Source organism: Phaethon aethereus, assembly GCF_964289735.1.
Source record: "Phaethon aethereus genome assembly, chromosome: 5".
NCBI lineage: Eukaryota > Metazoa > Chordata > Aves > Phaethontiformes > Phaethontidae > Phaethon > Phaethon aethereus.
Window position 1 is genome coordinate 63,041,869 of NC_138579.1, and position 144,179 is coordinate 63,186,047.

The 144,179-nt window shown below is 38.8% G+C and overlaps 4 protein-coding genes across 4 annotated transcripts; 1 reads left to right on the forward strand and 3 right to left on the reverse strand.

The window, feature by feature from the left end:
- Positions 1-11,363: 11,363 nt before the first annotated feature.
- CSTF3 (cleavage stimulation factor subunit 3) lies at positions 11,364-63,051 on the forward strand (the record flags this gene model as incomplete). The annotated part of the gene is made up of 21 exons (XM_082000353.1): positions 11,364-11,619; positions 20,692-20,793; positions 20,923-21,018; positions 46,614-46,646; positions 47,033-47,130; positions 48,579-48,645; positions 48,743-48,777; positions 48,885-49,011; positions 51,701-51,778; positions 51,981-52,143; positions 52,652-52,761; positions 53,161-53,277; positions 54,430-54,504; positions 55,833-55,976; positions 56,073-56,175; positions 57,904-57,973; positions 59,270-59,465; positions 61,012-61,165; positions 61,565-61,659; positions 61,768-61,828; positions 62,849-63,051. The coding sequence occupies exons 1-21, from the start codon at positions 11,590-11,592 to the stop codon at positions 63,049-63,051; spliced, it is 2,157 nt and encodes a 718-aa protein (XP_081856479.1). The 5' UTR covers positions 11,364-11,589.
- Positions 63,052-66,822: 3,771 nt separating this feature from the next.
- On the reverse strand, positions 66,823-78,037 carry TCP11L1 (t-complex 11 like 1; the record flags this gene model as incomplete). Its single annotated transcript, XM_081999842.1, has 9 exons — positions 77,384-78,037; positions 74,493-74,625; positions 71,220-71,340; positions 70,540-70,760; positions 69,317-69,453; positions 68,675-68,871; positions 68,101-68,282; positions 67,270-67,442; positions 66,823-67,058 (listed from the first exon to the last, which is right to left on the reverse strand). The coding sequence occupies exons 1-9, from the start codon at positions 77,592-77,594 to the stop codon at positions 66,823-66,825; spliced, it is 1,611 nt and encodes a 536-aa protein (XP_081855968.1). The 5' UTR covers positions 77,595-78,037.
- Positions 78,038-83,777: 5,740 nt separating this feature from the next.
- DEPDC7 (DEP domain containing 7) lies at positions 83,778-92,860 on the reverse strand (the record flags this gene model as incomplete). The annotated part of the gene is made up of 9 exons (XM_081999982.1): positions 83,778-83,992; positions 84,178-84,256; positions 84,345-84,470; positions 84,666-84,808; positions 85,845-86,059; positions 86,857-87,046; positions 87,942-88,072; positions 90,065-90,452; positions 92,788-92,860. The coding sequence occupies 9 exons, from the start codon at positions 92,858-92,860 to the stop codon at positions 83,778-83,780; spliced, it is 1,560 nt and encodes a 519-aa protein (XP_081856108.1).
- Positions 92,861-106,599: 13,739 nt separating this feature from the next.
- On the reverse strand, positions 106,600-131,233 carry QSER1 (glutamine and serine rich 1). The gene is made up of 11 exons (XM_081999905.1): positions 131,080-131,233; positions 124,042-127,752; positions 121,206-121,495; positions 119,646-119,762; positions 118,905-119,038; positions 116,374-116,585; positions 114,601-114,738; positions 113,217-113,314; positions 109,508-109,660; positions 108,011-108,106; positions 106,600-106,795 (listed from the first exon to the last, which is right to left on the reverse strand). Exons 1-11 carry the CDS (start codon positions 131,216-131,218, stop codon positions 106,655-106,657), a joined length of 5,229 nt encoding a protein of 1,742 aa, XP_081856031.1. The 5' UTR covers positions 131,219-131,233; the 3' UTR covers positions 106,600-106,654.
- Between the last annotated feature and the right edge of the window lie 12,946 nt (positions 131,234-144,179).

A 144,179-nucleotide genomic window follows, 5' to 3' on the forward strand; every position in this document is an offset into this window, starting at 1 on the left:
ACTGCATTAGTCCCTAAAAAGAACTACGCAGAAGGCCAGCTAATGAGATCTCCTCTTTACCCCTAGTGAAAAATCTGGACAAATCCTATACAGGATACTCTATAGTTATTTACAAGTAGCAATCACAGAAAAGCAACCCAAACCTTTCTCTGAATTCTATCATTTTACAAGTGCCTGAAGTATTCCCTTATCTTTTTATTCTCAGAATATAATGTGAAAATATATTTACCCCAAATCTTTCTAAAATACAAAAGAAATTACTTTAATTGAATCCTATACATTCAGATAATCATTAGGAATAATAGTTTTTCTGAATTCACAAAAATGAAAGGTAAAATAGTTTCTCTCAAAATAGTTACTTGTGTTTCATTCCTATTTCTTACATTATTGTAATTTCTCAGTCATTTGTTTTTCACTGTCATGCAGCTGTTTTACTGAAATAGATGGCAATGCTATCAGAAAGCTCTGTCAGATGGCTCTGAGACAACATGCTATATCACCTTAGATGTACCTAAGATACCCCACATTTGGTAACAGTTCAGTTTGTTTTCTAGAACCCTATGTCAAGTAAACAAAACATGAGAAAAATGTCTAAGTAATGCCCCGAGTATAAAGAAACAACACCATCAGCCCAAATAGCTCCTAAGGCTAAAATGCATTTTAATATTATGAAATATTTTAAACGGGGGGGGGGGGGGGGGGGGGGGAATCTCTATTGCCAGATCCAGGACTGAAACTGCCTTTTCACCCAGTCACTTTATATCTGGGTTTTATAAATGCCTTTGTTTATGTTGTTACCAATCATGTGCTATATAGGTCTTCTTTTTTAATGAGTTAAATACAGAAATCAGAATGAATTAAATACAGCTGGGAAAGAAAAACTGCACTTGTTTCCTCAATATTATATATGCATGTAGATATACTTACAGGCATTTTTTAAAGCTGTATAGACATTTAAAACATATTTAATCTAATTAGTTAGCTCTCTCGGATAGCAGTGCTTCTGTTTGAGTACTAGTGACAGATGCTCTAACTTTTAAGTACAAAGGAGAGGGATAAAACAAGCCCGAACAGTTTTTAATCCATAGTATACTTCTAAGGGCTTTGAAAAGATGAGTAAACATGGTTTCAAAATTTATCAAGATTGTTAAGGGTCATTTACCACTATACTTAAAACAGAGGCATTTTTCTTCATTACCTCTCGGTATTAACTTACATTTCTTACAGCATTCTCACTTTTCTGGTGCATATAGCAGTGTTTTCCCCTACAGACTTGAATATGTTTGGAAAAGAAAATACATGTAATGATTTGGTAAATAGCTTAGGCATAGTTCTTTAACACTGCTAACTAGTACGGAGAGCTAGCTTCTGCAAGAAAAATGCAAAAAAAATAATGAATTTATAAACATTTGAAACATCAAAGCAAACCTGAAAAGGAGAGTAGCAAAAGGAAGGAATAGGATTCATTACGAAAACCAGCAGATAATTGTAACAAAAGCATATTATAAAAATGAGTCATACAGCAAAGGAAGAAACAAAAAGCAAAGTGGGAAGATAAAGATACCACTGAAAAAAGCGCATTGAGCTAGATAACATACACAATGAATTAAGTCTTTTAATTACCCTAAAGGAACCAGCAAAACCTGCTGTCTTTCAGCTTTTTCTAAACACAATTACATCCTTTGATGAGCAAATAACTTACAAGACACTATTACGTGCCATCCTTCAGTCTATCACACAGGCACACTGTCATCAGTTAGCTTATCATACTCCCTAAGCATTTGTCTTCAGTACGCAAACCAAGAAGTAAGTTATCCCATGCTTTTCAACAAGACTTGCATATCCCTCCACAATACCATGCCATTGTTGATAGTTTCCATGCTGCTCCATCTCCCCAGCATGTAGACAAACAGAGCTGCCTGGCTCTGTATTCTGAGACATACAGGACCACAGTATGCTACATTACTTCTTGATTGCACCCAAAAGAAATTAAAGATGCTTCTCCATTCATCTCGGGGATCACAGAGTAAAGGAGGCCCCTGAAATTAATTTCTTACTAGTAACAAAGTTAATGTAGGGGTGGTCTGTTACACAACAGAGAAATGGATTCTGTTCTCCCTAATTACTGGGAGAGAGACCTGTTGCTCTTTAGGCATGCAACATTTCTGCAAGGAGATAGCAACGGCAGTTTCAGGAGCTGCTTTAGAGCTAAAGTCCACAAAAGCATTAGCAACAACTTTGCAGACTGTGTTGACGCAGATCCATGGACTGAACTGGTTCTGTTCTGACAGACCAGCAATTCTTACATAGGCTATGTTTCACTCAGGAACACTAACACATACTGCTGAAAGCACATTTTGATATTTAACCCACGGTAGGTCCAGAGCTTTTTTGTATGCATACAGCTTTGTGAGAAAGTCCCCTGGTACTTTTAGCATCCAAACAATAGCCCAAAGGCATGTTTCTACCATTCTGTAAAACAATTACTGCTAAATTGTTTCAGATCTGCTGGCAATATATTTGTAACTGGGAAAGCTACAGTTGCAATGGACACTTGGGTTTACAAGGTAATTAACGCTGACAATATTCCCAAACCTACTGTCGTGTCTGAGTACAGAGCATTCCCAAAATGTGCTGGGATGCATACATCCTTCTGTGCTCGTAATTTCTAAGGAATTACAGAAATAAAATGAAAAGCTGTGGGATTCATTCATTTTCAATCAAATTTGCATTGAAATTCTGTTTTTCATACAGTGGAATGGATGCATACTTCTGATACACTGCAGCTCTTGTTCTGTTGCTTCAAGGAACAAAACCAGGACAAATTACAGCAAGAAGAGTGGCAACAGAAATACTGAATGATGAGAAATACAGGCAGATCATTTCTGGTCAAGGAGCAAACAAATATGACAAAAAACCATGGCACACTCGTGTGTTAAATCATTGCAGGATTGTTACATTTTGGGTAATTTTACATACACACACATACAGTAATATATGATAAGAACTGCTTCATGGCCTGTCTTGTAGTTCACTGTTGAGGGTTTTAACTGCTTCACTGTATAGCAATAGCAACTCACAAACAGTATGTGATAATGTGCACGATAATCAGGGAGGAATTTTCCACAGGAATTGTCCCCAGACAGTCTTTGTAAAGTTACTACTTGGAACAAGAGCTAATATATAAGCATGACATTCCCTTTTCTGCCTCATTGCCCTCTGTATGCTAATAAAATGAAATGACTGTTCCAGAGTAAATACTCGTCTGTGTATTGTTGTTTAAAAACTGTCAAAATAACACAAAGAAAAAAATAACAAATGCATGAATGTAACATGAAAATAATCGTAATGTAAGATTTAAGTACAATTGATATGTAATTAGAGCTGCCTGGAAGAGGCAATACTTTTTGGACTGTGGATCTGAAGGATATTTTTTCTTATATTTAGGCTGAGACATTTCCTTTAACAGAGATTTCAAAGTGCAGTGTTATGCTATTTCAGAAATACAAAACACAAAGCAAATTCTACTATAGCATGTGGTGGTTGAACTGAAGTATCATGACTGAGGTTCAAATGCAGTAACTTCACGGCTAACTACAAGCTTAGCTACTAAGAGAACGTAAAAGCACCTCCTTAGCTTTGTGTCCCTATCATTTACTAAAAAATAACACTAACACTTGAAATCACTGTTTTTACTAGAGAACACAGCTCTTAACATGAAACACAGCTTCTAATGGAAAAGAACCCTGGAATTGTCAGTTAACATTAAGTGCAAATTTAACTGTCTGCTTGTCTGATCTGATCACCATGGTACCCAGATGCTTTATAGATAAATATGAAAACATAATCCTTAATTCAAAGAGCACGCAATCTGCCAAGGTAAATTTACATGGGCATAAACTCAAAGGGAGCTTCTATTTCAAGTGAAGCGTGCAGGTCTAAGTCTAGAGTAGGTAACATCACCACTATAGGAGATTTGCACAGAAGTCAGAAACATTAGTTATTTCTTCAAAATAAACTTCGATAACCATCAACTCTGACAATAGCTGCATTAGAGACAGAAGTGTAGCTTAAGGTGGGACACACAGGAGAGTCACAGTAGGTTTTGAAGGTGAACTGAGGCAAGGAACATTTTGTGGATCAAGCTGTACACTATGAATGGGGAAGGAGGGGGTGATTGCTACTCCAGCACCAGGAGGGTACCAGCATTTCCAAGATTTGTAAGTCAAGCTTGGCTAAAATAAGGAGACTAAAGCAACCCTAATCTTTGGTTCCTTTCACATTGCCTCTAGGTTTCTGAAAGTTTGTGATGTACTTGGACCACATAAACAAGCTTTGTTTCGTAATAGAAGGAAATTAACTTAGAAGAAAGAAACATTGATTGATCCTTATGTAAACCCTTGTTTCCTGGAGCTGAGCTTTCAAGTAAAACATCAAATACTAGAGTCACATAGCAACCTCCCCACCCCCATTACAGGTGGACTAGTTGGTGAGTTCCACCTTTCCTGTTTCTCTAGGCTGCACAAACACAGCACTTGAATAGGTAGGATTTATGTCAGCAGGGTGAACTTCCTAGTTTGTGGACAACTTGTATTTAAGAAAACAAGAGTTCTACCCAAAACAGCCTGAGGTGGAAACCTGTGACGTTCTGTGTTTATGTATTCCAATGTATTATGAAAATGAATAGCATCTAATGCCTTATAAACTTTTACACCCTCATCTTATGATGATTGGATTATTCAGCTAAGTAGAAGGCATTTGAGTACAAGCAACACTACGCTTTGATAGTCAATTTTTACTTGCTGTTAATCACTAACATTTTTGGAAGCACTCTAGTATTACATCAGATAATCACAATTAACACTGAATTTTGTATCACTGATCCCAAGTGAGAAATAACTGCAATCAACACTATGTTTTTAAAAGGCTTTGTCTATGTATCTAGAACCAGAGTAAGCGTATACTAGAAAACAACTGAGGCTGAATACTGCTATGCAAAAGCATGCAACACCAATTACAAATAAGTATGTTCTGCCCCACCTCACTTTGTTCTCCTTTTTATTTGTCGGATGATGACTGCTATGCTAAATACTGGCAAGTTCCTGCTTTGATTCCCAATCATCCTTTGATGCCTCTATTTTTCTTCCATATGCTTCTACTTTCTGTCCTTATTATTACCTTTGAGTATTAATACCCTTAAAACCAGGATGTGCGTGACTTTTTCCTAAAATAAGGTAAAGTTAAAATACTTTAAAAATTATTCATTGTTGCAAGCTGTGATTCACAGTAGGATTCACAGAAAGCCACTTCTGACGTCAAATAGTAATGTGGCAGGAAAAAAGTCCTGAAATCTAGACATAAAAAGGCCCGAAGTTACTGCCATGCCATTTTCTCTGTTGGGTGGCTGCCAGGTACGTGCTCCTTGTCCCCTCGCTTCGCTTTCAGCCGAGCCGGAACGGCGTTTGTCTGCCACCTCCCGGGTGAGTCACGGTGCTGGGGACACAAGCCAACAAGGGCAAGCCATAAGAAGAGATCTAGCCACGCTAGTGGTCATTAAACACATTTTAGCTACTTCAAAAGTACTCAGATTACAAAGTCAAACACTCAAAAATTTGAGAACATTGCAATTAGCGAACTGTGCTGCTGTATCTGTATACATTACTTCATCTTTATCCCCCTAGCTGCAAGCCTTGTTTTGGACTCCACTTTAATCCAGTACACACACAAATAGCATTATTCAGTTGGGTTTTTTGTTGGCTTGGTTTGTTTGTTTGTGCGGGAATTTTTATTTGGTTTGGGTTTTTTTTTTTTACTAAACTTTGTTCTGCAGTTTGAGGTTTTACCTAGATTTCTTCTGTTTTTCTGACTGGAAATTTTGTCCTGGAGGAACTGGAAGATGTTATTCTCTCTCCAATTTTCGGACACTTGGACACTGTTGCAGCCTGGTGGTAGGCATGCAGGAATGCTGTAGAAATGGCTGTTGGACATGTGAGACTGTGCACATACTGGAGAACTGATCTCCACACATACTATACACCCAAAGCATCCAAGACATGTTGGACTCATTGTATGTAGACTATACATGGTACATCCATAAATACCTGTCCACAAATCTGAAGAAAAAACCCAATGTAACACTGCCTCTGGGGATATCCAGCTGTTGGCTTAAACAACTTTTAGCACCATTTTCACTGCTTAATGTTTCTTCATTAAAATACAGTTTTAAACAGAGACAGAGAACCAGCTTCAGATTTCATTTCGTTATGGTAAATTTTCCAAAGAATCCACAAGGTAATATAACTACTGACACTGATCCACAACAGCAAGTAGTGTTATAGTAAGAGAACAACTACTTACATTGGGAGAGAACCCTGGAGTAAAAACAGAACAAGATTTCAAAAAAGCTTGTTTAGCCTACGTGTGGATTATTTATACTTTTCTTGGAAAGCTGAAAAACTGCTTACAAAAAAATAAATGAAGCAATACTGTGTTAAATAGCATTAAATAATAGCCAATTCAAGCACATGAATTGATGTTGAGGAGGCTAGAATTCAATTGATAACTTTAACATCTTATTACACTATTAAAATACATTACTGCAACTATGCAGTCCACTACAATTATTATCTAGTATTCACCCTAGTTATTCACTAATCCATTCACCTTTGTTCTCTGCTTATATATTAAATTTCTAAATTAGTTTCACTCCTTAAATAAACTAATTTTAAAACCTGACAAATTACTCTCTATTCTCAAAAAAACCCCCACTTTCTTCCATTGCATTACACCCACATCATTTACCACTGCATGTCACCAATTCCGTTCTTTTTAATTTCGTAACAGACTGTGATCATGAAGCCCAATTCACTGGGTAACAGAGGATGCAGAATTTCACCCTTTGCTATTGCTGTCATAACTTAATGTTTCTGTTCCTGTAATCTAGACACCTTTCATAACACATGATCGTCTCTGCATTTTCCATATTGTAAATCTCTGCTGGGATGATAATCACCAGCACCTCAGACACCGGTAGCTGGAGGAAGGCACACACAGTTTATGCGTACCATGCCTTTCTTGTGCAGATTGCCTACAATACTCAAATAGGAAAGATAACAACAGAAGGTGTGATTTGGAAGCAAGGCAGAACTACAACAAAATAAGACATCTCCTCCCCAGCTGCTGATGATAAATGAGACCACTACTGGATCTGGCAACATAGAAGCAGCAACAGATCCAATACCAAGGCTGCATCATTTTGACATATTAAGGTCTTCCATATTCCAAACCCCACAGCACATGTATCAGTCTGACTCAGGCTTCGCTGCTCCAATCTCCTACTTCAGCACCTGTAAATCCTGTATTTAGAGAAAAGAAAGGCTCTCTGTAGCGCTGTGCTGCAGGTGACATGGTGATCAGAGTGAGAAAATGCCCAGAAAGAAACCTATTTCAGAGAATGTTACTCAGGCAAAATATCTGATGCCACAGCTCCTACCAGTCACATACCCATGCAAATAGTTTCACACACTGACATTCCAGTCAGCTGAAAGGTCCTCATCGGATACCATTTTCAGCTGAGCACTATTGCCTTCTCCCCCTCACCACCCAAGTCCCCTCAGCTGCTTCCTTGACTCTTCACTACAAACTCCAGCAGTACCAGTGCAGAGCCCAAGAAAACAAACTCAGCAAAGCTTGTTAGCTTGGGTTTTGCTTCCTTCCTCATCTTTATCATTGATGCAACCAATTAGTGAGACAAACCTCTCTCTAAACCAGTGGATGTCAAATGGGGAGCAAAACCAGTTTGGCAGAAAGATTAATTTCATTCTTAATTATGGCCTATGGGAATATAAATTTAGACTACCTTCTTTTCTTAGTTCACAGAATTCCCATGGTGTTGACAATTTAGAAATATAAAAGGACAGATTATGGGTTCTATAGGGGTACTCAGGTACTGCAGAACTCTCAGCTGAGGAGACAACAGGGCCCACCACTCCCCCCAGCTAATAGCAAGACAAGGTCTCTCAGTTTGCAGGTCAACACGTCTTCACCCTGCGTATGCTGAAATCCATTTTAGAGGAGGGGTGACACAGCCCACAGCCTCCAATAATATTATGACAGAGTGGGGAGGACAATTCCCAGCATCCTGTGCATTCAGGTAGCTTGAGATTCAGCATTAACACATAGAAATGAACAGGGCAGTTCAAATCTAAGAGCTGTAAACACTGTCTCTAGCATTGAGCAGACATAATTATGTCTGTGAGTGAATCCTTTTGAAAAAAGGTTTCCGAACAATGTTTGTAGTGGTTCTAGAGTTGCACTAAAAGGGTTGCACAAAACCTGTGATTTCATAACTAGTATTAAAAAATAATCTCCTGTGGCAGCTAAAATCACTGGAAGACGGGTATGTCAGCTGTATTTGATAACCACTGCCCCAACTCTGTGAAAGCAGTTTCCTTTCAAGTTTGCTCCACTTTATGGGTTGACAAGACCTTGGCCTGGCAGCCTTTAAGGTTCGACATCTATTGTTTTAAGAACTCATTGTCTCCCAGTTGTTTTTTCTAGTGACACATAACTTCTGTCTATTTTTTCCAAGCAGAAATATTTACACCATTTCAGGTGTAAATACTGTAGGTGTAGTAGTCTTCAATTCACATTCAGTTTCAGATGTTTTCAATTTCTGCAACACTCAGAGTTTACTTGTTAACTCATACCTTGCTATTAAGTTTCATCTCAATTACTGAAGTAAGCATGAATCACTATAGTATAGTACATATTAGCAATGTCCTGTTGGTTTGGTATCACAAGCCATCTGAAAATTAAAGTACAGCCTACCCAAGCAGACAGGCTTGTAATCATGTCTTCACTGCTCCAGTCACTTCAGGCTAGAAGCCTTGAACTACTCCACTCAAGATGACGCAGTCTCAGAAGGAGGGGAAGGAACAGACACATTCTAAAACAATGTTTGAGCTACACAGAAGGAATTAGCAACTAAGTAGTTGTTGTAAGGTTAGTTGCTGCATCCCCATTACTTGCTCCCATACCATCAACACAAAAGGTCCAAATCAGCCTGCTAAAGGGGTCAACTAACATAAACTTACAACACTACTGAGCTCAAGACAGTATGCTTTTGCACGAGGCCCAAATTTAAGTTACAGGGAGGCAAAAGTTGATTTAAGCTAGCACTGTTATATCTAAACAAGGAAACATTTTCAAAGTTACTTTGAAACATAACCTATCATTTACATACAGGTTTTGTAAGTAGTACTGCCCCTTGTGAGATTCACACTAAAACATAAACACCTTCATTATGACACAGTTGTGAAAAAGTTCACATTTAGCTGCAAAACAAGGCAAACTATTGGGGCTGAAATGGTAAGATACAACATATCAGTAAGAATTTAAAATTTAATTTTCTTTCTGTACATTAGCACTCCTTTTAATTTTCTCCAACTAACATATCAGAGTTAAGACCACGTATTAGAGCTGCAGTTCATTCAAGCTATCACAGCAACACTTGACAGAAAGGGAATAGCTGCTGGTTGTACTTACAGCAGCTGGCATTTTTCCCCAGGCCTGTTCTCTGCATGGAATTGCAGAAATCAAGAACACCAGTTTAAGAGACAGCACATCATTTTATTATGTAGGGTGAGGGGCTATAGAAGGTAAGAAGCAGAAGTCTTAATGACATTAGGCATCACTTATTTTGCTCTTTACTAACTTGTTCTATTAGATAAGTAAGATGTCATTGATGCTGTCATCATTCAAAACACCTTTATAATTTTATGAAACTGAAGAAGGCAATCACAGAACCAGAAGCAGCTAAAATTAGAACAGCAATACACCTCAACAAAAAAGCAAAGAACTAAAAATTTCAACCAGGCTACAAAGACAGCTGACATTCTGTAGACATAGAATAACATACTCATCATCTAATTCGAAGTTTCACCAGCATTGAGCTAAGTGATTACTTATAAGGAATTGGTTCCTAGATGGGAAATGGGAAAACATTACACCGATGAATTGGAAATGCAGTTTTTTGGAAAGAAATTGTAGTTATGTATCAAATATTTTCAGAACAGAGTCACATGGAAGAAGTAGCCTGTGAGAAACAACAAATCAGCCTCATACCACAAAATCACTATTCTCTAAGAAACAGAGATAACTTATCTGTCAAGACAGATTGACAGGTGTATTTGCATTTCTTTTCTGAAGAATAACAATCAAAATTCTTCAATACTGAGAAGAAAAATGTTACTCCATGGATCAGTCAAATAAGTATTTACTACCTACTCCCTTTTTTGGGGGTCAAACTTCAAAAGAAAAGGTTACATATTATGTTTTTCTTATGTCCTCTTTTCTCACATTACTGTGGTTTAAGAAGGTGACTTTTGGAAGGTGAAGCAGAACCCAAAGAGTGCTAGTGTCATGTTACTTCAAGTATTTCTGCATAAATACGACTGTATGATACAATTTTACGAACACTTACACTGCTGTTGTGAAGGCAGCTAAGTCAGCTTTCACCTTGGAATCTGCCAAGCCTCCTTCAATGAATTTGTTTCCTATAGCAGTTTCTCTGCAGTGGCTGATTCAAAGCCCTTCTCTGACAGACAGACTGGCAATTATTTTGTAAATAAAGTTAAGTAGCTTTAGGGGGAGCTGCCTCCTGTGTCCTTGAGGTCTTTTGAGACGAAGACCTCTTAGCCTGTCTTTTGAACTTGCCTCCTTGATCAACAAGAGCTCTTGTGAGGTGGAAGGGATGGGTCTACTACTAGCAGACATTGCTGGCGTTACTTCACCAAGGGCGGAGTGCCGTCTTGCTGCAAAGTAGTGACTGTTCAAGAGCCAACGCTTCGTTAACGAAATAGCCCATGACGAGCCCGCGGGGCCAGGGCTAGAGGTCACCAAACCATCCTAGTTTCTGCCCACTGTCCTTCAGAGTTTCAACAATAAGCGATCCGCCAGGAAACGGGGACCAAACGATGGGAGAAAACGCCCACGCTGCGACCCTTACTAGCGCCATGAGTAAAACTACTGCGGCCCCAGGGCCCTACTTGGCCGCCCGTCAGAGAGAGCCCCGGTGCTTCGCCCTGCCCCTACGCGGCGGCAGGCAGGCGGGGCTGGCCCGCGGTAGACAGGCCTGCTCCCCACAACGCCGGGGACAAAGGACAGACCCCGCCGTGGGTGCCGGAACGATGCTCCCCATCGCCATCGGAGCCTCCCTGAGGCACCGCCCGCGGGGACGCACTCACTGACCACTTCCGCCCCGGAGCCGCGCGCTGCCGTGACGCACTTCCTCCCGCCCGCCGCTTTGCCCGCGCGCCGCCACACAGTGGGCGCTCAGCACCGCCCCTGGCTTTTCCCGGCGTCCCCCGCGCAGCGCCGCGCCGCTCCGCCCCCCCGCCCCCGCTGAAAGCCGGACCGGAGGCGCCGCGCCGCCATTTTGTTGCTAGCGCTGTTGGAACTCTGGGCCGCAGCGGTTGGCGCGACCGGTGGAGCTGCCCGCGGCGGCGGCAGCAGCGCCGGGTGCTTTTTTTTAAAGGGGCTTTTAACCTGTTTTGGGGCCTCTGTGCCCCAGCCCTGTTTTAACACGCCATGTCCGGAGAGGGAGCTGCTGGTGACCAGGTGAGCAGGAGCAGGGTGAGGTCGCAGGCCGTTCCCTGAGGGGAATAGTCGGGGCTCGGACCGCCGTGGTGGTGGGGCGGCCCGGCTCGGGACTGCCCAGTGGTGGCCGCGCTGTGCGGGCCTCGGCCGGGCGGCGGGGCTGAGCGTATAGCGCAGCGTGTGGGGCAGGCCGCCGCCCGGAGCTGCCGTTGCGCTGGCGGCCGCGCCGCGGGCCGTCCCAGACGCTGAGGGGAGTACGGCGGGGGTGCGGGAGTGTGGCCTTCGCCTTTTCCCCACGGCCGTTAAGCCCTACCGGTCTCTTCAGTGGCGCGGTCGGTGAAGGGCTCCCCTCCCCCACCGCACACACCCATTTTGAGGAACTCTCGTTTATTCCGTCAGCGAAGCGTTGCGCTGGGGCAAGGGAGCGGGGAGCCGCTCCCAGCGTCCGCGCTCACTAAAACCGGTAACGCTCCGAAAACTATGTCTCTCTCAGTCTTTGCGTTTCTGGTAAGCAAACTGTAATTCTGATGGAGGTGCACAATAGGCACTCTAGTGAGCCTTGCTTTCCCGGTCTCACATTGATTCGTGGTTATTGAGTACAAGTACTCCGGGAGAAAATTGAAACCTAAATAAGCTTTTTGCACTGACACATTTGCAAAGTTTTGTAAAGTGAGCGTTTGCTGAATCTATGTGCTTAACATATAAGGCTGTGCGCCTCTTTATCGATATCCTTTTCTTCCAGAATAAGAGGAAATAACTACTATTTCAGTTGATTTTGGCTTTTTAAAATATACTAAAATATGTATTTGTCATAACTTATTTTCTAGACAGGTGCAATCCGAGTGTTGTATGGCATCTTTTTAAACCTGACGTTACCATGAACTACCTCCTACTTACTAGCAGAATGTCTCTAAACAGGTCTTTTTAATAGTTAGGGCTATGTTTAAAATCCGTATTAATTGGAGGGGTGTGGGTGAAAGTTCCTGAGTAAGGGAGAAGTGATTGATAACACTGTGGCATGCCTTAATGGCAAATGTAGCCTACAAAAATACTGAAAATTAAGCTAATGACTTCGTGCTCCCTTAAGAAGCTTTTCTTTGTAGAATGTCAGTCTCTTTACAACACGGGTTATGTTTCTATAAGTCTGGGCCTGTACTCTGAAAGGATGGCATGTAAACTCTTTGTAAGAACATCAGTTCTGGGGGATTAGGAAAGACAAGTGCTCAGAATGTAAAATACCCAGTTTCTGTCTCATTAGGAAAATATCCTATGAATTACCAGCCTGTATGGTCAAAGCTGGTCAGGTTAATAAGTATACTTGTAGTATGTTTAAGCAAGGAGTTCTTCAGAATGGTTTACTTCATCACGAGGTGGATGGCTACAAAGAAGTAAGAATGTGCTACAGTAAAATTCTTATGATCCTGGTGTGTAATATGTTTCACATTTAAGCTCACCCACTTCAGTGTATTTTTTTAAAAAAATACATTGAAGTTTAATTGCGTAATTAAACTGCTGGTTAAAGTAGTATGTTTCTGTAGCTTGTAATATGTTACTATTTAACTTAAAAATAATACTGACTTAAGGTTTTATTTTCTTTTGCAAGGGAGAATTTAATTTGCAAAAGGTTGAATTACTGTCTGGAAAGTAACAGCTTTAGTATTGTGATCACATATCACAGAGGGTTTTGGCATTAAAAAATTGCAAATCATTATTTGCAGTCTATGTAAAGCATGTGGTTTAACATGGCTTGGATTTTGTATTTTTGATCCATATTAAGGTTCATCCTTTTTACCTATTATGCTGACTGTTTTCATGTTGGGTGCACTTTAACCCCAACTCTTTTGCAGGTTGGGTCAAATTTAATTTTTTTCCTACTCCATCCTCCTTATGAAGGGTTCTGGATTCTGGTTTCCTAGAAGTCTCTAATTTTGGTATGGTCGGTTATCTCCCTTCCATCAATTTTCTTCAGTTTCACTAAGTTGTCCTCTACTGTTTTTTTCCTTACCCTGGCAGACTTCTGTTTCTTACTCCTACTGTCAAAAGAGGCCATTATTTGAGATCAGCATCTTTAGCAATACTACCATGAAGTTTTCTGCACCCTAGGCTACCACTTGTCCAGTTGTGTAGTGAGGCAGGTCTTCCAGAGCATGATAGACCTAAATTCACTGTCTCTGTGGAAGGAGGAACAACAAAACATTGTGACTGGGGCAGTTGTGCCTTGTTCCCTTCCCTACACTACAGCTGCTGTATAATGTAACCTAGTGCTATCTGAAGGGCTCTCTGACTACATGTATGATATTCTCACGGTTTTAAATGTTCCTTTCTGTAGGAAGCTGGAGCTAGGCAGAGATTGGATTGTGTCTGGCTTTCCTGTTTCAGGTTTCATCTGCTTCCACAACTAGCTTCTGAGTTTTTGGGTGCCATTTTCATTCACAGTCACATAGTTAGATCAATATAAGGGGGTGACTGTACTTCATTTCCATCTATGTTGTGCATAAGATGTACACATGACAGTGTATGATGCAGATGATAAAGATCTTTGACAAATCTGCATTGTTAGCTCTGACTCAGTGACATGCAGAGGTGTCTGCATCTTGCATCCCAGATCTTAGGGTTTGGAGGGGGCTTCCAAAAGCAGCCAGGTGAATAACAAATTGTCATGCTGTCTCCAGCAATCACAAAGTGGTGGTAGTGTGGGAAGGAAGAACAAAGTGTAGAATGTTGGATGTAGGGAGTGTGGGAGAGTAAAGGTATTGTAAGGTTAAAGATCCTGCTGGGGTTTAGGAGGCTTTATTCTACCAGGTGCAGTGCAATTGAAATGTGGCTTTACTGTCTTTAGGCTGAGTTTAGGTCCAGGCATTGTTAGGCTGCTTTACTGCGTAGATCGGGAGCCTAACCTACGTTATGTAGGTTGTCTCCTCCTTGCATCATTGTAGAACAGACTGGGGCAAGGGAGCAAAAAAATACGATGTAGCCACCACTATTGCAGTATATTTTAAATGATTGCACTGTGTTAACTATGCTGGACCCAAATTAATATCTACAGAACCAGTTGAATGATGTCAGCATTAAAATGTTAGGTCCCTGCAAGACTCCTGGCAACATCTACATGATGTTTAACAAACCAGAATTTCCAAGGTTGGTTTTTCGAATACCAAAGACTTAGCCCTGTCTGTATCTTAGAAATACGCATTTGTAGACTGAAAGGCTGCATCTGCCACTGTTTGCCAGAAAATTCCCTGGCAAGCTCCTCCCAATCTCTTCATATGTCGAGGTTAAAGAGAGTACATGCTTGCACCCATGTATGTCTTTAAATTTTTCTGGACCTTAAGGTACACATCTAGTTTCATTTCCATTGTGTGGTGGTTGTTTCATGCACCCTCTAACAAGACCTAAATTAGTTGTGCTCTCAGCCTCTTTCTACCATGGCAGAACCACTATTCTTATTCACTTAATAAATAATACTTGCCAGGCATCAATTTTATTTAAAGACTTGATGCAATATTTGCCTTACCTCTCCATTAGTTGCCTTCTCATCTTTTAAGGCTAGAACATGCATTTCATGCTTCCTGTAACAGTTTCCAAGATACGTACCCCAGTCTATGACACATGTTACTTTACATGAATATGAATCTGGTCCAAGACTGAGCTGTGGAAAAAAAGATGTCTGTATTGTCTTTGTGACTATAGAAAATGTCTCTAAAGCAGTCTATCCCAGTTTCTTACTGGTACTTTTGTCCCTTCCTACTCCTTCCTCTTATTCATCTGCATTTCCGGGGCCAGTAAGTTCCAGGTATACCAAGAAGTTAAAGTGGAAAATGTGTCTGTCTAAAATGCTGTTGTTTGTGAAATAGTCTTATAAGGAAAGAATGGTAATCATTACTAATCTAAAACTCTTGATTTGTTCAGAGATTTAAACCAGCCTAGACTATGTTGGGTGGGGGGCAGTATCCTTATTAAATTATCTAAGATGAATATGTTGGGTTATGTCTGTTAATAGTGGCCTAGTTTTAAAGGACAACAATTTTTTCAAGATTGTGTTCACACTTGAATTGATTTAGCGATAAAATAGAAGAAGGCAAGGCATTAAAAACAGATTTAAGAAAGTGCAAGGATTGATAAGGTGCAACTATAGTGTAGTGAAGGGGTAGGTTACTGAAAGGATTTTAGAATTTGTTCTGTGCGCATACAGCTATAGCTAAAGTTCGAGGAAAAAAATTTGGGCTAGACAAAAATGTAAATTAACCTAACTGGACAATTAACAATGCTTGTTAAGTTGGAAGTTAATATATTTGAAATTATATTCATTGGGTATGTTATAGTCTGGTCTATGTTAAACTGTGCAACAGCCAGCCAAAACCTCTGAACAGTAGCTTCTATCTTAATGGACGTAAAACTCCTTTTGGATGTTGAACCAATTTGACTGAACTAGCCATTAAAATTCCTGCCTTTTTGTGTACAATGGCCTATACATCTTGTAACTTTTGTAGAAGTTCTTATTTCATAATTAGTGGTAGTTTTTAAAGCATGTTAAACTGGCCGCTTCACAGGTGAACCAGCTGTTCAAATACATTTCCTTTTCACTACAGAAGATCCTTTTTTGGAAACAGGAGGATGCTTTAAGCAATTGGATGCATTAGGTGCTGCAAATAGTTGAAAGAGGTGTTTGGCTAGGTATTTTCTTACACACTTTGGAGTCATGAGGATTCATTCTCAGAGGCCTGGAGAAACTGTTAACTATTGCATTTAGCACTAAGGTATAAGCCAAGAATTTTTCCTTGAAGGTGATTGGTAAATAACTTCTAGTAAATACTAAAAGTCAACCTTGATTCTTCTGTTCTTGTTCCCTCCGACATCCTTTATGAATTTGAATTTGGATTTCATGCAGTTGATGTATTTTGCAGGAAGGGGCTCCTAGACTTCTTGTGGGATATTTTGGTTTTAAGTTTCTTCAGATTTTGGAAACTGTAGTCATATAAAGAGTTTTTTACACTCTTAGTATCTGTGAAACTAAAAATCCATTGCTGTTCATCTGTGTATAAATAATAAAAGGGAAGCTGTGAATCAGAGTAGATGGCAATATAGATACTTGTGGACATGGAACCGTAAGTGCTAAAATAATTCTGTGACCTTCAGAGGGTTGTTTGTGGGATAGAAGCCCAATTATGTGGGAGGTATACTGAACACATTTATCAAAAGCAGAGGAAAAAAGTATTTTTCAATTTGTATGCAACAATTCTTTGCAGCTTTTTTTTTTTTTTGGCAGTAAAGAAAAGTTAAAAGCCAGTATCTATCTGATTAAGTGCGGTTTTATGGTAGTTTAAGCTGATCTAAGTTGGGACTGCTAAAGTCCTGTATGGTTTTGCATCCTTTATTCTGCATCACATCTGACCCTGAACATTAGAAAGATGATCGCTTTTCTAATAGGATTATTTTTCTGCTGATTTAACTCCCTGAACTGGCTTGTTACAGGATGAGATTAACTCAAGTGCCTTTGTTAACCAGAGGGAAGGACTGAAAATGCTTATCTACAGGCAGGATTATGGCAGTGAACAAACACACAAGAATTAAGTATTCACAGTGTTGGATATTGGCTGTTGCGCAAGCATTACAATTAAAAATACATAATCAGAAGCCACATACCCTTGAACTGTGATAACAGGAGATCTAAGCTCAGAGTTCAGTTAACATGCAGTTTTCAAAACTGGGATCAAATGTCTTTCTGGCTATAACTGAGCTAAGTTAGAAGTCAAGCTCCTTGTTCCCTTTCACTGAGTGCTTGCAGTAGGTGTCCACACAGGTTTGATGTCTAACTGAATGCATCTGCAGTGCAGTTTGCCTCTTTGAAATGTGGATGGCTTTTATCCACCCTGGAGATGGAAGGGGACAGGAGAAGGGGTGCTCACTGCACCTTAAGTTGGATGTTTTCTTACATATGACATAAGGTATAAGTAATTCCAAGCAGTCCATTTTAAAACCCTGATCATATAGTTATTTTCAGTTCTGTAGAGCTCCTGTCATTTGTCTTCTATAACTGCATGGAGAACTTTATCTGCTTTGAAGTGAATACTTGCTAATTTAGGAAGTTAGTCTTTTTTTCCCCAATAAAAGAATGAGGATTTTCTTACTCTTCTTACACAGATTGGGAGTCCTGTATCAAGCATGGAAAGTTAATGTAGGATTGCTATGATTATGCATCTTATCAGCATTTATTTTTTTCACCATCTTAATTTATTTCAGCCTTTCTGAGTTTATTGCCCTATATCTGCATAGGTGAAATCAAATTCCTGGAAGCTTTAACTGTTTCACTGCGCTGTCAGTTGAGTTTTGTGTGTCACATGGAGAGGTTTGAGATAATACAAGTGAACTACTACTAAAATAGTCGCGGTGTGCTTCAGTGGCCCATTCTACTTTTTCCTCTTTGAAAGTCACCACTTACAGTGCAGGACCCTGTGCTTCCACAAATGCTTCAGTAGTATTTTTTTAGGGTGGGGTTGTTTGGTTTTTTTTTTTGTAGCTGACATCAATGGTACTCCTGATAGGCATTTCTGTCCAATTGAAGGCAGAATAATATATGCTTCATTGAATATTTGTGACAAGTAGATTTCACTGAGATGGAATATAATGAGAAGCAACGCTTACCACTGATGTAGGTGACTGAATTAGTGCTTTATTGAATAAACAACATTTCAACTTTGGGTCATCCGTAGAGATAACTTAAATAGTCTTTAAACTTACTTTACTAAAGTAAACTTTACTCTTTAAAGTACTTTTAAGCTTCAGTACTGTCTTCTGTAAGCTGAAATACGTTTATATGTGTCATTTTGGAAGAAATAAAACCACTAGTTCTGTGTTTTGCCACACTGTTTTGCCTCTTAAGCCTGTATCAGCTGAAATAGAACATGCAGTATTACAGAGTCAGAATTTTGATGGATTTAGGGATTAAAAATATTCATATGGAAATGTATAAATTTACTACTTTCGAGCTGAAAACTTTGAGATACTAATTTTTAATTTTTAATTTGATTTTTTAAATCAAATTATTTTTATAATTTAGTTTGCTATGGGGCTTGATACTTGCCTTCCAAGTTACACTGCTTTGCACAGAGCGGTTAATGTTAAGAATGACTTGAAAACTGAATCGAAAAGCATAATGGTCTGTAAACTCCTAAAAGCCACTCCTACCGATTATTTTTTTCCCCTTTCATGTATGGCTGCTATTACATGTCAGTTTAACAGTTCTGCAACATTTTTGATTATTTGTCCTTTTTATAAGTAAATTTAATTTAAAAATCTTTGAAGGGATATGCCTTGAATTATATCCTGCTAGTAGGACTGATCAAAAACTGGCAATGCTGAAAAATATTCAAAAAATTGTAGCTTTTTTTAAATTATCAAGTTGAATTGCAATGTATAACAGAAGCAACTGTTGTATAGTTGTACATTTGCAGAGGTTGACAAAAGCAAAGGGGCAGGGCACTCCTGAAAACAAAGTTGATGTTCCTAAGTAACTCAGACTTACTGCATTTGCTAGCCCCAACTTTCTATTTTCTTAAGTCACTGTTTTGTACAATGCTTCACTGGCAGCTTATCTTCATATAATGCCACTGTAAGTGGTCTTCCAGTAAAATTTAATAATACCTTGGATTTGTGTTCCTGGAATGTCTGCTTTCCTTCAGGAGCGATGTGCAATAGTGATGCACAATAGTGATGCTTGTGAATTTTGCTAGAAGTCATACCTCTGTAGTATCTAGTTACCCTCTGTTTTCCTTTATAAGTGTGTGATAGCACCTTTGATAGGAGTATCAGTTCTCTCTGTCCTGTCTACTGTCTTTTTCATCTTGCAGAGCTGTGTATTGACCTAGATCCAATATTAAGAATTAAAATTATTTCCTTGAAATAATCTTTTAGCAATTGACAGGGTTTTTTTAGAATTTTCTGTACAGTAAATCACTCACACTAAATTGTATATTCTAACAGTAATTATGTAGCTAACTTGTAAAATTTCACAAGAAAGGTCTTGTAGTAATAATTTACAGGTTATTATCATTACATCTCACGAAGGCAAGAATTTACTTGATCGTGTGATTTGAGACGGCTAACATCTGCCTGAAAATGAGTCAAGTTTGGAAAGTTAGTAAATAAGCTGCTTGGAGTACAGGTCAGAACAATATTTCATGCTTAATAAAAAACTTCGTAACATTTAGGGTTGTAACAAGCATGCATTTTAAGGCTTGTCTGTATGTGAACATCAGATCGTAATTTTTTTCATCTCATTTATGCTAACTTAAATCTAGAAAAAATTTCTGTAGATCATAAAGATATTTCCACAAGTCTTTAAAAGAACACTTAAACCTATACTATAATAGTAACTGTGTTAACAAGTTAACCTTCAATTTGGTAAAACTTTTAGTATGAAAAAAAGCTTCTAAACTCCAATATGAATGTCTGAGTGTTTGGAAAAAAAAAAAGGCATTTTAAGGTAGGTAGTGCTGAAGCTACAGGAAGGCAACTGTAAGAATACACTGATAGACAGATCAGAAAGTTAACAAATTGTGCTTGGATAACATGTATATGTTGCTAGAACTGTCATCTCCTAGTTTTCTTGTTAAATCTGTAACTTGTGATACAAAATACTTAATGTCCTGCATATGCAGAAGGACTTGTAACCTGGATTTGTTTGGCTGGGGTCTGCAATAGAAAAATCAGTCTGAATTTACTTTTTGCATCTTAAAACTTCAGGTCGGTAAAATTGTTTAAAAATCATAGTGCAATAAATTCTCTGGGAAACTCAAATTTGTTCTAGTGTTTTAGGAACATTTAGACAGTTCAATCTAGCTTTTTGCTGGATCACCAAATATGTAGAACTTGTTGTAATTATGTTACTACGTTGTTTTTAACACTTGTTAGTGCATTATCTTACTGGAACAACTTGTTTTCCACATAAAATTACAATTTGGTAACTCCAGCATAAAAACTGAGATCTGGAAGCTTACATTGTCAGAATGTTGTTGTTACCTTGACTTTGTAACTGGGACAGAACTTTTCAAACTCTACTTGTGATCTCTTATGTCTTCTTTTTAATTTTTCTAGGCTGCTGAATATGTCCCAGAAAAAGTGAAGAAAGCTGAAAAGAAATTAGAAGAAAATCCATATGACCTTGACGCTTGGAGCATTCTCATTCGAGAGGCACAGGTTTAGTGATATAGGATTACATTTCCTTATCTATGGTCCACTCACACTATTTGGTTCTGGAGTAAAATCAGCATATTCATTTACATAAATCATAATATTGTAAATGCTGTTTTGATTTTCAATTTTTAGAATCAACCTATAGACAAAGCACGGAAGACCTATGAACGCCTTGTTGCCCAGTTCCCCAGTTCTGGCAGATTCTGGAAACTGTACATTGAAGCAGAGGTTAATATTTTTAAATTTTTTCTTATATAAGATCTAATAGGAATTTAAGTTTACACTTAAGCATAAATAAGATAGGCACATAATATCTAGGGAAAAGGGGATTTTTAAATATGCTTTGCCTTTATTTTGTAAAATAGGTGCAAAGGAGTGATTAAAATGAATTCTTACAGTATTGGGTCTTTTATGAGTTGATGATTGTTGCATTATGGAATTGCAACAACATTAAAACCGTTTCAATGGTATTGGAGTGCTTTAGCCTTTTATTTACTTGTCGTGTCAATTTATTGCCTCCTGTGTCATTTATTTAGAGGACCTTTTTTTCATTTATATGTACAAACTTATTTGAATGACCTTCTGGAATGTTTGGATCTTTTAATTTTTTTGCTTTCTTAGGGAATTGAGTGTTTCTGTGAACAGTGTTTTCAGGGAGGGTGTGGGATGGAAGTTGATTTCTGGAATTAAAATGCTGGGAAAATGTATTAGCACAACTCATTAGCTTCTAAAAATCCCAACAAAATTGTGCTTGTTTACTTAACTATATAAAACTTCCCCTGAAGTGCATTGATCATTTAAACAATCTTTAATGACATGCCATGAAATGCACTGTATAATCGGAAATTTTTTTATTTTATTTTTTGTAGCTGATTCTTAATACTAATACGTATGGTTTTTGTGGGCATCTTCTAGATGCACATTTTTTCTTGAGACAGATCTTCTACATGCTAAAGTACAGGGATGGGGACTTTTGTTCTGTAGATGAGAAATGAGACAGCTAAATTTTTTTCTTTTTGATGTGAAAAGCAGTAGATTGGCAAAACTGCATTGTATAGTTATATCTTATTTTACATTAAATTATGTATCCAAATGTGTTCTGGCAGTAAATTTTGAAGATTATTAAATAAAATTGGAATCATGGGAGTCTAACAGAAATTTTTATATTGCAGTTTATAGTAAGATATTATAGTGCAACCTAAATTTATTATTACCTAATTATATATTGTAGAATTTTTACTGTTTTGTTTCCAGTAGTTTGTAGTAGTAGTTGGAATGTCGGTGATTGGACATATTTGGGAGATTGTGAATGCACTAACACATACAGATGCATTATTTTTTCCTTTTGAAACCATGCAGCCAAATCCATTAGCCTCTGGCACCCTGCAATGTTTGCTACAGGATCTAGTCTTTAGAATCTAATCTAGTGTGATGATTACATTAAGTTACCTGATTTCTGTGCTTATTTAAAACCTTTATCTTCCCCATGCCTGAAATTTAAAGTTGAGTAAGACCACCTCAGAAAGCCTGTACTACATTGTAGATCTTTCAGCAGAAAGTACTATTATCAGCGTAAAGCTTCTTGTGAGGCTTCTTGTCTTGAACCACATTCAGAGATTAATTGACAGACATTACCTCCCTTAATCAATACCTTTTATCTAATTTATAATCTAGTAGTACTTAGAAACATTAACAGTGGCAAAGCTTAAAACAGTCTAGGGTATGATTTTTTACACGCTCCTTCAAGGAAGGAAGATCAGCTTCCACCCTGCAGGTATGGTAACCAGGAAACACAAGGTAAATTTGAGAAGGAAAGAAATGGCATAAAGATCACTTGCTCACGTGTGTGTGTGTGTGTGTGCGCGCGTGTGCATGTGTGTCTGCCTGTAACTGCACTTCAAATATAAGAGAAATGGAATATATGATTCTGTTACTCAAAACAATATAAAAACGTGAACTGTAGAGTTCTGGTAGAGGCTACACTTGAAAAGGGCTGTATTTGAAAGAAATGCAAGAGGTTACATCTTAGAAATTCATCTTTCATCTTAACAGGCAAATTTCTAAAATCCTAGTTAGACTTAAATTTTCAACTTTTCTTTCCTAGTTCCAGTAACACCTCTCAAAACTCATGTGGTGACTAATTTAACTAAAAAGCGACATGCTTATCACTGCCTTTTTTCAGTATATGTAACCATTAATAGCAAAAAGTTGAAATAACTTCTTTCCAAATTCCTCTCTAAAAATACATATATTCACACAATTGTGCACTGTTGTCAGTGTTGTTTTAAGTTGCATATGTACAGTCCCATCTGAGAGTAAATTAAAAATGAAATGTTTTCTCAAGTGTTCTTTTAACAGCATGGTTGAATATAAATTAAGACTTCAGTTAATTTTTGAAGGATACCTGAGGTAGAGGAACTGTCTTGAGGCTTCTTTTATTGCAGCCTTAAGATGTACAAGGAATGTAGGGAGTGTATTTTCCAAAAGCTTTTTTCCTTGGAAATCCTAGTAGTCTCCTCCTGCTAGAAAGTTTCTCTTGGGATAGTTCAGAAGTATAGGTCTTTCCAGCCTTGAGCTGGGAAAGTAAACCTGTGGTGAATCTTAGCATTGCTTTTGATTCACTTTCACAGCCTCATTATTTAAATCTGAAAATTGCTAAATCTTCAGTCGTCTGTAAACTCTGTTTTTCCTGATGTCAAAACAAGCATATCACTTTCCTCTTCAACATGATAATGTTTCCTCTTTGCATCACAGAAAGACAGAAAGGGAGAGGAAAGTGGGGTTGTTTTCTGGTAGGTTGTCTTTCACTAGAGAATTTTGTCCTCTGAACGACATAAATCTGAGCTGAGTATCATTACATAGTAGTGGTCTATTATTGGAAGATGAGCTAGGGTGAGGGTTATGATTATGGCCTTACAAAAAAGGAATTAACCCTTTAACAGCTGTATTAGCTGTATTCTTTATAAAATTGTCAGAAATCTTTAAATTTCCCTTTGCTGAACTTGAGGAATGTGTTCTTTTTAGTAACTTCCAATCTTCAAGTAGAAATCATGTTTATAATCTACATGAAGAAAAAGTTTCCTTGCATATGCCAGTTCATTTTGTAATGTAAAACTTAAGTGCAGGCCTTACTGCTGAGATGATAACCCCTTGTTTTTATGACAGTGTTTGTTCAGCTCACTGACTCTTGTTTTTCTTTTTATGTATGACTTCGTGCCCCAGTGGAATATAGTGTAAAGCAGTGCTGAGCGCTTAGTGTATCATCTGACTTACTGCTATTGATATACAGACTGTGCTGAAGTAACTGAATACTTAACGTTTCTATTTTATGTGCGAAGCACCGATTTATATGCTCTGATTTCTCTATTATGGGTTTGGTAGTCAGTAGAACATGGAGATTAACTGGGAAGAGCATGCTTTGACAGTTTGTTAATGGGAACTCTACTATTAAAATTTGAATTGGTCAAAAAATTTTGATTCTCACACTGGTTCTTATTTCTTCTGACATTCAAAGCAGCAATTGCAGGACATAGAAATAATAGAATTGGATGAAACAACTCCCAGCTCACAACGTTTTTGGGTCATAGCATTTGACTGCTTAAGACTTGTGAGAATAGAGTTTTGTTTAGTGAATTTGACTGCGTAGCCTATTTTTGATGCATATTTCAGCAAGTAAAATAGTTAACTTGCTATCCTGCATCTACTAAAATTTAGGAAGTGGTACAGTAATGCCCCTCTTCTTACCTCAGACTCTTGTTTTCTCTAGTTGCTTAAAGCACATTTTTCTCTTGATACCTTTCCCGTAAAAGTCTGCTTCCAGAAAACTTGAATTGATTCACATGTCAGTGCTTCTTGCACAGTTTTAAAAGGAGCATGTAAGCCTCAGTCCCACATGTGCCATAATGTAAAATTCATAGATCAGATGATTGGGATTCTAGCCTGCTCTGCTGATTTGCTGGGTCTTCTTGGGTAAGTTATTTAACCTGTTTTGCCATTATTAAAACAGATACCTACCTACCTCACAGGGTTGTTGTGAGGCTCGCTTTAGTGATTAAAGTGCTCTTAGCATCTGGCTAAAAGGTGCTACAGAAATGTAAAAATAAATTCTGATGTGATACACCCTATGATCCCATAGGCCCAGCTGTCTATTACTATTTCCTTTGTCTCTTTGACTGTTTGAACCCTCTTTTAGATACAGAAAGACTTGAGAATGCTTTTCATGCACTTGAAAGAACTTTTACTTTACCAGTGTTGTAAGTATTTCAGTAGTTCCAAAGCAAGCATTTGAAGTTGTCACCTTTTTATCTGCTAGTTTCATTTGAGAAAACACCAGGTTGAGAAGCCTCTTAAGCACATTTATTAAACTATGTTCATGTATTTGCAACTTTTTTTAATGATCTGAAGAATTTTTAGTTCCAGCTACTCTAAGTGGAAACTTTAATCTGTAATTCTCCTGAATGTTTCAGGCCAATTCACACCACACCTTTTTACCTTTTTCATTGTTGAGTATATTGCATTATATCCTGGTCACTTTGAACTGTTGTTAGTAGGGGTTGAAAGGTTGCCATAATTAAAGATTTAAAAATCATAAGCACAAGACAGTTGTGACAAATACCCCAAGTTTAGAAACAATAAATACAAAGCTAGTAATGTGTGTAAAGTGTTTGGCTCTTCATGTATTTTTCGTTTTGCGAATTTTGCAAGTAAGACTCCGGTATTACTGCTTGTTCTAAAGAAATGAAACTAGATATATTTGTTCAGATAACTTCTATTTGATATGAACACTTTGAATTTTAGATGTCTCAGTAACAAACCAGCTGCTGTATGCGGATTCAGAGGGTGGGACCAAAGCTTAGGGTTGATTGTTTTGCATTTCATCATATGCAATACATCAGTATCTTTAATTCATGTAATTCACACTGGTGTGGATACTAGTCAGAATGTATCATTTGACGTACTTGTATATGAAAAATGTAAATAAAACCATTTAGAAAAATGATTGTTTTTGTTTAAAATGTTTGTGTTTCTTCAAAGCATTTTCTTCCCCTGTTTTACTTTAATCTGGTTCTGAGTTCAGAAAAAAAATTGTTACACATACCACCAAAATTCTTCTGCTTGGGGGAAAAATGGGAACTGACTTCTGTCAGGATGGAGTGATCAGAAGTCAAAGTAGAATAGACTTCTTGGCTGAGATTCTGTTTAGTGGTACTTTCAACTGAAAAGTGTATATATCACTAGCTGATCTTAATTTCGTAATGGAAGACATACCCATTATAACCCATGCCCACCCTGCTAGTTTACCACATTTCTCTTAGTAAACTTCTGCTTTTGAGAAACTGCTGTACAGGTGCGCTGTACAAACATCCATATTGCACATTCTTGGCTACCTCAGTCTGAGATTTTTAATCTTTTTTACAACTGTATTATTTATGATCTTCTCTTACTCATGTGTGGACTTGTTCCATTCCTGTTAATAAATGTTGTTCTGTCTGTGTGATTATTGTAGACTTGCACTAGAAAGCGAACGCAACTTCTTTCCTGTCTTTTCTACTCAATATGTAAATACAGGCATGTACATCTTGCATAGTTGCCATGGTCCTACAAGTTGTAAAATATCAGAAAGTTGTCCACATAATTGACATTTGTAGTTTCAGATGATGAGAGGTACAACACTAGTGGGTTTCTTCATAATTCTGTTTTCTGTATTTGATCATAAAAAATATGGGAAAGTGTCAGGAATTTTAATTTTTGAAGTGGAAGTGATGCCTAATGAAAAAATTACTATGAACCCTCTTCTATAGTGTGTTACTGTTTTCACGTGAATAAACATGAACTACTTCCTGTTCTGTTGTATTCTTTCTGTGTGGGATGACAGAAACAGCCCTGTTAGAAGTGTTAGTTATAAAACTTGTTCACAACACTTTAAGTCTCACTTTCAAATGTAAAAAGGACAGTGAAAACTTTCTCATTGTGTGCTTTTTTTTTTTTGAAGTCATTTGCTGATCCTTCTATTGATTTTTTTTTTTTTTTAGGGGAAAATATGTGTTTTAGGTCAGGCACAAACTTGAGCTTCTTTCTCATGTCTGAACCGGAAAGAAACAGAAGTAAAAATACAGAGCTTTCTTGCATACCCTGGATTAGCTACAGATTGGTTATCTTCATCTGTGTGGGTGAGGGAGCCATAATCATAATTTTCTCATTCATTTCTATATATCTTCCAGCTTTCTGTTGACAGCTGGTTGAGTTACCTGATGCTCATTATTCAGATTTTGAGAAGCCTGATGGCCAAGAGAACACTTTGTTAAACCTTATATATTAGTGCTACTATGTAAAATAATGCTGGACTACCTTTGCTGCAGAGTGTCTTTGTACAGTATGAAAAGGCTTTGAGTCACTGCTGTGATGAAATACAGTGTCTTCTCTTAGCTAGAAACTTTTGTAAAGGCAAGCCGTTCATTCTGGTACTCCTGTGTCCTGTTAGTACAAATGTTTAAGAGTGTGCATTGTTTTTTCCCGTGTTAGGGTATGCTTTTTCTCACTGATGACTTCAGTGTGGCAGGCGTTCTACATCCAGTAACAATTTTGGACTTCTGCAGTGAAGTGTTGTGTACCTAATACCATAAGCTTTGACATTTTTTCTTTCTTAAATAAAATGATTCAAAAGTGAGAAGCAATACGCTTTGGTGCATAACTGTACCATTGCACAGATGGCATTCACGGGGTTTTTTGTGGCACATTATATACATGCAATTAACTACACATAGGAAGATCTTGTGGTGATTGGAATCTGATCTGTATTGGAGTTTAACTAGTTTGGTAGTGGCAAACGTTCATAGCATGGCAGCATTTCCAGAGTTCATTGGAACAGTGGCATCAGAAATGTTTCAGTCTAAGGATAGGTATTATAAGTAGGAAGACATTCTTAAATTTAGTTTGTGGACAGTTCTCAGTAATGCTACTATAGAGCAGAGTCCTGTTGCATCGTGAGACAAGACTGTTTAATAGAACTCAATTCTAACCTGAAGTATAAACATTTCATCTGGCTCTAGACCTGTTCTCTTAGAAGCAGATTGTACTAAGCCATATGACAGGGTCCATGTGCTAATCTTAGTTTTCACAAGTTCCAGTGAGCATACATTACTGATCTATTAGCAGATCCTGTCACCAAGGGTCTTGTAGACTGCTGGACTAAAGGCTTTCAGAGCTTTAATATCTTTGACTTACTCCAAAAGAAGGACGGCTAGAATAGTTTGTGTGCTCAGGAAGCTTGGTAATTTTACTCATACTTTCATGCTTGCTCTGTGTTTCAGGAAAACAGTTATGGAGCTTATGCACGTATCTAAATTGGATAGACTTTATTAATTCAAACCGTTCCTCTGAATCAACTAATGTGAAAAGTTCAGTAGTGCGATGAAGGGTCAACTGTGTTACCCCATTTGATACTTGTAATATGACTGTATAAGACTTAGACTTTCTAATGAGAGCAGCTTACTCTCACCAGTTTTCCATGGTTTGCATTAGTGCATGAAATACAGAATAAAAAATAACCCGTGTGAGAAACTGGAAAGAGAAATGACTCTACACTCTTTGAAATGTTAACCCATGACCATAACAGAACAAACTCTTGGTGTAAACAGTCTGGTACTTCCATGTTGGTTTATGTGAGAATGCATATCAAATACATTTTTAAAAATACTTTGCAAGTCGTGCATTTGGACTAGAAAGGTAACTTGCAAAGTGATGCCTAGTTGTTTGATTTGGCATTTTCCATGTCCAGACTGCAGCAAAGCCATCAACTTCCTTCACATACCATCTGTCCTGGAAGTACAGATTTTTCAAACACCATTGTTGCTGTTTAAACAAAATAAAAATAAACTACCTACTCAGATTAAAATGGGTTAGATTTACAAAAATGAGGTGGCAGGTAGGTAGTTATGTATGTGCTGTCCTGCATATAAAATGGACATGGGGAAAGTTAGCATGTGAGCTAACTTCATTGTGCTCAGTGGAACTACATTTATACCTGAAACTAAGTATGTTTTGAACGTTCGTAGTGTGTCCACATAGGAAAAAGGGCAACTCAGTTGCAGCTGTGTCTTTGTTTCATTTTGCTTAGAAAAGGGGAAGATGTCTTGTCAAATAATAAAAATTTGCAAGGGTCTTCTCCCCCACCCCAACTTCTTCCTACATTTCCTGTTTATTTCTCCTGCTTGGAGAAATAAAATGTTGGCTATAGTTGGTGGCATTTTATGTATGTAGAGGTGCTTGTACAACTTCCAGTTAAGTTCTCTCTTAATTTAGGAGCCGGTTTAGCATATTTTCAAAGTAGTTTCAAATTGGAATTTGAACTGAAGTGACTTGTCCTGTTTTCATACTGATACCATTCATCTCAAATCTGCTTTCAGGCTATATGAAGGGTAGGAAATGAATGTTGTATTTGACTTCTGTCAAATTCTGCATCCCTGCAGCTTTTATTAAGGGCTTGTTCCCAGTGTATACACACATGTATCTATTACTTAAGCAAGTGATGGATCAGAAATTTTTAAAAAGCATACTTAGTATTTCCAAAGTTAGAAAGGAAGGTAAAACAACAATCAAATGCACTATTTAAAATTCACTGGCAAAAATTTTGATTGTTTTAGTTTTTATAGTTAAATGAAAACATGCTGTAGGTTCCACACCTGTGGATTCCTCAGGAATCTCTCAAACTATGTTTATGTATACATGTTCATTTGTGTGTATATATATTTTTATGTAATAAGGTCACACAGCATAATTAATGTTCTTTTAAAATCATACTAAATAGAAGTCTGAGTATATGAGCATAAATTGTCAGTACAAATTGTCTACAGATATTAGATGACTGAAAAGTTTGTAGGTACTCATAACTTACAAAAATAACTTGAAGGGGAATATATTTAGAGTAACAATGAACGGAATTTTTATATTATATACAGCTTCAGTCTGAGTGCAGAAACATGACTTGATGCAGTGTGTAAACGATGGGAAAAATAGAGCTAGATTTCCTGGTTTACTTTTGTCTTGAACCCAGTATCGGTCTGCCTTCTCTCCATTCCTCCCTGTCCATCAAAAGATTATTTTGGTATGTTTTCATGGGCAGAATTAGGAGTGTGTTTGTTGTAAGAATTGGGTAGTCTATCAGGTATTCCTGTGGGCCGTATCTTTTAATGTGTCCTTGAAATTCATCTTTCAGATGACAAGGAGGTCCCAGGAGTCACTATCAAGAAGCTGTCTTTGGATGGTTCAGACATGTAGCAGCATGATTCTACTTACTATTTTTCATGGGCCATAAAGCAGGAGAGGTGGGGAGGGATTCCTGAGTAACGAAACAGTATTTGTAACTTTTTTCCACTTTTCTGTAACTTTCCTGATTTTGTTTTTTAAAAATAAATCCAAAGCTAATCCCTTGACAAACCTTTTTACATCCTAATTATTGCAGAAGAAATCTGGTGCTCTTAACATCTCTTAATTGTCCTTATGCAACTGCATGGCTGCTAGTGAGATTGTAATGGTGTTGCATTTGTAAAGCACCTAAACACATTTAGCAGCCTATGATATGTAGTATGTTGTAGGAACAGATCTGAATTGAGTTTCATTTAAACTTTCCCTGAAATTTGGTTTTAGTTAGTCACTACAGTTTACTTTTTTGTACTGTATCACAGATATTTAGAAGATAAAATTGTCATTATATCATATCATGTAGGAGCTTGAGGTGTAAAAAGCCCTCTCATTGATGTTACTATTGTGGAGAATAGAATGATGGCAATTTAATACATGTAGGCTTTCATCTAGTTAGAGATGTTATACACTTTTACTAATATGCAATTAATATATGTTGAAGATAAGTGGCAGTAAGTTTATAGAAAATTGCTTTTGTAATGCATCTTGCTGGTGGAAGTTTAGCTTGCAGCTGTCCCTTGGCTATGTCAGTTGACCCCTCTCCCCAGATTTTCCATAGATGTTGCAGTAATTACTAGTTTTAGTGCAAGCAGTATGCTTTGAAAGTCTACCTGCATAACCTGACAATGCTGACAAGTTCATATATGATGAAACATTTTCTTCGTATTAAACCAGAATGTCAAGCCTTACACCATGAGCCTTAGTCTAGCGGTTTTAATTTCACTAGGGGGATTTCATCATTCAAGAACTGACTGACTTTGGCTTTGGGAATTGTAAATTCTGTCTAATTGTAAAATTGTGCTAGAAATGCTTACTCCATGGTGATGATGACTGATCATTATATAAAAAGTATCTGAAAGAAACTACAGTTTGAAGAATGTGAAGTTTAAAATGGACTGGTCTTAAACAGACTAGGATGAATCTTAAAAAGGATGAATAGGTGCCCCGACACCCCTAATAGCTACTTCGTTTTCTTGATAAAAATGCACTCTAAAATAGTCCCCAATGCATGACTCTGTGGTTGCAAGTTACCTGAAAAAATGCTGTGGATGCAAGCTAAAATGTTTAACATAGAGCAGTGTCCCCAGGCCTACCCTACCCCTTAAAAAAATTGCTGCCCTGGTAAGTATATGTTACTTGCCCATTATTGTTGCCCACTAGCTAGTGTTCCTCAGGGAAATGTTATGAATATATTTGTCAACTGAAATTCTGCATAGAAGTACTTGAGCAGGATAGGCAGTATAAGTAGTTGTTTAAAACCTCAGAATATGCCATGGTATTTGCCCTTGATAAAATCTCAGTGCTAATTAGCCTGAGCAGGAAACCGACTGTACAATTTACTGTTAGAGAATCAAACTTTATTCTCCACATAAGATGTGACTAAATGTAATTCAGGCTTTTTTTTTTTTAAAATTCAGTTTAAGATTGATACTTAAAAATCATATCCTATGTGGTGTTTTGTTTGTGTAAATGAGTATTAAAAGGGAAGTACTATATAATTTTAAAATTAGCTGACAAACTTAAATTCAGCAGAAATATTTTTCTGGCACTAAGCAGTTGGAGGTAAGTTTCTCTTCATACTGTCACAAAGTTTCTACTGTTCTTACCACTGGTCTTAGCTGTTAAAAAAAGGACTATTGTATAAGAAATCTCACGTATTTACAAAAAAAAGGCACAAAGTTAGATGTTATGTGTTTATTTGTCATTTTACTGATGTTCCTAAAATTCAAGTTTTACCCACATAAAAGTTTTGTGTTTTTGTTTCCTATTTGCAGAAATTCTAAAAATAAGGTCAATCTATGGGTTTTTTTAAATTTACTAGTGAGAAAAGTACAGCTGTTTCTAAATAATATGTTTGATAATTCGTGTTGGATGTTGGTCTGAATCAAATGAGGACACTTCACTGATGAGATGTTATCATTAGCCTGCATGACAGACTTATAGCAGTCTGTCATTTCTGCAAAAGGTTCATAGTCAAATATTTTTCATTGCTCTTAGAGTTTGCTTCTGTGCCTCCAACACATATAAATGTTGACCAACTAGTTGTACTAACTACTTGAACGTGGTAGTGTTATCTGTGTTTTGCCTTTCTCCCAGGCTGGCAGAGTTGCTAAAAACTGTCTAGACTACATTCTTCACCTGTGTGAGCAGTTTTCTGCTAGGATCTGTATGTGAGGTCAGTTCTCTCCTCAAGTGCTGGCTGATTCAGTGAATCATGGGGGTTTTTTAGTGATGCTTCACCATGTTGTGAAATCTTCAGACTCGACTTTTATGCACACTGTGTCATCATGATAACTTAATGTACACCAAAAACGAGTCAAGCACGGTTGTCTTCCAGCGCTAGGCTAAAGTTTGTGGGGAAATTCACACCTTTTCTTGAGAACCTTGTCTGCCTTGCTGTGAACTGCATCTTCTCAATTTAGGTAGTTTACATTATGTTGCAGTAGCAGTTCTCTATTTTGTACTTAAATACTTTCTGCCAGTGAGAGAGATTATCAGTAAAGCTACATGTCGCTTTTACAGATGGTGGTTTGGTATTGTTGTGTACTTGGTGTCTTTACATCAAACCAAGTACGGCTCTTGGCATCCTAGCTTAAAGCAGCCAACTATAATAAGAGAACTGTTTTAGTATTTCTGAGGTCACTTGTGTGCTTCTGGGCAAATGAGATGCAAGAAATCAGCTGAGAGCCTATATGCTATTTTTTTAATGCAGTGCTTGAAGCTGGCGGGCATTTTGCAACATTCTTTAATGCAAATGCTATCTGAAAGTATTTTGTATTTTTCTGTCCAGTCTTTGTCTATGTAACAATGCATATATCCTAGCAGTTAAAGTCCTCAGAGTCTGAATCAAATAATTACCTGCTGTCTGTCTACTGAAGAGGCTCTTTTTTACAGAAAGTTTTAGAACACTTTACTCAGGTTTTCTGAATCATCAGTTATAGCAGAAAAGCCACAGAATGCTCGGTTTGAGGGGTAGGGGGAAGAAGTATCAAACTGGATCTCTGCTGTCTCAAACAGCAGTTTCCCAGAATATGTCTAATTCTGCATGGACACCACTTGTTGATGTCAGGGTATAGAAGCAAACTCATTTTTCACAGTGAAAAGCAACAAAGAAGTAAGATGATTGGTATCAAACAGTGCTTTACTGAAAAGAAATTAATTATTCAGTGTTCTCAGAACTACCAGCTGTGTCTATTTGTTCTGTACAGGTGTACATAAAAGTAGCAATTCCATTTCTGGTCAGTAAGCAGGGTTTTCTTTCTAGCTTATGGGCCAAGGTTAACCTTTCTTTGGCAAGTCTAGGGGTTTACCTCTGCCAGTGTCCTTTCATTACTCCAAAATCAGTCTTTAGCTTAAATACTTGACCCTAACTTCTGCTATGTCTTCTCTATATACTGAGATGGGGAGAAGTGGGAGGAAACTGGGGTGTCAGTTGTATTCCATCTCTCTCTTTTGCTAGACTACATGGGCTGTGAGTTTATGTACTGCTTTTACTGTTTTTGAGGGGCTTTTGCATTTCATCTTTCTCATAAGACGTGAAATAAACTGTACATGCACCTACCTAGCTGCATGTGAAATGAGTGTTAGCACATGACACTCATTGAAATCTGAAGTCAGAGCAGCTCTTCTCTCTGATAATCCAACACAATGAATTTCAAATAGGAACAACATAATGAACTGGTAAAGACAACTGTCTTTACAAGTCTTTTGTCTTCCAAAAAGTACAGCTGACCTAAGTGGGTTTTTAATTTTGTAATTCTAATTGCATGGAATGTTTAAAAAGAGCAAAAACAGCCCACAAACCAACCTCACATAAGGTGTAAGTTATTTTGAATTGACCTGTAAAATTAAAGATAGTGTAAGAGCTAACCCCCTCCCCTTTCAGTAGAAATGTCTCCTATGTAGCTTTCATTTCGAAAGTATGGGAAGCTGTAATCTGTATTTTTATTTTCCAATTTCAGTGCATCTTTATGTAGCCCATTATTCAAGTGTAAGGTAGCTTAACAAGTTATCTAAGCACTAATATCAACTCATATAGATTTAAAAGTAGCTATATGTATGTTTTTGTGTTTATCCTGGTTTATGGATAGTGGGACTATTCCCATAGATGGAAGCCCAGCAGGCTTAGCTTTAACCTTTGAAGGCATCAAGCTGAAGTTTAAAAGGGAGGGAGAAGGGGAAGACACTTTAAAAACTGTACTTGTACAGTGTTTAAGTGGGGAAAGCAGTATAGCATTTAAATATTCTAGAAATCTGTTTTTTAATGTACTAGCCAGTCTGGTAAGCTGAAATAGTAATTACACTCACATTCAAGTATTCTGGAAACAGAATAGTTCTGCAGAGTCTATTCACTTAAATGTTTTTGGACCAAGTCTTTAACCAAAAAGATTTGCATTGTTCATGTGGTCTTGGATTAGGCTCTTTGTGATCAGTCCAGACTTCGTAACTAGATATTGAGAAGAACCTGCAGTAGAACTCGTATGTTGAAGGAAACTAATTCTTACCAGAATTAATACAGAATTATTATTTATTATATAAATTAATACAGAGATCTGGATGTTTAATTCTGTAGTCAACTTTTAAAATACAATCTTTCCTTTTTAACATACAATCTTTCCTTTTTAACATTATAGATAAGACTTTTCAGTAGCAATGATTGAGAATACGCGGTCTCGGAAAGGAAACAGGAGAGAATTTCCTTGATTTCTGACAGACATATGAAGGATTTTTGATTAGGGTGGCTGCCTGTATTAAAAAAATACACTAATTCCATGAATTTCAGTTGGAATATCTCATTGCTGTAGAAAAAAACCCAGCTCAGTCATTAAATTGATCTCACATTGCTGAGGCAGATTATTTTCCCAGTTTAGTAAATAACTGACATAATAGATGTTTCTTCATGATTTTGTAGGAAATCCATGGCAAAGCCAGGACCCACATCCCTTCCTTGTAAGATTATTTTTGTGGCATTGCAGTTTAAGTGCACTTGGTTTGGGTTTAGTAAGGTTTCTTTTGTAACGCAGTATTCATCCTGTCTACTACAAATTGATGCTTTGACACAGTTGCAGAGAATTTCTTGTGCCTGAGCATTATTCTCCACCATTAATTTTTAGATTTGGGATTCTTGTTCTCCTGTGATGAGACAACTGTCTTCTGTGGTCAAACATTAGAGCCCCTGGGCACCTTTGGAGACTTAGGACCACTCTAATGGTTTTTGAGAACCATTCTTTGGGCCATTTTTGCAACAAATTATTGGAAAATAGCTCTTGACATTCCAGCAGTAGCGATTAAGAACAATTTGTCTTCTGCTGACAGGCCAAGCTAATCTTGTGCTAATATTCTAAACAGTAAGAAGATTATGCTGTATGATACAATTACATCTTCTAGTACTATTTTTTACTCTGAGGAACCTGTGTTCCGTCTTAGGATAATTGCTTGTTTGGCTGTCTTGAGTTTGGGGAGAGCCTTTATTAGACCAGGTCCACTCTAGAATGTGGAAAGAATTAATGCATGGTCTCTGAATGAATTTGACAACTCAAAAGGGTGGAAGCTCTTTTTGGTCCTAAGATTTCTTCATTTGGACTACTAGCCCTTTTTGCTAAGTCAATGTGGAGACTGTTTAAGGGACCTTTGCTGTGTTCTAGATGCTTCCTTTTTTAAAATAGGTATTCAAGGATGCCTTTAAAAACTACGAGCTCTCAGAAATTCTAGCTTGTTCAGGTGTATTATTAACATACAATCTTGGTGAATGAATGGAGAATTCTTAAAACGTTCCACACTAAAATTTTTAGTGTTATTAGATAACTTTATTATACAAACAAATTTTCTGAAACTTCATAATTCAGAGTGTGAAACAATTATGGTTATCAAACTTATGCTTTTTTGCACTTCTGTGCAAGTATATTTGAAAAGAATATATCAAAACTGTAGGTATGCAATGTAGTGAGAAGTCATCAAACTATAAACCTAATGGGGAACTCAGTGCCTCCTAAAATGTCCTGTTTTCCCTAGCTATATCATCAAATTACATAGAAAAATCATTACACTTTTACAAATTTTGTTTTCTTACTCTCTTTGAAATTTTGAGGATACCAGAATCAAAGCAGGAATTTTTTTTTTTTTTAATGAGCTGTATGGTACTGTAATGAACACCGATTTGTGATAAAAGTCAAAAGCAACTCGACAGTTTTAAATGATGGGTCTTAAGTTAGAGCATTTTAAGGTGTGAGACCTGTGTAATGAAACAATTGGCTTTTTTTTTTTCCCTAGGCAGCGGTTCCTCACGTACCCCTTAAGATATGCAATCTGTTGCAGCAGTCTGATCCCTGCCTTGTTTTTAAGGTCTTAGTATTGCAAGGAGGTTTTAGCTTGGGTTACAGGGTCAAGTGCCTCGCTGGTGGTGATGGCAGACTGCAGTGTATCTGTGCTCCTCAGTTTGGCAATCTTGCGCAAGGTACTGGTGCCCTTTTTCTTACTAAATTAGCTGAAAAAAGCATTAGAGGAGTGCATATGTCCAATTCCATTGCCCCTGCTGAGGAACTGTTTGCAACTAGTGTAATTTATCCAAGTTTACAAATTGGGGATCTCTAGCCCTATGAGAGGGGCCAAATACCTTGCTTTTATGCTTCTCTCTTAATTTAACGTAACTTCAGTGATCTGACCAATAAATAACACAGCAAGTCTTTGATTTACCTCATTGCATTTTGTCATGTTAACATTATCTTGCAATCCATGGGCACTATATGTGCTTTTGGATCCTATAAGTTTTTTCCTCTGAGAGTTAAACCAATATAAAATTAATTCTAGGCAAAAAGCACTGCTTCATTGTGAAATGGTATACTTCCTAATAACTGCAAAGGGAAAAAAAAAACCACAAAAAACTGTTAACATTAGCCATCTGAAAACACTTTAAAACTTCCCACTGCTTCTGTAAAATACGAAGGACATTGAGAAATGGGAATGAAAATCAGAAGTGAAATAAAGTATGTAGGAAGAACCAAAATGCCTAAGTCGGGAGGGAAGCAAGGCAGTTGGCAGGAATGTGAATGTGGGGTGATGTTTTCTGCAGTGGCTTAAAGTGAGTGTGAAGTCAAAGAGGAAACTACAAGCCATGAGGCATGTTGAAAATTGATCTTTTATTAAAATGGGATTTGCAGACAGGTTGAGAATCTAGGTATGAAGTTGAATGTGGCTAGAAGGAGTGGAAAACAGAAGGATGCTTAGCATTTGTAAATTACTGCATACGGGTTTTGATAATGGGCAAATTGCCTGAATAAAAAAAGGTAATAATTTTCCTGATTTGGAGAAGACAGTAAAGAATGGGTACCATAGGTAAAGATGTGTTGTACAGTAAAACACAATAAATACCAAAGGAGCAAGGAACACTAGATTGTCTCCCATTATTTGGAAAAATGAGTAGGTAGCTTGTACTTCCCGATTATACGTGTAAGCTAGACGCTGTTACAGAAAATACGCTTGTACGTGGCAAGACCTAAACGCCCAAGTCAAGTTCTTGTTTTCTTGAATAGTGTGGAACAAGGAGTATGAAAGGCATCTTCCTGATGTTCGGTAGGAGGTCTCGGTGCTTTTCATCAGACCTGCATGTCGGTAGGCTGCTGGAGTTCTACAGGCACGTTTTAGAATGTGGAGCGTGAAGTGGATGGTGCAGTTCAGGTGAAATCAGTGGGTAAGCATGGGTATCTCAGAACGACGGCATGAAGCTGTTAGATGTAAAAATCGAGCAAAAGATAATACGGGAGCAAAATTGACTAAACAGGGAGAACTGAATCAAAATTTCTATTAAAATTTTTTTAAAAGTAACTAGTGATAATTGTCCCGTCTTTCTCTACCAGGAAATACATGTTGCCATCTACTAAACATGTTATGGCCACAAACAGAGGGTGCTTATTAAAGGGGTCTTATGGTCTATGTTTTTTTAAATTGGCATGTAAGAACTGCTTATGCTAAGTAAAGAGCGGATAGATAAAAAGTGATTGTGGGTGAAAGCATCACTATTGATTATATGCCTAATATCAAATGCTGTTGGGGACAGTTGTCTTAAAACATTCATGGAGGAAATGTTACCATTTTGCACAGGAGAGTTTGAGGAAATAGAACAAGGAAGAAAAGCTAGCAGTACTGCTGCTTTATATGAGCTATATATATATGTAAGCTTTACCCCATACAGCAAAGAACAGTCAGTTCAGTACACTGAGGCAGTGCGTGCAGGTGAACAAAACTTGGAGATGCAGCAACTCCCTACTTCACCCCCAATTTCTAGGCAATTTTTAAATGTTTTAAAAGCTCCATCGGGTGGTGAAGTAGCAGATGACTAAAGTTGATTTTCGTTTGTTTTTAAGAGCATGGAGTGTGCTTTTCATCATGACTTGAAAAGGGCTGTTTCTGCAGCTTTGCTTGAATTATACTAATCCACAAGAGAGATTTGCAATAATGGGACTCAGTTCATCAGGGAGGAAAATAGTAGTGCCAGTAATAACATGAGGTGGGTTTGGTGTTTAAACATAACTACAAATCTGAAATTTACTTTTTTTAAGTGTGTTCTGGAAAGGAAGTAAAATGCACAAACAGGCAAAATGAGAAGAGAGAGCAGCAGAGTGAAATAGATGGGAAGAAAGGGGAAATAAGCTTGAGAAATAATTTCTGTATTTTTATAATCCAAATTGGAAACAAAGGGAAGAAAAGAGAGAAGTATATGTGACATCAGAAAAAAAAGAGATAGTGAATCAGTGATTGCAGTTCAGTACCATTCTCCAACTAGAAAAATCATTTTAACTGTTTTGTCATCACAGAACTTCTTTTTAAGGCTGGCTACGAAGGAATATTTCTCTGTACAGCCTCTGTCTTGGTAGTGGTGCCTGAAATTCATGCTTGCTTTTCAAAGTATTAACATGAATAAAGTGCCTCACTGTAGGACCAAGAGGCCAACATTCTCTGCAAGGGAGTAGAGGCAGATGCTAGTCCTAAAGATTTGTCTGGACATGGAAATTAATTCAAATTGCACTAAGGTCTAAATTGAAGCACAGTAGCTCTTTTTAGTAACTCCCTCTCTGATCTCTCTTGTTTCTTAAATGAAGTCTTTGTTCTTCTTTACACTGGAGTAGATATTTAGGAATTAGGTGGGGCAGATAGTTATTTAATATTCTAAACTATATTAATAGCAAAATTAAGTTTCTTTACTGTGATGCATTAATCTTTATTCACTTCTAGATCAATCCGTTTACTGTAAGTTTGTTCAGCAAGGTTGTCCAGCTTCTCAGTCCTTGTATTACTGCACTTCTAGAATGCAGACAGTTTGCTGATACTTAAGGATATTATATTCATGTATCTTCTAGATTAATTTCTTCCCTGAAGCATCTGAAAATTAAAGGTACTAGTGTTTTTAGTCTAACAGATTAAACAAAGACATCTTCCACTTCCAGATATTTTTAAAAATTGGTAATTACTTGTTTATGTAGGTTTTTTAATTAAGAATTATTTAACTCAGTTTCAGCTGGGGCATATCTTACTCTGTCTTCAGAGTAGCATTTTACAATTTCTTCGTTTGCACTCTTTTCAGAAAAGACTTCTGCACTGAGCTGCTCCCTCACCACCCCTGGGCAGGTGCAGCTGGGTTCTTCCCTTTCTCAAACTTCCAGAAAAATCTAGTTTTATGCTCATAGTTTTGGAAAGAGTCTTTTCAAGTCTTCAGTCGTGCCTTTTTTCTTTTTTTTTTCTTTTTTCCTTTTTTCTTTTTTTCTTTATTCTTTTTCCTCTTTTTTCTTTATTCTTTTTCCTCTTTTTTTCTTTCCTTTTTTTTTTCCTTCTTGTTTCTCTTGCTTTTCTCTCACTTTTCTCTCTCCAATTAAATGGTGGAGATGTTCATGTAGAGATCTCTAGGCTGCTGCAGCTGAGAGGAGAAAGGTTGGCAGAGTGCATTAACCTAATGTGCTTTGGTTAATTGTCCCTGGAGGCTATTAAAGGCTTGGGGTCATAAGGCTGTAATGACAATTTTCAAGAAATTAGCAAGTGAGGAGCAACCTTGTGTGTTACTGGCTATTGATGCAGCAGCTCTCTCGAGCTCTGCCACTGTCCTGTCCCAATCTCCCACTGCAGCTTGGCTGCTTTATGAAAAATGCTGCCCTTCATTTACTAATGATCACTTTTCCTGTAGACAGAGCTGCCTTTTGCTGTTTTTTTTGTCTTTAACGGAAAATGGTGACATGGCCCAAAATTTTGCTATAGAAAGTTAACATTTTCACTGGCTGCCCAGTAAGTGCCTGTTGTCATATTTATATATGTAAGATATTAACTGGGCCTTGGGTTTGCAGAATTACAGGTCCTGTTCATTAGCTTAAACAATAGCCTTAGTTACTAAAAAGTTGATTTATTCTTAAATACTGTGAGCAAATTCAAAGTATATCTGAATATAAATACATGATAGTCTATGTGATAGACTACTATTTTGTTAATCAGGAAAAAACTGTGAAAGCTAAAAGATGGTTGTGAGCAGGAAGCGGACTGCAAAATGGTGATTTTTTTTTTGGTGTGTGTGTGTCTCTACGTTGTAGCCATCTGTATGGCAGCTGTGACCATATCCTGTAAGGAGACTGTTTTCCAAGTAATGATATATCTAGTGCAAACAACGTGATTTTTAAATTTTGATGTAATGCCATAATTGTGGAAGCTCTAGAAATAATACATGTAATAGTAGTTGGAGGCATTTCATTTAGAATAGTGTTAAGGAACTTTTCAAATCCCATTGTATGGCAGACTTTGAAATTGAGACACATAACCAGGTGAAAAATTACACCATACTGAATGAAAATACTTAGAATGTCATCTTATTACATTTTGAGAAAATTAGTTTTCCCATACTTGGTGTACTATATCTCTTCCTTGCACTCTTTACTAATACTGAGATAAAGCTATATTTTCATAAGGAATATTAAAACTCTGAATGAAGACTGCAGAAATAGCGAATCATTCAATCCTTATCTGGTACAAGCTGTAGTAACGTTATATATTACAGAAATTACATCTGCAATTATATGCTAATGTTTTTAAAGAAAGGATTTCAGTGGTTAAGCCTTGGAATATCTTGCATGAATTAAAAATGTGCTTTGTTCAGCATACATAGGCTGTTTTACATGCAGTGATCTAGGCAGTTCTCATCCAGCCTCCTTGGCTTAATGACCACATGGGAGTGCAATGTCAGTCCTGCATTTCACCTGCATTTCATGTATTTGAGGAAAGCTTGGTTTGCTATTTGCAAAGGTGATTGCTGTTATTTGACCCGTAGGAAAACGAGTTTGTCGTGTTAAGTACTCACACAATTAGTCACTGGCTGGAAGCCTCAGCAAATAGCAAAAGGCTGAATGTGCTGAAGAATGAATTAGCATGTTGCACTCCCTTCCTCCTTTCAAAGATTGCATTTCTTTGAGGCAGTCTGAGAAGTTTGAACTCCAATGGTCCAAGCAGTATTTATTCTGCAAATAAAGTGTGAACATCTCTCCAGCCAGCCCTAGCCTATATTTTGGAAACAGGTACAGAAATGTGAATGTGTTTTATTACACCTCCAGTTCAATACTAGTAGAGACCCAAATCATAGCCCACCTGATTTGACCGTGGGTAGTTGATTATTTTACCCTAACAATCATGATAGGAAAAAAAAAGGCAAATGGATTTAGTGATGATAAATTTTGTATAGTCTGATTTTTATTTTGCAAATGTTAACTTTTTAATTACCTGATACCTAGTCAACTAGCTGTGTGAATGAATATAGGTCTTTAACAGTGAGCTCCCTTCAGTTAATAAACAAAAGCAGTATGTCCAAATACATACATGTATGCTCTGTTTGTAATTTTGTACCCTAAAACATATGTTGTATATGTGGGTTTTAAAAACAAAATAAAGATGTTGCATACATGGTAGTATTTATAATGACACCAGATTTTAGGAAATAGTTCTAAAAATACCAGTCACTATGAACTAAATCCTCGGAAAGTTAACGCTGGTGCTGCTGTGGTGTTTTCTCCTCTCCCAGCCTGCCCCACATCAGCTGGTGCAGTCTGCCAGTGGCACACAGGGTTTCTCGTCAGGTCCCTCTTCCAAAAAAGTTCCAAAAAACGTTGGGGAGAAGTGCAGGGGCAGTGTGGAGTGGAGGGGGCAAGAGGATCTACCTCACCAAGGGAAGAGCTGGAGGCAGTGGATAAGGGAACGTTAGATTTTATGCTTGAGAAATTACTTTTTTTCCGTGGAAGGAAAAACCGTTAAAAAAGGAGAGGGAATTGGGATATAGAGAGCGATGAGGCTGAGAAGGAGGAAATGAGAGTCATGGCAGAAAAAGCCATGCAGATCCTTAAGTACCATGTGCTGACCTTGCTTCCTTAGGAGCTTGGTCAAAATCAAGAAACACTGAAAAGGTTAAAATAAAACAAGCAAACCTTTCAGGTTTGTGTTGTACATTTCCAGACAACTACAAGTAGTCTTAAGGCTCTAGATGAATAGAATCACTTGCTTTGCATAATCATAAATTATATATATATGTTTTAATAAGCCTATTAAAAAGGGTGATGTGCAGTGTAATTTATGGATTAAATTTTGCCCTTGAATGTTTGTGAAGCTCATTATTGGGAAGCACATTGTGTATTCTGGGAAGAAATTTGACCCTCTTATTATAAATTCATCTTGTACAAAGCTGATACAGTAGTGACTTAAACTTCCTATTGGAGCATCAAATTTAAAGTTACTCTTTCTGCAAAACAGGTGGAATTTCTCATTGTCACAGGCAGAGGAAAGCAAGGTCAGATGTGCTTTACTACAGGAGCATCCAAGTATAGCTGGTCAGACTAGGTGATTTTGTATCGTCTTCGAGGATGGAGAGGAGATACTCATATACACCAATTTTACCTTAGAATGACAATATGCCTCAGCTCATTCTGTAGGTGGTGGATTCATGGTGGAGACACTCCTATATGTTAGCCTCTGTGAGAGTAACGCCCGCCTCTTGAATTAAAGCAATTGGAATAGGAATATAGGCAGCGTTAGAAATTGAAAGATAATCTGTTGTAAAGATCTGTAGTTCACTTTGTTATGTTTGTCTTTAAGGACAAAAATCCAGTACTAATGTCAGTCCTTTAATGCTTGTCCATGTCTAATCCCTGCCTGTTGTGTGTCTGTACTAGGAAAAACAAGAAATGTAACAGAAACGTGTTACAGGGGGTTCTGGAGGCAGCGTGTGCCCTCTCTGGTGATGGGCTTTCCCCATCCCTGCGGTGTCCTTGCGCCAGGGCTGCCGGGATGTTTCCTTGGGAGTGGTGAGCCAAGAAATGCAAATTCCTGCAGGAGAAATAGCTGCTCTTCCCTTTGGCTCTGGAGGCTTGGTAAAAACTCTCCAGTGAGAGAGACCTAGTAAGCATTGGCCAATATTGCTTTTTCTTTTCCTTCATTTTTAACAAATCCTGCCAATCTCCAGCCTCCTAACTTCATCGGTGCCAAAATTTCTGAATTTTCAGATATCAATATCAAATGACCTGTGTGGATTTAACAAATATGTCAACACTGACTTGAAGTTCAGATGTGGACAGCAGCTTTTCATATATCCGATAATTCATGTAGAAAATATTTTGTTCTTTGAGTTGTAACACATGCAAATAAAGAATATAGCTTTTTTTTTCATAGCAAAATAGTTTATTTTTCAAGGTCTTTGGTTATTGGAGGTGCATTGTTGTCTAATTGACGAGTACGCCTTGTGCTCCATCTTTTTGATGTTGCTTGGTGACAGTTGGTGCCACATGCTAATAAAACTGCTCTAGTAAACAATTCAGTGGGATTACTGTGCACTTGATGCCATATACAATTACTGCGGTCAGTCTGGGTGACTTCTGCGGAGTAATAGTTGTCATTGTGCTTTTGGGTGGCAAGGGGCAGGGAGATGTGCTAAGCAGGCAGACAGCATTCCCAGCACTATCAGCCACGTCTAGGAATTCTCTTTGGCGTAGTAACTCAAGGCAGATGTGCAAAACATTTTTTACGTGGCTAAACCTGGAAGGCATACTGATTTTTGCCCTGCCTGCTTAGAGCTTTTCATTCTGAGCTTTTAAAAATTATTTTTGGTCTTGTTCATGAATAGCATGAACAAAGTGATGCCTTTTGTCAGTGGCAAGGCCATGGATTAATTTTATTTAATTTTCACGAAAAAATTATTTACACTATCTCCTGGGGATTCACTCTTTTTTTTTTTTAAGAAAAAGTTTCTACTCATCTTATTGAAGATTTTACTTGAGTAAGTACAAGGGAAAAAACATGCAGGCAGCTGTGCTCTGTGCTAGACATGCAAAGCAAGATTCAGTTTTCTTTTCCACTTGGTGACCAAGGATAAAAGGAGTTTGCAGGGGGTGGGAGGCGCAGGCTGAGAGCTCTTGCTCTTTGGTGAGAGTTGAATCCTTTTTGTCCTAAGAGGTGTTGAGAAACCTGAAAGTTACTCTTACTGTCAAAAAAGGGTGAAGTAAAAATGGCAGGTTTCTTTTTTGAACTTTATGGTGGGGAGTGAATTTGAAATATAAGTTATTTTCTTTCAACTAGAAAAAGGGCAGGATCAGACTCCTTGATTTGTGTCCGCAAAAGACTTCTGTCTGAACAACCCTACAGTTATTCTAAGTGCTTTTCAAAGGTTGAAAGACTGTGCTCTTCTCACAAAAAGCTGTGAGAAGGTGGCAGTAGGATAGGTCCCCGTACCTGAGGGGGTGTGGGGTCTGCGTGTCTTGCAGCGGAGGTTAGAGGTGCTTGTTCTTCGTCGCACGGACATGCAGCCTCCTGATTTGTTCTAGTTAAGTGTTACTTCAGAGCAATGTTATTCCTGTAATCAGTCATTTCTCTGCTCAGCTATCTCTGAAGTGAATAGTTTGTAGAAAGACTTTGTGAAAATCGTGTGTGCAAGATGTAACTAGGCTTAACTTCCTGCAAACCCGGATTTTTTTAAATCATTTCGGTCAGGGCAGGATGCTGCTCCATTCGAAAGCGGTACAGACACAAGGGTCTGGTCTGCTAGTGCGCCATTAAAGTTTTTCTGTAAAACTTGTTTCAATCCTCTCATTTTTAACTGATCTTGTTCAGGAGTGAGAGAAATGGGGATCCTCTATGGGACCCCTGTGTTTAAGGGCCTTGGGAGGCCGGGGTTTTGCAGGAGTGTAGAAACTTGGGAAACGGCAGACAGGAAAGGCAGTGCACAGTGCAGCACAGGACATACTATTTATTTTAGGCTTCCTGCAGATGAGACAGTGTTTTCCTAATGCTTCCACTAAAAATTCTCTTGTGCTTTAGAATGAGTTTGATAAAAAAATGATACAGGGTGCTGTTTACTGCCTACTGCCGTGCTCCTTGGGGAGAAGGAAAGGCTGTCAGAGCTGCTCCTGTGGCTCTTCTGTTTCACACCAAAATAAAAGTTGTGAATCCCCTAAATAAACGAGCGATGAGATTTAAAAGGGAGTTTTGATGCTTCAAAAAAATGCAATACAGCACAACAAATCCTGTTTTCATTAAAGGCTCTTCAGTTCAACGCAGATAAGCATCTCCTAGAGGCACTGTAGATCTTCCTTGTTTCTTCAGGGAGTGTCTCTGCTCTATCGCCCAGTTCGTTAATGTAACTGGAGCTAATAAATAAATGAAGGGTGCCAGTCTGCCCTCTTCGTCCGCCTCGTACTTTTCTGCGTCCTAGCTGAAGGCAACCTGTTACTTCGAGACTAGGCTTCACTCTCTACCCTCGTGGTGTGCGTGCTGTCCGAATGAAACGAGTGCCATGATGTGAGTGTGGTTTGGTCCCTCCTGGAAGGAAGCACCAGGGCTGGGGGCACCTGTCAAAAACCAAGTTCTCCGTGGATGAGTATTCCCTTATTCAGCATTGGCATATTACAGCAAAGTGTACTTTGAGAAATAAATATTAAAATATAATGCATTTATTAGCCTATTAGTTTTGTAAGCATGGTATTTTGCCCTTAATTTACTAAATCCTGATCTAGAGTCTTTGGTACCAAAGTGGCAACAGGGTACCTTAAAATAAGTGTCTAAGTTTAGGTGTCCAAACCGGAATACAGGAAAGCAACTTCACCTACTGATACCTAAATTTTGTCCCTAGTGGAAGTGAAAAATTAAAAAAACCAAAACAAAACAACACCAAAAAGAAAACCCAAAACGCAAATAAAAAAATGCTAAGTTTGAAAAAGCTAAGCAAAGTACATTAATTTTTTATGTGTAATTATATTTTTGCAACGTTATGTGGTGTTACAATATAATTAGTTTAGGCGGCCGAAGTACAAACTGGAATGCTATAGTACTGTATGAAGAATATATTCCTACTATTCTAAAATAGTTTCTTAAGTGATTTGTTTTTTTCTGCTTCCCTATAGATAAAAGCAAAAAATTATGACAAAGTGGAAAAGGTGAGTGCTATCAATATATGTAATATATGTCTATAGCAAGAACAAGTATCTTGTGATTAGGCTAAAGCAGACTGAAAAGAACTATAGCTATCATTGAATGCACTGTTTAAAAACAGAGATAAGAAGTATCACTAAACTTGATTTGCTGTTCCTACCGAGCTGTTAATCAATGAAGTGCACAGAGGAATTTCTCTGCTTAATTCTTTCCAGTTCCCTTGCACAGCACGAAGACGCTTTAGTCAAAAGGAAGAGTAGTTTAACTTCTTTCTTACAACTCTCAATCATAATTACAAAGATTATTTTAAATCGTACTGTATAGCTTTAAAAGTAGAAACCTAATTTCTGTATCTGGAATCCTGATCACGTCTTCTTGATGTATTAAACAGTTATTTCAGCGATGCCTTATGAAGGTTTTACACATTGATTTATGGAAATGTTACCTTTCCTATGTACGAGAAACCAAGGGGAAGCTACCTAGTTACAAGTAAGTTAACAAGAGTTGCTCTGAATTGTACTAGTTTTACCGTGAATCTCTTCTTGATTTTTGACTAGCGGGTGGGGAGAAACCTGGGTGGCAAACCTGCCTGGGGATCTTCTGGGAGAGTGTCGGGGGGATAGTATATAATCTGCATTTAGAAAACATTTTCTTTGATGTTTTGTTAATTGAGCTTGCTGGGTAAAATTGCTTCCTTAGTCTGGATCCATATAATGAGGTGGGACAAGAGCAGGGGAGTAGCTGGCCTGTCGGTGCCGTTCCCTGCAGGTGAGATTGGTGCTTGAGCCAGTCCGAAACGCAATTCTTCCTCAGGAGGGACCTTTTGCTGTCCTCCCCCTTAGTGCCCTGCTTAGTCTCCAGAAAATTCAGCATCAATTCCAGCTGAGGTACTATATTTGACTAGCCGTAGTAAATAGCTCAGTAATCAGAGAAAGTTTCGGAAGGCATAAAAATCAGGGTATCGTTTTGGGATGCATTAATCTTCATCCCTTTTCATTTACTACATTTTGTTTGTTTATAATCCTCCAGGCTGAGCTTAATGCTTTTTCTTCTTGCTTGAAATTTCAGAAAATATCAGTACCTCTCAGCGTCAATAAACTGTTTCTTTCCCAGCCCACCATAATTTCTTTGTATTATAACTGGCAAGATAACTAATGCATTAACAGAAAAAAAGCATATTTTAAAAATGTATTTTTACGAGATTGTTTTGAAACAATTTTTTAAAGCACCAGTGCCCTCCTCCCCCCCCCCCCCAATCTTTTTATCTAATTTAACTTTCCTCTATTTTTCCTGCTAATATGGTCAAGGAGGTAGTAAGGTACTAAAAGAAAAATGTTTGAGTGCAGTAAACTGGGAGAAAAGTGGGGGAAAAAGCTGTTTTAATTGAAACTTGACCAAGGAAATAATCTGTGAACTTTTTACATTTGGGGAGAAAATACTTTGAATTTGGGGGAGATAAGAAATCATTTAAAAAATTTTGGCCCATTTCCACACAGGGGAGGTACTCCTAATTGCCCTAGGAACCTTTTGGTGTTCCTGGAGAATTACAACAAGGTTTGGGGAATTCTGGGGCCACGGGTACATCTGTCAGCTAAGAAGATGTTAGACAGCCGTTGTTTTCTGTCTTCTCAACTTCCAGTGCACATAGTACATGTGGATTTCCACTTACTTAAGGGGAGGGGGGGTGTCTCAGGAACTGTTAGTGTGCTAGATTGCCACCAGTGATTTAAATAATTTTCTTAAAAAATAAACAGAACCCTAAATGCAGAATTTAAGGGTATCCAAATGCCAATTTTTACTCTCAGCTGTTAAATGATACTTTTCATACCTCAATGTTCGTTTAGAATTTGCTGCACAAAAGAATACTCCTTAAATAAAGAATTTTTTAAATACTAAAGACTTGCTCTATGGTTTTTGTGGTTTGTTTTTTTCCTCAGAGAAAAAATGGCTCAGGCATATGATTTTGCTCTGGATAAGATTGGCATGGAAATCATGTCATACCAGGTATGTTTTTTTAATCAAAAAACCATTTTATTTCTTACTTTATCAGAAGTACAACTAAACAGTGGTTTCATTATATGTAATATTTTTTCTCACATAGATCTGGGTGGATTACATCAATTTTTTGAAGGGCGTGTAAGTACCTTAAAAGAATTTTTTTTAAGCTCAGTTCATGTAATGTTGATGTTCGTACCAGTTATGATCTGTAATAGCTGACGTTAATCTCTCTCCCCACTATTTAGAGAAGCGGTAGGATCTTATGCAGAAAACCAGAGGATAACAGCTGTCCGTAGGGTTTACCAGCGCGGTTGCGTGAATCCAATGATAAACATAGAACAGCTCTGGAGAGATTATAACAAATACGAAGAGGTAATCAAGAACATGAAAATTGTTTGTGACATTTAAAAAAAAAAAAAAAAAGTATGATTAAGTATGGTGCCCAAACTATATCCACTAAATAACTGTGTAAAAGAGACGACCGGCAGTATAAACACGTTTTGCGTGTGTTATGTACCAAGACCTGTGGCAAAACTGTACAGGTACCTGGATGATCTTTATTTCTTATTTTAAAGACTTTCTATAGGATACGTTTAACTGTCCCATTTCCCAGTTGGCCCAGTAGAATTGCTGGTGAATTAGAAAGCACTGGTATCAGTGACGAAGAATGTATTTAATGGAAGCTAGAGCAGATCAGCTGGCAATGAGGGCTTCCTTCCCCAAGGAGGCACTCCCCTCCTTTCAGTTATAGTTGAACAGGCTAAAATGGCATTCAGCTGTGATAGCTTGTACTTCCTTCATGGTATTAAGTTATATGGTCTCAAGTACACAAAGTGTTCCTCACCATCCTTCACCTGAAGCCATTACAGCATCAATTCAGGTGAGTCTGCTACCACACTGTCTTCAGCAAGCATAACCTCAGCTTGTTGACCTTGCACGCTAATTTGCAGCTGCACCTTTATAGTGTATTTGTAAACACAGTTTGGTAATGGCTTGTTAGCCTATCCCCGTCAGCAGAGGTGAGAACGCAGAACTGAGGGTAGATGCCCTCGTGCTCAGCACCGTCACGCGGGGATATTGGGACGTCACTCTCCCTCCTGCATATTGCGCCCGGGGTTGCAGGCGCCGGCGTGCTGCGGGTCAGCTGTGCACTGAGCAGGAACGAAGAGACAATTTCTCTTTCCTTGTTGCTAATTATGCAAGTTGTAGGACTGGTGACCTGACGTAGGTCATAGGGCCGCTGTGCTTAGCCAGTGGGAGTACCTCCTGGCATCCGCAGCCACGAGCGTGTACTACAAGGGCTCATCACCCCGTCGGTGCTCAGGGATGCCACAGATAGCCTGCTGATCACCAGGGAAGATACCCAGCAGCATGCCTTCTCCTGTGTAGGCAAATCCCCAGAACAATTTCCCTGTAAACCTCCCTCTCCCCCTCCCACGTAGCAAATGAAGGCTGCCGCTGATGGTTCCTACTACTTTCATTAATACGTAGGGGCACTGTCAAGATGACAGCTGAAACCTGTCCTACATTCGTTCTGTATCCTCTGCTAGTTGCGACAGCTCTGGCTGACACCTGTAACACAAACCAGTACCTGTTCAGAGTTGCTGGAAGCTGCGGGCCGGCGCTCTGCTCGGACATGGACGCGTCCTGTTCTGGCTAGGCTGGCCTCGAGGGAAAGGGCTGCTGCATGCAGGTGTCCTGGCGCAGGGAGGGAAAGGCTCCTCAACAGCAGGGCTCTTCGAGGGGGAACCGATTCCCCACATCAGTAGCCCAACAGCACAGAGATCATGTGCAGGTCTTGGTAGGAAAGGTTACTGGCTATTTGCTGCAATTAAATACCCTGAAGCTTCCCTTTAGCTCAGTTGGTAGCCAGCAGGTAGCAGTATCAGCCTGTTGGTCACCAGTATCTTTAATTGAACAAATGGTCAAAAGTGGTAACGCCCTTAGTGAGACAGAGAGGTGACAATCTTTGGCTCACAAAGCCGCGCGGCTGCACCTCACCAGGCTGGGAGCGCATCCCGGGAGAGCATTGCTGCGTCCTCAGCCCGCTCCTGCGTTGAACGGGGCATTGCTGGTTTCGTATGCTAACTGGCCCCGACAGCTATCCCAGACAGCGCTCTGCGAGAGTCCAGGCGGCACCTTGCTTCTGTACGGCGGCCATACCCAGCTCGGGTGGAATAGGACCGAGAAGCTGCGCTCACCTTCCTCCAAAGTCCTGGCAAGCCACGCCAGCAAACTCCAGCCTGACACAGGCGTGAACAAAAGGGCGGTTGTTACCTCGCCATAGGAGCGGTTCTTTGAGATTTCGTTCATGCCTGGGAGCCCGGGAGCAGGCCTGTGTGGCTGGTGTTGAGGGGTGGGTTGTGCCTGGGGGCCCGGCTGCCCCAAAGCCCCCGCTGCTCTTGCTCAGCAGCACGGCAGGGCCCTCTGCGCCTGCGTGCCGTCCTGGAGCGGTGTCACTCTCTGCAGTGACAGGTCTCAGGTCTCTCTCAGCTGACAAAGGTATGTGTAGGGCAGGGTGTGTGTTGAATATAACCTCGTTTAAAAGCTGTCAGTTACTTTCGGAACAGAGGAGAAGGCAGAGCTTTGAGGTCAATCTCTGTTATCACTTGTCCAAGAAAACAGAATTGCTCATATGCCGTCTCAGTCTTCACCTGGTGAACAGCAGGCAAGGCAGGGAGCTGTGACTCTGACCAGGCACTGACCAGGATTTAAAATGAAAAATGTAAATCGCAAATACATTCTTTCCACTTTCTCCCCCAGCAGGTTTATGTAAAGTTCACTGTATTTTTGAAAGTTCTAAGTGATTAAAAATATACTGAGGTGCTTCAGGTCAGTTTATTTTTTTAGTAGTGAGTTTATTCTCTGATAAATAAGTTCATGCCCATATGTTTATTAGAAGAAATGCAGTACTTTGAGATCAGTATTTTAAAATAACTTTGTCCTTCTTGCTTACCTTTGCATCCTCTTTCAAGCTCTTTTCTCTATGAAATATAGAGATTCGGTATTTCTGAAGAGAAATTGCACATTCATCCTTCTCCTTTTTTTCATCCTTCTCCAGGGCATCAATATTCACTTAGCTAAGAAGATGATTGAAGACAGGAGTAGAGATTATATGAATGCACGACGTGTAGCAAAGGTACAAACTTATGTTGACTTCTCTTTGTTCTATTTAATTCTACAAACTAGCATTAAACTTGGTTCTTATTTTCAAAGGAAAGTGTGTGTTAGACTAATAAGGTTGGTATGCTAAAATATTTGTATCAGTTTTATAAAGCATAACCTGAAATAAGTCTTTAATGTGTCGAAATCTGCTGTTCAAAACATTGCTTCTGTTTCAGGAATATGAGACAGTGATGAAAGGTCTGGACCGCAATGCTCCCTCTGTCCCCCCGCAAAATACCCCCCAAGAGGCTCAGCAGGTAGACATGTGGAAGAAATACATCCAGTGGGAAAAGAGCAATCCTCTACGTACAGAAGATCAAACTCTCATAACAAAAAGAGGTAATTAGATGTTGCGCTAGGACATGTAGAATAGTATTTTTTAGCTCCATTAATGATCTCCAGCACGAGTAACAATGTGATTTAGTGTTCAGGGATCATGCTGGAGCAGAAGTTGATCAAGTTTTGTGACTTGTGTGGGTGGTTTTTCTAAACTGCTATTTAGTTTTTGCTCAAGCCAAGCTGAAAGTAATACCCGGATTTGGAGGGACGGTGCTATAGTCGTGCACCACTGAACTTTGACTGGAGGTCAGGAAACGGTGGATCACAGCCTGGTGCTATGGCTGATGTTCTTGAATGAATTCTGCTGCTCCCTCTATGGAAGAGTCGGGTTTTAGCTGCTGGTTATGATTCATAAGGTTCCCAGCAATATAAAAGAACTGCAGTTGTGATTATTGTATTCAAAGCCAATTAGTGTCAGTATTGTCTGATTTATTTGCTGGTTTTTGTATTTCATACTTCCATTTCTGCAATAATATGCAAGGAGTATTTCTTACATTTCCCCCCCTAGTTATGTTTGCCTATGAGCAATGCCTTTTGGTTCTGGGACATCACCCAGATATCTGGTATGAAGCTGCACAGTACCTCGAGCAATCTAGTAAACTGCTAGCTGAAAAAGGGGTAAGCAGATTGCCGTCGGTTTTCTTTCTTATTTCATTTGACGTGGTGTACTGTTCGTTTTTCCTCAAATACTTAGAACCAAGGAGGGGTGTGTGAAAAATATTTAGCACCATAAGTTGTGTCATGTTCAGAATTTTAAAATTGGGACTATTTTAAGAAATAAAAATATTTGTATTTGAGATAAGAATTATGAAAAACTATTTCAGTGTTGGCCAGTTTTAGGTCGGGGAGGGGTTTGGCCTGATTTTGTGATTGCCTAAGTACTGGGGAGATGATTGTCTCTTTATTGGAGCACTGCATGGAAGTTCACTGGGACTTTTCACACAGAGAAGATATTCCATAGATTGGCCTTCATTGTCACAGATGCTGAACAATTATATTATACTTATTTTATAACAGGACATGAACAATGCTAAACTTTTCAGTGATGAGGCTGCTAATATTTATGAAAGAGCGATCAGCACTTTATTAAAGAAGAATATGCTTCTTTATTTTGCATATGCAGATTATGAAGAGGTGAGCAAAAATAGTGATGTACTGACATCAAAACCCAAAGACATCTCTCATCAATAATGTAATTTATTTGAACATACTGAATACACAGAATTCTATAGAATTGATTCACTGATTCTTCCAGCCTTAACCTCATTCAGTGTTTCTGAGACTGAACTGACAAAATGGAGGGGAAAAGCCCATAATGTGAGTTAGAAAATTTTTGAAAATCTACTGTCTTTCCACAGAAATATTGAGTACGGTATTTTTCAAATTACTATGAAAGTGACAGGCTGATACATTTACATTTACTGGAGGATCCGCTTCTTGACTTTTAAAACGAGGATGAAGAACACCTTTCCTATCCTATTCTTGGGGGTTTAGTGTTTGTATTTGTGTGGCTGTGAGGGAAGATGGGAGGCACCCTGCAGCTTTCTTGAGAAATCTCTTTACCCAGGCTATGACCACATTGCACAGCCTCCGTAATGCGTAATGCCCCGACAGCGACTGGTCTTGCACATGAACCAGCAGGAATAAAGGCCATTTCCTGCTGATCAGATGAGGACTATGGAATCCTCTGCAGGATGTATTTTGCCCACTTACCATAACATGGAATAGTCTTTACAGGACAACAGCAAAAAAAACCCCCATCCTTTTTCCCTTAAAAGAAAAAGCCTTCCTTGGTTTTCAGTGCAGCCTCTCGTATCCTAAGCGTACTGGTGATTTAATCTTTTTAAGGTCGCACAATACAACTTGGAGGGCTGCAGCTGCCCGGGAACAGAGTGGGTTATTTGAAACGCGTAGGTTGGCGAGTGAAGAAGGTGAAGGTTTTCCTAGCTGTCCACACGTTACTTTTAGGAGCATGTAAAGGGAGCAGTCGTCTTATCCCAAACACCTACAATGGCAGTTCTGCTGCAGTATTACTAAATTACAAAAAGACTTCAGAGATTCTTGAAAAGCAGGTACCTAAGCACTAGTGAGAAATTAATGTGGGAAGAAATGACTGCACAAGACAAAAAATGCATCTGAGTAAAGGATCTGACATACATAGTGTTCAGCTGGGAAAAAAAGGAAACAGAAAAATGTTAGTTTTTCCCTCAGATTGATTTTTGCATTCTCACAGGTGATTTGCAGTGACATTACTAAGCAGTCTGTATTTCCTTTTTATTTACTTAGAGTCGAATGAAGTATGAGAAAGTACACAGCATATATAACCGACTCCTGGCTATTGAAGACATTGATCCCACTCTGGTAAGATGATCCCTAGTATTGAGTTTTTCTGCATTTGCACGGATAGTCACCTGAGTGCGTTCAAAGAATGGGGAAGTACTTACAGGAGTTCATTGGGTCACTAGGATGATTGAGCAGGGGCAGTACTGAGATGACAGAATTAGATTAAAATTTCAGCAAGGCTGGTAATTACAGCCTTTAATCCCCTTAGCTACACTAAGTCATGTGCACTTTTTTCCTCTGTCTCTTTTGGAGAATCTCTTAAAACAAGCAATGAAGATGTAAGATACTAAAGATTTCATGACGCAGCTCCTAAGAATTGGTGTATGTTTTATTGGCTCAACTGAAATTTCATTTTACCTCCCCTTAACTGATTAAAAGCATGTTGCCTTTGCCCCTTGTTCTCCCTACATAGAATTACACCGTACTGTGTACATGTAGTTTGCAAATAAATTTGTAATGCACCATGTAAGTATCAAAGAGCATTGCTGTGCATCTGCTTAAGTTATATAGTAAACAACATTGTCTGTAGCGCCAGCTGTGCTGGTCCCGGAGAAATGGTGTGAGAAAGTAACCTGCCCTCAAAAAGTTACTTAGTTTATCAATAGCCACAACTGAGCATGAGAAGGAAAAAGAAGGTCTGAGATCTAAAATGAAACAACAGGTCAGGGTCAGAAGGAAGGTACTGACATGTTCTCTTCGTTAAACACAGATCATAATGCTTCCCAAATACACGTTTTCCGAGAAACCACATACCAGTTCCTCCTATTTGAGGAATGCTGGTTTTTGTGATCTAATTCAGAGTGGAGGAAAGTTAAATCCCAAAGAAATGCAAATCACAAATTGGCCAGGGAATTAAATAGCACATTCGTTATTTCCTTGATCGGGTATAAATATTTGCAGACAGGATGATTTGTATCTTGGACTGTATAATGTACAGTAAACTGCCTCATCAGGCCTTTTGGCTGTTCTTTAGCCTTATGGATGTCTTAACTTAATTGGAGAGTTACCATTTTTACAAGAAGCCTCTTGTTCTCTGAAGGCACCAGCTTATGTAAATTATATTCACCTACTTACCTCCCCTTCCTCGAAAAATCTGTGTCTTAACTATTGTCATTTTGGGGGATCAGTCATAGTTATATTCCATTTTTTGAAAAGAAGTATATAAAAAGCTTTCCCCTAGTATTCATAGCAAAACGACATAGAGGCACAACACAGTCTTGTTTCTATTATGACTTATTAGCTGTATTTTGTGAGTAAAGGTTATTTCAGATATAGTAAAAAACTTTATTATATCCTAGTATTCTTTGTTAGCACTGACACTATATAAATATTAATATGTACCTTAGGTTTATATCCAATACATGAAATTTGCAAGGCGAGCAGAAGGCATAAAATCTGGAAGAATGATATTTAAGAAGGCAAGAGAGGATGCCCGGACCCGCCATCACGTCTATGTTACAGCAGCTCTAATGGAGTATTATTGTAGTAAGGTAATCACGTACGCTTAGCTTGATATTAAAGAAGTGTCAGGAGGGTGCATAGCTCGCTGAAACGAGCAACGTTTTTGTTTTTTTTAATGCTTGCAGGATAAGTCTGTGGCCTTTAAGATTTTTGAGCTCGGGCTGAAAAAATATGGGGACATTCCAGAATATGTACTAGCATATATCGACTACCTTTCTCACCTTAATGGTAAGCTTTAAAATTTGAGAGGTCTAATGAAGCATTAATGTGCCTTCTCTGTGAGAAGCCAAGTTCTTTGTGTTTTAGTTTTAATTCTTCTTGAAGAGCAATGAAACCTCTTCATAAAACTCAGCAATTAATTTGGAAAAACCCCTGCTGTTTTGTCCTTACCGAAGTTCCAGAAGCGCACTGATGTTAGATCTTGATTCCACTGAATAGAGGAGAGTGAACTTTCCAAATTGCAACTCACTTGCATTGCAGCGGTTTTACTGCATCTGCTGTGGACAGTGGGGAGCACACTGAGGAATCTAAACCCCCAGGAAAAAGATCTACAGGAGGTTGAAATCAGCCCGAGAGGAGCGGTGGGTTAGAGCAGGGCTGGGGCGAGGCGCGCAGCTCCCTGCCTGTGCCCGGGCTGGGGAGCCCTGGGCAGGAGGTGGTGCTGCTGGTGGGAGCTCTCTGGGGGGATTCCCTGGGGCAGGAGTTGATAGTGATGTCAGGAGAAGCCCAAGCTGCTGTGGGGAGCAGGGGCTGACAGGGAGCTTTGCGTGGAACTGCCCTGGTCCACGCTTCACAGGGAATTAGGGGAGAGGGAGAAGAGCGGTTCATAGCAGGCTCTTCCTCTCCAGTCCTGTCTGACAGGTAACCATTAAGATTTTCAGATTTCTTCAGATATTTCTTCAAGTATTCAATACTCTAGCTCAGTATTTGTAGTGTAACAACACAGAGGTGTAACAGAATCTGGGTTTTATTACGAATTTCTAGCTCAATTTCGTGAGCCAGCCTCCATGCCGCTGGTGCGAGCAGCGGCTGCGGGTAGCTGTGCTGCTGGATCTTCTGAACCTCCCAGTGCGTTCTGTAGGCACCAGGCACGTGAATCTCTCCTGTCAGACTACAGTGCCTTTTTTTTTTTCTTCCCCAGACTCTGAAAGTTTGAACGGATTTAGAGCTGTTTTTCGTCCTCTGAGCTGTAAACAGAGATTTTTTTCAAGTCAAAGTATATTTAATTTTGTGAGAAATTATTTTAGGCCTACATGAATATTTGCAAAGCCTTTCCATAGATGCCATCAGAAAAAAATTATCTTAAAACTTGCCAGTGTATTGCTCTGTCTTAGCAACCCAGCAGACTTTACTGAAAAAAAAGAAAATTGATCACTGAGGTCCTGTAAATGAAAGATATGGCCAAATACCCAGCGAGAGAGACCAGCAGTTTTAAGAACAAAGCCACCAACCGCTCCATTCCCCCAGCTGGCAACGTACGAAGGCTGGCTGCTCCTTGGGAACCAGCTCTAATAATTCTGGGAGGACTTCTGAGGAATATACAAGTATATTAATACTTCCCTAATTTAAAAGGGAAGTAATGAATTGAAAGGCCAAATGTAAAATTACCGAGATATGCCATTGTGATAATTAAAGAAAATGGAAAAATCAGAGATCCTGAAGAGATGCCAACCAATAGCTGTGCTGTTATAAAAGAATCTGTATTAGGATCGGTTTGTTGCTATCAACAAAACTAGACTTTCAACTAACAAATTCACAGCAGAATTTAACATTGGTAAAGTTTTATGTAGGTGTTCGTATTTTTTTTTTTTTCTACTTACTGAAATTCAAGTCAGAATGTCAGCCTTATTATTTAATTCAATGTACACATTTCTCTGAATGGACATGATTTTAAATTGTCTTTAATATATTTTACTCAGTGTGATTTTTCTTTTTTCTTTCTGTTTTTATTTAAAGAGGACAATAATACAAGAGTTTTGTTTGAACGTGTTTTAACTTCAGGGAGCCTTCCACCTGAGAAATCTGGGTACGTCTGCAAAAGCAGTTTCGCTACACTAAAAAAGATACATAACCCCTTTCAATTCACAAACATCCCAAAGAAATTAGAAAAATGAACAGCAGGACAAAATTAGGTGCAGATGTTCCTTCCTTCCTCTTCATTGCTGTCTAAAATAGCAGCAACTGTGACAGATTCATGAAAGTTCCTATCCCACTTGCAGCGAAATTCATTAATTTATTGACTTTAAAACCTCACTGATGCAGGATTGTTGAGGATAGAGTGCAAAACCCTCCCGCGTGGGAAGGATTCAGTGGTCTGAGCAGGTGGCATGGCTGATGACATGTGTTGCTCACCAAACAGATGCTTCAGATAGATGGGGAGAGGGAGCTGAGAACATCTTTCAGGGGCATTATGATAGAGAACGGGAGCCAGGAATTTATTGAGAATGCCGAACAACTCCCAGCCAAGCTGAAAAATTGAAAATTCCCAACCAGAAAAGACTTGGATTAACTCACTGCCACATTTTCATTACTACTTTTTACATTTATTTATCTGAAAAAATGCTTCCCGAACCCTTTGCAGTCCAAGTGTTCACCATTACTAATCTGGTAGACATAGACATCAAAACTAAGAAATCAAACACCACACTGCTGTGCGCATTCATTCTGCACTTTAATTCTGATCTTCTGTGAGAAATATTTTTATGTCCATTTTAAAAGTGAGAAAAACCAAGAATTTGAAAGCTGAATCATCTTCTTTAAAGGTGAACTCCAAAGCTAAAATGAAAGTTGAAGTCAAATGTTGCTGAAGTTATATATGAGATTTTCCACAGAGAAGTAGGAAGTAACTATATGTACTTTGGGATATGTAAAATTCTGATGTGCTGCCTATTGTGTTATAGGGTATTGCTCTTGCCTGCTAGAATATGCTAGTCTATGCAGATGAACTAAATCATAATCCACGTTGAAAAGTCCTTCACATATCAGGACCAGAGTGAAATTTTGTATAACGGGATGAGCAAAGCCTATTTGTGCATCTTACATTGATGATAAAATCTTACCTCAAACGCTGAAGTCATTTACACCAGTAATCCTTTCCATAACAAAGTCCTTTATGATCCACTAGATTGGAAGCTTTTACAGAAATATATAAGGCTCTGGGAAGGTAATGCATGTTACAGATGCCTCTGAAGTAAATAATAGGAATGGATGTGTGTTCCCAGATTACCTGCTTTGAATCTCTCCTCTCCTGTGTTTTTTAATTGGGTCGTGATCAGTAATGCTTTCTCCTTCAGCACCTGTCTATTTATCTGTTCTTTTGCAGGGAAATCTGGGCTCGGTTTTTAGCTTTTGAAAGTAACATTGGTGATCTAGCTAGTATACTGAAAGTTGAAAAACGGAGGTTTACGGCATTCAAGGAAGAATATGAGGGTAAAGAAACAGCTCTGCTGGTAGACAGGTATAAGTTCATGGATTTGTACCCTTGCTCTGCTAGTGAACTGAAGGCCCTTGGTTATAAGGTAAGTGGATAAGAACACTTAATTTTACTGTTACTCTTTTCAAACTTAAGCAATTCCTTGGTTAGGATTTGCCTTGCACTATTTTCCCTTGATAGAAAAGCAGGTAGAACAGGCCTGGTATGCCTCCTCCTGGTTGTCTTGTTGGGCAGCAAAGTGCCAGGCACTGCAGGCTGAGGGCAGAAAGGAGCAAGGAATGCGACTGACAGATGCAACTTCATAGATTCGTATTTACCTCTCATCTTCCCATGGAAAGGTCAATGTGCGAATGCCATCACCACTCGGCTACAGGCCTCCACTTCAGACTTAAACCTGAGCTCCTTCAAAAACCAAAATTCTTTGGAAGTTTGTAGAATCAAGTCATCTGTATGAAACAGCACTGGCTGCCCTTCCGCTCCAGCTGGCAAAACTCCGCTCACTTCACTGAGAGCCGTATCAACACAAACACACTGCAGTCCCAATGATTGCTGCAAATGGCTGGGGAGAATTATCTATGGACATCAGTGGCTGCCTGCTTTTTTTCAGTTGTTTATTACTAAACGGCTAAAGTGCTTCGGTGCTGCTATTCGGAATTTAAAGTCTAGGCCAGACACCTGTATCTGGTGGTCTCCCATCTCATGTCTGACCACATGTATTTTAACTACTACTTTAGTCATGTGGAAGGCCATAACACTTTGGAAAGCCATTATAACAGGATAAAATGTTGAGTTGTTTGGGCTTTTTAAGCATGATGTAAAATTGGCTGCCAGAGAAGCAGAAACAGCTCTGTTGTTGGAAGAACTGCTGTTTCCCATTTGCATGAACGGGAAGACAGCCTTCAATTCATGTCTCAAAATAGTGCCTCGGCTGCTGTTTATTTCTTACACAGAAAAGTAATCTTTAAAAAGCATAGAACTCATCAAAGTTAGCAAAGCAGCTGAATTGTTGGTCTTCACACAGTTGTAAAATAATCTGATAGGCGGAAATGAGAGTCACATTGAGCCACTGGATGCTTTTATCGCAATCGGGACAAAGTTATTTTGAAGTTACAGGTGCGCTCACAAGAGAGTATGTCTTGATAAATGCACGCGAGGTAGCGTGTACCAAAGATGATTCAGCCTGATTTCTGTTCCTTGTAACATGCCAAAGTATAATCCTATTTGAACTGATGCTTTGCATGCCTGCTGACTGCCTTATGCTTGGTTTCTTCTCCAGCTAAAGCAATCTAGGGAATGAAATGAGGGAGAAATGATAGTTGTGAAGGCCTAGTGGTCTGCACCTGTTCATCTAAATCTTTTTAACCTGAAAACAGGAGCCACTCAAAAATGACAAATACAGTCCCATTCGGTAACAAAAGCAAGTGTTTCCACTCCCAGCTGGGACACTGTAGGACTAAAATGTTTGATGAAAACATGCAAGTTTTGCCCAGATGGTCTTCTAAGAGGACATCTGAAATTATAATGGTGACAAAGTGAGAATAAGTGACTGGTCTAGAGAGATGTTCTGTTCTGTAATTTAAGCAAGCAATGTGCTCCTGCCAAGTTCAGTGCTCTCTAACTGGCTCTCGCAGGATGTCTCCCGTGCCAAGCTGGCAGCCATAATTCCAGACCCTGTGGTTGCACCTTCCATCGTGCCTGTTCTCAAAGATGAAGTAGACAGAAAACCTGAATATCCAAAACCGGACACTCAACAAATGATTCCATTTCAGCCAAGACACTTAGCACGTAAGTCAGATCTTCAGTCGGAAGTGATTATACCGCACCCGGCAGCAAGCTATTAACCTCTGTGTTTAGCAAACCTAATCACAGAGACTTTCCTAGTCTTCAGCCATCTAAACATGTACTTAAATTTTAGGCTGTTATTTAATTGGCTTGCTAAAGGTGTATACATTTTACTTAATACTAAGGTCACATGGAAACAAGTACAAGTAGTTTGGGGTCTGGTAGATGGTAATAAGCTGTTACACACACTGCTCATAGACCTCAGATCACTAACTAAACAATATGTAATTAGTAGAGGCAAAAGTGACAGGGTAGTAATTATTTGCATTAAATAATAATGCTGCAAAAGCAGTTGAATTCCAGCTGTCTTGCACTGGCGTCATACAGTTTTTCTTTCCACAGCTCCAGGTTTACATCCCGTCCCAGGTGGTGTATTTCCTGTTCCACCAGCAGCTGTAGTTCTCATGAAGCTCCTGCCACCTCCTGTTTGTTTTCAGGTTTGTTTTAATGAATTGTGAACTCTTCAAAAAGTTGTAGAAGTGATTCTGTTTTGACAGAACCACAGTATGTATCACTCTAAACTTTTTTTTTTGGTAACACATCAGGGTCCTTTTGTTCAAGTGGATGAGCTCATGGAGATATTCAGAAGATGCAAACTGCCAGACAGTAAGTTATTTGTTTGCTCCGGAGTCTGTGATAGTGCTGCATATGACTTTGTTTTACATATGCATATTGCTGTCTAAAAGCCAGGCCTCATTTACAGATGTGTAATTATTAAACTTAAGAGTATACTGTTGAATTGTCTACATTTGTAGGTGGGAATCTACACAGAGATGTTTGTATGTTTAACTGTGGGGAGATCAACAAAAAGTCAAAATGCTGAAAATTGCCAGCTGCTACTTTAATAACATTTTGGTGGTAACCATTAAAAAAAAAATAATTAAGATTTGCAGAATATCCTTTAAAAGCAGCAAGACATTATTTCTAGCAGCACTGTAACCGTAACATTAAATTACAACTTTGCAGTACAGTGAGGTCATTGGTAGGCATAACTCTGCACGTTGTTGCAGTGCTTGAGAACAATTCAAAAGCAGTGTTTTCTGAGCTCCTACACAGAAGGTAGAGTTCTGAAATATAAGCACAGGACAGATCCACAGTCCAGGCTTTATGTAAACTATGGCGGATGATAATATGCTACTTTTCAATCCCCTCAATTAGCTTAAGGAGCAAATGAGCAGAGAGAAAACAAGCTAAGACTTAATTTCTTTTAGAGTGAAAATAAAACATCTATTTAAATTATAAATGGTGTTTTTGAAGCATTCTCTGTTGATAAGCAGAAACCGACTTGCTGTGCATACTTTCTGATGAATCATGAACTGCTGCTATGCTGTTTCCCCACCAGGAAAGGGGAAGCTTATTAAGCTTGCAAATGACCTCAATACTTGTGTAAAGGGAGGTCTTGAGCTGAAGCAGCAGCATTTATTTTAGAAATAGTGTGTGCCATAGCTCCAAGTTTTAGACAGCCCAGGCTTAATTCTTAACATTTACGGGGGAATGGGGTAGGAAAATGTCTCACGTTCCAGAAATCTCCACAATGTACTGATCTTAGTGTCCCCATTTACATGCTTATTTCTAATCAGGGAATTTAGTTTCACAAATTAAATTAAGCTTTCTCTCTTTCTAAAGCTGTTGATGAAGCTGTACGAATAATTACTGGAGGCCTACCTGAAATAGCTGTGGAAGGCAATGGACCCGTGGAAAATAATGCTATGCTCAACAAGGCTGTTAAGAGACCACATGAAGATTCTGATGACGATGAGGAGAAAGGATCTGTAGTTCCCCCTGTACATGACATTTACAGAGCACGACAGCAAAAGAGAATCCGGTGAAACAGGTTTGGAGTTCTACTGTGATACACAAAGACTTACATTGAGTCCATCAGTTTCTTAAAAGTCAAGCATTTAAAAGGGACAGCTGCAAACAAAAAAAAAAATCTTGAAAATGGTTTCGTTACTGTGGTGCCTCTTCTCCCATATGGTTCTTTATCCGAAAACAGCCAGAACAACCTTAGAATGTGCTCTAAGTTTTCAAAACCAAAAGTGCAAAATGTCAAAACTGCATTTTGTTCTTAAAGGGTGTTCACATCTACCACTTGAAATCTTGTGGGTTTTCAACAGTTTTATTTTAAAAACTGGATGGCTTATACTGGTGAAGCATTTTTAATTCACATTTTCTGGAAAACAGTTGTTCTCAGTTTGTTCATGTAGTGTCCTGCCTTATTGTTCGTTTTTATTTATGGCAGAATGTATGGAATCTGTTTTGTAGTTGAAAATGGAAAAAAACATTCCTTTAAAATAAAAGGATATCCATAACATCATGCCTCAGTCTGGTTTTATTCAAACACAACAAGTTACTTCTTAAATATTACTCAGCCACTTCAAAAGCGATGTTAACAAGACCATCACAGGAAATTTATCAGAGCATACAGAGTAGAATTACCTTTTTTCCCCATTTTTCTAGGGGATATAGTATATTTTTGCTTTTAATTCCATGACTGTTTAAAGAAGACAGCACCATAAGACAAACTGGGTACATATTCTAATGTGGATTGTCCAGGAGTACTAGCTAACACTGCCTGTTCCTGGATAACTGCATTGGTCTTCCACTTAATAATAATGTACAAAGCTAAACGTTCCTACATTAGCTACATAGGTTAACCTGTGATTTTTCAAACAAGCTAACAAAAACACTATACCAACTCTCCAAGCAGTTTCTATGCACACTTTAGATTTTAACCTGTCGTGGACTCTTCAGAATTGCACTCTAAGACTGTAAGAACCGCCAGGGTCTACAGGAAATTCACATGCTCTGACAAGCTGAAAAACACTCCTGCTGCCAGCAGCAACTATAGGTCAGTGCTCCCACCTACCAGACTAAACGGTGAAACAGCGCATGTATAACCGTATCAACATTCACGTGGAGGTAGGGTCTGGCCTTACCACTCCTAGCATTTCTTTTTTGCTTTGCCACTTAATTGTATCTCCCTATTTCTTTTAAAGAGGATGTAGAAAAACTATTTGTCAACTGCTCTCATTAAAAAAAAGCACCCGGGAAAATCACTAACATGATCTGCACTTGTGGGCATTTATTACATTCTCTTTATACCTTTACTGTTGCAACCCACCCGCGGGGCACTCGCTCCCACTGTGTGTACTCCCAAAGGTGAGACTGGAGCCAGATGCGGATACTGCGCTTTCTCCTACATGAAGCCTCTACTGCGAGGAGAGATGGGACTCACTGCATCAACCCTGCGAGCCATACGCACGCACCAGTGGCAGCACAATCCGTGCTTCCATGTCAGAGTAAGCAGGAGCTGGCAGCCATGGACATCCAGACCCTGAATTCCAGAAGTGGAATGGGAGCAGCCATCTCCTAGATTTAAGCAAGTACAATTTTATCTACTGATAATGCAGTCCCGTACTTTTCTAAGGATGTGGTTTCACCATGATGTTGTTCTTCGCCACATCCTCGAGATCATCCCCTACAGCATCTAAATTTGTGTAGTACACATAATTCACAGGAGCCTTTAAAGGCAGCTTGTAGGCAATACTAAAATATAAAATAACAGCAGCAATTTATAACTTCTGCAACTCTCATTTAATAAAAATGAAAAGAGTCTCTGTTATTTCTTTAGAGCGCTCTAGCACTAATGTTTCTGGTAGCTCTTTTGTTATGCAGACTACTGAATTGTTTGAAGCTGTCTTTTGAGGTGGATCCTGCACTAATAACACAGTACAGTAAGCAGATGCAGCAGTCTTGAAGACCTCTGTAGTATCCTTTGCCAATTCAAACTACGAAATGGACCACACCCAAAACCTACTCAGAACTCTTTTTTTTTTTTTTTTTCTGGCTAGCCAACCTACTCATTTTTTACTTACTTATCAAAGACAGACATCCATTTTACTATCAGAGTACATTTAGCCCAGAGAAAAATCACTTGTCTGAGCTGGTGATCTCTTACGGGGTTTTGGTGGGGAAGGGGTTTGTAACAAATGAGAGAACACTTGTTTTATTGTTGCACAGGCTAATATGGAATAAAAGGTCTTACTTACCTCACCTTCCTCCAAACTCAGAGTTAGCGCAGTTACATCCACGCTGACATTTAAAGGAAAATGGGGAAGGGAAGCATCAACACTAATTCATAATCAAGTGCTTCCTTCTAGAAGTTCTGTTATTCTGGTTGACTAATTGATTAATAAAATGAACCTGGATGTGAGCAACAAAAGGGACCTTTTATTTATTTCACATAACTTGTTGGGTTGTTTTTAAAGATGACAACACGTTCTATCTTGGATAGTCTAGTACTTGAGACACTGTTTATAACTATGAACTTTGCTTTCATAAAAATCAGCCAGTTTTGATTACTGTAACACAACCTTGTGCTCAACTAGAGGCAAATTTCAACTCTACTTACCTCCTAGCTGAGTTTGAAATTGCAATAAGGCTGTAAGATCACTGAGCTCTTTGTGAACACACCTATACAACACATAGCTAATTAAATTCAAGACCTACAACTATTTTAAGTTTCAAGAACACCTCTACAAAGTGAAAAAAATCTTACTGAAAATATTCCCTGTATATTCAAACTTACATCAAATTGTTCACTTCTCACAGTACATTAAAATCACTTATACTTCCAATAGTGCTCTGCACTTCCTGGATATTTTTGAAGATATGATTGAATATGCAACCATCTCCAGCTGTAGTTTTAAAAAACAAGTAAAATTTTCAGCCTGAAGTTTCACACAGTTTAAATCCACCTTCTGAAAACGACAAAGATTTACTTTAAAATTAGTATTTCACACAAAAAGGAGTAAACTACTAGCAAAAAAAAAAAAGGTAAGAAATGCCACTTTTATCAAAACATTTTAGCTCTGCCCTTCTGAAGTCTTTACAAGAGATAAATACAGCTGCAATCTATAAGATTGCCACCTTTGTAAGTACTGTACATAGCAGAGGACAGTTACCCAATAACCAGAAAATTTGCTACAAAAATATATTATGTGTTTCATAACATCTGCAGGTAAACAGCAAAAAAATGCTATTAAATATGCAGTAAAATGCAGAAAAAACTAGTAGCCTACCATACTAAGCATAATGTTACAATAAAGTGCTGTTTGGCTTGGTTTTTTCCCCTGTTAGCTTCTCTTACCTAGAATTTTAGCTTACTACTTAGGTCTGTAAAGAAAGAATTTTTTAAAGCCAAATCACCCTTTCTCGGAAGGACTGTTGATGATCTGCTCCGGACTAAGTTAAACTAAATTCATGGAAATTAGAGTACAACACCCTAAAATGAGCCATTTAAATACAAAGTTTGGTTCTTAAACTTGTCCTGCCTAGCATCAGCTCAAGAAATCTAAAAATTCCAGACAGAAAACTACCAAGACATCTCCCCCAGGTTGCATACTTACATTAAAAATGCATCTCTCTCGTCATTTACTTCAGAACCCTTTTTGCAGCTCATGTATTTTCCTCATCAATCATCACCAGTGAACTAAAAGGAACCAGTATTTACATGGAAAGCTGTTTTCCTAGACAAATGATTGGTGCAATTTTTAAAAATAGCTGACAATACCATACTGGTAGCATACAAACTGGTTTTACAATTCTTCTGACTTCCCTGCAAGTCGGGATTCTTCCTTAGTCAGTATTTTGCCCAGGATTGCATCGTAGTAAGGGCTGAAGACCATTTTGTTGTAGTTGACAAGACGAACATACTTGACAGCAATCTCTTCCAGCTCTCTTTGAATAGGGCCTAATCCTCCAGGAACAGCAGGTAATGACTTCTGATGACTCGAGGCAAGATAATTCTCCAGAAACTTTTGAATTCGAGAATCTGGAAAAATTGGACCAAGGGGTTTGGTTTGTTTTCAAAAGAGACAGTCAATTAGAAGTAGTGTAACCTCACATAAAATACAGAAAGCCTGAACATCATAAACAAGTACTGAAACAGATCAAATGAGAAATCATGCATGACATGCCACCAACAGTTTTACAAAGACGGACGAGCGCTCACTTCAGAACAGAGCATTTTTGTCAAAGCATACCTATTAGCTTGCATATGGTGTTATCTGGATTGGCCACTGCTTGGATTTGTCCTTTAAGTACAGTCTCTCTCTCTGCAGAGAACGGTGTAAACCCGTGCTGGGAAAGGCAGCTGTTAACTTCAGCACACACCTTTTCACCAACGGTAGCCAAAGATTCCTGCAGGTTAAAGGAGCTAGAGAATTGGGAGTCGAGCATTACTTAGCTATAGTAGTTATTTGCTTCCCCCCTCTTTTAAAAATAAACTACCCAGTTATAGTTGCCTTATTTATCAAAAGTAATGGAAGAAGCATAATCCAGATAAAGCCAGAACTATAAAGAATATATATGTATCTGTGAAAAAAGAAATTGTGATATAAAACAAGGAGGTAGGATAGCATTAAAGATTCCCAGCCTGAATGATCCATACAAATAAGAGCTGACACTCTGCCTAGACAGACAGCTCCAACATGCAGAAAACAGTTATCAACCTATAACGTGCAGAGCAATCATTCTAGATCGGCAAGTGGCTTACTGCACCGCACTCAAATTCTCAAGGGAGCCTGGCCCAAACTGTCAGCACGGTTAGCTGCTTGCACTCTCATGTGCCAACCAGGCGTTATGAAAAACATACTCTGAAAAAAGGAGCAGGTACATATCCACAAAGACCAAAGCAACAAAAGACAGTTCTGTCCAAGTAAGCTGAATAAAAATTGTCAGCCTGGGCTCATAAACAGCCCTCATCACCTCCTCTACACATTCTGCAGTCCACAGGCAGCGAGAGGCTTAAACTTTACTACTGTGAAAATAGAGCTATGCCTGCCTCCATGAGGCTAGGATTATTCACTACTCACGGCAGATGCATTCCTGTCAGTAGCACCTTGACAATGGTTTTGATTTTCTCAGCAAATCCAGGCATATCAACGAGTGCCGAGCCTGCTGCACTGAACGTGACCAGAAGGACAGTCCCAGTCAAGAGGAGCTGCTCCAGCTCCAGCTGTATTTCCTGAAAGCGGGTCTGGTCCATTAGCACTGTCTGCAAAGAACGAGGAAGCCAGCACAGAATAAAGTCAGAATGCCGGGCTGTGAAGCAACGGTGTGATGCCTACCTACTCACAGCAGTGGAGGCAAGACAAAGACACAGAAAAGAGCAACACACCCTCAGCAGGCAAGTAACAGGAACAAAATGACAAGAATTAACTCCTCTTTTCCAACTAAGTAAGTTTCAATACTGAAAAAGAAGTACCAACAGGTACTATCCGATAGGTAACATTGGATAATAGAAGAGCTAGAAGAGCTCTCAACCAAGAGATATATGTTTTAGTATTGTACTTGTTGCAAGGCTACAAATCCAAGCAGTTTCTGTTATATCCCAGAAATAGAAAAGTAAAACAAGCATAGAAATCCATTTTTATGTTAAATACCTACTTCTGGAAAAGGCCTGTTTACATGATCCCACTTTAGGAGCTTCAGGTAGGCCTGGTTTTGTACAGCAGTGGAGCACAAGGCAGAAGCTCCACCAGTGGCACCATCATCACTACAGTGGGGAGGCAACATTTTACATCTCAGCTTTGCAAGATCATCTGCTGCTTCTTGCAACCACCTTGTGACAAGGTCTAAAGAACCTGGAAGAGCAGGGGGGAAAAAAATGTTACGAAAATGCCTTTTCGAAGTTAGTTTTTTCCACCAATAATTGCCAAGTAATCCCATTAGTTATTATTACTAATACCCATGATATCAGTTATTGACATGCATTTCATTTATTGCATTAAGCACATCATCAAAACCAAAATTAAAACCACACAGCTACAGGAAATCAGAGGTGGGATGATGCTAGCTAATTGGGCCCTACACTGTATTGAAATGAAACTAAACTCCAGTGTACTAAGTGCAGAACTTTTGTTCCAGCAGATTTTTTTTTCAAACCACAGTTTTGGGGCACAAGCTGTCATTCACCATATGAATTCTAGAACTTATTAAAAAAAATTGATTTCTTTTCATAATCTACAAGCAAAGACACGCAGTTTACTGGGAGGTCAGAGGGGAAGAAAGAAAGGAACAAAGTCGTACTTGGCTGTTTCTCAAGAAACTCCTGAAACTTCTTTCTTTCATATTCAGCAGACTGCTGCATTAATTTTGGCCTAATACTACTGACAGCGAAGTTTGCCATATCCATTTTCATTAGGTCTAATACAGAGAAAATTGCTCTAAACAAACAAACAGAAAAAGTTATTCAAGGCTGCAGATGTTTAAGAGGTACTATTTACAAGATTTATTACAGATTGTCTAATGAAAGAGCAAAAACATGCATGGGAAACATTAACAGGGTGCTTAACAATTTAAGAGCATGAGACAGAGAAAAAGCTTGAGCAAGCACGTACATGCATGCGCCTCTTCCAAGTAGGAAATAAATCTTGCTCTCCTGTAAAAAAGCCCCTATGGAATTAACTTTACTACCTCTATAGATTCTATTTCCCAGGATATGCAATATCGTATGTTGAATACATTAAAAGACGTCTGGGTTTCCAAGCTTGTATACTATCTCTGTTGGCAGCCTATAAAGCCAACCTCAGTGGGAAGTGAATAATCAGACCCAAGGGGAAAAAAAAAAGAAAAAAAGAAAAAAGAAAAAACACCTTAATTTCAAAGCAACCTAATTCCTGCTGGCAATATTTCTGCCAAGTCAATCCTGAACTCTTGGAAGCTTATCAAATTAGAAAACAACAAGGTTAATAAAATTTCCTCTAACTACTGAGACCTTGAGCTGTTCAACTGAGAACACGGTGGCAAAGCAGAAGCCTCTACGCTCCCAGAGGTGGTACGTACACTCCCTCTAGAACTGAAAGGGTATTATACCAGGAGCGGGGCAGGGAGTAAAGAGAGCTTAAGTTGGGGGGGAAAAGGAAGAACTAGTTGGAGAACAATAATACCTTTCTCCTATGTTCCTGCTTGCTTTTCTTCCCATTCCTTCTGCTGTTGGTATTAAATTCCAATACAAACCAACCATTCACCTGCTATCTTCAGGGTTATATGCATTTGGCATTTAAGAAAATGTCCTTCAGTGACAAACAGGAGGCCAGACAAATACTCCAATTCACCAGAACAAAGAGGGTCCTTGTTAAAGACCTCTGGAGCACCTCTACCCTTCACACCCACAACTACATCCCTTTCCCTATTACTTTTTTTTTTTCCCCCTCCTATAAAGATTTGCAGTTTGCTCTGCTGCAAACACCCTCCACACCTAAAATTATTTAAGGAACTCTCAACATGACCAATAAAGACCATTTCACTACCTGAACAGAGGAACTATTCCATTAATATCTTTCAGTTTCTTAATTTCTTCATCTCGAGCTGGAGCACACAGAGTTCCCATCATTCCAATAACAAATTCGACCAGCTTAGAAATGTCAAGGGCCCCATTCTCTGCCTCCTGTTTTATCAAATCCAGATCAAGAACTTCTGTAATCTGGCTTCTCAGTCTAGTATGACCAGGCAACAAGAAAGACAGGAGATTCTGAAACGGAAAAAGTTTTTAACAGTGCATTAGTACATATCAACTACAAGGATCAAAACAGCTAATGAACCATTATGTTTCATCTCATTCTGTATGATACTGAAGTTACTAAGTGGTAAATACTCTGTAGTACTGACCATACTTAAGACTCCTGTGCTTGGCTTTGTCAGCCCAGTGCTGGGACATCTCACTGATTCTGTAACTAATACCACCGTCATAACATGAAGGAAGCGTGGAATTATGAAACTAGTATTACTTACCTTTTATTCATCTTACATGGTTTTGTATTTGTTTTTACATTCTAATTTGTCCTCTGGGGTTATACAACTTATATATGTTCACAGGCAATGATACAGTAACGAAAAAGATCAAGAGAGTCCTTTAGGAACAGCTAAACTTCAACCACTTTTGCTCATTCATATCAATTCAGTAATTTACCTTGATATCACATCATCTTACCTCTTTAATTTCTCCCAGTAGTTTAATTGCATGGTCATATGTTGGTGGATCTTCCTTTAGCTGAGCTTCCAGACAATCCCAGAAAGCCTTATGCACAATCTCTCTTACTTTTTTTTCTAAGCTGTGGGTAAATATGACCAGTTAAAAAAAAAAGATACTTGTCTCTGCACCACCTTACATAGATAACCTGCAGCTCCTGAAGAACAGCACATAATAATATGAATATAATGTAATGACAAATATATGACAATTAACAGGCAAGAGATGTCATTTTAAAAAATGCAGAAAAGCAAGAAAAACTGGACACAAGATTCAGAACGGCTTATATCCTAATAAAGGGTTACACACAAGCAAAGGCAGCTACAAATTAAAATCCTTGAAAGTATCTGTCATATGCTACCTCTAAAGTAAACAATTGGAAGGAGAAAAAAAAAAAAAAGAAAAAATACCACCACAAAAATTACAGCTTGTCTTCAAAAGACCAGTATTCCATGTTTCTTTCAAAAGCCCTACTAAGGAAATGCAATTCTACTAAGTAAAATTCATTAAGTAAACTAAACAGAAATGAAATATCTTCCCTGAACACAGAAGCTTCTGCATTTCACTGCATAAATACTGCAACTGCTCTGAGATAATTGTTCAGTTTGTGTAAAAAAATAAATTAATTTCACTGCTTCAGTACCAACCCCTAATTCAAAATACTGAAAGTTACTCCTCTTCAGCAGGCAAGGTCCTGTTTACACCAGGTTTAACTTCAGCACCCGCAAGTAAAATGCTCACACAATGAACGCCCACAACAAACACCAGGTTCCCAAGGCTCTGACTCCATGTGCAGCTGGGGTTCAGGCAGCGCCCAGGGGCACTTAGGCCCTGTGGCCCTCTAAGAGCAGCTAATAGGTGTTCTACTGACAGTGCACACACCTGCAAGTACACCCACAACTGCCTTCTCCTCCAACCACTTGTCTACAGGTACGTCCAAGCTGCGGCAGACTCTAAGCCATACACACACACACACACACACACACAAAAACCACTTAGTCCAAGGAAGATTGCAGAATCCCTCTTCAAGCAAAATCTGAATGACTGCTTTTTCTTTTCTAGGTGGTAAATAGCTGCAACCAAAACCCTCACAAAAGCCAAATACAGGGATCTTCTACTAGAAGCAGGCCTGGCCCATCACAAAGCCCAGGCACTCCTGAGCAAGGTGACCTCTGCAGTGCATCTGTTTCTGTGACCAGGTGAGAAGATGCAAACTAGCCACTCTGGTGAACAACTACGGCCATTGTTCCACATCAGTAAGCAAAAACATTGAACCTTCCAAAATACAGCATAGGTCTCCAGCTCTTTCCCTCTTTTTTTTTTTTTTTCTTAAGGGGGTGGGGAAAGAAGAAAGGATGGAAAAAAGAAAACATGCTAAAATCCTTCTTCCCTGAAAAATGCTGAGATAAATCTTATGGCACTGAGGCATACCAGAAAAGTTATCCACTATCAACAGCACATTTTCACATGAGAAATCCGTGTGAACGAACACAGAGCAGACGTGGACACTGAACAGAACAGCACTGTCTTAACTGTGGGACTTTTGATGAAGCATTTATTCTCAACGATGAACTGCCGAGCAGAAAACACCTGATGGAAGTTCCTCCAAAAGATGCTGGGACAAAGAAAACGTAGAATGGGGAGGATGAGCTTTGCATGTCTCGGGCATACTTTCCAAATGTTTGCTTCAGAGGCAGTGTTTGTGCAGGCTAGAGACAGGTCCCAGTTCATGGGACCACACATGAATTGCATGCAACCAGCAAGTAAGGCAACAAAGAAGGACTGGAGCATGTTGCCCGGGTCTAACAGACAAGGCACTGAAAGATGGTGCTGAGAAGACAGATCAAATCATTGCTTGAGCTCTAAACTATCTGAGTCTTGATGGACAAGAGAGATGTCTATTGTCATATGCTAGCTCAGTTAAATGTTGTTGGCCCTCCGCATTTAAGGGGAGATTCTTAATTTCCATTAAGAAATGGAAACGATTCCATTTCCTACCAACTCAGAGGCTGAGACAATTAAACAAAGTAAACAGCAAAGATCCTCATCCACTCCATTCAACCCTTACTCAAAGGCAATTCCTACTGGGACCACAAGGTTCAGTGTATTTAATAGCATGAGCACATTTTCTTTGGTTACTATTGTTTAGCAGCCCATACCCATTAATAAAACACAACGGGTATAATACACTGGTGTCAAAGCTGGAAAGACAGGAATAGTCCAGACGAGAAGGGAAGACAACACTGTTCCCATTACTGCCTTTTCAGTCAGGGACAATTCTAGTTCCAGGCAACATCCTCTCATTACTAAAGCTAATGGGAACCATCATCACCTTGTTTTGGTGAAGACAGGCATCAGATCTTTTGTCTCACTACGACCATTTTCTACAGCGGACAATCAATGTCAGTCTTCGAAGAGCCATCCATAGCATATTCTCCTGCAGCACCTGTGAAGGTAATGTGCTCTGGGGGCTCCCTCTCAAACACAGACACCTACAGACAACACTGGTTCCAATGTAGACCAAGTTTTTTCCATGAGCTATGCACTCAACTTTCACAAATTAACCCAGGAAACACAATGTCAGCCACATCTCTCTGTGTGTGAAAGAAAAAGGAACTGCAGGTGGAGCATCTGTTGAGAGAACTGTGTCAGCTACGCAGGCCCATATGCAACCAGACATCAAGGTCTCTTCTGTTCCCCCTCTCCCCTCCCAGCAGGGGTAGAATTACTGTAGGTCAGAAAGAGAAGGAAAGACTTCAAATTTAAGAAAGGACTAACCTAATAAAACATAGGAATCTCTTCTCCAAAAAAATCCCTTGGAGAAACAGATATTAGACTCAGAAAAAGCTAAAATGATCAGTTTTATCTTACTCCCACAGGCAGTGAAAGCTTAAGAGCTGCTAAGAGCATTACCTGCATCTGCAGCTAAACTTGGGTATTCAGAAGACTGCAGTCTCACGGTACTGGGACAAGGGGACACCAACAGAAATCACACCACACTGGGATTCACACCACACATGCCCAAACTATTACTCCAAGAGGTTCAACTTCACACACACACCCCTTTCTGAGGAAGCAGAAGCGCATGCTTACGTTTCTTCTTATGCTTTCCTATCTTGTGTCAGGCACTGCCAGACAAGACACTAGCCAGGGCCTTTACCTCATCCACTACAGCTGTTCTGCAGTTCTACAACTGCAAATTTAATTTATGTATCTATTTGGTAACAATCTTACCTGTGTTCTGGTAATTCAGCCGGTTTTATCTGGAAGTCTCCATTAACAACAATTTCGTGTGCTAACGCCATGTTGGTTACTCCCTTAGCTGTTTCCATGAGCTCTTCTATTGACACAGGCCGAGGAGGACTAGCTGCAACGTAAATTAAACTGTCAAACAGTTATCTATAAAAGTCTGTGGAAAAAAGTCTGCTAATACTTTTGGACCCTTTCCACCTTCTTGATAGTACAAAGGGCCAAAAGACAGTATCATCTGAAGATTCTTCTCCTCCCCTTCCTCTTTCCAGCTGGTAGATGACACAGGTTTGGAGTATGACAGGAAACAAAGGAATGAACCCAAGTTGATATTCTGGGCTCAGTATGTCACCTGCTTCCAAGTTCCATCAAGCTCTTTTTTAAAAGAAAAACATACCTGACACTCAAACCCCCACTTCTTTAGGATTGCTTAATATCATCTTTCTCCATACCATAGAAAGGAATCATTAAAAATATTAGTATTTTCACTGTACTATTTCCCCAAGTATTGTGCAGATGTTGCCATTTCAATTTCATATTTTTCAATGAAGAGTTTTCATTTCTAAAGCAGTCATCAAACATACCACCAGTAACATTCAGCAATAACATACTAGTACCTAATTATTCTCACTACTTCCAGTGCAACTGGCACTTCTCCAAACTCTTTTTCCCCAGAGGCCATCGTCCAAGTGACAAAGGATGTCAAGACCTAGTCCCAGTACCAATGCCTAAGACTTCTTCCTCTGGCAGGCATTTGGGACTGACAAGGATGAACAAGCAGCTTCAAACTGGGCCCTGGGGCATAGAAGTGAGTAGGAGGAAGCACCAAACCTGACAAAACAGGCCAGTTTTCATTAGGCAGGAGACAAAGGTAGTGACTGACTGTAGAAAGCTAGAAGGTAGAAGAGGGACAGTTTCAGAAAACTTGATCTGCTTCCTGGATGAACTGGAAATTACAGCTCCTAATTGTTCTGGTCTACATAACAACCTCCTGGGACACTACTGCCATTGCTGTAGTGCAGGAGGTGTCACAGCCCTAACAATAAGTCGACATAAAGGCTGAGAAAGTGCCAAGGGTGTAGGCCATGCTGGTTAGGGGAGTAATTCCATCCCTACTGAAGCCAACTGAAACCTGTTGCCACTGATTCTTTGTGGTAAAGATTCCTCCTAGCTGTGCTAGCATCAGTGCAAGCAGTGCGTGTGGGTGCCCTGCAATGCCTTGCCAAGAGTTAGGAGAAGCACCACAGCTCCTCCCTGGTCCAGATATTTGGGAAAGAGGACAAGGCTCGATCATTAGTGTCCTCAGGTGAGGCAGACAAGAATGGCAGGGTTCACCGCAGCTCCTCCAAAAAACATCTAGCGGAGCAGAAGGGGAGAAAAGAGCCACAACAGAATTGCCGTAATGAATTGATTCCCCTCTGTAGTTCATTCACTTCAACTACAGTCCCAGCATAGGAGCGACATACTAACTCTCAAAATAAAAGAAACCAACCAGGGATCTTCATACGCTGGGTTCACTGAGATATGTTTTAGGCAAACTATCATGTCTGCCTCATTTGATAATCCAGTTTGACTGGACTTAAGCTAGTAACATAGAAAAGGTCCTTGAAAAGTAACTGTCCATCACTTGTCTGCCATTCAAAGCTGTTCCAAGTATATACAGTGTGGTTCCAAAGTGCTAATTTTTCATTAATATCTTGCTCTTCTCATGCAGTGCTCTTAAACCCTTATTTCCTTCTGCTTGGAGATTAGTCTTGCATTGACTCTGGGAACACAGCAAGGATTGATATTCTGAGAAGAGCTAGCAGGACAACAAAGTTCACAGCTGAATGAGAGTGCTCTTGTCAGACTGCCAAATGACTTCACTCTTGCAGTGGATGCACTAAAAGCCAAGACTCTTTCATTTACCAAAGAATGCTCTTAAATCATGTTACTTCATTCTCATATTATTTATATCTGCTCCCTTACAAGAGGGGAGGGCTTGAGACTAATGACTTCTTTGTGGTATAATGCAGTGCAAGACTGCGCTATGCATTTTACTTTCACATGTTAATAGCCTCTCTCCATACACACACCACACTTCCTATCAGGCAACCAGCAAGACATAAGAACGTGAACTCCCTCAGAACATCTCCTTTGTGTAACATGACACTAAACACAACACTAAATCTCAGGTAATAATGAACACTATTAAAAACTAAGTAGAATGCAACAAATGAAATGTTACATGCCGAGACACTCCCTTCAGACATTTGAAACTAGTTATCTGAGCAATTCTGCTTCTTTGAATGGAATCCCTGGGACCAGAAAACTTCTCCTTGGTTTTATCTAAAGATCTTCCACAAATCATTGGTAGCCATATTGCATCCAGCTTCTCATGTTAAAAGCAGAATAACAAAGAAAAACATGCCCTAGGAATAAACATAAAATATGCCGTCCTGTTTGGCACTAGAAGTAGTATTAGGATTAAATACACAAACTTTCCATCTGTATTGGGAGGGGGGTGACAGGACATTACTTTGTTGATAACAGCCTGCCTTGCCCCGCAGTAAAACAGAGGCTGCAACAATCCAGAAGGTTCAGCTGATAATGCAAACAGCAGCAACAGTTTACCTAGAACACACTGGAGTAGTGCTCATGCTTTCCATGAGTGCAGACAAGCAAAGGTATCCAAGATACGTGTCTCAGAGCAACATAGTATTGTGAAATAAAATGGGGAGAAAGGTGTTACAAGCGGTTTCAAAGCAAATGATCAGGAGTCACACAATATTTAACTGCAAAACAGTCAAACTTGCATAGAATGCTATAAAACACCATTATTGTCTCCATCAAAAAAATTACAGATTTTTTTTTTTTAATAAAGCAACTTTGCTTACACTTCGGTTTATCATCTCTGTGTGACCCTGGAGCACTCTGTCGTATTCTTTTCCTGACAGACTGATCTGGGTTGTCCAAGCTCTCCTCTTGACCATCTTCCAAACCATTCAACTTTTCTTCACTTGAATGTGGCTTGTCAGGATTCTGAGACATTTTCAGTTGGTTCCTTTCAGAAAAAGAAAAAAGAAGAAAAAGGGAATGAATAAGCATTTTCTGACATGGCTGAGTGGAAAAACATCACCAGGAGTTCTCCCGATTAAGAAAAAAAAAAAGAATAAAAGGAATCTTATGAGGAATTATATGATGTCATTCCCATAATGGTAGGGGACCTGGACTCAGTGACTCACTTCCTGTCTTACACAAAACAGGATGCTTTCAACACAGCTACCATTTACTTAATCTGCATCCCTAGTAAGTTCTCAAAAATCTGAAACTGTTCCCTCACCATAATGCATACAGATGAGAAAGAAAGATATATTTGATTTTCCTTCTTAGGAAGAGAGCAGTAAAATACACCTTCAGAGCAGTGTTACGAACATATTTTACAAAAAGAGTATGTCAAATGAGACACCTCCCCACTACATAATGATAAAGCTTTCTGAACATAACGTACTCCTGAGCCACGACCCGTTCCAACTGCTCAGAACTTAAAAATTTTCACTCTGAGCCATCCACATGCATTAAGCAGCAGGAAAAGGACTAGAGATAAATGAATAAAAAATTCTACTCCCATATTTTCATTCCATGCAAGAGTAATTATTTATGCATAAAATATCAGGATTATTTGTTTAAAAAAACATTAAGACAGTGAAGAACACAGTTACAGTATTTAAAATATTAGTTGATTAAACGTTAAGTATTAAATAATATTTATATTACATCACAGATACCTGCAGCGTACCCAAAGTTACACTGAAAAAATTACCAATAGAAAAGCATGTCTCACCATTCATTAACTTCATTTATTTTATATTCAGATTGAATCCATTCAATTCATTCAATCCATTGAATTGAATATTTCCGTCTGAAGAACATAATTTGGCATCTTACCACTGAAAACTTTCTATCATACTGGAAGTTACTGTTCCAACGTGAATTTTACAGAAAACTATTAGAAATCATACAATGTCTTTAACTCAATTAAATAACCTGGATGTTCTGTGAAGTGGGAAGTTAGGAAGAGTCTGCCTTTCAAAAAAAAGAAGTTCTTTCACCTAGTATCCCACCACCCCCACTTCCAAAATTTGAAGGAAACAAGCTCTCAGCAAGAGACACAGCCTTCAGAGGCACCTCAGAGCTACTAGGAAAATATACTTGCAGTGTCAAAGACTACACTGAAGAGGATGCAGCATAAGCAAGCAACAGTGTAGAAATACAAAATACAGCACTGAGATTACTTTATTTTCATACAACAGCTGTAATAACTAACCCTACTCCATCAGTGCTTAAATTGATTGTGCCAATGTGTTTCTACAGGACAGCTAGAAAGCTCAGTGCATATAAGAAATGGTTTTGTTCTACAGCAATGACTCAGGGTCATCATCTTGCTAGATGCACAAGATACACAACAACATGCAACACTTGCCTGCAGCACTGTGTGATTTCTGTTTCAGAAAAGAAAACAAGGCAAAAAAGCATGGGATAAATTACATAGGAAAACTAAGACATAAGTACAGGTACTGTTAGACCCATACATTAGCCCCCACCTCTAGCCAGAACAGAGTCATGTCCCTGCCCCAAACACTTGATCATCTCCCCCTTCACACACACAGACAATCCCAGCTGAGACAAGAAACTGGCAGTCTGTGCAGAGCTGCAGTCATCTTGCCACCCTTTTAACTAAGGCAGAGATAGCCTCCAACTAGGTGTAAAGTAAGGCATCCAAACCAGCATGCAAGTGGGAAACCAGTGATGTGCTCCAGAAATGGATCTCTGGTCTAGCAGACAAAAGGTCTGTTACTGCAAACAGTCCAGCAGCAAGAGGATGAGTAGCTCTGTTAATAAAGAAGCATTTAATAAAGAAGATCATAGCAACAGCTACAATTTCTATTGCAAGATAGGACTGGTTAAACAGAGGAGGGAAACGAGTTGTTGAATTTGGCTAGAATAACAGCATTATCATAAAGGCTTCCACATTCAACTAGACTAGACAGTTGTTCTTCCTATCCACTCTTTTCCACAAAGCATCCACCTGCAGTCAAAATCTAAAGCACAAAGATGACTCAACTACGACCCACTTCATCTTTAATGCACGAGATGCTTCACAGTGCCTTCCAATCTGTCGCTGCACTTTACCCCCACAACCCTTAGGAAAGTAAAGAAATATTATAATATATCTTACTTACAGAGAGGAGACTGAGGTGTGAGTTAAGTTGTTTGAGGATTCACAGAAGATAACCATGAGACTTGGCCTTGTCATTTACTACCGCCAGCTTTACCCACCAGGCCATCATTCCTACCATACACACTACATCTGAAAGTATCGCTTTCCATAAAATGGCAGATCAAGAGCTACAGCCTCAAAACAAACAGTTTCATTTAAATACCATTTATTTTAAAAAAGTCCTACTTCAGCTGTGGAAAGCGGGTACAAGAACTCCTGGGCCATTCTACCAGATGACTGTCCAGCAGACGACGTAAACAGGCACACTTGTTGGTTCAGTTGTTTAGTTTGCAATAGCCCACTCTTTTCTGTTGGATTACTGCTATTATTTGCCAGAACACATCTAGAACAAATCCTCTTTCCACCGGGTAAATAAGCTTGACAATACCTCTTCCAAAAGCGTGATCATCATCTTTCCTTTCACAGAAGCAATTTTGACTCTTAATAGAACAAAGTCTACTTCTCGGCACTTTCCTCCAATTTATTTTTAATACAAACAGAAGTGCAAGAGAAAACCCAACAAATTAAAACTTAAACAAAATATTTCCACAGGTTCTTTTTTTCAAAGGTTCTCAAATCATCTGATGCATACCAGCATTAAATAAACTTCACTGTGCTTCTACGGAGGACACACAAGACTGAAGCACTTCCTCCTATCTTCAAGGGTGGCCCCACTGCTCTGTATGAGACAATTCCCCTTACCTGCAGGCTAAACACACAATCCCCGAAGGCCACCTTTCTTCAAGCTCCATTTCAATGCTGAAGTCCCTCCTCTTCCCTCTGCTCACCTGCCACATCACAACCTACTTTCCCTCCTAATCCACTAAAAGGCAAGCTACACCTCAACTCTGTGTGGTGAAGCTACAGCCTGTTCTCTGTCCCTCCTCCAAATTAAGAGAGACGCTTGTGAACTTCTGCCATTTTCCCCTACCTGCAACCTGTTCTGTGCAAGGCCCTGAAAGTCCCGGTCCGCCAGCAGGATCTACCAGAAGAGAGCATACATACAAGGTACTGTTACAAAAACGCCATACCACGTAGTAGCAATGTTACGACACCGCGCCGTTACTCTCCCCAACATAAGCACCAATCTTCCTGCAATCCTTTCCCATGGGTGCAGCAGTTTCACGGCGCTGTCCCCGCCCTGCAGGGCCGGGGTGGGGGCAGCAGCTCTAGGCACAGACGCTACAGCGGCTCATAGCTGGGACAGGCGGAAAACGACCCCCTGCAGCGCAGCCGGGGGGGTGTTTTTCCAGACGCCAAACGGGCAAGGCACGGAGAGAAAAGGGGATGCAACAGCCTCCTTCGGCTGGCACTGAATCCCACCCACCTTCCCCCCCAAACCGGGCCCGGAAGCAGGGCTGCTCGGGCCCTGTCCCGCAGGCCGCGCCCGCCGGCCCGAGAGCCCCCCGCCCGGGGCCGCGCCACCGCCCAGGTCCCAGCCCAGCCGGGCCCCGGGCCCTCCCCACCGCCCCAGGCCCGCGGAGGCCCGGGGGCCTGCCAGCCCCGCACGTCCCCGCCGCCACCACCGGCCACCTCGCCCTCCGCCTCGGGTCCCCGCCGCCGCCTTACCGCTGCTCGGAGGAGCTGCCGCTACCGGCTCTAGCGGGGCGGGCGCCCGGCCCCAGCTCCCTCCTGCCGGGCGGCGGCGCGGGGCTGGGCCGCAGGCGCAGCCCCAGCGCAGGGGCGGGCCGGAACGGCTGCCGAGCGGCGCTCTGCGGCCCGCCCCGCGCCGGGCCCCGTCAGGGCGGGGCGAGAAGCGCCCATCGCCCCTCTTCGCACTGGCTCGCGGGGTTTCCCTGGAAGTGGGGCCCCACTCTCCTCTGTGCCGAGGGTCTAAGAATAACCCTCAGTATTACAGAGCACCGCTGCTTTTGGGGAGGGGGGAAGTGAGGCGGTTGCCTCTGTAACTAAGCAAGGAGCAGCTCCCTCCAGCCCTCACACCTGCACCAGAGCAAGAGCTACACCCCAACAGCCTCCACCTGGGCTCCAACACAGATAAAGAGGCCTCTGTGCCTATCACACTGTGCTGGTTTAAATGAAATCCACCCAGCAACCAGGGAAGGAAGCCACGGCTTTTACTTGCTGGCCTGCAGGGCTGTAGTCACTTACAGACACCTCACCTAGCTCACACTGTGACCATTCAGTCAAATCTTAGGTACTGTTAGATGAGCTGTATCACGCCCAAGTAGAGGAAGGGCCACGCTAGCCCTGCCTTGTGCCCATTGCTGCACATCTCTCCTGCCTGTTTCTTCTCCGCACAGACTGCCTTCCAGCAGCCTGAAAGGACGCTTGGCCCCGAAGCCAACCTCATCTCACACAGCACAGTGATATCTGTCATTCAGAACTCTTACTCCAGCAGGCAGTGCCCAGAGGCAGAAGCTCATTTTCAAGATGGAAATCTCATCCTCTTAACAGTGATGTCAGCCCAGACTGCACATAGACTCAGGACTTAGAAAGGGAATGTACTTCTGCTGAAGAGGCAACTGATGCAACACCACAATATGATCAGAAATGCTAAGAACAAGAAACTGCCTTTTAAATGGTGGGTTAAGTCACTTTTTCCTGAGAAACTCCATTTATAATAAAAATCTTTCTGTTAAAACTAAGAACTACAAAAAAATAACTACTAAAAACAGTTACACTTCCCCTCATACTATTAGTTTTCAAGAACGCATTATCTTCTTGAAGCCCTTTTTAGGACTTTAGACTAGAGTAAGCCTCTTACACATTTGTCTTCCACCCTCCATCAGAATGCAGTAATACATTGTCCTATTGCACATCAAGCCAGCATCTCACTTTCAGAGAAAGTACTCCAGAAGCAATAACCAGTGGCAACAGACACCATTAATGACTGAAGAGCTGCTACTCTGTAATATATCACTAAGTATCTCAAATAGGATTGTATTTTTAAAAACAGCTCACCACATGGGTTTGTAACAGTTTTACTACTTTCATTATTAAATTACCTTTGATCCCAGTTAAACTTGCCTTTTTCCCCTCAAATAAGAGAGAACAGAACTCTATTGACACTGCAGATTTGCAAAAAATCAGAAATTTTGTTCTGCTGGCATCACCCCAAAGATAACTCCACAAGAGTCAAAATTAGATCTCTGATGATGCCATATATTTTCCTGCTTGCAATTGCCTCTGCTGCACAGCTTGCCATTTCCACTGTAGACTAGACATAGATAAAATATACAACCATATATTTTCACCCAAAGGCCTTTCATTTGTTCCAGCTCTTTTCTAATTACAGCTGGTGACGTCAATAAGACTTACAGACAGAGCAAAACACTGCAGGGATGAAGATAACTAGCCATAAACTTTGGTTGCCACTGTTCTGTGGCAACCAAAGCCAGACTGACTTAAAAATCCAGACTATCTTTACCATTCCAGGAGAGTCAATGGGAGTTCAGGGTACAAAGTAGGATCCAGCTGGGTGCAAGTCAGTCATTTTCCCTGCCATTTTCTCAATATGGTGTCATTTTAGCTTAAAACAACATAGTAATTTGTCATATACATATACAGTCTAGTTAGCTGGGAAGCTTGAAGAAAACCTGTGGAGTATCAAGCAGAAGACATTATTCAGCTCTCTCCATTACAGACCAAGTCAAAGATCACTGCTACATGATGGAGTCACATAATGCAAGGCCAATTAGAAAAAACTGTTCAGCATAAAATTCAGTGCTGGGGCAAAAGGCGGCAGAGGGCTCTCATTCATGGAGAGGCATTTCCTATCTCAGTAATTTTGATACTTGAACAGAAGGAGTCAATAGACTTGGTTTTAGGTAAGGAAAAGGAAGGCTTATTTTGGCCCTACAGCAATTAAGAATGAGCAAAGCTAAACTACAAGTACAGGCTAAACTTGGGTTATCATTTGCTTTGGTAATAATTACATAAACTCCATCCATTTCCACAAAATAATTTTATTAGATACATGAATACAAAAGATTTACAAATATATTAGTGTTTTCAATGCTGGAGTGTAGAAGTAATCTATATTTAATAAGTCACACACACATATTAGTAACTCTGTCTCCAAAATACTGCATAAAAATACTTGGATTACTACTGTGAAACTGACCTAGCAGTCTCTTTCTCTCTTTGTCAGAGAGCTTTGAATCTTCATCAATAGCTTTCAGTAGAGATAACAGCTCATCTTTTGTGGTCTTCTCTGTATTGGAGCGATACTCTCTTTCATCAAGTTTTTGGCAAAAGGTATAGCCTAAAAGGAAGCATGAGACGTTCAGCTAGTTAACACCATAGTCAACCACCCTCGAGATTCTACAGACCCATCCTTCTTTAAAGTCAAATTAGTCATTGTTACAACAAGTCTTTTTGCACTCTGTCCCTTTGATTTCTTATCTGGGTGCATGACAAGAATAAGAAGTTCAGCTTAAAAACTGTTACCTGTTATCTTACTAGGATCTTGACCTTTCTGCAAAGCCACCAGTTTATTGCTGACCATTTTATGCAGTGTCCCTGGGATCTTGAATAGAAAAAGACAGTCAAACAGTGGCTTATAAAGGTAATTCCACATAAGCATACAAGATAAAAACACATTTTCTAGCACTTACCTTTAACACATCTTTTTGGTGATCCACAAGGAACAAAATCAGGAGGTCAGTTTTCCCTCTGGATAAAGTTTTATTGTTGATAATAGCTTTAGAGAATGTTCTTTTCACAACCATCCTGTTGTCACTCTAAAGGATAATGTGAAATAATGACCAGAAGAGGATAATTAGTCTCTCCTTTCAGGAAGGGCACTGCCCTTCTAGAGTCCTTGCTTCTCCTGTAGTCACATATTTAAGCTACAAATATGTTTCTGGCCAGTATCTGGGACCTCTAGGTTTCAGTAAGTGTAAAGCAACATGTAACAGTTCACTATGCACATTTACCTCCTCCTGCAGTTTGAGCTCAGAATTATGTGCTGCAACAGCCATGAAGTACAGTAGTCTTCTGAACTCCTCCCTGACTTGGCTGTCTAGAAGTTTCAAGTAGAGTTGAACAGCTTCTAAAGATTGCTCCATCTTCCCATTCACTGGGGACAGATAAAGGTATCTATTGCCATGTTTATTTAAATAAATGTTACAGTAAAACACCTAAATTAGCCACTGAAGGTAAGTTAATCTCAAAATAGGACTGGTCAAAGAAATTCATTCTCACTAAAATTTCTCACAGGCTGATGAGAGCTGTTTCCATACAATCTGAGAACAGCCCACACCCAGGCTTTTAGCCTGATATTTAAGAAAGCTCACTTTCAATTAAGTTGAATTACAGTTCAGCCATCTTGAATGGAATGTGACATACTGAAAAAGCAAAACAGTTCTGTTTAAAAAACTGATGACATCTTGTTACGGAAAGAAAGATCTATCAAGAAATGTCCTAGATAGTTGGGCTAGCTAGATGAATTGATTGCAAATCATCTTGTAGATCTTTGCCAAGTATCAATTTAATTTGCTTTACTATGCAGAATACCCACTTTAAATGTGTGAATTATTTACATGAAGTCAGTTGCACTAGTAGCCCCCCCTTTATCATGTAGGGAGGAAGAATGGGACATAAACGCAAAATATTCCTACCAATATGGAACAAGAAGAATGATTAAGGCAGAAAAGGATGAAAAATAAGGAGAACAGGAATGAGATGACTAAAACATCAAAAGCTTTCTAAAATGCTGTCTAAACATAAAATTTAAGAAACGCACATTTCTGTGGAAAAGAGGAGAGTTATGAATGGGATACAAAGCATCCACACAGCTTTAACTTTAGATCTTATAGCCCAAATACTTAATATTAGGCCATATTTATACTTAATTTCACATAGATATTTAATTTTCAGGGATACCTACTGCTACCAAATTATAGCACTCCAGTTTCACAGCCATTCTACAGACATGAACACACACACTACAGAACAACATGTAGTCAGGACCAAAATTTTAAAGCACAGTATTCATGACTAGAAATTAAAAAAAACCCTTGAAGACAACCTTTAAGCTTGGATGCTGTAGTAAATACTCAGTTTGTCAGTACATATCTCTCATAAGCTTAGGAACACAGCTTTATTTTACTTACCTAATAGTTCTGCAATTCCTGAATGAATTTCAGATGCATGGCTTAACAGTGGCTCCTTTTTTTGGCCATAGTATCTACCAATACTTTCAAAGAGCAGTAGTTTCCATGTGTCAGCTTTATCTGGCCGATCAGGCAAGTTTCTGCTAATATCTACCACCATATGATCCGGAAGATATTCCAAGCAATCTATTGCTGCTGAGAGCCATTCGTCTGTCCTAAAAGACAGAGTGGTTTAACTTTGTAGCACTACTTACTGATGCTTTTCAGAGCTGGTTGCATTGTTTTTCCAGAGAAAGTAAGTAGACTGGTTTCTCAATCACAGTGAAAACTGCATGTGTAGGTACTTAAATACATTAGAAATTGACATACACACACAAAAGAGAGACACTTTTTCTGACTCACTCAGGTAGATCATAGCCACCTACATCTTTGTTATGTATTTAATCAAGACAAAGAATTAGTAAGCAACACAGGTGAACACTCACAAGCAGTTAAGCCTGAAGTTAGCAATGTCCTCTACTGTTAGACAAGGACATAATTACTGCTAAACAAACAGAAACCTGAACCTTGATCCGATTCACATTGGTGAAAGTTTTTTAGACTATGCTTTTTGACTACATATATATAGTTTCAGGCTCAGTGTTCTTAGCTTTTTTAATATAGTAGGAGAAACTAAACTATTCCCTCACGTAATTTTTTATGGAAAAAGTTTCAAGATGATAGCAAAATGCTCTATTCTTACCTCAATACAGCAAACCATTTCCTTTCTGAATACTATAAAATACTATCATTGTATTCAAAAACTCTTCCAGTGTTCAGCAGAAATTGTTTCAGCTACTTCTGATTTAGAGATTAGCAATTGATCAAGTCTAGCAGGGAGAAAAGTGCCTACTCACTTCCTTTCTGCAGTACTGGAGACTACTGCATTCCTACCCAAAGATCAACTGTGCTTTACATTCCTATGAATGCAGAAAGTTTTTCAAAGTTGCAGAGGTGAGCGATGAATACTTACTGTGAGTCACTGAAAGCCTTGAGAATCTCTCTGTCTAGGTAGTTACTTGTGATAACATATCCAGTTCCCTTCCTTGGTTGTGGAAGCTGAGGTCTGATGTCTTGGTGCTCAAGTAAAGACTCAAGGAGCGGAAGGTCTACAAGCTGCAGCAGACGAGCAATTGTTTGTTCTTGCCATACTTCATTAATAACTGGGAAGGGTGCAATACACAAAGCACAGGGAGGTTCAGCATGTGCCAAAAAGGGAGATTATAAAAAAGACAAGTCTTTGTCCCATCAGTCCTAACCCAACAGATTAATTTTACCAAAATAAAGATCTACAGTAGCAGACAGCGTGGCCCTTATCAGCTTTAAGTGCATTTTATCACTGCAAAAGTAAAGAATTAGCCATTTATTTAGTTAACTAGAAGTGTGGGAGAACCGCTTTTGGATAAGTCCGAAGTGCCTTACATTCTTTGTGCTCTAATTTGCAAGCAATCTTTGTTCTAGATAAGGGATTTTAAAAAAAGTGTAACAGTGACACTATCCCTATCACAGCTTCCACAATTATGATCTGGCTCAAGTTTTGAGAGTTTCTAGGATGCATGAGCATGTTTAACCAAAGGAAAAAGCACATTAGGTCATAGTTTAGTCTGAGAGAGAAGGCATGAATTGTCAGGAACAGTTTCACACAATACTGAAGGAGCACCGGACAGTGCAGATACACAGTGAAAAAGCTAGGGAAGAGTAGCTAACAGTAGACTATTGGCCATGATTAAGTCAAGCATGGAAGTAGTGCAGGTAATTCAATAATATGAAGAACATTCCTGACTCAAGTCAAGCCCTACACAATTGTGTATTCTTTTCCACAAAATTCAATACCAATTTATTTCGACTAGAGATAATGGGCCTGTCTGATGAAATAAAAAGGTAAATTTGCTTTTTGCTACAAATATAATTTGCCTTTGTTATGACATGGTGTTCAAAACAGAATACTGAGAGTCAGTTTGACTCTCTTTCCAATCTGACAGGCATAAGCCTTTCCAGTCCTACACTTACTGTCTTCTTTCTCCCACCAACAAATGACTGAGACATTATTTGTCTTACCTCGACGGGACAAACTATTCGAGATGTTTACTTGAGGGGTATTTGCAGGCTTCAAACTAAGGTTTTCCCAGAGATCTTCCAAGCTTTCTGGTTTGACAGGAGTGGAGTGAAACAACATGCTCTTCTCATGTCTGAGATTAAGAAACAGTTTAAATATGCATTTATATCCATATATATGGATAACCAAACATATCATGTAACATATAGATATGGATAACTGTCTGAGATTAAAAAATGTTTTCTTGATATAAATATTTACATAATCTTCTCACCCTCTCTCCCCCACCTGAGATGTTCTCTGTCCAAGTTGCACAGGAGCACGTATGATACCTTGGAGAATTATTTGCATGCAACAGTTGCACACATAGTGCATGGTTCCTCTCTTGGAACTCATCACAGCTGGCCTCAGCAAACTACCTCAATTACCACAGAAAAAAAATTCTAAGAAAAGGAAATGATTAAGTAAGGGAAATTATTTAAAAAAAACAAAAGACAACAAAACACAAACAAAATTCCCCCCTCAAACCTCCAGAGTTTTATGACATTATTCCTCATGGTGAAGTGAGGACAAAAATTAATAGCTGTTCTTGAAAAACCTAGAAGGTTGTTGCTCCATAGCAACACCATTCCTAAAGTTATGTGCCTTGTTCATGCCATCAGCTAATGGAAGACTTCAGAAAGCTGTCACCCACTTCTGTATTAGCTGGTTCTTCTCATAACTGCTTTCATATGCTGTTGAGTAGATGGCATAACAACTCCAGCCACAAAATTAGTATTTCTCCAAGCATATTTGTTTAATTTCAATACCTTCTTTGTTTTAGGGCACTGCAAAATATTTTTATGTCCACTATCTTTGCTATGTATGTGACAAGCTGTATGTATAAACAGATCTGTCCCTTTCACTAAATGAAGAAATGTAATCCAATGGATCTATGCCCTGCCCAGAAGAAAAACACCTTCATTCTACACTGATAGAACATGAATAACTTTAACCTTGTTTCATGACTGTTTGTCCAATATATTTTAAGTCTTGCTTTCACAGCCCTTGCGATTAATGTATTTTTAAATATCACATTTCATTAAAGTGGGGTTTATTTCTCACAAATCCTCCCCTTTCCAAATAAAGACTTGGGGCAGTTTGCTTTAGCACAGAACAGAGGTAGCTGGGGCTCGGGGCGGGGGGGGGAAGCAGGACCAAGGAACTATCAATTTTTAATCTCTGCTTCTAGAATTTTCTGATCAGTTTGGTTGATGCACTGAAGTTCACATTTGCTACTGTCATTAACACAATCACATAAGGTGGTGGGTTTTTTTAGGTCAATACTATTTCCAATTTTCAAAAGTGCTAAAACTATTGCAATAACTACATGAATGTAGTTTTTTTGTAAGAATATGTCGGAAGATGTTCAGAGATGAACACTTGACAAAAATTGTATAAGGGAAGTGATTTGGCAAAGTGTCATCTACATAGCTATGTGTTCTGTTTTATGATGGTTTAGTTAGTTCTTTGCCCACTCCTAAAGAGACAGGGGAAACAAAACCTCACAAATGTACTTCCCTCTGGTTCCATGATGGCATGCAATAGCATAACAGCCTGCTACCTAGCCTAGGAACAAGTCATATGCACACAAAGAAACAGCTGAAAACATTTCAAAAAGCTAAATTTGAAGTGTACCGAAGCTAAGATAATGAAAGAAGAAAGCAATTTTTACCTTTTTTTCCTTAAAAACTGGATGGATTACTGGCTTATGCCGGAGCTAGGTGCACAGTGACTAAAGGTTGTTCCATTGCAGTAGCCTGATGCACCTGAATACCAGCTGGTTATATCAGTTTAGAGCCCAACAGATCAGTATCTGTAACGCACTTAATTTCTACCCTGCTACCCCCCCTCCCCCTAGGCAATGTGGTTACAGACACAGAAAACAAGTAACTATGCAAGCTGAGTGATTTACTTGCTTCAATTTGCCATTTCCTACCTATCTTCCACCCACAAACATCTGTATAGCATCTACTTCCCACCCCAAGGTCCTGTAACTGTACAGCAGCTTTCCTTTCTCTCCCCCAGAATACGTAACATTTTTCTGTTGTAAAAAATTCCTCATCTTCACATTCCATGTACTAACCTTTGTGGTGTGCACTGCTGGTAATCTTTATCAAGTTCCGTTTGGTTTGAGACATTTGTGAATCTGTAGAGGCTACTGCTACTGTCTTCAAATACAGACCGCTTGTCTTTTCCAAAGACCCTAGTTGAAACAGCCTCAAATACTTTGTAATCCATCAGCGCTTGACATACACGCACTATTTTAGCACGGGAAATATCAACATCCCCAAAATACTTGTTCTGTAGAAGATGGGCAAAGACAACATCCACTGCATCTGAACCAATAAAACAGTCATTATAACACTTCAGGTTCTGGCGACGCTTTTTCACTTCCACTTGAGTTTGAAGTGCATTGATAATGCTGCTCCAGACATATGTTGCTCCAAATGGTTTCTGTGCCAAGCTAAAGCCTAGGAACAGAGAAAGCATAAAGCTTGAATTCATGCTGCAATTAGAAAAGAACTGGATTTAAAAATCTTTGATATTTCCAGTTTGGCTTGGGTTGCTCATGTATTAACATTTTGTTACTTTTTTAGCAGTCTGTCTGCATTGTACCAGTGTCTCTCTCTGCTGGTTACTCTCATTACATTAGCCTGAAGTTTTGCAAGCTGGAGCTCCTAACTTTTTCAGCCTGTCAAAGTGACACTATCCTTTTGCATGCTCTTCCATCACCTAATGGTTACACTTGCAGAACCTCCTCCTAAGCACATGTCCCCACAACCAAAAGCAGCTGTATGTACTTGTAACTCCTCAGTTCCTCTACTAATACTGACAAAACCGTACAGCTGGGCAGGGGAAGAGGGAAGCAAGGGTGAAGAGAGACATCAGGACCTTGCTTCCTACAGTACCGTGCATACACACAAGCTACCTAGCATCAGTGCTTCGCATATCACTAAAAGATCAAGAATTCTCTTGAGACACCACTCACTCGACACTTAACCCACAGAACAGCCTTCTGCCACCACAGCTCCAACTGAGACTTAAGCTCTGTGTACTCAACGCCACCTCCTTGAGCCAACCAGTCTTCCCTCCCCCAATAAAACCACCAAACTATTACTCATTTACTAATCTGATTAAGAATAGCATGCTAGCAACAGTTTGACCAGAGGCTAGACTCAGCCTCCACAAGGACTTAAAAATACAGAATAAACTTTAAAAGTTTGCAGATGGCACCTAACTGGGAAGAGCTGCAGCCACCAGAGAGTCTAGAATTAGAATGTATGTTTCTCAGTAAATGAGATTAATAATTTATTAAGACAGAAAGCAGAGGAAGAGGAGAGAAATCAAAAGCTGAAGGACAAAATACGGAATGAGGAGTTGGCAGTGATCCTACAGAAAGCCATCTGGGGTTATGACAGACCTCAAACCAAATGAATTAACAGTGTGATGCAGTGTTTAAAAAAAAAAAAAAACAAAACACAACATGCAACTCATTCTGGAACATATTACCATGAACATTTTCCACAGAGACGCAGGAGGTATTTTTTCTGTTCAGTCTGAAGTGGCATTAGAGAATTGTATTCCAATTTTAGGCACCAGAATTTCCAACTGATCTCCATCTGCCAGAGCACCCAGAAATCAGCAAATTGGCAGGAAGAGAGGGGGTGGGGAGAAAGTTAGGGGGGCAGTAAAGATTTTTAAAAAAAGAAGAAAAGCAGGGAACACAATAGCGTTTGAACACACCAACACTATTGTAAAGGACAGCAATGGTTATCTTCAGAGCCATTATCAAATAAACACCAGCTTTCTAAAGAGATTTGTGTCAGGAAAAGAAAGGCTTTTTAATACAAGACATTGAACTAGACTAGGTAGAAGCCTTACAGAACCTCCAGTTTCCAAAGCTTTAAAAATACAAGCCGGACAAAGCACATGATGGCTGATGCTTTAAGCTGACTGCAACTTCAGGTAGGCAGAACAAACAAAACAGAACACACAACTTCATTACAACCCTGCGTTTTGATAGCTGACTAGCCTGTTTGGAAGGAAGAAAAACAAACCCAACACCACCAAACATACACCAACGCTAGTTTCTGTTGCTAAAATAAGCATCAACATACACTATCTGCAATAATTCTACTATTAACCACTGCTTTACCACCTCTTCCTTCTACCACCACCCCCAATCTTTTAGGGGGGAAGTGGCATTAAGTATTAGGGTTACAAGGGTTTACAAAGTTAAGGTGCTCGAGGTAGGGAAAAAAGCAGAAGTTGTTCTCAACAAGCGACCTTTAGCCCCTCACGTTGCATTAACGAGCCACCTGCGTTTTAAGTTGCTTTCAGGGCTTTTCAAGCTGCTTTCAGGACGGCTGCTCGAGGCTCCCTGTCGCTTACCGCCGCCCGCAGCCCCACGGGCACTTGACCGGCACCGCGCTCGCACCACCGCCCAGCCACCAGCCCCCGGCCCGGGCTGCCGCACGTTACCGAAGCTCGGCCACCGAGCTCGGCGAGGGGCGGTGGCGGGGCAGGCGCGACGCCCGGACGGGGCCTCCCGAACGGAAACGCCTCCCTACACCGGCGGCGGCGGAGGAGAGCGGCCAACTTTTGAACCCCGCTGAAGCCGGGAACGGCGCCGTCACAGCGCTCCCAACGGGCAGCGGCCAGGCGCCCAGCGGGACAGCTCCAACTCCCTGAGCCCGCACCGGGGCAGACCCGCCTCACCTCACCTGCCCCCACCAGAGCCCGGGCTGAGAGCACCCCACTCCCCCCCCCAGCCCCGCTCAGCCGCCACCACCCTGCGTCCCGTACCCGGCGGCCTAGCGGCAGGACTGCAGGCAGCGCTGAGGCTCAAAACCGCCGCCTTCTCCCGCACCGTGGCCATGACCGACGACAGCTCCACACACCGCCGCGCCGTGCCCGCGGGGAGATGTAGCCCGTCGAGGGGCGGGGTCGCCGCGCCCGCGCCCACCCCCATTGGTCGGGCCGAGGCCCGGGGGGCGGGGCGCGCGCGGCGGCGGCAGTTGAACGGTTGCCCGCGTGCCGCCGGCCTGCTGCGTGCCTGCCGCGAGGCGGGAGCGCCTCAGGGCCGCGGAGACGGCGGCTCGCGCGGCGCTGAAGTGACATCCAGCCCCGCCGCCCTTCTGAGGGCCTGCGATGGCAGAAAGCGCAGCGAGAGCCCGCCTGGGCACCCCGGCCCGGAGCTGCCTCCCGGCCCACCCGCCAAGCGGGCAGAGCCTGGCCCGGGGCCGGGCGGATTTAGATTTCTTTTTGTAAATGCGAACACCAGCACGATCGATAAACGGTGACTGCCTTCGGCGGAGAGGGGAGAAAACGCAGCAAAGAGTCTGCGCTTACCAGCATTATGGTTCTGGTGCGAGAGCGTACCGCTGCTCTCAGCTGGCTAACAGCACCAGCCGCACCGACCCACCAGAGCTGTAAAACCCCTGGTGCTTCCTACAGCAATACAAATGCTACCCTGTATTCCTAGCATGGGATATATAACCCTGTTGCTAGAGCACAGAATGCAAATTTTGCCCTGTATTTACTGCGTAATTAAAAAAAATAAACCGGTCAGCTCTAGTTCTTTAAGTTAACCTGAGAATAGACCTTGTACATGACCGTGGACGAACAACTGACAGTGCTCTTGCTTGTTACCATGGCTTGGACAAACACATATGGTTGAAATTTCCCTCTGATGTCTTATATGAGCTGTTTATTATAGCAGTAGGCATTTTTTATTAGAATGAAATAATAAATTCACTTTCAGGGTAATAAAATTTTTTTCTACTGTCTGCAGGAAAATGCTGCGAGATCCAACATAATTTTCTAAGTCTGGAGTATTTGGATGATTCTTACTTAATGAAGGTATATTAGAACAACATAAAATTCAATCATATTTTTTTGACTGATTTCAATAGGAGCAGATACAAAGCCAAACCGATCTCCGTGCTATGAGAACACAAAAGTATATAATGCATGTTAAAGACCAAATAATATAGATATTAGAAGTGATACAAAATTTCGTTTTGAGTGCTGAGATGATTGGACTGTTGACAACTGGTTTCATGAAACAAAAGCCCCTGTGAAACTTTAGCCTGTTCTACAATGAGTTCTGTGCAAGCAGGTGTAAAGTGCAGGACATCTGCTATTCACTGAAGCTCAAGACAGCCTTCTGTTATCCTTACTTGTCACGCTTAAAGGTAGGGCACTGTAAGTTTGTTCATCATATATAAATGAATAAACAATGAACTTCATTATAAGCTGTGAAAAATTGGATACAGGGAACTAGATACCACAAACTTAAGGCAAACAAACATTTCTTCATGTTTCACTGACAGAGCAGTGAAGTATTTAATAATGGAGTTCTAAGAGTGGAAGTTCTTGTTCAGGTTTTTCAGACAGAGAAGCCCAAAGTCTCTGGGCTTAAGCTCAGAGAAAAAGGAATCTATTCAATTGGAGCAAAATGCTAGCCTTTGGAAATGACAGTTCATATTGTTTTTCAACAACAGGAAGTGACAAACAGAGATCTCTTTCTTGGGGGAAGAAGGGAAGATGTTAAAAAAAAAAGTTCTGACTCCCAGGTGTCTCTTTTGACAGTTGCCATTAAGAACCTAATAAAAAAAAAATATAATGCACAGGTCATTAGGGATTTCCACGATATATTATTTTGTTATTCCCTACTTTTCAAATAGTTTGACGCTAGAGTTTTTTGATGCATTGCCAAAATATACTAACTGCAAATCAGTAAATGACTGAGTTAATTTTAAAAAATAATTTATTTTTGCATAGTTGTTGAAATAAAGTGATGCAGTCAATCATTCTGCAATGGTTCAAGATAATTTTGAGAAAATATAGAACTACAAACATTTTCAAATAGGAGGTGTACCAGTTAATGAGAGTATTGCACCTTATATCAGAGAACAATTTGTCAAAATACTGCTTGCAGAGAATAGAGTGAACTAATGCACTGTGAGCTGCTAATCTAGAGGGTTTTAAGATTTTTATTCTTGCATTTTATTACTAGGTGATCAGCAGTCTACCCCGGGTTTCTGCCTTTGCCTCCATCTTTCCCCACAGTGCCAACAGCCATAACACACCAGTTTGTCCATAGGCAGATGGCAGCTGGTCAGCCAGTCGGTGTTGAACAGTATCTGGTACCAAAGGATGTTAAAAAATGCTTTACAACTTTTAGTATTTCTTACAATAACATCATTATACAATGCTTTCTTAAAGCATATATATTTTATGTAATTATTAATACTGCATTATCAATTTATTTATTTTCATTTTAATATAGCCACTTTAAAGAATGCAATCTCTTGCAGCCAGTACGGTTGTTCTTAGCTGGTGTAATTCCTTAGACTGCAGTGGAAAGATCTCAGGATGCAAGTGCAACACGCTGTATTTGGATTCACCTTCCACAGCGTTTTCCCCAAATCAACCTCCGTCAAGTTGAACACAGGACGTACAAGAGAACACAAGTCACAAAGGCATAATTAACATTAATTCATTCGTCAAATCACTTAGGACCACCTTAGTGGCATTCCTACACGCACATGGAACAGTAATCTTGCTCCCAAAGCAGTTCCACTGAAAAATATGGGACTACCTAGAGAGACAGACGCTACTATAGGTAAATATATCAAAACCTGCTCTGTAGGGAACAGATCTGCAAGGCAGACTATAAACAGCACCGGTGAAGGAAGTTGACGATACAGAAAGCTTTACTGTTGGCTCTCTATCTAATCATGTTATGTGAAGTTACACAGAAAAACAATTTTGTGATCTAGTTATGATGACTAAAAATGTATTTTTAACAAATTATGCAACCAAGTCCTAATTTGTACAGTTGTGTCAGATTCTTTGAAACTATTACAAGGAACTTCTACAGTAAGGAACAGCAAAAGAAAAATCTATTTTGATTTATTTCCAGCTCAACTAGAAATGCTCCTACCAACTACAATAGGATCAAGAGAGTGGCCTATGTTTTCAAGAATTTACAAACTTAAGATTTCAAGAATTTCTGTGAGTCTCATGTAAGAACTGTAGGGTTTAATTAGAAGCATACAGCAGAAACAGAGTATTCAAATTCAACAGCCACAATTTCAGGCATGTCTGCTGCTTAGGATCTGATTAGCTTACTCATGTCAATTAAGTGTTTGCTTGAGGATAAAGATGATGATAAAGACCCACATTCAAGTCTTCTCTGATTACGGGTAAAGAGAAGGCAAAATGGAAACTTGTATCATCACAAAGTGAGAAACTGATGAATACCTTCACATAAAGTGCTGTCTAGCTTTTTCCATAATTAACTTGGAAGCTGGACAGCCAACTGGTAATTGCCACGTATTCTGGGCACAGATGAAGAAGATACAATTGAATCCAAGACCTCACAAAGTAAAACGTGACTGTGTGATTAAGTCTTTCAGTATCATTATTGAAAAAACAAAAGTTGGAGGATGTGCTGCCTAAAAAAGATGGAAGCATATTAACAGAACATATGGGGTGCTGCTGTTTTATTTATAGCAGATCAAGTGATTGATATATACATAACAATGTTATGTATTCTTGAAAGAAACAAAGGAAAAAGGCTGTTTCGATTCCAAAAGTTTTAGAAAAACTGAAAGGACCCCAAACCTGGAAAATAAAATGTTCTAAAACCAAGGAAACTTCAATGTCCCAACTATTATTCACATTTTAAGTGCCAAAAAAATACTGATTTGTCACTGAAAATTGACTACAAAATAGAGGCATTCTTGTAGAAGAACACTATGCAGTTTCTTATTTTTGAAAGAATTTAGAATGCACTTTTCTGAAGGATTAACATAGACTTTGCATTTCAAATGCTGATGTTACATCTCAAACACATAAGACTATAGAAGGCTATCTCTCTTATAACAAACTTTTTTCTTTAGATTTCAAAGGTCTTCCCGTAACAATAAAAGCTTTAAAGATTAAGTATATGTCAACACAGCTTAAATTTTTATATACATACAATTTTATTACCATAATCACAAGTATCTATTGAACCCAATTTTTACGTCTGTTTCTGAAAAAGCATACCAATTAATAATTACCATAAAAATTCAGAAAAATATTCCAGTTATTTAGAACAGTTACTCTTTTGTTTTTTCCCCACTTAAATATCAACAATGCCTGTATTCACTGCAGTGCTGAAGTTGATGAAAGGAGAACATTTTAAGCAGTAACCCTTAAAATGTTGCTCCATTCCATTCAGAAATGATGAGACAAATGAAATTTTGACATACGGTAAACCGTCACATGAAGATGCTCATGTAAAGGGAAAATCAACAGCTTCAGTTACAGAAATTACTATTTTTTAAGTCACAGTTAGCATAACATTATCAAATCCCCTCTATTTCATTGCATAAAGATACAAAGTCCAGTACATGTTTTTTTAATACTGAAACTGTCCTATAAAAATCAGAAAACTTTCTCTTCACTGTTATTAATCTCAATTTTAAGAAAATGAACAGCTATTCATACAATATTGGATTGCAAAAGGCTATTTGATATGCTAGACAGATATGAAGGAAGCTGAACGAACTCCCGCAGCGAATCTGCCTTATTACTAAGTAACATGTTCTGCTATTTGTACTAAAAAGCACGAGAGGTTTGCCTGGGGCTGAACTCCACAGGTTAGAGAGGACTGACACTCTCCCTTACGACGCGGAGGAGGTTATTCACAAATTCACTCTGCTTAGTCCCAATTTCCCATCTACACGTCAATTAAAAAAGATCAGGTGGTGGTAGGTTCTGTGGGATACAGTCATGCCATCCTGCAACATTCAACCCATGGTGCCAATCACATCTGCCCCAGCACAAAGAGTCTACTTGCAGGCGCGCTCTTGCTTGGTTAAGGGTACGATTTATTCCCAAAGCACAAACTTCAGTATTTTATACTGATGTGAGATCTGTTGGGATTCCATCCTTGCATTTTTGAAGAGACTGGAACAATAAACAAGTTCCCAGGACAGAAGCTTCTGGATGACTGACTCTTTGAATCGACAAAGGGTGCATTGTTCAGGAGCGCAATCCTTCCATTCCTGGGCTGGAATACCAATGTGACTGCGGGACCAAGTCAAGCAGGGCAATGGCACATGGAGGGCAGGGAGGCAGCACGCTGAGCCTGCGCTGGCACACACTGACCTCCGGTGGAACACGCCGCACTCTGAGCAAGAATCCACACACAGAGGCTGGAAAGGGAGAGAGTTGGAGCCAGGATTACTTGAGACGGCTTACTGCAAGGAATCGTACAGGGGGCAAAGACTATTAGCTAGTAGTGCCACCAAAAACACAGGGACAAGGCTCTGCTTGTCAGTCTTAATAAATACTAAGGAAATTTGTCTTAAATGGATTTTTCAACTTTTCCTCTTGCAGAAGTCTTCTGGGACTTTCAGGAATGATTATATATTACAACCAGAGCTTGATTACAGCATGCCTAAATGTGCGCAGGACAGCATGGTCCTAGCAGCACTGTTTGGATAAAGACTCCTGACAGAACAGTAAAGACTTGCTGTCATCTACACAGCAGAAACCTGTTCAACCAGGATGAGGAAGTACACGCAGACACAAGAAGTTGAAAGTTCCCATCTGCCCAGCTGAGAGTTACCACTTCTCAGGGGAGCTAGAGTAACTGACTGAATGTGAACTCCTGCGTATTGCAACATAAAAGCAAATACACTAACGTACGTTACTACTGAAAGAGGCTTTAGGTAAATTCACAAAGGATTAGGGGAGCAGCTCTTACCGGCTGATACAATTGTGGAAAGCCTGTGGAAGTCCAGCTGAATGAGCCGTGATTTCCAGCCGAAGCGTGGTGAGGTAGTAACTTACACTCATCTACCAGGGACAAGTTTCGTGTCCCTGCTCCCAAAGTAAGCAGCCACTAGCAGCACCAGCTTAATGGGACAGAAGGAGCTGGTAGATAAAGGGGGAAAACATGAGAACACTAAATGGCTATGCCAAGCACAACTGAATTCCTGGTTTTATTTTTGACTTCTTTAGAAAACAGCTACATACCAGTTATATTTACACTGAAAGCAAGGCTTGTGTTCTACAGCACAGGATCAGGCTTATTGCTTATGTATGCTACAAGAGGGAATCTGTAATTCACCTTTTATATTACTGTGCAATGTGCGGGAGCCACCAAACTCAATTATGCCGTATTTTGCCAGGCCCACAGTTTAGGATGGGAAAACGGCCCTGGAAGCACCCTGCAGAAAGCTTTGCTACCCCACTAAAACTCAAAGAGAACTTGTAGAGTTCACATCAAAAAAAAAAGTAACAATTCCCAGCCAAGCAGTTCTAACTTTTTTTTTTTTTAAAACACCTGGTTCCAGAATTTCGACACTTGGATTCTCACAGAACACACGAACTTTCTTTTCAACTCCCTTAGTGCAAAGTCCATTGACTGTGGTCAAACTACCTCTCTGGCTGTTTAAACAATGTTGCTGGACCTTGCACTGAAGCAAATGAAAAGCATTCGCTTACTCTCTTCTGTTAAGAAAGCTGTAGGAATAGCAATTTCTACGTGCTGACCAACAACAAAAATCTGAGGTGGTTTCAGAACCACCATAGCCGCTTTATTTAGAGAACAGATCTAGATCCTTATTCTCCTGAATAAGACAGAATAACTCTTTGAACAAGTTACCATGAATTTGACCTATCCACATGATAAAACATTGATGCTTCAGCTTTTATTCAATTATCGCACCATTTACCTTCTGTTGCCATAGCAAAAATATGTGATACATAAATAATGAACAGACAAATCATGCTAGCAGCCACCACAGTCAGAAAGGAGAGGATGACGCCAAACAATGTAATTTTACTTCAAAGGTCTTGCTATCACAAGCCCTGGAAGTCTTAGAATGCTACAGCGTGTACTCCCAATGATATATTTAAGATTTCAAGTAACACATGTAGAATAAAGAGAGACTTAATTAAATGGTAAGTTGTACCAAAAACAGCTACGAAAAAATAACCAATGCATTTTAAATTGAAATTTTAAGGCTAAGCATGGTAACTGGAGACAAGAGTGGCCTCTACCATTTATAACTTTTACCATATGCACAGGATCAGATACACAATTAAAATTCTCCTGTGTGTATAAACATCCCAGTGTGTCTAGAAGATAAATACTCCCATTTTGAAGCTGTTACACAAACTATATGATCAATAGTTAACTGCTCAGCCTGTTCCATCATGACTTAGTTACAGTATTTTAAGGTTAATATGTTAACTGTATACTGAATGGAAATTTTATAGTTTAGGTTTACTGCTAGCATAATTACCCACACATTTTCATATTCCTTCTGTTCTCACTAATGTGCACTTTCTTGAATGTCCCTCATCTAATGGCTGTTTCAGTGTACGCTTACCAGACACACATTTGTCTATACACAGGTAGAAGACCTCAGCGGATTGATTAAAATATTAGCAACTTACTTCCAAATAAAATTCTTTAGCTACATCAAAGTCACAATTTGCACAAGGCTGTTGCAGTTGGAATGATCATAATTCAAACACTCAACACACAGAGAGAAATCCATTCATGTTATGACACAGCCCAAACATAAGAGGTTTTTTTACCCTTCATATGGACATCTGAAGAAAGGCAAGTGCCAAACTTTTGATGATATACCTGCACCGGCAAAAATAAAATAAAAATTCTTGTCTCAGATGATTGCAATACAAATACTTCTTAAGAGAACTTTTGCTCTTCTCATATGTGTTTGAACATTGACAATACAGGACAACCCAAGTATAGAAACCATGGTCCATTAACACACATACTCAAAAATGAATTATAGTAGGAGGCAATGAAAAACCACTGCTTCTATGCAGAGATATACTGACATCCATGCTTTCAAAACTGAAGAAACCCCTTTTTTATAGCAAAACAAAAGGCAGAATTAGGACTAGACTGAATTAATCCTACAAAGTCATTGTGTGTGGCAAAATGCTAGCAGCCCTCTGGTGGGACCCTCTGCTAGGAATGTCCACCTGCCACCAGATCACGTTGCTGTCTTGTCATTTGCTCTTCAGTCAGTGCATATGTTGCAGCATCCCTAATTGCAGCTATTTCCTAACTAGGACCACTCCTGACTCCAACACCCTCTGCTGCTCAATTACCTCTACTCCACAAGCTCCCCTAGCCTCACTCTTTCCAAATTCTTCTTCCTTTCCAATATTCTCCCAAATCTGACCCACGTTTCTTCCAACTTCCCACCCCTCTTCTCCCTTCGATTCCTCCTGTATGAACCATCACATACATATGAGCCCTCCCACCTTATTCTGAGTCTGATTTTCCTAAAATGAAGGACCTTAACTGCTCCTTCAGTCCTGCTCATGGGCACTGCTGTCACCGCTACTTCCCTCTACCCTTTGTGCATCAGGTAGCTAAAAAAAAAGCAACAAAAAACAACCACACACACAAAAGAAATAGCCCAGCAGAACTTTTAAAAGCAGAAACCTAAGACATGCCCAGGACAAGTGAGAATAGAGCCCTGCAAGATTTTGTTCGCTGTTTTCTCTGACTCACCTTTTATTTTTCTTCTTTATAAATAGCTTGTTCTCTGTATTTATTGCTGTGTTCTTTTAAGACACCAAATTAAAAGAATTTTAAGACAGTTTTCAGTCCTTTAGTTTCTGGAAATAAAACAAAGATTTGTTAGGTTTTCTATAGGAGAGGCACATAGCCAATGCAAAACAAGTTAATTTGATTGCCTAACATACTTACCAACAAATTGCTGGTAGTAGGAGCTGCTGTTCTCTTTTAAAAAGCTGCATACATTCATCATCTTGCCTTTTTCTTTTTAAAAAAGACAAAAACAACTTCATAAAGTATAACCTGTATCTGGAATGCAGTAAAAAAATGCAGCTTCAAAGCTTCAGCCTCCACACTGCAACAGGACATTCTCTGTGCCTACTTGCTTCCCCAAGTGTTTTTGAGAGAAAACAACAATCAACTCCATGGGCAAATGTCTCATTTTATAGTCATCTTGGTTTGGGAAGCACTCTTTATACACAGCACCATTAAAAAAAAACTTCCAACCCTTCAGATTCACCTTTTTCTGCAAGCAAGTGGCTCAAAGAAGGCCTACCACGTAGCTTATGGCCAATGTCCACATCACGGGACTTCAGTCCTCTGCATGTGGGAAATGTATTTATAAGAATATCCAGACTAATTCATTGTAATTGGGGAAAAAAAGAAAAAGGGAAAAAACCCTAAAACCCTCTAAAGCACCATTTCTTCTTAAAGGTACATAAAGATTATATTCTAGTTTAGCAAGAAAGATAACACAAGAAAATAGTACAGCTAAAACACACCTGAATCACAGCAGTAGTCTCTCTCATCCCAATTGTCTGGCTCCTCACTTATCACAGCAGTTTAAGAACAGGCAGATATATTGTGAAAATTAATTCAGAACTTTTAGAACCCATAAATGTAAAAAAAACAGATCAACCAGACATGCTCAATTCTTGCAATACAGCAAAAAAACCCCCCAAAAATAAAAAAACCCAAATCCTAGAACTGTATTTCTTCATATTGAGATCAGAAAATGTAGTCTAAATTGCCAATTTCTTCCCAACAATCTAACTTTTTAAGACTTAATATTTTAATAATAAATGACTAAGCATTGTAAGGTTTTTGTTTAAAAAGTGTTTTCACTTTAATGGGTTTAGTTAATAACATCATGAATGGTACAAAACTGTCCTTTTTCACATTTCCATACATTGTATTACGGACCACCTGAAAATCTGGACTAAGAATGCATAAAGTGACTCTTAATTAGCCCTAGCTTCATTTTTGCCATATGTAGAGGAGATATGCAGAAAAACATGCATTTGTTACCAATGACATGTTAATATTAGCTTAAACAATAAGATATGGCAGAATGTGCATTGTGTAACGCACAGGTATGTAATCAGGTAAAAGACCCCAAATGTCAAGTGTTGGCAACAAAATAAGAAATGGCTGATGACACACCAACATTTTGTGACCATAGTCTTAGCTTTTCTGTTTTAAAATTGTTTTAAATAGTAGTAAATATTTAAATAATATTTAAAATATATTTTCCTATGGAAATCATTTACTTGGAAGACAGCCTGTAAGATCTGACTTTTTAAAAAGTAGTATTTCATTTCGACAATATATGAACACAATACATGCCACAGAACTTCAGAGACCCTAAAAGTCCTTAGCCGTTTTCAGAAAGTTTCTCAACCCAATTTTGTCTCTGATTTTTTACTAGCAAAACTTTGGAAGTAGCATCTCAAAGAAAACCTGCTTTTAAGAGAAATACTGTATTTCAATAAAAACAAACCCAATGTAAATGGGGATGCCATACTAAATGAAAAAATAGTGGAATTAAAACCAAATAATCTATCATGCAATTAGTTTAATTTCTGTTTTTCTAATACAGAGTCTAAGGAGGGTTTTGTTCCTTCCTAGTGCATCTTCTCTTGCAGTCAAATGAGTGCTCAATTTCCACTGTCAGATGTTAAGGGATGAAGACCACACTGTTACTTCAAGAAGAAAAAAAAGATTGAGGTGTAGGTGCAGAATTAATTATCTAAAATGCAACAAAACAAAGCAAAGCATTTGTGCAAAAAAGTAATTTGTACATTGACTTTTTTCTAAGTTTGCTTCAGTATAAAAAAACCTCTTCAATCCCACCAACAAAGCTTTATTGTGATTTATGATCCTTCAACACACTTGAGAGTTCCATGTTTTTACTTATTCTAATTTGGTAAATTAATAATCCAGCCACCATTTTTGCAGCCCAAGACAAAGATGGAAGCTCCATTATATTAAGCTTTAATAGCCGGCGGTAAGTTACTTTTATTCAAGACAGGTTTTATCCTGTCTTCTACAGGCACAGTGCTTGTTTAACTGGCCTTGGGAATAAAACAGCCAAAAGTAAGCCAGGTCACCTTCTATGGCAGTGCAGAGCATCCTGGCCGTTTTGTTTGTTTTTGTTCGGGTTTTTTTTAGGTTTTTTTAAATGGTTGTTGCTAAAATTACTTTCCTTTTAAATAGGGACAAGCTACTCCAAAACCCTCTCATTTTTTTTTTCAGCTTCTAAGGACTTGGATTAAAACAAGTAGCTTCCTAAAGCTACTTTGAGATTCAAAAATCTAGAGTAAGTATACAGTAGCAGTATACAAACCATTTAGAAAGCAGAGACCTCTCTCAATTAATTGCTTTGTAGTCATATTAGGAAGGGATGCGTAAGACACAAAGTCTGACGAGTTCTTTTCTACCATAAAGGAGTCAACTTTATTGTTCCTTCAGTCTGCATCCTAATCATTTTTAAAACTACAAATTAGGAATTCCCAAACTGTGTTGTGCATATCACCATAATGGGACAACAGAACTCTGCCTTGCAAGTAAATACCTCTCGTGAATACGCACACTGCCAGCCGCCCCATCAAGAAGGGATACACTAAGTAAACTTGGGAACCCCCACTACCAATTAAAGAGTATACCAGGCACATTTCTACTATACCTCCAGTGTGCATATTTACATTAAAATAATTTTAGCTGCTGGCTACCAATGTTGTAACTTTGCTGTTTGGTTTCACCACATAAACTCCATTTCCTACCAGATTCAACACAGCAGGACTGAAACAACAGCAACTCTTCAACCCTGTGTCTACCCTTTTCGCTGTGAAAAGGAACTCGCTTCATGATTGCTCCAACAACCTGCACATTCTTCCTAAACCAAAACCCATCTTGCTCTCCTTGATTATAGCAGACATAGCAGTAGCACAATGCGTCTATTAACATCATAGTGACCTCCCTTTTTAAAGCAAAACCACTATGAAGAGGCTTTAAAAAAAGGCAAGGGCACATACCAATTTCTGTTCATTGTAGCCTGCATACAAATTGTAAAGGAGAATTATTGCTTTTAAAAGATGAAAAGCTTTGGAAATATGGTAAACATTCTACAAGGTTCTAAAACTAATCAGCTAAAATTCTGTACATACTTTTAATATTCAAACCTCTATTTGATTACTCAAGATCAAATCATTTCATTTCCACATCTATTCATTAAACTCTTTATAGTTCTAAGGTCTAATGAATATTTAACAACTAAATAGGATCAAAACAGACAATGGGAAAAAGATCACATGGCAATGAACATTATTTCATTTGGCCAATGAATAGTGAACCCTGCTTTCTTGGCTGAAATTAAGGCACTAAGTGGCAGTGAAAGGATAAAGGAATGAATTTTTCTTCTACATTATCTGAAAAAAGACCAACACGATTATTTTTTTAGGATGCCAGTAGAGTACATATCCATTCTGAATGACTCAGTAAGGCATTCTGTTGGCAAATTTAAAGAAAATGTTCTCCTGATTAGAGCCCATTACATTCATTGTCCGAGTGTGACTAGTGGCACTACCAACTGTTTAACAAACTGGAGGGGAAAAAAAGCTACAAAGATGTCTGAAGACTTAAAAGGCACCAAAAAGAGAACAGCTCTGCAACTGCCAGTTCTACAAACAATTATGTAAGCTGTGTTTAACACTGCATATAGTCTATTCAATCATCAATCTTTGTTGACGAAGATAAAGTGTAGTAGCTCTTCATTTAAACTCTCAGTTAATCAAGTGCTAGTTTAGTAAGAAATTTATTTTCACGTATCAGAAAATAACTGCAGTGTCTAACACAACTACACTTAAAGCAAAACTAGTCTAGTATGCATTATTCTGGTTAACACTGAAGCAAACCTGTATAAACAAAAGGGTTACCTCAAGATATATAGTTTACAATATGAAATCAACATATAAATGAATAGGATTTACTGAAAACAATGGAAAGTGTATTACAAAGATACATGAAACAATTTTAACCACAATATTTTCTCTGTGAAAAATACAACTATTAGTGAGATAAAATGTACAATTGAATTCTTTTTTCCAAAAGAAAAAAAAAACACAGTATAAAGGAAAATATTTTTTTCTTCAAAACAGGGAAAATAGTTAAGGTCATTTGTCTTTCATTACAATATAATTTGACACAAAAAGCAGTCATAGGATTGCACCAATTCCATGTTCAGTCTCCTGAACATGACAATAGTAAAAGGAGTCCATAAAGCATAATGACATTTCCGGATTTTATGATGGCAATATATGTATGCAGAAACTGATGTCACTCCGGCTCTGTTCACAAAATGTACAGAACTCTAAATTTCGTGGCCAGACATGTAAAAATTAGTTCACCCCAATGCTGACTTTTCTGTTGCTTTAGTCAGGAATGGAAAAATCTGTAGTATTTTAAGTGTTGTTATCTTTTTAGCAATAAAGAAAAAAGTATATGTAGTGCATGCTTTATCACTTGTCAAAAACATTTCTGAAAATAAAACTAAGTTATCCAATAGTTCACAAAATAGAAAATAATTCTTCAGGTTAAAAATGTGATTAGGTTTACGTTTAGTTCCATTTCCAAAGGACTGATTTCCTTGGCAGCATCACTTTTCCTTAGCAAGAGCCAAGGCACAAAGTTCCACAAAGAGAAATAAAAATGGCTACGAACAAGAACACAGTCTGGCATTGTAAAAGAAATCAGAGCCTCTCTCTGAGCTTTCTGTTCCACCAGGTTAGTGCCGTAGAAAAATGTGAGATTTGAGATACATTTTTGTTATGAGCATTTCTGCTGGACACGATTCAAAAGTTCACCAAACTTTTCAAAAAGATCCTCCACCCATTTTATATTTTTCATGCACAGCTGCACAATCTCTTCCTGTCCTAGATCTGCACTCTTCTTCTGAACAGAAGAAATCTATTTAAAAAACAAAGAAGGGGGGGGGGGGGGGAGATGCACAGACATACACATGTTAGGCTGCCAGCATTTCAGAATTTTCATTTTTATAATATTCTGCAATGAAATATAAACCTTCTTTGGAAAAAAAAAACCCCAAAACTTTAAGCTTTAAAAACAAGGGAAAATGCCCCCAAAAATGCATTTCTTAACAACTGAGCCAAAGCTCAACTCTCATATTTCTGCTACCTGGAGTTTCCACCAAGGATTTGCAGAAAAAAATAAAGGAGTGGGCATTCTACGACAAAAAGTAGCTCCTAGATCTGAGGAGTTACACACACTGGTAAAATATGTTTAGTTTATTTTGGGTAACAGTGAAGAATGCTTACCTATCCTGAGGGAAACTCCTTTCACACAGACCTTGTAACCTTCTGTGCTGGTTTTGCCTGGGATAGAGTTAATTTTCTTCATAGTAGCTAGTATGGGGCTATGTTTTCGATTTGGGATGAAAACGGTGTTGATAATATAGAGATGTTTTATTATTGCTGAGCAGTGCTTACACAGTCAAGGCCTTTTCTGCTGCACACACCACCCCACCAGCGAGAGGGCTAGGGGTGCACAAGAAGTTGGGAGGGGACAAAGTTGGGACAGCTGACCCCAACTGACCAAATGGATATTCCATACCATGTGATGTCACGGTCAGCATATAAAGTTGGGGGAAGAAGGAAGGAGGGGACCTTTGGAGTGATGGTGTTTGTCTTCGCAAGTAAACACTACGCGTGATGGAGCCCTGCTGCCCTGGAGATGGCTGAATCCCTGCCTGCCCATGGGGAGTGGTGAATGGATTCCTTATTTGGCTCTGCTTGTGTGCGCAGCTTTTGCTTTCCCTGTTAAACTGTCTCTATCTCAACCCATGAGTTTTCTCACTTTTACCCTTCCGATTCTCTCCCCCATCCCACCGGGGGGCAGTGAGCGAGCGGCTGCGTGGGGCTTGGTTGCTGGCCGGGGTTAAACCACAACAGCCTCATATCTTAATGTTCTGGTCAGCAGTGCCCATTAGGGGCAACATATGAGCTCAACATACCCTTCCCTTTGCCATAAAGAATTAATTAAATAGGAGGCCACAATCCATACTCATTTACCAAGAAGATGACAACAGTCCCTCTAGTTGGACTCAATTCCCTTAATAAATTCCCTCAATAAATGTAAAAGTATCTTGAAGAGAACAATACTTACCTCTTCTTTACACGTTAGATATATATGATATTTGTAATGATGGAGTGAGTGATACAAAGAATACAACTGTATTTTTTCTGGATCTACTGTAAACTCCTGCAAAAAGAACAGTTATTTTAGGTAAATTCATATTTTCCAAGACAGAGATGAGATAGACATTTTCTTCTGTAAACAGAATTTTTTTTCAACAATTCAGAAATTGAGTACTACTTTCAAATAATTGCTTTGACATATTTTGGTACATTGTAATTTCTATGACATCATAATTATCTCCTATCTCCACTTTTCTTACCATGTTATTTTATCAAAACTAGGTTTGAGAATGCTTTCAATCCTCCTGAATGCACTGCAAGTCCAAAATGGGCAAGAAAGCCCCTTCTCAAGAACTACTGCAAGAATTATAAAAGCTTAACTATTTTCTCACAAGATCGATGAGTATCACTGCAAATAAGCATACACTCTGTGCTTCAGATAAGCTGATCTATACTCATCTAACACTTATGTTACTTCGGCAAGAACTATGAATGTGGGTTATATTTACAGGTCATTTGTCCAGCCACTATTTACTGCTGGGAGGTAAGCCTATGTGAGCCAGTACCTAGCAAAATCTAGTTATATTGTTCCCTAGGAATACAATGGAAATAAACAATGTGTACATCCTCAAGCTTTACCACCTTAATCTTTAATTTTTATTTTTTTTTAATTTAAGATACACAACTTCATTCTGTCATTGGAAATGAAGAAAGGAGCAATACAGAACTAAATTTTGAAAAGTGTTATCTAATTTTGTTTTTTACAATATTAACACTAATTTTTCATTTTTTATCTAAAAGCCATTATATCATTTACTTTAGAGATTTTGCAGCAAGTTTAAGCAACTGTTACCATTACGAGCTACATAGTGATTTTACCACAACTGCAATGTTGAAGGCAAAATGTTGCTGCTTCACCAACAGTCCAGCAGGCTGACTGCTACGTGGAAACAGGGTCTGAAGTCCGGTGGTGACAGAAGCAGAGCGGGCTCTAGCAGGGCTCTGCTTTAGGCATGCTACAGCGGGTGAGAAGCACAGCAACAGCAGAGCTCACCTCTCCCTTCCCATCCAACCACACCTACCGACTCCTGCCTGCATAAGGGAAGCAGCATACTACCACTTCATCTTCCTGCAATCTTGAGTAGTTGCTACAGAAGATTTCCTGTATAAATATACAGGATAAGATCATTTGGGTCTAAACGCAGAACTTAAACAGGGGAATAGTTACAAAATTATTTATTATATTTCGTCTCCCTACTGGAATATAACTATGTTTCACAGATGAGTTAAAACAATGATTTTAATGTACGTTTTAAATGTTGTTACAGAAAAAGCACCTCACCCCAAGATTTTGTATTTTGCTAAATCTACTAAAAACCCTAATAAATGTAGCAGTATTTTATACAAATGTGGTTATCATATTAGAAGTCAGATGGTGGCAGCAATAAACCCGCTGCACACTCACCTGTGCTGATTTAGTGGTTGATTTAGAAGCCCTCAGTGTTTTCTTGTTGTAAGCTTTACCATTCATTTTGATCTTAGACACAGAGGTTCCTCCGCTTTTTGTCTTAGAATCTCGAGTGATCACTGTCAGTTCAGGAAAGTTTTCCAAAGCATTCTTTAAAGAGAGCATACAAAGGAAAAGCATTATGAAAAATTCAAGAATGGCCAGCCACCCAGACTGCTGATAAATTGACCATTTTTCTTTGAAAAGTTAGAGTGCAGTCTATTATGAAACAATTTATTCTTCCACAAAGACCTGATAAAAGGTCTTTATCAGATCAAGCAACCGTATACAGTTTCAGAAGCATGACCACCTGTTCTTGATGACTATAATTTTTCAAGACAAGAAGATCCTTATATTGTATCTCAGATACCATCTGTGATTCTTTCATTAGAAAAAGCAAAAAAAGTCTCCACTAGGCAATTTTTACCTTTTAAAATGCTTTTCATTACATTTCTACCCAATAATCTCCAAGGCCAAGTTACTTGGAGATGCCCGAGTACTTTATGCCTAGTCAGGCATGGGAAATCTTCCAATTGTAGCAGGGATTGGATGCATAAGTATCTTCATAGGTTTTGTCCCAGCTTTTGCAAAATACAAATTAATTGCATCTTATATCTGTAAGGTAGAAAAGCTTACGTCCAGTGAAGCAGATGTCTTAAAAACTTTTTTGAACCAGCCATATTAACCTATGGGAGTGAACTGCATTTCTACCACATTCAGTTCTACATTATTTGCATGAGTAAACTTGGGTACAATTCTGCTGTAAAAATACAGCATTATGTTAGCAGCTGCTTTGAAATAGTCCTGTTATGCTATATAAGCTGGTTCTGAAAAAAAATACTTCAAGTTAAATGTATGTATATATCTTTGTATTTTATGTCAGTATGATGGAAAAAAAAACAGGCATACAGAAATATGTGTCAATGTGTAGCTTAAGGAGTTAAATTTGAGCCATTGAGTTAAAAGATGAGGTTGACTAAATTTTTGTATTTTCTTTTAACAAGCAGGACTAGAATTCAACAACCTCCCCCATCTGTAATTTCTTAGCACTTTATATACATCAGCCATTCTTCCTTTCATAAAAAGTCCTTCTCAGTATAAAGCTATAAAATTTACTGCACAGAGGTAGTTGCATAGTAGTAGCAGTAACCTCGACTAGCTAACCTGCCCATAGACAATATTCACTGCAATGCTTTCAGACTGGAACAAAAACTTCCGCAGGTTTAAATTATTTAGTTTTTCTATCCATTTTAATGGCCATTTCTGCCTTCCTCTGGAGAATTCCTATCCATCAGAAGAGTTTACATGGCCAGACCACTGACCTATAACAGGCAAATCTGTATTGGAAGGAAGAAGAAAATACTAGTGATTTCTGCATCTTTGAGAGGCACAAGACATAAAATGGTGATAATTATTTCCAAACTAAATTTACACAACTCAGCTAAGATGCTTCATTTACTGAGCTTCAACTAAAGCAAAAGTAGTATTTTCTCATTTTGTTTATAAAAAAACCTATAACCAAAAGGATGTGATAAACTGTTAAAACTACAAAGAATATTACAGAAGGCAGAACTACCAAACACTGACTACTAACTTCAGTGTCTCATTTGGTTTGTAATACAGTGCTAAAATACCCCATATTAAGCGTATGCAGGGGAAAAAATTATTTTTAATTCACCCGTGTTTATCAATGCAGAATATGAAAAATATTCAAACTGAATGATACTCATGAATGATAATGGTATTTTTCACTGACTGCATCAGTGACTCATTCAGCTCCAATATTTGAACTAGTCATTTGACCAAAGCTGGAACAGAAGCAGGCTTTCCTGTATTAACTATCAGATTAACCTGAATCTTAAGGAGTATCAAACATTCTTCTAACACGAACACTTATGATGGCAAATAAGCATTTCATTTTTATCCAAAATACTAATTCAAGGATGGCACAAGTTGGTACCTTCATACCATAAGACAAATATAAAAGGCTTTTTATCTTGCTGTTTACACCACAAGCAGATCCCTTCATTACATCCATGACTTCATTAACTTCTTGCAGATCATACTGTGAAATAAAGGCTTAAGCTAACTTTAGAGACTTCATACATAATCTGCCTCTAAGTGAACACAGAGCAAAGCTACTATATTAGTTATGAACTCCAACTGAACAAGCAGCTGTAATTACATGTTTGTGTTACTGAACATTAGGTTTTTTCCCTTAAACTGGGAAAAAACCAAAATAAGCTACCTCTTACTTTGTGTGTACTGTGAATGTAACTAGAATTCTACAAATTTGTATCCTACCTTAATGCAGCCTATCTTCTCTGCACAGACAAGTCTAAAAGAACCAGCTGTAGAAATTACTACTAACACAAAACTCTTACCACAAAAGAAAAACAAAACTGGAGGACTAATACATCCTACCTCTCTGAGGCTCTGTGTACGATTTGAAAGTACACAGCCCACCCCATGCCTTCCTACTATAAAGGAGGAAGCCGCAAGGAATTCTGTTCAAGCGGGTACAAATTGTACAGCTGTTGGGAGAACAGCATAACTAACAATACAGAAGTTCAAGAATCATGTGAATTAAAGTTGTTTCACTCGTTGATGATGTTCTCATCCCTGAAACAAGGTCACTTAATATCCCACAAGACTTACCAGGAATAGGCTGTGGAAAAAAACATCTTTTAAAGATTTCACGATGAAGCAGCAGAACTGTCAAGTCTGCAATTATCTCCCTCCTCACCTAGCTCTCAAAAACAAGCACACAGCAGTACAGAGAGGCAACTAATCCTCCAAGTGTCTCTGTACTGTGGACATAAGGGGACAGGAGAAAGGCAAAAGAGCAAGTTTGGTCTGACGGTCAGGTCTGCTTTCCTGTTGTCAGTCTCAAAACTGTTACAGGAAGAAGTAACCAGTCTGATTATAGACATGGACAACTAGTTCTCAGACATGAGTGAAAATTACCTTAATTTACTTTATTAAGGTTTCGAAATATGCATTGTTGCTTGGAGGCTGGGTGAGAATGGTAGGAACTACAGTGATTATCCTCCTTTTTACCTTCTCTCTACTGAGATGGTATGGCTGCTCTCTTCCCTGCCCACATTCAGACCTGTTTTTTATAACTGGGCCAAAGTTGCTGTGATATGGCCTTGTTATCCACACTTTTCACAACATTCCATGCAGAAGATACATGAAAGTATGCACAAACGAGTTGTTCTTCAGTCCGTCTGTCCTGGTTTTATAGTATTCTGATCATATTTTCTACTTCAAAGAAGTTCAGACATCTGCTCCACGGCATAGCTATTTCATGTAAAAGTGTATTAAGATTTTTAGACAATACAATCACTTAACCAAAAGCTCTAGAAGGACAGCAAACAGATTTTCTTTTGGCAAACTTGAGAAGATTAAGAGAAAAAGGCTTGAAAATGAACCAGAAAGCATGGGCAGTAAAACTAGAACTTTACCTTTGCAGTATAAACTCCTCCATCACAAAACGTTCTCCAAATGCCACATACAAGCATTGAATTTATAGCATCTCTTTCAAATCCATATTCACTTCTGTTACAAATTTGCCTTCTGGGTTCTAAGTTGTGCCTGCATGGTAGGCATTCAATGACTGACTTATAACATTACTTTAAAAATCCTAGAATTTAAAAGAGAATACCTTGAAAGTATGATCCAAGCGTAATTTGGAAAGTAGCCTTTTCCTATTGTCATTCAGCATGCCATCAATTTTTCTCATGTGAGGCAAAAGTAGCTCATCTTAAAGACACAAAAAAATGTAGCAGTTGATTATTGAGACACATAGTAATGAGACTTCCATTCAATCTATACTCCTACCCATTAAAATAAAATGTAGAAGTAAAAAATAATGCAATTTGCACATAAACTGATTTCAAACGTGAGAGATTGCAATCCTGCTCCTTCTCTTGACTTTTCTTTGTTGGAAGGAAAAAAAATAAGATAGAACAATACAGAGCATAAATCTTAGAGAGAATTCCAAACCATTTCCTAGATAATCCTCTTCCGTGCAATACAACTGGCAGTTTTATGAAGACAAGTATGTGTTTTTGACATTCGCTATTCCGTATTGCAAGAGATGACCCTGCTGGCATTTGCAACAAAAGAAATTGGGGGAAGTGCTTACTGATAAAAGTTATACAATAAACCACTATAAACAACACAATATACATTTGAACACAGGCATGTGGCCATGAATGAAAATTTACAGCTCAGTATGGAGTCTTTTATTTAGAAAGTAAATTTCTTTGCTTTTAGTGGGACTACTGTCATAATGCATGGATATGAAACCTTGAGGTAAGTATGCACTGACACACAACCAGAGCAAAACGGGAAAGGAGAGTCTAGAAAATAGGGGTTTTAAATATGGTCAAACAGAATAGTAGAAAACAGCGTGCAACTAAGTAATACGTGAAATGATTCTTCTTTTAGGACCTTTATCTTTATACTTGAGTGTTTTGCTAAATTTTGAAAAATAGAACAGTTTTGACCTTTGTAACCCGGAGTCCACTATGCTAAATAAGTCCAGACATTTTCTCCTCAAAGAAAAAAGTAGAATACAATTGTCTTTGATCAGAATTTTAAGGTTTCAGAGCTTGAAAAGCAGAACTTTTAATAGTAGCAAGAATCGAAACTACTTATAACAGTATTTCTTCATAAGAAAGTAAACACATGCTTGAAACATTGTAATTTGAAATAAATGTTTGCTAAGATTTTAAAAAGCAGTAACAGAAGGAACAAAGACATCAGTTCTGACATTCACAGCACAAGCCTTATGTAACAAAGCAGACAAAACAGTATTTCTAAATTACTTTGATTACTCAAAGAGGTAGTGCAAATATACATATATATGTATGCACAGACGTTAAGTAATTTGTATAAAGTGTTCTTTAGATGTGGGGATGTAGCTAAAAGTTTGGTGGTGTCTTCTTTGGTTCTCTTTTCTTTTTTTTTTTAAAATACATTTACCTTACTGATTGATAACCTTAAAATCTAATAAAAACATACAAATGTTAAACATACTGTACCATTGCTCTTTTCCAAGGCTTGCATTGTGTCTGGATCCAAGGCAATGCTAACAAGCAACTCCATGTAGCTCTTAAAAGTCTCTTTCATAGCTCTTGTATTCAAAAAGCGAGTAACAAGGGGAGCTGGAGGTACAAGCTCTGAAATGTAATCAGAACATAGTGATTTTTTTTTTTCCTTCAATATCCTGCAAATATTTGTGTTTTTCAAAACCAAAGGCTTTCTCTCTTAAAACACAAGTGACCTCTACTGGTATCCCAAGAGATTAAAACTCTATACAATCAGAAATACTCAAACTACTTACATGCCAAAAACAGGTACAAACACCAAATCTGGTAGAAATAGTATGATTTTTTTGTAGAAACACGTACAATTACTTGTAACTACCATCATTTAGATTATAGTATTCTAGGGAATTCAAACATTTTTCTATTATTGTAGATGAAAGTCTAGAGAAAAGGGATAATGAACAACTTTAGTGAAAGTGCCCTACGTGCAGGTTTCACGTCAACGCAAGTACCTCCCTTAAAACCACAAACCTCAAAGTTGTCCAACAGAAAAACATTCAAAAGCACAAATGTAACTTAGGAGCCTGTGTATCATTGAAGTCAATCCTACCTAGCTGTCCAACTCACAAAAAACACATAAAACAAATTTTACCAGCAAAGCAATGTAAGCATATTTATACTTGCTTCTGAGGAAACTTTTATTTTTTTCATAGCAATTCACAGCAATTTTAAACATGCACATGGAGTAGTCATCAGTACTAGTAAGAATTACAGAGCTTTTTATAGCTCCATGTATGATGCCGCTATTTTGTAGCAATTTACCTAACCAGGCTGTTAAACTTTCTCAGAGAGCCACATTTCTACGGGTGGCTATCATCACCAGGTCACTTCAAATTTTAGATATGGACACTTGTATATATTAATGATTATTTGGGTAAGTTTGCTTGAAAAATGTTATTTTAAAGGCGCTGCATTCAGTAGAGTCACTGTTCCAGTCCATCAGCCCTAGCTCGTCTATAGTTAAAGTCACCAAGGTCAACATACTTTGGAAACACAGCAATACAAAGCATGGGTACTACACAGTTTAACTGCAAACATACAGGAAATAAATAAAAAACTGCAAAAAAACACTGCACATCTGCTACCACAGGTAATCTCTGCAAACATAGTACACTTCAAAAATTCCTTTCTGTTCTGGAGAATTAATGCAATCGTCATATCTCAACGTTCCAAGACACTGTAAATGTCTTAACAGCAAATCTGCTGAGGAGGCTGCATTTGAACAGCTGGCATTTTAACGAGCAACGAAGCAGCCAAGAAGTCAACTGCTTTTTCTCCTTGGGTTTTGAAAAAAACAACAGTAACATCAGAATTCTGCCCACATCTGCAGGCAGACAGGCATTGCAGGAATGTTATTTCAGACATGACGTGGAGTTGCAACGGAAAATTAAAGAATCCAATTCTTGAGATGTATTCGAAAATCACATCAGCTCCTCCTCCTGCAGTTGTACCCATCTTAGAAAGCAAGCAGTAAAAATATGTTTATTAATTGATAAACTACATTTGCAGTAACTTCAGCTGCACACATTTGCTTATACACAAGCAACAAGTAAAAAGTTTTAAGAAACCAATTTTGTATGGCACTATCAGATCTTTTTTTTTTGAGGCTAATAAAGAAAAATTTGCAAGTTTAAGCAACATTTTTCATAATACTATTTTCAGTTAAGTTCAAATAGACCTAGATGCTAACAATAACATCTCACTCACCATCCTCATCACTCTGGGCCTCAGGTGAAGAATCAGACTGGGAAGATGAAAATTCTTCTTTCCACTTTTTCCTTTTCTTTGGTGGTGGTTCAGCCTTTACCTTTGGCTGTTTAGCTTTGGGTTTCACAGAAGAGACTTTTGTTGCTGTTGGTTTTGGTGTTGGTGGATCAGGGGTTTTGTTGTTGCTACTACTAGGTTTGCAATGAATCGTCCTGCAATATTATGAAGGTGATCTTTATGAAAATAATTACCATGCAAGTTTTTGCATTAATAAAGTAGTTGTAGTTTTATTTAACCAGAATATATTCCCCAGGGATTATATATACTTATTTCATTGTCACAAGTAACTAGGAATTAGGTCATACACACTACACTACTGTAATTTTGATATCATCCTTAACAATTATTCTCAACTACCTATGATTAAATAGTATTCCAAATTTATAACTAGATAAACAAGGAAAGAAAATTTAAATTGCCCAATGTTAGTAGATTGTATTAGCTATAGGAGATTGGATCTAATACTAAAATTTATTATTTAATAAACAAAAAAACCAGACTTGACAGACTTGAACAAATGCTAGTAATCAATGAGATTTGCTGACAAAGTATATTTGGGATATTGTATCCATACAAAGATGGGAGAGAATATCGTCCAGGTAAAAACACAGAAATGCAGGACCTTGAGGACTGGAATAAGAAACCAGACAACTCCTCTCCTTTCTCTTCCCACCACTCAAAACAAGAAAGCAAACAGGGAACTTAATATTATAAGTAACAAGTTATGTATTTTAAGAGTAATAATCCAATGCAGTTTTGAGAACGTGGTAGGGAATACAATTCTGGGAAGCGCAAGGCAAGATTTTTTTGTCCAAATTGGGAAAGTAGTGAAATGTATAGTAAAACATTTTTAGTATCTTCTGCAATATTGTGAATAATTCTACCACCTGTCAGAGATGAAGATTTCAAACTGAAATGGATGGAGACAATAGATACTACGATTATTAGAGGAATGGAAAGCCTGCCTTGAACAAGGAAGTTGAAAGACCTTGATTAAACCAGCTTAGTGAAACGAAGACCCAGGTAGAATCTGACTACTCTCCAGAAATATGCAGTAAAAACACCAGGGAAAGACAGAAATAAAAGCCAAAAACAGTACTGAGAAGAGAATATATGGATACAAGCTGATCATGATCATGTTTTGGCTAAAAGACAGGCTTGTTTCAAAGCACTGGAGGAACAGATTCTGGAACAGTATTCTGTAGCCCAAGGAAAAAAGAGCCATCAAAATCCTAGATAGTTTTAAGTAGATCACGATAACTTTATAAAATTGATTATCTGATGGCATTGCTTCCTTTTGAGAGCAAACTGGACTTAAAAACCCAGTCATTTCTTCAATGTAGGGCACTGTAATTTTTTTCATTACTGTTTACTACCATTTGATAAAGAAAACATATCTGCATTAAATTATTATTATTGAAAAGCCATCCCTATGGCTTTTTATCTGAGTAAAGCTTCAGATATCATCTGTAGTTACGAGAAAAAAAGCTAAGCGTTAACACATGACAGAGTTTGTACAATCTGCAATCTTTTCCAAAAGCACGATCAAAGGCTAGCACAAAACGCAATAGTAAAACCCTTAGCAAGTGAATGATAGTGGAAACCTTATCAGAAGGAAGGTGACAGATTTCCTGTGTCTCAGAGACAGTCAAAGTATCTGTGCAAGAGACACAGTCATAACATTTTGCAGGATCAGTAGTACATTTACAGGAATAATCAAAACCATTTTTATTTGTTTGCATCGCATCCTTTACATGGCTCTCCAGAGTAACAGATTTGTTTGGGTTCTACTTATTCTACTTATCCTTGGTGGTGGTTTAAAAGGAATACTACCTGAATTACTGATTTTAAGGCATGGATAGAAGTTACATGGGATGACTCAAAGGGATAAGACTTTTTGGGCTGGGGTGAGGTGCGTAGGATAGGTGCAATAAGAAAAAATAAAATAGTCTCAGTGCACAAGGACATACAAAAGAAGGAAAAACATTCTTGCGACAACCAGCTCAACAATGAACTTTTGTTTTTAAATTAACTTTCCGGGATTGAGAAGAAAGGATGGCACTTACAGTATACTTGGACAGGATGGTCATTAAAGTAATCCAGAAAAACATACCTAACTTGCAAAATCCATAGGAAAGGAGAAAACACCACACAAAAATTTAAAATCAGTACACCTGTAGGCTTCTATCCTTACGTTGAGTAACAGGGCAAAAGATGACACAAAGAAACAGTCTGTGGAGCCCTAACACCTCTAAAATTAATGGTTATGGCAATCCAGAGATTCAAGGTAGTGAAGTCTTGATGTGGCAGTAATTTTTATCTCATTTCTCAAAGCAAAATATACAGTTCTCGGTTTCCAACTTAAAGCCAAATTAACATAATCTTGAGTTACAACTCTTGTTTATTAAAATCGGTGTGTTCTTAATATGAAAACAATATGGAAAAATAAAAAACAAATTGAAATAAAATACCTTGCTGACTGTACAGGCTTGCTTCGTGGTTTTTTTGAACATACTCTGACATATTCCTTTTTGTTTGCGTTTTCAATGAACTTCACGTACACTCGTTTGTATTTTGTTTTTGCATCCCCGAAATACCCAAGATACTAAAAAAAATTAAATGAATATGCAAGTGTTTCTGTTAAGTTATTCAGTTTAGCAATTAGAAATTTAAATACTAAAGAAGTTAGTTTTAAAACAACCGGTTTACATACAAAGATAAATTATAAATGCTGTACGATGGCTTAAGAGAAATTCTCCAATGGATTTCCACATAATATTTAAACTAAGAAAATAAAAGGTACTTTGGGCTTCATTTTCTCCCTTTATTTAATCCTCCCCATGTGTTATCCCAAAAGGATTATCTGCCTGGCAAAGGGCTGCCTGTTGAAATTGTATCCTACCTGTATCCTTCCCATTGTGGAAAGCAGTTGGTTCACAAGCCTGCTTCCACTGACTTTATTCTGGTTGTGAAAACTTGTTCCTTTATGCAGCCTGAATGATACCAAAGAACCCATGCTGGAAAGCCAAGAATCTGCCCATGAATATATTTAGAGAGAATTTTAGAGAAGGAGGAAAGCAAGAAACCCTTTTTTTCTCCCCCACCCCACCCGCCTAAGAATGTATGTCAGAATCACATTCTATTTTGTTTCCTAGACTTCCATTACGGAAATCAGTTCCCATGAGGCTTCATAAAGAATTTCTAAGACTCACACTGTTAGTAGCAGCAAACTCTCTTTGTCCATCTCGCACTTCAGGAACAAACTTTTGCAATAAAGCCTTCTGTACTTTCCAAATAGCTGGAGGCTCTTTTCCTGTTTGCAAAGCAGCCTGTAAGAACATACAATTATTTGCTAAAAATTGTGCTTATTTTTCTCCCAGAAGTGTGTTTGTGCATTATATTTTTTGAGCAAGTTACCTAGATATAAAATGGAAATAAGTCATTACAAATTCCAAAATCTTAGCTATTATGTGCCATTTGCATCAAGACAGTATGACATGAACTACAGGAAGTATAATGCAATCTACAAATTTTTCTTTTACAGTGATGAAGTTGTGTCAACCAGCTTTGCCTGTAGTGTGATGTCTTAACTTGTATACTATGCAACTGAACCACAGAACTTTATTTTTAAAAACAAACATTTTCCCCATTTTTTATTCTTTTGCTCTATGAAATATTTTTTAAAACAAAAATGCAAGATTCACAAGTAGCAAAAAGCTTGCGGGTCCCTAGAGATTTTGTAGCAGAAGCCCAGGTAGATTACAGCATGATGCTTGCACTAATGTGAAAAGAGATAGTTCAGTATGAATTAGTGAACCAGAGTTTACACTTTCAGTCCAACTTAACTGGGGGAAAAAAAAAAAAAAGAGTTTGAGTTGATTTTCTTTTTCATGTAGTTTGAGAAATAAACTTTTTTAAAAACAAATTTGTAATTATTAGCTCTAATGAGAATTGTCTATAAATACTACAAGCAAAGTACTAATCAAAAACTCTCTTTTTGGAAAACAAATAATCAAGTATTTGTTACTTTTTTATGACTGTTTAAATAACTAAAGAAATAAACACCACAAAGCTTGAAATTCAAAATACAACAAAACTTAATCAGTTCTATAAATGACAAGGGAATATTTTAAAAGTGCTAATGCTTGTCTTAGGTGACAAAGCTACATTAATTCATTTAAAACTGAAGCTCAGGATGAACACATAGGCTAGTAATCAAAAGTGTTAGAAATTAATGGTAAGAATATTGCTGGCTATGATAGCAACAAAAGGAAAGGTAAACATGGAACAGAATTTAAAATAGAGAAGAAAGAAAAAACAACAAGAAATCAAAGACAAGGAACATTCCCATAAACTCATGTAAGAGCTGTACTGGTCCAAAAGTAATTTCTTCAACACCTTATACTTGAAAGCCTACTACTATCTTAAAAAAAAAGGAAAAAGAAAAGAAAAAAGGTAGTCAACAACCTGTGAAAAATTTATGCTTTTCAATATTAAAAAAGGTAATTCCAAGTTCTAACAGAGGTTACCAGCACATAGATTTACTTTATTATGTATGTAGTATAAAATGGGTCATATACATACAAACCACATTCATCACTTGCACTAGAAAGACACCATTAAGACATCTCAGCAGCAGCCAGGGAATATTAGAATAGAAACTGAAAACTAATCTGCAGCCTTTCCCCTTTTGGTAGTTTGTCGAAGCTATTTTGTGGTATTTTGATGTTGGGTTGTTTTGTGTTCCCCCCCACCCCGAGTATTCTGATTACCTTTAGTGTCTCTATATCTTCAATCTTCACTACAAATTCATCACGTTCTCTGTACATGCCCTCTCCTCCACTGTCCGTGTTCTCCTCATCAGTACATCCTTCTACTGCAACAGTTGCCTGTGTTTTTGCCAATTGGTCTGAAGTCACAGCATCCTGTTGAGGTACTTTTAAGGGGTCAGCTGAATTCATTTTCTCCTGCACATTGACTACAGAAGAAGTTGTCTGTGAAGATTCCTGCTTTATCACAGCAGTAGTGGCAGCAGCAGCAGCAACAGCCACTTTTTCAGCTTCTGAAGAAAAAACCCAAATTTTAGTTAAACACATTATCAAGGATTAGCAACGTAAAATGGGAACTAGATTTATTTTTCTTCTTTTCTGCTACAACACATATTAAAAACTATTCTAGGAAAAACATCTGTTCTAAGAGTTAAAATTTTGGCATTATCTTGGCCAAAACTAAACCTTAGATGAAACCAGAATACTGTAGCTAGTATATCTCTGTTTGTATTAAACTGCTGCATCTATTAGCATCTAGAAATAACAAAGGTTAACACTTTTGAAAACAATTGGATAGTTACAGACATGATCAACAGGAAATACTGTTGTACTTTGTGTGACTAAGCAAGTACAATAGCAAAGGTTACAACACTGAATCTTGTTTCCAATCTGCTGGTAAGTAAAGTCTTTTGAAATTGGATTAAGGAAAGAAATACACATGAAATATGAAAACATTTGCTGTATGAATTTTGGACATTTAGCATTTATATATTGCAATAATATAACTGGAAGTTCCAGATTAAAATTTTGGCAATATCCTAATAATTTTTAGTATTAACAGAGGTAAGCAATGAGAACTGACAATCAAAACAAAGGGAAAGAACATTCTTCTTCTCCTCTACGCCCCAGAGCTAAAAAACTCCCACTGTTCAAAGTTATTATTCTTTTCCACCTGAAAAAAATTAGAATCCTTTTTAGATATTACTTTATACTCTTTTATACACATTAGTTTTAACACCAACTTGCTGATCTAAAAGAAACCAAGTTATATTAGCTATAGCATAATTACCAATATCACTTAGGAAACTAGCTTCAAACTTGAGAAATAACTATTTTACAGTTTTGTTACAATCATTGTTATTTGTTGACTTTTTCACTTGAAAAAATAGATGAAGATAACATGGCATGTATTTTAATAAAAGTAATAAAAAACAAATTATTTAAGTATCAAATTAATGTGTTGATACAAAAGCTATACACCAGATACATGAAGATTCATGAAATCCAAGTCAGTAAAATTGCTGAGCCATGAAATACGTTCTTTTGGATATATACCACATTATTGCAAATATGTTGTATTTCTTTGTTCTGTGAAAGCTATGACAGTTTTAATTAGACATCGCATTATTAATTCCCCAAATATATTTACACATTCTTCAGAACGGCAAATAACTGTACATACGGTATTTAATAGTACCAACAAGAGGCTATGTTTTAATATTTGTCTTTCCATACTTATGTGCAAAAACAGACAGAAGAAGGAATTACTAAAAAAATCTACAAAATACCAGTAAGTAGGAAAGAAGTCATTACTAAGCATCTTGTATGATGTACAAACAGCCTTGTATACAACAAAACAGGAAGGTGAATTCAAGAAACTTTTGGTATAAATATTACAACCTTATGAATAATAAAGAATATACAATAATATTGTAAAAGAAATCATTGCAAATAAAACACTAATGGAAAAGTCCATCCAACAGAAAATTTTTGAAATATTTTTCCCTCTCTCCTTTTAATCTAACAAGAGAAAAAAATCACTTCATTCTATTTTGTTAAGAACCAGCCTATGGGACATGGGTCCTGAGAAGAGTTTAAGAAATGTTTCATTTTCTCCTTGCTACTATTTCAGAAAGTAATAGTATTTCTCTTGAATTAGTACAGTCACGTGATTGGCTGGGCAGTTTTTAATTGCTTACCAGAGAAAACAAACTCTACTGAAAACGCAAACCTATGCAAAAATATGCTGTATGTCAAAAGTACTTCAAAACCAAGCAGCATCAGTTAAAAGCTATGAACACTGACAATGGAAAGTACAATATAGATGTAATACAAGTGAAACTGAAAAGAGCGTGGAAAACTAACTACTACTGTGATCAGTGGTTGCTGCCTGCCCCTCCCTGCCCAGAACAACCCTTCCCAGATCTTGTTCTTTTGTTAGCAATGTATCAACATGGAGCTACAACACTCCTGATTAATGGCTGAAATCAAAGTCAAATGACTCCCATCTTGGACAAGACTAGCTAAACCAGTGCTCAATTTACAAGTGCAAAAATTGTTTTCAGAAACATATTCTGCACAATTCTATCATCACAGAAAGCGCGTGTTTAACTCTACCTAGGAGGAACATAACCTCTGCTGATGGCAATTATTAAAATGTTCCCTTGCTAGAATTTTTTTTTTTTTTTAAGAAATTTAAATCCTCTGACATGATAGTTTGTTGAGGTTTCCAGATGAAAATCATATTTAGCATTCTAAGACAGAGAAGAAGAGAACAGACACATTATTCCAATTCTGGCCTAAAATAACGTTTTGGCATTAAGAGTCCTACTTAAGGAGCATGAAAAAGTTTTATCTACATATTTTCTAATTGTGGAAAACACTAGTTTAGTTCATAGTCAACACACCTTTTGAACAGAACTCTTAATTATGGCTGTGATTAAAACCAAAACCAATCAAAACCTTTACCTGAACCGAAGACAGATAAAACTATTCTTTATTTTTTCCCATCAGCTACAGAAATCTCCTTCAACATATGCACTTGCCGTAACTGTTTTACCTGATTTGTTCTTTCTGTCAGATGTATCATCCAGGGCTGACAATGCAGTAGAGATGCTCTTCTGAAGATCGTGGTTACCCCCCACAGAATCATCTTCATCAGAAGAAAATGAAGGCAACGTTTCTAAATTTTTCTTAAGTTCTTCATCAACTTTTTTGGTTGGACTTTCTCCACTAACCTCAGCAGCTACAGGTGCTGCTGCTGCTGCTGGCTGAGGCTTTGCAGAGGACTGCAGGCAAGGGGCACGAACTATTTGGGTAACCGGTCGCCTAGTCCTGTTTGGCATTCGTACAGCTGGAGCTGAAAACTGTTGCCTAGGCCCAGACTTCAGAAAGTCTAAAAAAGACGCAATAAATCCTGTTTTGACCTCAGGCTGTTTTTCTTCCACTTCTTTAATTTTTTGCCTCATTCTTTCCTGATGCTGGTAAGTATCATAACAACTTTCAGAAACAGTAGAAGAGTATGCCAAACATGAGTCACTTCCTCTTGAATTTTGACGTTTACACTGTCCGCTTCTTTTTACCTGTTTCTGAATTGCACTGTCATCTTCCACAGCATTTTTATTTTGGCTTTTTCCTTTGCTTTTTTTCTTCTGAAGGTTCCCTTGAGTTACATCTTGGCATTCTTCTTCAGTTCTACTAATGCTTCCATCTCCACTTTGGGGCACAGACAGTGGCTGCAATGGACCCTTTGACTGGTTACCTGCTACTGTACCATCATCACCACCCATGTTAAAATCATTCTCTGAAGCAGCACTTTCTTCACTCAGACTCTTACCACTTGAAACAAATTCTGTGTCTCTTGCATTCAGCGTACCATCAGCAGAAGCATCATTATCTTCTTCAGATTCATGGCTCATGCTAGATTGCTTCTTAACTGGAACAGACCCTTGTTCTTGCTCCTCTTGACCAGGAGCAAAGGTGGGAGAGGTTATTCTCGTTGGTACACTTTGATCAGAAGTTTCAATGTGTTGTTGCTCAAGGTTCACAGGTTTTGCCTGTATTGTTGACACTGGTGTAAGATTTATAGTAATTTGGCCTCCATTCAAAGAAATATTACTTATGCTTGCTGGCTTTCCAATTACAGTAGGTGAGGCACTGAAACCAGAAGACACGTGTCTTACATCCATTGATCGGAACTGTGTTTTAGACTCCTCGTTATTTTCAACAGACTGGATTTCCTCTTCATTACAAGCCGATTTGGCAAAGTCAGATGGTGTCACTCCACAGGCTGCTGCTGTTGCTGCTAAGATGTCATCTACGTTTGATAATATATTCCTCTCATCACTGAGAAGTATAGATTCTGGAAAACATATTGAACTAAGAGAAACAAACTGATTTTTTGAATCGTGTTGATTTGTCTGAGTAAAATGATCTTTTGTTGTCAAGTGTTGCTGTAGTGGTTTTGAGGGCTCAGAAATGTCCATTTTCATTACTTCTGAATTCTGAGTATGAAGCTGTCGCTGAGAATGGCCCCCATTACTTTGAATAATATGACCATCCATCTGAAGGAATGGATGTGTCACCTGTTGAGGACTCTGTATTCTTTGCACTTGCGGTGATGTCTTTGCTTGTCCTAAACCTGACTGCAGTATTGACTGGTGAAGAATCTGCAAGTCACAGGCTGACTCCAGAAGTACCTGTGCACTAGGCAAACACAGCTGATGACCATGTCTTAAAGCATGAGGTTGAACCTGCGATGGTGTACTAATGACTTGGCCTTGCTGTTCTTGAGCTTTAGTTTCATGTACCTTATGCATAAGAGAATGTTGCTGGTTTAGCTCTTTAGCACTCACAGTTACTTGTGTTGTTTGCATTAAATTAGCTGTCTTTTTTATATCATGGCTTAGGCTAATGATATGGCCAATATGTTGGGAAAGCTGTTCCACAGAATTGACCATTCTTTCATCTTTTTTTGTTCCTTGAAGAGTAAGTCCAACAACTTGATCTTCAAGACGAGAGTTACTTCTGATTACACTTTGAGAGTATCTGTCATCTGCTTTTGAGACCCTATAGGATGCATCCTGAGCATTGATTTCCTCATCAGTTAGCCTCTGAGTGGAAGATTCAAGAGTAGCTTGCTGTTGCAATGCCTGCATATCCTGCATTGATAATTCCTCCTCTTGTTTGGATGAGGCATACAAATTAGAGTCAGACTTCCTTTTAATGTATGACTTTGTTTCTGAGGAGGGCCTGTTGTTCTGCAGTGTCTGTGAATGAGCTGGGGATGCAAAAGGAGGAGACTGGACAGATGGCAAAAACTTTTGAGACTGCGGAGAGGAAGATTCTTGTGACTGCGAGTTCTGAGAAGAATGTAAAGAAATATAGCTCTGATTAGGACTCGAGGCTGGAAGAGTTTGTATCCGAGGAGAGGCATTAAAGGAAAGAGAAGGCGATGTTAATGTTAAAGACTGCCCTGAAGAATAGCTTTCTGAAGGACTAACAGCTGACAAAACTTGTGATTGAGATGAAAAACTAACTTGTGATTGGCTAACTGGAGATAAACCCTGAGAGTGACTAGAAGAGTAGCTCTGGGAGTGGCTAACTGAAGAAAGTTCCCTCGTTTGCCCAGAGTAGTTCTCATTTGGAACTGAAGTCAATACCTGTTCCTCTGAGGAGTAACTTAGCGTTTGACTATCAGAAGTAATAGTTTGTGATTGCCCAGAAAAAGTCAATGTTTTGTACAGTGAGGGCAGCTTCTCAACCTTGCTGGATGAGAAATCCTGTGAGTGACTGACAGGTGGCACATTCTGAGCCTGGGATGAAACATAGTTTTGGGACTGGCTGACCGACAAGAGGCTTGGAAGCTGTGCTGTAGAATAGATCTGTGCTTGGCCTGTGATGACAGAACTCTGGTTTTGTGCAGTTTTGGCATAGCTTTGCGTCTGCACAGTGGGAGCTACACTTTGAGGTTTGGGGGTCTTTGTTGACCTTGGAGGATGCTTCGTGGAACAGTTTTTCACTTTTGCTGTGGAAGCAGATGGAAAACCAGGTGATGGAATTGCAGATGTGTACGACTGAGCAAGTTCCAGTGTGACTTGAGAAGTCTTCTGCTGTGGTCCTCCATTGCTCACCTGAGTAACATCTCCAACTGGACCGCAGGATAATGCCGAGTGCCTAGATGTATCCTGAAAATTAACTCCACTTGTACTTGTTAAATAACTGTGTAAGGAATGCTGTGAAACAGTCAACTGAGCCTGAACAGACTGAGTACTTGAAGGCCGCTGGTGGTGTTTAATAACACTACATTCTCGCTGAAGTGCTCTATCGATGGAAGCAGTGGAACCAGTAAAGACAGATGTGCTATAGGCCTGAGAAACCTGCTGAGCTCCTCCAAGGGTTGAAGGCAACAAACTAAATTGAGGTTGCAAAAGATGGGGTGCAGATTCTTGAGCAGAACGGTAAGTTGATGACTGAGGTGGTATACTGGTACTTAAAACAGAACTGCCTAGGCGCTCAAATGTCAAAGCAGTTGGAACAGTGCCTTGTGATGTTTTTATCTGTAATAAAGGATCATGGGTAGTTAAAAGACCATTTGACGTAGCACTGAAAGTAGTATCTTGAAGCGTAAGAGAAGGGGTAGTAGCAAAGTTTCTACTGCTGAAAGTGTTGGGATGCTGATATGCTGATAAAGCAGATGTTGGTGGAAAGGTTCCAGAGGTTGGCAAGGCTCCAGTAACAAATAGTTCTGTGGTTGTTGAGGAATGCATACCTGGAAAAAAAAAACAAAAACAAAACAAGAAGGGAAAAAGAGCATAAGGGAGCTTTACAAGTTACGACACTCTGCATTTCTAAAACTCATTTAATTGTAAGACCTTACAGCATTTACAAATATAACTTTCTTTAGAATCACCACTCTTTTCAACAAAAATATCTAAAGGAAGGCACTTATTGTGGGTAATTTTCAAACTGGAAATGCAGGGTTTTTTAAGAATTCCAAATTTTGTATCTACAGTGAATTGCCAAGGGGAAAAGCTCATATCCTTAAGATGCAAATTGTGGATAAAAATATTGTACAAGATTAATTCTGCTTTAAAACTGAAGGCTCTTTATTAGTTTTTATTTCAGTTTAAAAAGAAGTTCATTGTAGAGGACAACTGATCAAAAGCCCTGGACACCTTTAATATACAGTAAAAAGGCAAAATTACACCATAGCAATTGTAATACATACACAGTTAAAGGAGTAATCCCATCTCCTGTGTTTACCCTCACCAAAACTTTTATAACTCACTTTATGTGAAGCATTTCAGAGCTTACAGTGAAATAGCTAATGGCCTATATACTTTGTAACATATGTTTCTTAAAGGAGGGCTTTGACTTTCAATTCAAAGAATAAGTATGATTTGTATGCTTTCTGAAGTGAAATACTGGAGTCCAAAATATCAACAGAAACTATCTGCACAGTGCAATCCAACTGAAAGGTATAATATTACTTATTTGCATCTGGATATTGGTATGACATCCGGGCTTAAACAAGATTTCTCAACAGAATACACTACTACAACTGAAATAGGAGTGTGAAATTCCCTTGCAACCTCTGGGGCTTATAGCAGTGATGCATATTGTTCAGTGCTTTTCACTCTGTAACTTGTAGGTACTGGTGAAGTTTGTGTACTATTTCTAAAGACTATGTACAAAAGTGAAGGCAGCAAGTTTATTGTCAGAGAGGCTTATACTTCTTGTAAAGAAATCTGCAAAGGAATCCATTTCCACGGTAAATTTACAAGGGTATGCAAATCAGAAAAAATTAAAATCACTGGTATAATTTGACCTTTTTCAGTTCTTCTTTGATACTTAAAACAGCTTCCAGCTTTGGATCTTTTAAGAATAAATTTAAAAACTCTCAGTAAATACAGCTTGCTTTGAGACAAATACTTCATTAAAAAAATCAATTTTCATTTTAAAATATATTGAGTCCTTTTAAACTGATTGCAACTTAATCACACAATTGCTTTGGAAGTTTCAGATGAAGCTGCAAAAGAAAGTCTTTCTTTCTCCCTTTCAGTTCAAGACCAACTGATATGAAGAGACATGATACTGAAGGAATGCCAAGCTATTTTTCAAGAGTCAACAATAAGGTCTTTCTGAGTAAGAAAGCATAAGCAGTGTTTTAATGCTTTAGGTTTTTTTCTAGTCTATAAAAACCTGCAACATCAAATATAACTGGGTTCCCTTTTACTGGTCCCTACAACTAACACAAAGGTAGGGGCATCCAGAAGCATCAAAGAAGGGAAAGAATTTATACCTATTTTAACTGCAGGCATTCCATTTCTCATCTAATCTGTATTTTTCCCCTCTCTACCATAAATTAAAGCCCTTCTTACTATGCATGTGATTTCTTAAACCAGACAAGAAGCAGTCACAGAAGCACCATCATGGCAGAACTGCTGGGTTTTAGATTTTACTTTTGTAGAGGAATAGACAAAAATGTATGGTAGATGTAGTAAGTTCTGTGCACAGAAATCACAACACTGATAACTATTCCCACATATCAAAGGAAGACGTGGTAGGACAATATAACAAACACACTTCCTCTTTTCCCCCCAAAACCAGCAGTTGCAGTGTTTGGAGAAAAACCTGAAGTAAAAAACCTTCTAAAGAAAGGTCACCTTGAAGGGCGAAGAGCACTTGTTTTCCCTCATCAAAAAAGTTTTGTAGAAGACAACGCTCTCAAAAGACACTTGGGAGGACTGAGGGATACAGAAAAGCAGCAAAAGTATTACAGGACAACAGAAAGCTCAGAGAACTGGTAATATTGAAAATGGGCTTACTGATGAGTTCTTAGTAATGAGTACTGAGAAGTCTCTCAATCACTGGTATCAACATCAAACCCGACCCACTGCATGTCTCCCCATTCTTCACAATTCACTGTTAGGCAGGCTGCAATGGAGAAAATGCTAGGACGAAGAGAAAAAAAGATTTCTTCCCAGCTGACAATCTGATGTGAGGATGGGTCATCACAACTCTAAACAGCATTAATTTATATTAAGATTTTTTGACAGACTAACAGTGTGCATCTTCATCTGTGCTCCCACGTATCTGCTTTTGTCCATGGTGAATAAAAAGCCACATTCTCTCTTCTCAAATTTTTGAGTAGCTCTTCACGGAATACAGCTGCACATTACACTTAACACACCAAGTGCAAACTGTCAACGAAAGGATTGTTCAACTCTTCCCTCTTCCTACCTTATGCCTCCTCCCCTAAATCAGAACCAGCGATCATACAGCTGCAGAGACACAGACCAGCTTACCCATACAGTGGAAAACCAACCCAACAAAGGAAAAAAAACACCCAAACATTTTCTGTCAGATCCATGACTAGATCTGTTTCACTGCACAGCTACATGATCACTACATAAGATTAAGCATAACTTGAAGCTACCCACAGATGCAGTAGCAACACTTATCTTGGTGTGGCTGTCTACAGCAAGCTCAAAATATGCAAAGTTTCCTAGACTACACAGAAGGCTTGACAGATGGGGGAGGTTTATAGGAGGCAGGCAGTCTGCCAAAAAAGACAGCATGTTTGTTTATTTGTAAATTAGATCACTTATTTCTATGCGCCATGCACCTCAGACCCTCTTTTTGAGAACACTTTGCTCATTACTTCTGAAGTGTACAAAGGGGCTGAAGTTATCTACAGACTCGTAGTAGTAATATCACAGAAGAAGAACTGTGACAAGGAACAGAGTTTGAGAATGAAAGAACTGCTAGGGTGTACAGGTAGTCTACCTGAATATGCTTATGGTGTTAGTGAGACTAACTCGAAACAAAGTTGGAGAATAAATTTGATTCATTGGACAAAATAATATCCTATACATCTAAATTCCTTCTAAACAATTAGAACTTCTGCTCATATAATTCTTCTAATGTTAATTATTCTGCTAATTTCATTGATTTTGATGTTTTTAAATACTGAGATGGAAAAGAGGTAGAAGACATGTAGCGTTTTCAGCTAGCCAGGATATTTTTGTTTTGAAATTTCCCCAAATATTCAACATAATCATGAAAAAAATTTATTTCAAGAGAAATTTTTCACCTGTCTGCCAGGAAGGAGCCCTGAATTGTGGTAAAAGGGTAGATCCTGAAGAGACTGCCTGAGCGGTACGAGACTCAATAGCAGAGAGAAAATTCATAACTGAAGAAGTTTCCTTAGTGTTACTTCCAGCACTGTGCATACTGGTATCAAATACTCCTGAAAGACCTAGATGAGGGTGGAGGGAAATGAAACAAAACAAACAGACAATTTAGGTGAACTTTAGGTGAAAGATGCTCAATCAAATAACAAGGATATACATTCATAATTCACTAAAAATAACCTATGAAACATTATCAATATTATTAAAGTACATAGATTTTTCAGTGTTTCACTATTTTACAGTGTTGTAACTGTAAACTGGAACTTGAGTATACATCTTAAAATCTATTATTAAATGTATGTCAAATATGATGCTTAAAAAAATATTTAGGTCAACCAATAAAATTCCCCCTTCATCTGAAGATTCACTGTTCTTTTTACATGAACCATTTAAACATTTAGAATTCCTTCTGAAATGGGTTCAACTTCTCTGTATCAACCTTTTCCCCCTTTGGACAGCTTGTAGGAGTTTGGACTCCTCTGTGGGACTGGCACAAGAAAAAGGGGTTTTGGTTGCATTCGCTGTTTCAACAAACACCTTTGTGAGCTCCTTGCTGCTCACACCTTTCAATGGCAGGGGACTCGACAGCAAGCACTGGAGAGAACCAGTCTTGAGTAACTGAGATTATGTCAAGACTGCAGGGTCTGCACCCTGAAATCTTCTCTGCAGTTCTAACCCTCCATCATTCTGATGAAGGACCCAGTGAAGAGACTACAGATTCCAGCCAGCACATGAGCTCAAGTATCTTTCCTTAGAAACTGGCTTGCAAAGCAAGCGTGAAAAGGTCATGCCCTGTCTTCTGCTGACATGGAGACAGGGTATCATCAGCATCACAGACTGACCCTGATGCAGATGTAACACAGCCTAACCTGCTACTACAGATAAGGTAAATTTTAACTTTCCCCCAGCACTGTGTCTTAGTTTGCACATTTAAGTACTAGCAACAGTGTGCTCCAGCTTGCATTAGTTTTGCTGTTTGCTTCAGTCTAAAAGAATTGGCAGGATTTCTGCAGCTGGCTTTGAGGCATAACTTAACGTTCGGCCCTTATGCATAGGCCAAATCCTGAAACGCTGTATTTTAAAGAATAAACGTAGTTTCTTTAAGAACCAACAGTAAGTTACTGAGTATAACCCCGCGCTCATATTTTCCTTTCTACTTACAACATTTTGATAAAAGCTTACAACTGATTGTTAACTTTCTACTACAAACTCAACTTGTCTCATACCACTTTGCCACCATCTGCATGACAAAGGCCTTCTGGTTATAAAATTCACCAACCTGAAACTATATTACGTAACAGGTTGTTTTTTTCTTTAGCTATTTAAGCTGTAATCTCATGATATGGACAGTTACCAGTAGGATGGTGTGTAGAAGAGTATCCAGGAAGCTGATGAGAAGCTGTGTATGTCTGTCTGTGAAGAAGATCTGTTTCTGAATGTGATGAATGTCCTCCTCCATAGCTTAAGCTAAGGAAGAAATTAAACATTATTAACAAAAATAAACAGCTATAGAAACAAAGTACAACTATGAAATCCCAACCACAAGCCAAAAAGTTGCAGAAATAAAAGAGAACACAAGCCCAAGGTCTGACACATGTGGTTGTGCTAGGACACCACTAAAAATGTTATGCATTTTAAAGAAGTACTACAAAACCTAACAAGCCAAAAGGGGGAAAAAACCCCTTACAAAAATCAAAGTTGATCACAGAAAAGTCTACAAAGGACTAGATCAGAAAGACAGAGGTCTTCCTAGTTCAACTGTAAGAAACACTGGACAGACACATAATGATTTACTGATGTAAAATCTGGAAAGCAGATGACTACAAATACATGCCCACTTTAACATTTCAATTTCTGATTCCATTAAAACTAACAGGACCGTGTTTAATACAAAGGCCAGAATGACGAGGAAGCTGCGAGAGCAACAACCTTTTAAAGATTTTGTTAGTTTTGGTACGATTCTAACAAAACTGGCAGTGAGAACACTAGCAAATGACAAATCTCAGCGTTCAGACCTCCTAGCATTAAATATAAGTTAACGATCCACAGTTTTTATTTAACATTTTGAAATGAGTCATCTAAATTAACATAATGTTTTAATCAGGCTTAATGGAAGCAAACTGAAAATATACAGTGTGTGGGCCCACACAAAAGCAATAATGCAGAAAATAAAGAAATGTGATCTAAACATCAAGCAACATTAGGAACCTGCCAAAAGTGCTAATGATTTCCAACTTAAAAGGCAAAAGAAAATCCCAAAGCTTTATAGCTTCCACAGATTCAGCACTGTACATCACCTATCAAATGGTAAAAATGAAAGCCAGCATGACCGAATAACCATTTCTCTTCTTGCCTTTTGGACATTAAAGTTTACAGGTAGCTGCTACTTACCCCAGTGCACATGTGAGATTGCTTCAAGTTCAAAATTCAATTGTAAAATGAATGCTAAAAAAAACCACAAACAGCAAAACCCACAACCCTCCATGCTGACTGCTGTAGGGGAGACTTCGCTTTACCCTCTTTCATCCCCTGGGATGAGGGGCAGTCACTCTGCATAAGGGAAAAATTGAACGCTTGATGCCAGGAATCTTGACATCATGGGAAACTTTTATAGAAGTCACCAAATAAAATAAAAATTGGCAACACTACTGGATTTGCTTCGTTTTCATTAAGACGACAAGAGGAGGCAGCGGAGATTTGATGAGCCCATAACAGCGCTGTGACCTCCACACATTATGAACCAGCAAGAGCCCGTCTGTAAGGGACACAACATTTTAGACTTCTAGATTAACTTCCATGCCTGCGATGCACTAACAGGCAATATATTTTCTGTTTCAGCTGCTTATAGCATAGCAGCACTCCTATAGTCGCATTCGCTGTCTAGCAGGTTAGCACCTTTCACAGCAATAATTTCCTTTTAGAGAATCGCCAAACCTGAATTCAGAGTCAGCACATCAATGTGCTTATGTTATAGAGGACAGATCTTTGTGCAGTGCAACACCATGAATCAGCAACCGATCACTATTACATGCTGACTGAAATCTAATGATTTGCATCACTACTATGGGCAACTGGCAGGCACGATTGCATGACACTGTAGGTTATTTTTTGATTTACAGCATTAAAAAATTTTAGTATTTCCAGATAAAAAAAAATTACAAGTGTTCTGCACATAAAACATTATGCATGTAATAATGCCAATTTAAATGCAAATATTTTTACAAGACAGATTTTAAAGTTAAGGTGGTTTAGTTTTTTTGAACAAATTTGAATAGCTAGAAAAAACATGAAACTTAGGACACATGATGTTTTCTTCAGATTTTTTGAAAATAAAAATGTGCTACACAAAAAAAGACATTTCTAAACTGAATCATGGTAGCACATGCATTGTTAGCAAAAGTTATTTTCACCAACAGAAATGCTGATCTTGTGAAAACTTTCTATGTGTAACAGGTTTTACTTAGTTTTACTTTCAAGTATTCTTAAGGCATTTACCCACATAAAAGTATGTGATGCTGACTTTCTTTTCACATACATTTAAAAGGCAAACTATGAAGTCATACTAGACATGTTGTCATATAGCGGAACACCTTCCTTCTCCCGTTTCAAGTATTTTCAGGCTGAAGGGCATGTTTGGTGTTGTAGTGGTTCTAGGAAAGCAAACAGCAAACAGCCTTCGCAGATGAGGAGACACGCAAAAACTGGCACAGATTACAGCAAGTAACACTGCATCATTCCTCCTCTTACATTGGCACAGTAGAAGGTCATGAGCAAAAAGTGCATGAACTTTAAATGAATAACCTGAAAAATTTGGGAAATTGAAAAATTAGTTTGCTGGGTTTTTTTAAATTTGAACTCTCTATTTGTTCTGGTTGGTGAAGATTGGATTCACTTCCCCTTCTTCACTCCCTTGCAATAAACACCTTTTTTTCAAAGGAATGGTACAACATGTGCAAAGACTACAGGCCAGCCTAACACACAAGCTTGTAGAGGTGAGGCAGAATGCTGTGAATGACAAAAGCAACTTGTAAAAGAAACCTAGACAAAGACTTTGTAATAGGGAAGACACTGGAATTAACACTGGGATACAATATAACCTCTAAACTTAGTGTCTCAAAAACCTTATTAATTTTCAGAATTTTGAGATGCTAGTAATTATGAGCATCATAAGGACACTCGAAGTATATGATGCCTCTTTTTTTTTAAATACAAACTCCCAGGTCATAGTTAATGCAACCGCAACCTCAAAAATGAATCTGTCTTTCAATAAAAAACGTTGTATTTATTAGAACAGTTAATTGTTTATTGTATAATTACTAGTTGCTGGAATGTAGATTCTTATCTCAAAAAAACCCTGCATATATGCCTTCAGTTTACATAAGCTTATCCTAAACACAAGCACAGCAATCTGAAAGAAGATTACTGCCCTAGGGTCTTTTTATAAAATTTAGCTTTTAAATAGATGAACTTATACAGCATGTAATTCGCCTATCAAAAATACATTACGCATGGCAAATAACATTATGGCTATCTAGCCTTTTGTACTCTAAGTTTCAAAGTTTGTTAAAATTCCACATGAGTTCTCACTTGTACTGAAATGTCAGATTATTTACTGAAGAGACATTCACATTACTCGGTACTTAGTTATTTGTTTTCATTAGTTGCTACACAGTGTTCCAAAAACACTTCATCCTTATCACTGATATATCACAGAGATTTCTCACTTCTCCTGGCATAGCTAATTGCACGAGAGAGTCATTACTGCTAGAAAGTAATACAAATTTGACAGACAAATTTGGAAAATAACTCCCCCAAAATATTTTTCACTGAAAAGGTCCATTCAATTTTAATAAAATATTTAAGTGTCCTTTTAGAGATGTCCTATAAAGTGCCATCGTTATTTGTCATTGCTGTAAGGATGCAATCAAAAAATCCTTATGACAAGAAAAGTGAAATGACTCAAACATTAATCTGTTTTTTTCCAGCTACATCAGTTGGGCTAATGGAAGATTATTACCTCTCCAGTAAAATTTCTGGAAGAAAATGTATAGCCATTGCACTTAGTTATTACTAAAATACCTCAAATTTGATTTACAACTCCTTTTTGTTAGCCTGGATTAAATCTTTCCTGAATCAACTCTTCACATATCTGTTTATACTGCTATTCTTATGATAATTTATTTTCACAGCATTCTTCAATCGAATAGTTTCATACGAATTTACGTCTCCAACTGCACAAGGTTATTGGGTTACATTGCACTCGCCACCCCCCTCACCTGACAACACAACTATCTGGTTTGTGCTTTACACAAGTGATACCTGCGTTTCTGCACTTCAAGCTCAGATGGATCACTTTTACAAGGAAACAAAATTTAGTTGCAGTAAGTACTGGACATACAAGTAAGTCTTTATTTTTAATTCTCTCCTTTTCTTCAAACAACCTTGCTTTCCTAGGTTTCCATACAGAATAAAATACAGAAACAAAAGCACTTTAAACAAGTATCTTTGTTTACTCAATACAAAAGTACCATTACATGGAAAGAGGACATTTTCATCTTTGTGCTTTATTTTCTAGATCAATTGTCATTAGAGCTTAGCATTTTGTAAGACTTTTTGTTTGTTTGCTTTTGGTTTATTGGGTTTTTTTAAGTTTAGTAACAGCAATTGTTCAAGCTCTAGGGAAAATTATAATGCTTATGTGAAAAACAGACCAGGACTCTTAAGCAGCAAAGGCTACTTCTGTGTGGAATACCTTGTTCTTTTGTTCTCAGGCTCTTGTAATTCCTGCCTCTCATATAAAGGAAAATTGCTAAAAAACCCACATTAAACCACAGAGCATTTTCAAATTATTCAAACGGTGCAGGCTGCGCTCAAAGCGAAACCGGACACCTACAAGACAAGTAGCTGCACAGGAAACTCCTGCCTGCCGGAGAAGCGAGAAGAACCCGCACTCCCGCCGCCCCGGAGGGGAAGCCTCAGCGCCCCAACCCCGGGCTCCTGCGCAGGCCAACGAGTCCCAGAGCCAACCCAACCAAACCCAGCGAAACAATCGGCAGCAACCCAGCACACACCATACAAGTGATCCGAACTGAGGCGGACCCGGGAAACAATTTGAGCTCATTTTTGGGCCGCCTGTTCTGCCTTATGGAAAACAAGAGGAGCTTCCAGACCCCCGTGGGAAGATACCTAGGCAAATGGTCCACTTTAATTAAATCACCAAAAAGGAGATTAAAAGAAACAGTGATAGCCTCGTGCTGACACGGAAATACCTTACAACTCACACTTTGCATTTTACCTGACTTGAGATAGATGCGAAAATAGTGGGGAGTATTACGCAATTTCCCCTCTCTAACCCAAAGCTCAGACACTTGGCAAAGGGGTCTCTCTCCAAGCAGCTCTTTAGCTACGCAACAGCGAGTTCCAGTCAGAGGCTGAAAGCAAAGCCGCTTAAGATCCAAACACCACAAAAATGACAAACGCATTTCTAAATACTAAAAATACTGTTCTAAATGCAAGATACATAAACTGATATGCAGCTTACCTCTCCTTTTGTTCACTATATTTGATTTTAAACATGTAAAATACAGTTCCAGCTTGCATTATCTGTTGGCAGGTTCATATATAGAATTGTTTTAATATTAGATACAATGTTTTATATTTTGCTTAAATACTTATCTGTGCTAGTTTGCCTGTATTCACAGCATCCCGTGGAGACAGAATGGAAGAGTATTATTTGGAAACATTACTTCAATTTAATGCAGATGAAATGAAGGGTAAGCGGCCTTTTGGCCAGCATGCACTTCAGCCCATTCTAACAGCAACAGAGTTCACCACCATTTGCTAGAGTCTAACTGGAATGTAATTTGCTATCTAAGGTTTATCTGCAGCTCAGAATAAAATCAAAATTTCAAAGCAATGTTATAGGTAGACATATTTAATCCAAAAATGGGTTTGATCTTTTATTTTAAAAAAGCAATGACTCTAAGGTAGCAGAATCATAAAGGATGGAGGTATTTGTCTAGAAAGTTGCTACTTAAATTAGTTTAATACTATTAATAACTTCAAATCACTTCTGTCCAACAGACAGGCCAATGCACTTCTGGAAGTTTGAAAGTAAACCCATATCGACAACAGAAAATATTTCAGAAATTAATTCCAATGGAAAAGGAAGAACAACTAACTCCTGCGCAGCCCAGGGACTCGTTTCAGTGCAAAACATTTATTTAGAAATGTTTACAATGTGTAATTTTTCACCTCTATTTCCAAGCCCCAGACAGGCTAAAAATAAAACAAACCAAAAAAAGACCCTGCAAGAACAAAGTTGGTTCAAAGCTTACAGACGTTGGCAGGTTCAGGGAAAAACGGAAACCTGCCTACTCCCTGTGTTTAAATCCCCTGATCCTCTCATTAAAGGATACAAGACAAGACAATCCTTAACATTTGAAGGTTCAACCAACATTTGCACAAAGGGAAAGAATATTTAACCATCTAGAACAGTTATGGTATCCACGAGACAAAAGAAAAAATAACCTGCTACTTGGAAAAAAAAAAGTCCACCACTGAGAAATTACATGAAAAGCATCTCTAAAATTAATACATCTTAAAAGATACACAGAGCCTTCCTTTAGGAACAGCATCCATCATTAGCATTTGTCTGGCCTGTTTTTGAATTATCACATAAAAAGATAAATAGATGCCAATATTTTAAAGTATCATTACCTATCTAAAAATATTACTCTTCAAAATAGAAGATGAGTTTTAGAAAGATGGCAAATACAGAATCAGACTCCAGTACTATGGTATTTCAGTAAAACACAGAAGAGCAGTAAGTATTTTATTGACAATCTCAACGGTTCATTGTATCACATCCTTCTTTTTTAATGTTATTACAGACTACATATTCAATGCAGAATATATCAAGTCGTAACATATCAAAGGCAATCACCCTTCACAGAATCACTAAGGTTGGAAAGGACCTTCAAGATCATCAAGTCCAACCATTAATCCAGCGCCACCATGTTCCCTAAACCATGTCCTGAAGTGCCACATCCACACGTTTTTTGAACACTTCCAGAGATGGCGACTCCACCACCTCCCTGGGCAGCCTGTTCCAATGCCTGACCACTCTCTCAGTGAAGAAATTTTTCCTAATATCCAATCTAAACCTCCCCTGGCGCAACCTGAGGCCATTTCCTCTTGTCCTATTGCTAGTTACTTGGGAGAAGAGACCAGCGCCCTCGTCGCCACAACCCCCTTTCAGGTAGCTGTAGAGAGCGATAAGGTCTCCCCTCAGCCTCCTCTTGTCCAGACTAAACAATCCCAGTTCCCTCAGCCGCTCCTCATAAGACTTGTGCTCCAGCCCCCTCACCAGCTTCGTTGCCCTTCTCTGGACACGCTCCAGCACCTCAACATCCTTCTAGGTGACCAGGTGACACTAGGCGGGTCACCTGGTCATAGAAGGACATCAGGTTGGTCAAGCAGGACCTGCCTTTCATGAACCCATGCTGGCTGGGCCTGATCCCTTGGTTGTCCTGCAGATGCCCTGTGAGCACTCTCAAGACCAACCGCTCCATAATCTTCCACGGTACAGAGGTCAGGCTGACAGGCCTGTAGTTCCCAGGATCCTCCTTCTGGCCTTTCTTGTAGACGGGCACCACGTTGACAAGCACTCTGTCATTAAAGATGAAGTTATAATGCAAGGTTAATTTCCCACTCAACTCACATGCAGAGCCACCTGGCTGAGACCGCCAGGACACAGGCCGAAGACTGCCTCAAGGTACTTGCGTGGGGAAACACTCATGACTTCCTTGCTTTCTAGGAGCTGAGATAGGAGCTTCTAAGAAATAGATTTTGAGGTAGAAAATTACATGCAGGGAAATGCCTGAATGAGCAAAAGTTCTTGCTGTTCCTGTGATTCTTTCCTGAATACATGTCATATCTTAAGAGAAGAAAAAGATTTTCTTGCAAAAAAGATCCTTTTATTCCCATGTTAATGTGTCTGAACTCTTTATGCTCAATCCTTTTAAAAATAAAAAAAACAAAACTGCTTCTGGAAAGCGAAGAGTCTTACTGGTGCTTCAATACCTGAGTGCAAGTGCTGGCTTGTATGATTAAGTAACCTGTGGAGTTCTTAATAACAAAGACAATTATAATGCCATTTTCATAAAATCAGTTAAACTATGTCTTGAAACTATGTATGTGAAAACTAATATTCAGATAGAAATGAGCTATTTATAATCTTCAACTTCAGTTACTACGGTGGGACTTGAAAAACTACTTTATGTTCTTATTTTTTAGGGTATACAATCTAAATTATCTTTTTGCTGAGGTTATCTACAGTTGAAATGCAGTACCTTAAAAAAAAAAAAAGGTGACTTTGTTAAAATCAGAATTGACAACTATCGACACCACTTCTCTTGGCTATGACAAAAATTCTCAGTAAACTAACCAGAGCAACTTTCTAAAAGAAATTCTGCAGCTACAAAAATCATATACACTATGAAAGGAAAAAAAGGGTGAAGGCATTTTAAACTTAAATTAAAATTCTAAATATGAACTACATCAAATTCCTTTAATGAGAAACTCCAAAGCTCCCAGCCTGCTAGCAGGAACCCAGAAGCTGAGGGAGCATCCAGGGCTTACAGGCTCCCTGCCACATACCCAGGAGCAGGGCTGCAGGATTGGGGGTGATGCCTGGCCACCGCAGCCCCACACCACTGCAGTCCCTCCAGCCGTTACCCCCTCGGGTGAGTGGGGCTGGCACCACCAAGGCAGGTTTCTGCTGGAAACCCCTCTGTGTCCTATCAGGAATTTTTAAGGACTTCATTAAAATCAGTTACACAAAACACCCCACAGAAAAAAATGTCAACCATGTTTAGATCTGAACATTGCAAATAAAACTGACCATAGAACACCGTATTAGTCAAGCAGCTCTTTACAGCTTACCCTCCCCACCCCCATAACAGGGTTACAGCCTGCCTAAACTATTTTATAATAATGCCAATTTTGAGCTCCTGATGCATTTTTTAAGATTTCAAGGTCTGAAGGGGAGGTTGCAGTGTTCCTGCTCTGAATATCCAAGCCTAACTTTTGTGTCCTCACTAACTCATTATCATCACTCCCCACATCTAAACAGACACTGACATGCCCACATTCACCACCCAATTTATATTATAATGCAGTGTCAGAAATAATTGTAAGGCATTTGTTTGTCAAGCAATGTTTTGGGGGTTCACACATCTTTCCTGACAGCTTCTACTCTACTGCTCCTTGCAGAAAAACTAGTACCCGTTATGGTCTGTGTAGCTTACACTTGGAAAGAAGTGCAATCTTCTCACCTTTTGAGGCACCAGATTATTTTGTCACTACGTTTATTTAACCTCTTCTCTTACTTTTCCTCTATGAAAGAATGTTCTCTTTACCCAGCATGGGGATAATAGCTTTGATTTTTTTAAACCAGCAACACTTCTCTTCTACAGAGCTTTACTCATAATTTCAATTACTTTTGTAACAGGCAGCAATGGAAATCTAGCAAATTTTCTCCAATATGTGATGCTATTCTGTCATCAAAAGTGTACCTGGAGATATTTGAAACTCTTCTCAAGATCATCACAGCATTAATGGTTGAGCACACTGCATAATCCTCTATTATGGTTGGCTGAGATATGCACAAAAAGATTTCATTACGTTTAATAATAAAATTTTATTTCAAAATATAAAAATCAGTGGAGCATTATCTCACAATGCGGCTTAGCCACATCACTGCCTTATTAAAAATACAATCCATTTCAGCTATTGAAATCCTTCTCAACCCTTATCCTCCCACAGTTATTACAGTGCCATATTTTGTGGCAAGCTTGAGTATTACCTTTGGGATGCTATAGGAATGCTTGATATCCCATTTCTCAACAAGCACTTTATTTTCTAACTATATGGAAAAGATGATGCTTAAGTTGAGATATTAATCACAAAAGAGGTAAGAGGTGCAAATACATGTTCTGTTGACTGACAGAGCCATCTTAGGCAACACCTCTTTTCATTACCAAATCTCCAAGCACTTTACAGTTCCATAAACCATGAAGTATCTTCTTTAATCTAGGGAAACTAAGGCAGAAACACTAACGCGCTCAGATTTACATAAGAGGTCAGCCCTCACAACCGAGTTTCAAACATTCGGTACTGAAATAAGGAAGCTTTCACGAAGTTAAAACTTCTAAGAGCTCAGTACGCAACATACTGAACCACCGTGAAGATCAGTGGCTTCACAGCTCATGCAGAACTTGCACAGAATCGAAGCATCTACTAAATGCCTGCATCTGAGACCTCAAACCTTACTATCCTTGGTCATTCGTACAGCCTACAATTCAAGGCCATTAAATATACTCCAAGCCTTCCAGCATGCCTACATGTCCGGTATAGTGTTTTCCCTGTCCCACAACACATTACAAGGGCTAAACACCTCATATGAGCTCCTTTAGATTCAATAAAGAAGCATCCGTATGACTAACACCACTTCTATCCCAATTTTGGAGGCGTGCCCAGGAAAGATCTAACATATGAACAACACACAGTTTATCGTAAAACGCAGCAGCAGGAGTCCTTTACATTAAAGGAAACATCACAGAGTGTTACTATCTACTTTTACAAGGAAAATTAGCAGAGTCCTTGAATTTAGCTTTTACGCCTCTTCATCAGTGCTCTCTTCATCCTAAAACAGATTTAAATTTACATTTCTAATCTTCCAAAGAGGTTAGGAATGTGGCTACCATGTTGTCACCAGTTACTATTTAGCTGAAAGCTAGAAAGCGTGCAGTGTCCAAAACTGTAGAAAAGGTTATAGCTACATGGCATTTATTGTGAAATGGGAAAAACTTCACCATATAAAACAAATTCCTTAAATATACCCCAGGTATTGATTTAAGATTTCCTGATGTCTAAGCAAAACCAAGTATTAATAGAGATGAAAACCGTACACATACACAAACAAAAAAAAATTCCCTTTAATTGGTGAAAAACCTGTATGCCCTTTTAAAGAGAATAGCAAAAGAGAGTTTTTTGGAGGGGAAAAGAAGAAAATACCAGCTCTTTTCAGTGGCACTGCGCACCAGTAACCTTCCAGGTCACCAGTTCCAGCAACAACTGAAGGTACTTAACAAGTGGCTGCTGTTGAGAGTCTTAAGGAGTTAGTTTTCTACGATCACTCTCTGTATAGCAAATGAGCAAATGTTCACAATCAAGAAAAACCTATTAGAAATCCTACCCTTGGCAGACGTGGTAGAGAATAATGAAACGGGAGGAACATAGGAATTGAAGGATTATTCACTGTCTAGCACTGGAATTTTTGACACGAAGAAGAGAGAGAGTAAACAGGATGTGGTGTGAAACACTAAGTTGCCGTATTTCTGAAAGGGATTTCCTGGTCAGAAAAAAAGTGCAACATGGAACGTGCAGCACACACTAGTGCATTCAGTATCGCCATGAAACACCAGCACGACTGCACACGCACCACGCAGACGCAGTGACCATTTGTCTGGCATGTTCTGGATGTCCAAAAGCTGTCAGAACAAGTTGCCAGGCATCCAGAAAGGCTAGACGAAGGGCCAGAGCCCTTCAACTCTTCTTATACAATACTGCCAGGTGAAAAAGAGGACTATCTCCAATGAAATCTAGATATATGACAGCCCCAAGTGTAATTCATATAGGGTTATTAAGGAATAAATGTTCCTCAGTATCCTCCTATGTAAATACTATTACTCTAAGATAAGGATGCCTAAGGCTGCCTTCTTCCTGCTGACTGTAATTGGTTACACTTATACAAGTCCTAAGCAAGCAACAGAGTTAGGCATGTAGAAGAAAGATGAAAAACAAGAAAAGCAATGTGGGCAAATAAAAGCTTGTCTAAACATATGTAGGTTCTTACTGAATTGTTTTGGAATAAGAAACTTCAAGTGTGCAGGGATTCGGCAATAAAAGCTCCTTGCCCCTATTTATTGTAACCCAT

Coding starts and splice junctions, on each gene's coding strand:
- QSER1 (XM_081999905.1), bottom strand. CDS start 131,218: ATGCACAGTGCTGGAAGTAACACTAAGGAAACTTCTTCAGTTATGAAT. Junction 109,661..113,216: donor GCTTGGATCATACTTTCAAG/GTATTCTCTTTT, acceptor CTCTCTTTAAAG/AATGCTTTGGAAAACTTTCC. Junction 106,796..108,010: donor ATCTAACGTGTAAAGAAGAG/GTAAGTATTGTT, acceptor TTTTTTAAATAG/ATTTCTTCTGTTCAGAAGAA.